Here is a 144,179-nt window from a genome sequence, read left to right on the forward strand (position 1 = left end):
AACTCTGTTAAATGTGATATTTAAAATATCCCACATTAATATTATATCTCACTTTCATTTATTTGATGCCTAGTATTAAAAACTATTGATTTGATATAATTTATGCTTGTTAATTTTATTTTGAGTGCATTCTATTTAAATATCTTTTGCACAAATTTTGTGTAAAAAAATAAATATATCTAGACTATCGCCACAGTAAAGCAAGAATACATGCTTATTAAATATGTACTACCACTTGTGATGCATTAGCAAAATATTAATGTTTGCGTACTTGTATAGAGTATTTCTTGCCTTATTTCACATTTACCTGATGCGTTTCTAACCTTTGCACTGTTTTCAGGTCCACTCCTCTCTGTGCGTCAAAGGTTATTTTTTACAGCATGTTTTTTACAAGCGGGGATAATTGTAGCCAATCACAATTATATCTGTTGAGCGCATGAACGCAATAGCCTATCAGAGGTGCTAGTCAGTTGCCATGTTTACACCTGCCTGGTATGCGTTTTGCTCGATCAGGTCACAAGTAGACGAGGGAAACACATTCACATTTACAAGTTTAGTTTTTCATGCTGTTAAGTACACTGCAAAGTTTCTGTTTTGGCAACCGTATTTAAATGCACGATTTAATCGGAAATTGCGATGATTGACAGTGATAACCAACGGACGAGACAAAACAGGACACATTTTTTAAAGTAGCTACTTAATTCAAGTTTTTGCTCTGGTACCGAAACTCCTCAGTGGGGTCAAATGTCTTCCTAGAAGCCACAGTGGTGCTACATTACAACAAGAGACGAACATCTGAGCAACTCTCTAGGTGATCGAGCACCCCTACTTTGGAAAGGAACCTATACAAAGTTAGTGTTTGCAGCCTAGATCACGGATCATTTGTTTCCCAGCAGCCCAAAGGATCCAAACAGCAGGGCTGCCAGTCTTTGCTGTTTATCTCTTTGAAATGTGCTCTCTTTACGTCAAGTCATATTCCTTGGCCTGTGAGCGAGTAGGCCTGCATGAGACGTGAGGAGGATGTGCTCGCCGCATCTCCATTGGGACGGACTTCAGTAGAGCGATGTGGAACCCATGCCTGCTTGCTCCATTATTAATGAACTGTTGAGTCCTCAGCACACTCTGTCTGCTGCTGAAAGATGACAATGTAAGAACTGTGCGGGCTCTGCTCTACAGCTGCTGCAAACGATGTCTCCGTATGAGTAGTTTTGTTTGCTGGTACAGTACCAGTGCCTGTTGCTTCATGGTTTTTGGGAGGGAATTTGACATGTTAGAAAGCGGACAAGAAATTGTTGGGGAGAGACCTGGAAATGTTGTGGATTATTTTGCATTGTGGGTTTGCATTGCAAGCATTCCATGAGCAGATTCCGTTCTTATAAAGTAATGAGTAAACAAGTACATTTTTAATTAGATTTGTTTTCAAATAAATAATGAGTTACTCTTCTATTTTTTTTATTTTTTTATTCAATACAAAGGTAAGTAAATAATGACAGAATTATTCTAAGTTCCTCACAATTTAAAGGGTTAATTCTCCCAAAAATAAAAATGTTGTCATTCATTATTCACCCTCACGTCCTTCCAAACCCATAAGACATTCGTTCATCTTCAGAACACAAATGAAGATCTTTTTGATTAAATCTTCTGTCCCTCCATTGACAGCTACGCAACTACTACTTTCATGCTTCAAAAAGTTCATTAAGAGATCGTAAAACGAATCCATATGAATTGAGCGGTTTAGTCCAAATTTTCTGAAGAGACACAATCACTTTATATGATGAACAGATTAAATTTAGGCTTTTATTCACATATAAACATTGATCAACTCACACATCAGTTATGATAAACGGAAGCTCAAGCTTGTTCACTTGATGTGCGAGAACCAATCGGGTTCATTCTCGTGTTAAAGCGTAACTCTCGCCAAAATACAACCTAGGGTCTTTTTGTTAATCTACCCGGGGCAAACTTTTGTTTAAAAGCATAATTAGAATGGAAACGCCACTTTTAAGTTTGACCGCATTTTTGGTTTCGGTCAAATTGCCTTTTGAATGGGAGTGCATGGGCACGACTATGATAGCATCAAAATCGCTATTTTTAAAAAACTAAGAAGGCTCGACACAACATGAAACTGTGCTCGAAGTATCACCAGGGGCTCTACACATGAACTCGAGCATTGACTACATTGTTTGTGTACACAGAGTTTACTACAAAGAAAGATTTTGAACAACTCACTGTAGCTGTTGTTGTTTCCGTCCGCCGGCATTTTATCAGGCAAAAATAGTTGATCTCCGAATGCGAATGAACTGACTCTGAATTTTTGTATTGTTTCTTATATGAGGATCCTTTTTCAAATCCAAGGTCAATATTCATTTTCACTAATGACAAAACAACAAATTATCCGTGAATTTATATGGAACTAAACGGAGCTTTCCATCTTTACTCTCCTCCCTGTTACGTTGCATTGAGCTTCTGTTTATGTTCACTGATCAATGTTTATATGTGAATAAAAGCATAAATTAAATCTGTCCATCATATAATGCAAATGACTCTCTTCAGAAAATTTGGACTAAACCGCTCAATTCATATGGATATTTTTACGATCTCTTTATGAACTGTTTGAAGTGGCAAAGTGGTAGTTGCGTAGCTGTCAATGGAGAGATTGAAAGGGATGAAAGTCTTACGTGTTTGGAACGACATGAGGTTGAGTAATTAATGACAGAATTTTCATTTTTGAGTGAACTAACCCTTTAAGTTCAACTGACAGCATGGCATAATGTTGATTACCCCTGGGTTACATTGAGTACTTCTGCCAATTAGTAAATATATATTTTTTTAAACGTTCTTAGTATGGCCACTAGGGTTGTCAAACATACCGATACTGCTGATAGCCTACCAGTTGGTATACAAAAACAAGTTGACGGTACTAGCATTTCTGCAGTACGGTAGCAGCTTTAGATGCTGCTTTCTGTGCATTAAAGGTTTCTATTTACAGCATGTTTTTACAAGCGTTGATAATTGTAGCCAATCACAATCATATTTGTTGAGCACTTGAACACAATAGCCTATCAGAGGTGTTTGTCAGTGACCATTTACACCTGATATGCGTTTTGTTCGATCAGATCACAAGTAGACGAGGGAAACACATTCCTGTTTACAAGTTTAGTTTTCTAAACTTTTTGGTACACTGCAAAGTTTCTGTATTGACAACTGTATTTAAATGTGTGATTGAATCGGAAAATTGCAATGATTGACAGTGATAACGGACAAGACAAAATGGGACAAAATATACATTACACACATTATAATAGAATAATTAACGCAAGTGCTTTTATAATGATAAGCTTCCCATTCCTGTTTTTAAATCTTCCAAAAATATCCCTATTTATTTCTGTTGTAAGTTCCTCCCTGTAACCTTGATTTTTACTACAAGTCTTGTTTTTGGGGGATGAGTCAGAATTATTTTTGTGGAAATCAACACAAATGCTGTTAATTTAGATTAACTTAGATTAGATTCCTTTCAAGAAACCTTATGTATCTGGTTTATTGATTTAGGATAGATTATATTCCAGAAGCCTGGTTGTAATGAGGTCATTTAAAAGTATTTGTGGTTTTTTTTGTGTTCGTTTTGACAGAACTTTAAAAGTGTATCTGATTACAGTAGAATTAGTTGAGCACACACTGAGTAAATTAACAGGGTTAAGCAGTGATGTCATGAGTTGTTGACCAGCTTGCGATGGGCAGAGGCAGACTGATGTATTAGATTAGTGATCGTCAGAGGTCAGGGGTCACGCTGTCCCGGGCCAGACTGTGCTGTGAGGAGATCTGAAGATTAACTATCAAAACAAAAGCCAGAGCAGTCGCCCACAGACTGCATGTCAATTATGACAATGAAAATATTCCATTGTGACACGAATGACGGCATTATTAGAGGGAGATATAGTTGTGTAAATTAAATATCTGTGTACAAATGAAAAAATGCAATGTTAAATGACAATTTATCAAGACAGTTCAGAGAGCAGGAAAGCTGTCTCTGTGTGTCCTGGAAACCGGACATAATCCAATAACAGTAATTCATTTTCCATGTACTGTCGAAGCTGATTTTATTTCATTTGAGACATTGCCCTTGTATTTTACAGCTTTTTTTGTTTACTCACAGAGCATGAATGATAAATAACTACAATCAGCCAGCCGTAGTAATGCATTTCAGCTATTTCTGTCAGGATCTAATCATATTTGGATTTGTACTATTGAATTAAAGACACTTTTCACTGACTCTTAACTTCAATTTCATAGCGATTAGTCTCATTAGACTGACAGGCTCTTATATCAGAGTGCCAGAGCTGATATAATGAGCAGTATAAAGCAGTATTGGGGGTAACATGAATCTGACTGCTACATTTAAACTACATAAAATGCAGAATGATCTAAACAAATCACGTTAAGTTTGTCCTAAAGGACAAACCCTTTCAAAATAGATCCAAAACACAAATCATAAAATCAGAGTTTCAAATAAATAAATGTGAGTCATGACTCATGCGTACCCTTGTAAAAGTCACAGACATGATTTTAGTTTGTGGATGGTTTCCAGGGTGTTGCTATGTCGTTGGATGTTATTGATGGAGGCTAGTTGAATGCTTGCTGGCCCAAGTCATAAATTCGCACAGCAAAGACTCTGGCCTATGCTCCTTCGATGCAAATATATAGGAATTCTTCCCCTCCATTTTATTGTCCACCAGACAGAAAAAAAGTCTGAAATAGTATATTTATTAATTAATGTTGACTAACAATTGGAACTTTATTGTAAAGTGCAAATTTATTAAATATATTTAAACATTATAGTATTTGTATATAGGCTTATAATATATATATAACATATAAGCCTATATTTATATTTTCAATTCGGGTGGCATTTGATTAAAAAAATAAGAGGGGGTTAAAAAATAAAGTGTGAAATTTTCTGCGCTGATGAATCATTCACAAACATCTGTTAACAAAATAAATATTCTGTTTTTAATTTTGACTTTCAACAAAATATTATGAAAGGTTAATTGAATAATCTTGACATGCATGACTAAATCAATAATGACATGAACTCATTTCATATTCAAGGTGAAGTGCATAAAGTTTTGACTTGTGTTTTGAGGATATAGTCTGGCATTGTGTGACCTCAGAAGTCAGAATCACCATCAATTTTCACTGTAAAACTAAGGTCAGATGCACGCTGATGAGCTCTTAAGGGAAACGTATAGTAAGAGCTCCAATTCTGGAGGCCTAAGGGGTGTGCACTGGGGTGAGAGTAGGAGAGGGAGTCCTCCACTCACTGCCAAAACAGGAGAGAGGGAGGAGGAAGAGTGAGAATGAGAGAGGCATACATTGTCTGCTAGGCTCAAAAGAAGAAATACCCGACAGCCCCTGCAGGAATTCAGGAAGGTCTTAGGTTGCATTGTTGTCTGCATTGTATCCTGCCCTGTAAATATACACGACACTCCAGCTATGGACTGTGTCACATGACCACGTGAAGAGCATGTCGTTTATGTCTCTGTCTCCATCCACCTATTGAAATTATACCAAACTTTGAGAAAAGAACTTTTTGGAAAGAATTTTTCTTTTTCAGACGGTAGGCTACCAGAGGACGAAATGCTCCATGACTTTGTTTCCTTGTTCTGACTGCTCTTTGTAATTTGAGATATTGGCCCTTTGCGAATAGGCTACTCCACAAATACTGGAGAAAAAAAGACTTGCTTTTATGATAAACTAATTTTATGATTTCGCCTATGATTTCTGGGTTGAATTGAGAATGCTTTTGAAATTCCAGTTCCTAAATTTGAATTCCAATAGGAAACAGGATGAAGAATAACTGCAATGTGAAACTGAATGTATAAGTAGAAGATAGAATGTTCACATATATACAACCATCTCTAGAGTTTACAGAAAATGGTCAGAAAAAGAGAGAGCGGCAGTTCTGTGGGCGAAAATGCCTTGTTAATGCCAGAGGTCAGAGGAGAGTGGCCAGACTGGTTCGAGCAGATAGAAAGGGAACTGTAACTTAAAATCCAGTTGTTACAACTGAGGTTTGCAGAAGAGCATCTCACAATGAAACCTTGAAGCAGAAGAGCAGCAGAAGATACACCAGTGACACTCCTGTCAGCTAAGAACAGAAAACTGAGGCTATAACTCGCACAGGCTCACCAAAGAAGATTGGGAAAAACTTTGCCTGGTCTGATGAGTCTCGGTTTCTGCTGCGACTCTCAGATGGTCGGAATTTTGCATTAACAACATTAAAGTATGGATCCAACCTGCCTTGTATCAACGGTTCAGGCTGCTGGTGGTGTAATGGGATATTGTCTTGGCCCCTTAGTACCAATAGAGAATTGTTTTAAAGCCACAGCCTACCTGAGTATTGTTGCTGCTGACCATGTCCATCCCTTCATGACCACAGTGAACCCATCTTCTGATGGCTACTTCAAGCAGGATGCGATGTCACAAAGCTCAAATTATCTTAAACTAAACATGACAATGAGTTCATTTTGAGTTTCAAATGGCCTCCACGGTCACCAGATCTCAATCCAATAAAGCACCTTCGGGATGTGATGGAACGGGAGATTCTGCAGGGAAGAAATCTGCAGAAACTTGAGAGATGAACAAATAAACCTCAATAATCATCAAAAGCCTGATGTATCATATTTGATACTCATATTTAAACATGAGTTTTCACTTTATTTTAAGGTGTCCTTGTTAGAATGTAATTACTGGGTAATATTAATTAGCTTCATTTAGGCCTAAAATGCCTTTTTCTTAAAAAAGCATAAACTATCAAACAGATGACAGAAGGTCTGTAGAAGATTGTGTGAACAGGTTTTTTAGAAATGTTTCACATATGTGACGTATATAAAAATATATAAGCTGTGAACACAATTAAAACACAACACTGCAGCATACTATTTGCTTTTAAAAGGATAGTTCCCCCTCAAAATGACAATTTTGTCATCATTTACTCACACTCAAATTGCAGAATGTTGCCAGATAGTTGATGGTAGCCATTGACTTCCATAGTATTTTTATTCCTACTATGGAAGCCAATGGTTACCCTCAGCTGTTTGATTACATACATTCTTTAAAATATCTTCTTTTGTGTTCAAAATATGAAAGAAAGTTTGGAACAACTTGAGGGTGAGTAAATGATTTTTGGGTGAACTATCTATTTAAAATCACTGTATATTTCACATTCAGATTTTCAATAGTTTCTTCACAAGCAGACACAAACACCGGTCCTAAAGACTGGCAGAACTCCTACTTGAATGAGGAGTGCACTTCTGTGCACTTGAGGGATCGAGAAGGAAAAACAGAACTAAAGTATAGTGTCAGAGAGATCTTGCTGAAGTTGCTCTCTGCTTAGAGGCTTTGGGATGAAAACCGTCTATAGTGGATTGGATGAGGTAGAGGTGTTTCAATTGAGTTGAAAGTGAGGTGGAGGAGGATTGGGTCTCTCAAACAGGCCAGACTTCAGTTTCAAGAGCACTATAGTTTTAAATGGACAGATTGGAGGTAAATGTCCACATTTAACCTTCATAATGTAACGTATTTTTTACTGAAATGGAATAATTTCATTAAAAAAAATCTTTTTTTTCCTCTTCAATTTTTTGTCCCAGTCATACAGGCCATATTTATGTTAGCTTCTGCCTTTTGGGAGCCAAGATGGTGTATGAGACATGGATGCAAGTTCAACTTCAGCATCTCAACATTTCCAAATGGTAAATAATATTATTTATTATTATTGCTGTCATTCTATTATTTAATTCATGATACAATTATGTTTAACTAATTGGAAGACTTGGAAGCTATTTGGCTGTAGTTAAAATTATTTTGTCAGTGATGTCAGCCAAAATATAAAGGCATAAAAGATTACAAAAAGAGACAAAGAATCAAACACACTGATGAATAATGCACAATGTGACCCCCATAAAGGAAGAAAATATGGTCAGTTTTGAATTCCTTTTGACTTTAAAGTGAGAACCAACAGATAGATTAGTTAAAGTGGGTGGGGAGCCTGGTCTCTCAGTTATGCCTGGAAATTTCCGTTGTAGGCCTCAATCTGCTCCAGGATGGGAGGGGTTTGCGTGTGTTATGGAGAAATAAAGAGCAGTGGTTTGGGACTGGAGTTGGGTTTTGAGAGTTGGCCATGAGCCAGCCTCAGCAGGAAGCCTGCTGGTTCACACGGACAAAAGCAGTAATGACTAGTTCCAAGGATGTCTGTGGTGGACATGACTGTCATCATCCACCCCAACCCCCTTCAAAAGTGTCTCTTTTTCTTCAAAGCCAATATCTGGCCCACTGTAAACGTGACTTAAGTTGTGACTTGAGAGAAAACACTTGAAATACCCAGAATTGTCAGTTACGATGGCTTCAAGAAGTACAAGGACACTAAATGCCATTGGATTAAATCATCAAAGCAAGTGATTTTTATTTTGAAAAAGGCAAAGGAATATTTCTTATGCAAAAAAAAAGAGGTTTGCAGAGTTTTAAATTATATAACATTAGCTACTGTCTATCAAATGTTGGTGGAACATGTTCATATAGTTAATGTGATGAACTACACCTGTTGTGTGAACTTGAGGTAATATGACTTCATACACCCATCAGACCAAATGCATGGTTAAAAGTTGCAAAAAAGGCTCAGAACGGTGAAGTTGATTCTGAGGTTCTAGTTCAAGTTCACAGGTGCCACTTATTGTGGTGTATTGTTACTTTAAATGTTGTTTAAGTGTCTGAATGCACTCTTAATAATAAATGTTCTCTATTGGTATTGATGGTTCCACGAAGAACCTTTAGCATCCATGGAACCTTTCCATTGCACAAAATGTTCTTTATAGTGGAAAAAAAATCTTTATATCATAAACATGTTCTTCACACCAGGAAAACAATTAGTTATTTTAATAACTTTTCACTGAAATGTTCTTTGGGGATGCAAAAAAAAAATGGTTCATGGCATTTTTATGATCACTGTGTTATTTATACTTAAAAAGTCTCAGTGTTGTTGTCCACATAATGAAAGTCAATGGAATTTAAATATTATTTGGTCCCCAACATTCTTCAAAGTATGTTATTTTGTGTTTCGTATACGAAAGAAAGTCATTCAGGTTTGGAATAACATGTGGGTGAGTAAATTATGGCAGAATTCTCATCTTTTGGGTGAACTGTCCGTTTAAACAATTTGCACAGTTAGCAAAAATGCTTTAGAATAGAATAGAATAGAATAGAATAGAATAGAACAGAATAGAATAGAATAGAATAGAATAGAATAGAATAGAATAGAATAGAATAGAATAGAGAATAGAATAGAATAGAATAGAATAGAATAGAATAGAATAGAATAGAATAGAATAGAATAGAATAGAATTTTTCTCGTGGAATTTATTTCCACAACTTACAGTACAATGGCACATATGCACTGCATCTCATCTGAAATTACAGGGATATTCCCCCCAGGTTAAGAGTCTTGCTCAAGGGCACAATGATGATAGTACAAAGATTGCCCTTACAACCTACACTCACCAGGCCTGATCTTTGTCCACAACGCCACATCAGAGAAACCAATGTTTGATAGAAGAGTATGGGCCTTTTAAAACCTCAAGTAAACACTGGCATAGGTCAGAGGAAGCTTTTCTAACCTGAATTATGCTTGCAGTTGGTCTGTGAATGGTTTGGAGCCTAACAATCAGATGACCCCAAAATTAAGATCTTCTTCTCTAAAAGTATATAGGAATTGCATTCACTCAATAAGGTCAGCTCTTTTATTTCACTACAAATTTTATGCTTGTTCTTCTTTACCAATTAAACATGCTTTGATCCTTGTTAACACTTTGTATTTACCAAAGAGGGAATGACCCAACAGTTAAACTGAATGTTTTAATTAAACTGTGATGATTTTTATTTGATGAAGTCTGTGCTTCAGGGCAACTAGCTCGCCCACATTTTGTAATGAAAGTCTATCAGATGTCATTGCTACCTCCTCATAGTACGGCTCTTTTTTTTATTTTTTATAAGTGTGTGTTTCTATAGTGACAGAGCTGGTAGCACTCAAAAACAGGAGAATCCCCTCATGCATTGAGAAGGTTGACATGATGCTGTTTTCACACTTTCACCAGCATAAATTCAAATATTAGGAGGACTTCACAAAAGAGAAGATTCGTTTCATTTGACATTCATCATGCAAAAGGAATATCCGAATTTTTACTTTAAAGGTGCAAGGCATCTCTTTAATATGATCAATTGGAGAAATATTAGTTTGGTATTTTAATACTTCATATTATTAAGACAAATTTAAACATATAGCCCAGAAAGAAACCAACGTGTAATAAAAGTTAACAAATACAGAGGTAAAGTGTCAGCAATCAGCAATAATAGTGCTTTGGGTGAGTTATACTCTTGAGTCATGCTGGCACAAATGAATCATAAATTAAACAATTTAGATGTATTTTATTTCTTAAGTGTTTTGAGAAACACGCAAGTGTTTTGGATGAAAAGGCAGACATTGTGTGTACAGCATCATAGTGGTTTTAGTATGTGTGGTTAGTTTATAACATCAGTGGCATCATATTATTCAAAACATTTAATACATTTATGAAGTCTCTTCATAACTGCAGTTCATTGAAATAACTTGTTCTATTTGAGAAGTATGTTGAAGACTTATCACACTCTCAACTTCCTTCACCTTCTTCCTCATAGCAGATAATAAAAGGAAAGTATCTATTTACTCACATACATATGAGAACTGTTGAGGGGGAAAGCAGGAAAAGCTGACTTTACTTTGTGTCAATTAAATGCCAGACAATACTGAATTTAATTCTTTCGAAAGACTGCAGCTTTAAAAAATGGCCAGAAATGGTTTAAATGTGATCCCTTTTTTAATCAAGCTTAGTCCAACAGGTGAGCCATTACTTCACAAAAAAATATTGATTTGTACACAAACAAACAAAAAGACCAGACCCATGTTTTAAAATTCTGAATTAATTTCCCTTATAGTAGTTCCTGTTTTTAAAACAACACCTGCCAGCTTGCTCGGTATCTGACAGCTGCCGAAAAGACAAGAACGACTACAACATTCTGCTGTATAAGGATATATGAAGTATAGGCCTATACATTTAAAATGGGCTGTCTGGAGTCCTTGACACCAGTGAGTCACTATGCTGTTCAAGAAATAATCCATGAAAAAAAAAAAACATATTGTTTGAATATGTGCATTGATTTATAATATATTTGATCCATATATTAGCTCATAGGCTTACTTTTTGGCTTTCAAGTTTACTTTGATTTACCATAGCATATATTGGTTTCTGCAATTAGCCACATAAAAGGCCATATTCACACAATGTGATCTACTATGACAACAATTATCAAATTTTACTTACACATTAAGAAAATTGAAAGAAGCAGAGATATCAGTTTTATATTTTAAAGAAGTGGCTTTGATGATCCATATTGTGTGATATTAAATACAGAGATATGGCGTTTAAGAAAGGCCCTACATGTATTACATAATTGCAATTATTCTGAAACAATTATGATAGTCTTACCTCTTACTAATGTTTCCTTACGTTCCTCTTTTGAATTTTACAAATTATCTAGAGCATGCATAGTAGTATCTAATTATAGGCAATTCATAATATTAATATATTCACGCAGCTCAAACATTACTGCAATTACAACGCAACTACATCCTATCATAAATATTCTATTAATGACTAGGGATGGCACTAAAGCAACAGATTCACATTTCCCGAGTGGGTGTTAAATTGAAACATCTCTCGCGTGGAGCACCGAAGGGAAAGGTGTGTGTAGGTCACCTGTCATCACTGGCTCATACAGCACTGCGGGAAATTTACATAATCATATCTAGTAGTGACTCTCACAGGCATTGTTTATATAGTGCATCCCCGTTCCCAAAATCAAAACATATGCTTTGTCAAAAGCGCTGTCGTTTGCGTTTATTTATTTATTATTTTATAGCATTATGATTTCTCTTGGAAACAGGGGACGAAAACAGCAGAATGGCTACGCAGAACCCCGATGGGAGGTGTCGAAGGGGCCGTCTTTGATCTTTAAATACCCTCTAACATTAAAACCACACTCCATCGCTTTGATTTCTTTTGTCGCTACCAAGGCGCGACTGCAACATTCAGACGTTCCCTAAGCGTGCCACATCGCCTTTTCTTTTTTCCGCTCTACCATCTGTCCCTTTCTTCCATTTCACGCAGAATCAACGGACATTCGCCCTTCAGATGTGTGCAGCCGTATCCCCCCTCTCTCCTCCCGCTGCAGTCCCTTTCTTATCCCATGCCTCTCCCTCTCTCACTCGGATTCGCACGATGCAGACGCTCCCTAGCGCCGACTGTTTCCCCCCTCCCCCACACGCAAAGCTCCTGTTTCACTCAAAGATGGCGTCAGCTCTGGAGCCACTGCTCTCTGGCTGCATTTTTCGGGCTTGTTGTTGTCTGTGTTTCGAACGCTTTCTGGCACATTCTCCTCGGCCACTCGAGCCGAAATTCTGGTGAGTAGCTCACAATTACACGCCGCGTTCAAAATGCTCTCGGCTCGAGAGCCCGAACTGGACTCGTGGTTCTGCCTTTCAGGGAAGGAGCGGGAGAAGGTAGAGGGAACGGGGGGTACGCGGAGATGAAGGGGGAGGGTGGGGGGAGCTAGCCGAGGCCTAACTACTTCCCTCACGGGCCTCGTCTCCTCCGCTACCACCGCCACCACCGCAGGCTCTCCTGTTGGGTAGGGAGGGTAGGTTACAGTAAGCGGGGAAGGAAGTGGAGGAGAAAATGGTGGAGGAAGCGCGGAGGAGCAGTTGAACATCTCGCGTGAGGATTTTTTTTGTCATGCGCTTATCCGAGGCAGAGATTGAGGCCGCGCGCGGCCGTGTCAAACGTTGGCGCGAGGGAAGGAAGGAAGGAAGGAATCTTGGCGTCCCTTTTTTGTAACGGCTGAGGCGCGCTAACCGCGGTAGCCACTGGTTACGGGCATTGTGTTTTCAGTTAGGCCGCGATGTTTCTTTACGGAATATGAGGTTGGAAAGGTGTAGAAAAATGTCCTTTTTCAGATTGTTATGGTGTGAAATCTCAGGCGCTGAGAGGAATGGAGGAAACATTGTCCTTATTCTCAGCTGCACGTTGCTTGTGTTTTGGAGCTAACAACATCCGCTCAGTGCACTGGCTTCGTTACTTCAAAGTTTACATCGTTTGGGATGGGAAAATATGCCTTAATAATCTTTAGTAAAGTATATTTACTGGTGTTTAGCCACTATCAAACTGCTGTTTGTAATAGTGTTTACATTTTTCAACGTTCAAGAACCGTTTCTGTTTTGTTTACTACTAGCCATGTGTTGACATTTATTACGTGCTTTCCTTTCTGCTGCAGTTTGACATGTGATTAGCACCTCATTACAGATGATTTCTGACTGACCATCTGTCATAGGTGTTGTGAAGTTTCTCAACTTCTGTTTGAAGTTATAATAATAGACATTGCATTACACAATTTACATTTTGAACAGTGCTGATTATTTTTTTTCTTTCAGTCATATAACTTTAAAAAAAGGATGTTTCAGGCACTCTGGTTGTAAGACATATTTTTTAATATAACCCGTGTCACTGATCTGCTGTCATTGAAAATAGTGTATTTTTAACTGTTTATTAGGCAGTACTCCTTTGCCAGTTGTTTTGTTTTTGTTTAGATTTTTGGGTTACACTTTATATTAGGGTGTCATTGTTATAGTGTAATTACACAAATAAGTACTTAGTAATATTTGGATTTACCATAGTATTAAGGTTTCGATTTGTTAAGGCTTAGTTGCTTGTAATTATCCATGGTTTACTGTTATTACTATAGTAAGTGCATGTGTAGCAGGGATACTGTTAAATAAAGTGTTCTATTATTGTTGATAATATTGGCTTAAACTTGTTTAAACCAAAGCCTAACTTGGTTTAAAAATGTAAAGTGCACCCTTCAGATCAACTTTATATGAAGTGTTTTTAACTACTACATGCTAACATTTCAATTAACCATTTAAAACAACGCACTTATTGTGTACATGGATGTTTTTATGTTGTACTTGTATTTAAAATTACCTGTATGAGTGCATGTAATTACATCTGTAATTAATTTATCTAGTTACATCTATAATTGCACTGTGGATCCACCCTTAAAACTAAACTAACCATACCACCTTTCAGTAGCCTTAACAGTATCCCACCTCAATAGCAGCAAAAGTGTTTTGCAATAACACACAAAGACAATAAGTACATTGTACCAATATATATTTATTTTTGTAACATAAGTACATGGTAATAACACACCTAATGTAAAGTGTGACCCAAACATTTCTGAAGTGTGATGTGGAGTTAGTTTGCTGTCATTGTGCATTTAATTCATATAGATGTTTTACCCGTTTCTGTTTTCGGCCCTTTTTATGTGCTGGATGATAATATTGATGAGTGTTCAATCATTTTGTTGGTTGTAATGTGTTTTGTGTGCTTTTCAGATACTGATCCTTTTCATGTTTTTTTTTTGTGTGCAGGTTGCAGGAATTTCTGAAGAATACCCAATAGGAAGATGGTCAGCCTACGTCGCTTCCTGGAGTGAGAGTTCTGTTCAGGACCACTTGTTCCAACAGCGCTAGGAGGATCAACAAGGAAGGAACGAACTGCTGGACAGTATTTTCACACTTACGTTTCCCCAACGGAAGAAACCGAAACTCTCCGAAAGTGCTGTCACAATTCTCAACAATGATGCTCCATCTAAACGGATAACACTGACCGTCAGAATCGAGGATTCTACTTTACTGACTGCTTTTGAGACGGGGAAATAAGACGACACCCAAGGCTCTTGCAACTTTTTCTCTTGGAGTAGCTGTTGTGTCCGCCTGTTGCATACCTCACCTCTTTGCTTTGGTGTGGCAGCCCTTCAGGAGGAAGGGTCACTGGGTTAGGGGAATCTTTTCGAGGTTGGGGGGGGGGGATTTAGGGAGCCTATGCTATGGTGATCGGCTCCCTCACTAACAGCCCCTGCTCAGGCACAGAGAGACTTACTACACCTCCCCGGGACAAAGGATAGCCTCCTGGAAGAAGAGAGAGGAGGACAACGACGTTGAGGCAGCGCCAGGGCTGAGGCCGCTGGGTGCTCCCTAACGGTTGTGAGAGTGTGTTGGGCTTTTGCCCAGCAGTATTACAGCAGCCATGGTGAAGCTGGCCAACCCGTTATACACCACCTGGATCTTGGAAGCCATCAAGAAGGTGAAAAAGCAAAAACAGCGGCCGTCCGAAGAGCGCATCTGCAATGCTGTGTCAATGTCCCATGGGCTTGACCGCAAGACGGTTCTGGAGCACCTCGAGCTCAGTGTTAAAGATGGCTCCATACTCAAGGTGTCCAACAAGGGGCTCAACTCATACAAGGACCCCGATAACCCTGGACGTTTATCGCTCCCAAAACCCAGGGTGGCAGGAAGTGGAGGCAGTTCCAGCACCTCCAGCTCCAGCAAAAAACCAGGCTTGGACTGGAACAAACTCATAAAGCGCTCTCTGGAGGGGCTTCACGAACCTGGTGGATCATCCCTAAAGAGCATCGAACGCTTTCTGAAATGCCAGGCAGATGTTGCAGGTTATCTGTCTGGCAGTGGCTCTATGGGGCCAGGCATTTTCCACCAGCAGCTCCGGCTTGCTCTGAAGCGGGCCGCAGCTCACGGGCGGGTGGTAAAACAAGGACCGCTCTTCCGGTTGGTAAGCAGGAGTTCTCATAATGACGGGACGGGCTGCGTGTCTCTGGATTCTCTGCCTCCGGTGCGTCTGCTGCCCCACGAACAAGATCGGGTGAGCTGAAGTTTTTTGAATGTTTTGAAGTTTGCTGCGTGTATTGAGCAAAACAAACTTTCAGTTTCCTTTTCTGATGACCTATATTTACATATTTCACTTCTGTTTCAAAAACCGGCTCTCAGCTGTGGCATGACTTGAGTTGGCAAATGGATTTCTTACAATAGCTAAAATGTCCAGAAATAATTGAGCATGTTAAAGACATCCACATAAAGTGCATGTTACATTTCTGACATTTTCTTTAGAGTGCAAAAGTCGGGTTTGAAAATGATTTTTAACAATAACTTATAATTCTTAAAAGCCAGACAGTTGTGAGCAACAAGGTTGTTAATCAGTGTTATATGCAGCTGTCTGTTTAAGGTTTACAAGCATATTTTTTAATATAATCGTGTTTAACAGCGAAATTCGCTGTGGAAACTAGGCTACATTAATCATGAATCATGATGCCATAAGAAAATTCCACCAATCAGAGAGTCGCAGTAAGCAAATCGCCAAAAATGAGAGCCCTGAAGGTCAGCCCTCTCTTATGAAGCACCACAAATTATGTTATCGAGTTGGTCTGCCTACGCTCTCAATTTTTGTTATTTTATTTGATATAATTTGTATATTATACTTATTTTGCAATAAATAAAAAATTTAGCCTATTGTTTGTATAGATTAAATCAAAAACGTTAAATGAATAGTTTTATTTTTCATTCGCAGTGCTTCATGGGATTGTAGTTCTTTCCCTCAGTAAAGTCGTTAACAGTGTTGCATGTTGTCTTTTTATCTGATTTTGAAATATGTTTTTGCTTCAAATCAAATTTGTAATGTTGCGATTCACTTCGTAGCTGGTTGGTTTGGTTCATGGCTTAAAACGTTTTACCAAAGACTTATTTAAGATAGTGGTCAAACAACATTTTATAAAAATCGTCATGTTTATAATATATATTACATCAGCATGTGAGTGTCAAATTGGACAACTACAAGGACTCATCTCTCAAGATCAATAATCAATAATTTAACAGTTCATCTATTGGCAAAATTATGAAAAAAAATTTTTTTAAAGAAAAATATTAAAATCAGGAATGTCAGAATCAGAATGCGTAGTTCTTGCATAAAAATATCCGTCAAAAATCCAACAAGTTGAACGATGTTCACTAGGGTATCGGCCAATATATGATCCTTTTTAATGCTATCATTTCGACCTGATAAGAAAATGTGGCCAATATATTTAAGCCGATAAATAATGGATTATTTCCTTCAGCTGAGACACTTTTTGCACGGTTTGCCATGATGGTTTTGAATCACTTTGAAAAGGAAAATACAGTTAAGTGCAACATGTGCAACACAACTCTCTCATATAGCCTAGGCTGCATAAAATTGTAATGGAAACGCTACTGTAAAAGAATGTTGTGAATTCTTTGTTCGCCCGTGTTTTAGAGTGTTGTTACGGGAAGAGCGCATCCAAAACGGAGTTACATCTTCATGACTATAAGTTTGCTTGTGCATTCGCAGCCATTTGTTTTGTGCAATTATAAGTTGTAGTATTGTTTATTTTGTGTATCTGATTTATCTCATATAGGATGTGTTTGGTTAAGAAATAACGTGGTAGTAAAGTGCGCCGGTGATCATCTTTAGTTTCAGCGCATGCAGCTCAAACAGCAATGGATGACAAACTATGATTGGGACATAACATTACAATGAGAAGAACACTATTGTAATAAAACGTGAATTCTTTGGGTTTAATTGCCGTGTTTCAGTGCGTTGTTACGGAACAGAGCGCATCCACAACAGGAGTTACACATTCTGACTAGCACGTATTCTAGGCCTAGTTCAAGTTCACTTGTGCATTTGTCATTTGCCATTGGCAGATATAAGTTGTAATTTTATGTTTGTCATGTTTTTTGATTCTTTATACATAAGTAATGGTGTCCAATGACTTGTTTGCATTATTTAGGCGTTATTGTATTTGTTGTTTTTTTGTTAAAGAAAGTTGGCCATAGAGTGTGTAAAATTAATTCTAGAACTTACTTGCACTGGTTCAAACTTGGCTTCTGTACTGTATATGTTTGATTTATTTGGAAGTGTTTGGGACATAGGCCTAGCTTTTAATGTTGAGACTTTTGTTTTTGTAATCAGGCTCTCAAAAATGATATAAAAATGTGTATTTAGATTTATCGGCATATCGGTTATCGACTTTAAAGAATTATCGGTTATTGGTATCGGCCAAAATGTTCATATTGGTGCATCCCTAATGTTCACTAACCTGGCAAAGTTTTTCAATTGGTTTGCCATTTATTTTCTTTAGCTTTTTGTCAGTGTGAAGCATTTCACTCAGTTCCCTGATCATTCTTATTCAATTTTAGTGAGTGAAGTAGGGGTGGGCGATATAGCGAAAAATATATATCACGTATATCATGACAGGCTTTCAGTGTGTGTGTGCGCGTTATGTTTTGACAGACATCGATGTCTTGATATTCTAATGATGTGATTTGAAAACAGATGGATCGAAAGGTAATAATTTAATTCTTAGCCAGCAAGTATTCAGTGAAGTGATTGATTGCCCATGAGTGCTGTTGATGTTTTTCGGTCTAATATTACAACCGATAGCTAGTCTAAGTTTTTGACGGACGTGAGAACATGCGTGAGTGGTGAAATATGTTTGATTTTTGGGTAATTTTGAAATATGCTGGAGACTTAATGAGCTTTTTGCGTAGTTCATTATGCATATTTTACAGAAAGAAGTTTATTTCTAGGGATGTCCCGATCAGGTTTTTTTGCCCTCGAGTCCGAGTCATTTGATTTTGAGTATCTACCGCTACCGAGTCCCGATCCGATACTTCTATAATACATAAAAAAAGAATAAAGAGGAGCGAAGAAACAGATCCAGGATGTTCCTTATTTTTTATTTAATTCACCTTATTTTAACATTCAACAACTCTGTTAACAAACAGAGCACTTCTGTGAGGCAGCTTGAACAATCAAGTAATAAATAACATAAATTCTTCACTTTTGGACTTTAGTGCAACAGTAAATATAAAAAAAGTCTAATATATAAACAAATAGCACCTCAACTTAAAATACCAGGCAGGCATGTAAACAAATAAAAAATAAAAGTGCCACAGTGTTTGCAAAGCCAGTAATGTGCTTTTAGGAACTGCACTCCTAACTCTTACGCCGGTTTCACACTGCACGCGTTAGCAGAGCGTGCAGCGCGTATGTTTTTCGCCGCCCATGTTAACAGATTAGAGCATTCACACCGCACGCAGAGGCGGCGCAGCAGCGCGTAGCAGAGCAGAGCAGCAGTGCCGCTTACACTGAATTAAAGTGACAATCCAAAATACACTGCAGTTTTATCCAAAAGGCGCATTGATGATATCTATTGTGTTTTAAACAGTCAATCAAATGACCAACAGCAATTTAAAAAGAAAACAAATGTCCAAAAACAAACTTGTTGCCAGAATAATAAAAACAAAGATGAACCAAAAGTTATATAAATGAAATTATTAATAAAATAAGCTTCTTGACAAGTCTTTTCTCTTAAATGTATTTGAAAACGAAATAAAGCAATGCCAACTTATCCATTATAGAGTACTCTGTCTGTACACACGCCGCGGTTCAGCCGCGCGTGACAAACGCTGCCAGTGTGAAAGCAAAACGCGCGTGTCCTGCTCCTGCTCACCATACGCACTGCTCCTGCGCTGCTTACGCTCTGCTCGCGTGCAGTGTGAAACCGGCGTAACACTGTGGCACCGCATAACTATAGATGTGTTAAAAAAGAATGAGAATATATATACATATATATCCGAGTCCTGATCGGGAGGTAACGTTCGATTCCGATCGAGTCTGAAAACACGTGATCGGGCCCGATTTCCGATCACGTGATCGGATCGGGACATCCCTATTTATTTCATGACTTAAATTACGTTACTACGAGTGAGACGGACATAGGGCTCCAGACTGCGACCATTTTTCCTCCTAGTGCGACCAAAATTTTGTTAGAGGCACAATTTTGCACAACGTTGCCCAACATCAAATGGCAAACTAAATAAAAGCGGAACGAAACTGCGCTACTCATAAGAAGCATTTAAATTCGCCGCAGAATTCTGTTGTAATACATTTCAGGTCAAACAGCTTTGACGTGGAAGCATTGTCATGAATGAACAAGTTATAGAAGGCTTTAAGTCCACAAATCAGCAACATTCACCATGGATTTAATGTAGTAACACTAACTAAAACGCTTACGAGTACTAGGCCTTACACATCTTTTTCCAGCACTTCAAAACTAATATTATCTTCAATGTTATTTTTAATGTAATGACCAAAACATTATTTGTTCATACTTCAAATATCGTCCCCATTTATAAAACTAAGTTTCAAGATGTAGGAAAACTCACACTTATTTAAAGAACAAAAATGAAACAAAAAACATTAAATTATCATTGTAACCATTGAGCACTTATTGGCTTATTAGCTATTTCCACTCCCTAAAAATTTTTTCCACTTGTTTTGATTTTTTATTAATATTAAGACATTATGAATGATAATAATTAAAGCTAATTTTATCTACACCTCAACTTAAGCGCAGTGCTCGTCACCTCCAGTGCTACCAGATACTCTCTGTAGAACTTAGTGACTCTAGTATTGCTGCCCTCAAAGGTTGGTCTGAAGCCCTGTGAACTTAAAATAAAACTGCACATTATATTTCCTGTACGTTAAATCTATTTATTACCAAGGCGTTTGTTAGTAATCGTCAAAATGCGGGGAAATGTGAATAACTGCATTGCAGGTTGATTTAATGTGTCTAAATCTCAATTTTCTGCTTCACTCCTAAAAAGTTGCAGTAAGGGTCTACAGCGCTTCTAGTAAAAAAAGTTAGTCTGGAGCCCTGTGGCAATTTTACATTCAGCTGTCGCAGATTCATTGACTTTTGAAAATATAGTCCATTTTTTTACCAGGAAAAGAGTGGTTTTAATGAGCAAAGTTGTTTTATTGTCTCTTATAACAAAATATTTTATTTAAACCCATGAAAATGCACATACTGTTGTAAAAGATATTTAAAAAAAATCAATTTTTAAAACTGTTGTTCCATTATTACCCCTTTGCAGATTTTAACTTGTTTAGATGACATCCTAATGGATTTCGGGAGTTTGTTTCTAAGGTTGCATGTTCGGTACATCCAGAGTAGGGACAGTTTCTCAAAATACTGCAGTTGTCAGTCTGAAATACCTTGTTTAAGCCAGATAGTCTGAAAGAAAACATTACAGAGATGGTCAAGAATGAGAGGTCACGTGAGTTTTGCTTCCTGCCTTGGCTACCAGCTGCAAGATGGGCTTGTGTTGGTGGGGAGAGAAAGAGAAAGACAACATGTGAGTGAATGAGAGAGTGCCACGAATTAGTCTATGTGTGGGAAACACATGTGAAGTGTGTTCGTTTTTGTTTAGAAATGTATGAGAAAACAAGGGTTTATGTGTTAGATGGGACAGGTGAAATGGAAGGTTTCGTCCAACATGTAGCGTTGGCAGAAGAGATCCACACATGCTCCGACTGATAAACTCCATACCATTCTGCACGAGAGAGCGAGCGAGGGATGAAGAGAGAGATAGAGGCTGAACTGCAGACATACAGGCGACAAGAGCAGCATAATACACACCCACTTTTTTTGTAACCTGATAAATAGCAGCTCTGCCTTATGCTCCCCAGAGGCTAAACACACACGCATTCACACCCACCCACCCCTCCTATCACATCTGATATGGGTCACATCCATGATGTTCACTGCAGGGTGTTGGCTGTCAGAATGATGCCATGCTAAATTTGAGCTCAGTTTGTTGCTGTTCAGGTCTGTGTTTTGATTTGTGAGCATGATGTTGAAGTTGTTACACGCTTCCAAGTTTCTCCATGTGTGTTGTGTCTGGCTCAGGAAAGGCTTCTACAAGTGGCGTGATGTCACATGACCACACGTCTGCAGTTGAAGAAAAGGTTTAGAATATAATCTTGGCTTGTTTTAGATTGGTTCACCATGGGGTCATTCCGTGTCAACTCAACCAGAGGTCCCTGGCTAAAATTTTTGTAGAACGACAAACATAAATAGTGTTGAAAGGCAAAATATTAAATGTCACAGATGTATATTATCTACTGAGTAATTCACTATTTTGTAGAGGGGGGTCAAAATTAAAATTGGAGACAATGATATTTGGAGACAAATTATAGGGGTGTATAGAAAGATGGCAGCATCATTATTTTATTATTTTACACAGAGATTGGCAGGTCTATTAGAAAAATATGTTGACTTTAGCAATTTTTGTTGCATTATATGCCAATGGTGACAGTTCAAAAATGGCAAAAAGTGCTTGTGTTTTTTTGCCTCAAGTTTGCATGCCTATAACTCAAGAAGATTCTGGTTCTTAAACTTTTCTTTTGGCATTTCCATTTTAAAGGCCCTCGATCAATGTTTTTGTCATCTTTTTGAGTATTATCTCTGCAATTGCTTTATGTCCTTTGCCATGCATGGAGGTTGACTTTTAAAATTGGCCTTTTCAGGCTATGCACTTAACTTAAATCTTAACTCTAAGGTGATGATACACTGGATAATTTTTTGAGCAATGTTGCTGGGCAATGTTGCCTTCAACGGGCAACCAGATGAGACGCAGGGCCCACAACCAATCTAAATTATCCAGATAGAAATGTATTTCCCATTTTCAATGGGAAAGAGCCCAAGCAACTATCGCTCGGCAAGATTTCCCAGCAACATTGCTCAAAAAGTTGCCCTGTGTATCATCACCTTAAGATGTCATTAGCTAAATATTGCTCTTCATATGGGCAATCTCTATATATAAAATGAGAATGCATTTAAGAATTGGCTTTGGACAATAAATAGCATAAGTGATGGTCCCATAAAATGTATGTAATCACAATTTGAATTGATTCATGTTCAGATGACCAGCAAACCCCAACATTGCTGCTGGTTTTTTTTTTTTTTTTTTTGCATTCTTGACTCTGGTGTTTTTAGGTTCACCTGCTTACAGGTTTACACAAAAAGCTGTCATCAACTTATTTAGTGCAAACGAAACACTTTGGCCCTGTTTTGCTCAAAGTTAAGCTTTTATTGCAGCAATTGTCATTTGAGGTCATTGAATTATTTGTTTTTAACTTAGATTTAATGCTTGAATTTAGAAGAATGCACTTGATTTTTCACTAACAGGTTTATATTTGTCTGTGGTGTTTGACCGTTTATACCCGCATATTGCTGACTATTCCCATGCAGCCTGTATATGATCATTGAGGGTTCTGCTTCAGTGCAGTGAGGAAGGGAGCAAAACAAATGGGTGAGCACTGGCTTTGACCCCGATATGAAGGAGCGATTTGTGTAGTCAACACACGAATGACACACTCCTCCATTTAAACATGATAGCAGACTCGCTCACACGTTCTTCCTCTAATAGGGGGTCATTGCCAGGGCATATGTGGGGAGTGAGGGGGGGCTGAAGTCAAACAAGGGGCATGGAGGTATAGATGGGAAATCTTTTGGGGGGGTTATTATGAGAGAGTGTGTATTTAGGACATTAAGTGGGCTGGTCCTGATGAGAGGGTTTTGTATAAGAGTCAGCAGTAAGAGGGATGGGAGTCTCGTGTTGCCCTTTCACAGCTGAAAGCTCCAGGGTTGAAGGAAAGTTCCTCAGGCGGTCATTCTGGGGACGTGTGAAAATTCTGATGACGCTCAAATGTATGTCATGTGAATTTGTAGCCTGATGATGTTCAGTAGGTTCATAGTCAGTCAGCATAATGTGAGTATGGACCACTGAAATGGTGATCAGGAGCAGCTAATTGGTAAAACCTGGACATTTTTCTTACTAGTAATCTCTAGTAAGTAGGATTGTAACAGTATATTCATGTCACGATTTGGTTCGACACACGATACTGATATCATGATGAGACTGTAAACAAAGCCATCAGAAGTGGACTTGTATAGGCTTGGACTTGGTCATTCTCCCCCATGCACATAATGGAACTAAATTTTGTATCTTATGTTTTATTTTCAGTTTATTAATAAACATGGAAGCTTAAATGTGTGACCTTCTGGGTTTTACCATATTCGATGCTAAATTAAATGTCTAAACTTTTATTTTGTGTGAACTGTTCACAGTACATATTATTGCAATACACACTATGCATGTTGTTTGCATTTGTTGATATTATGACACAAGATTTTGTTACACCCTCAGTTTCCCTACTAAATCTCACCTAAAATAACCTAGAGTGCAGACTCCTTTTTTCATTGTAAGTTTGTCATTTTCATGTCCAGATGCAATTTGCAGATCTTATTCAGTGATTTTGCAAATTATTGCAAATACAAAACCATCCAGCACAATCCACACTTTCTATTTTCTTACACCATCAAAAGAACATTTTCCAGCATTGTTGTTTCTTTCCTCACTAAAAGCAACACAGAGAGAAAACAACAACAACAACAACAACAAACAATCAGAATAATCGTTTAATACACAACAGGAAGCTGGATGTTAAACTATTGAGAGAGCATAAGTCAGCTGATAACTGAGCATTTTGGCTGATAAACAGAGAAGATCCAAAATCTACCAACAGCCTTGTCAACAACAAATTTGATTTATTTTAAAATAGAGTGGAAAATCTGCAGAATTGATTTAAGCGTGGTTAAATGTGTTAAATAGGAGCTGATAGCTCTGCATTTGTATTGGAAGCTGAAAGCATAATCAGATTATCCCAAAATATTTAATAAACACAGACAGACACAAAGGTGGGGCGATATGTAGGCTATAACTTTGAATTCTGAGTGCATATTCCTGTTTTATACTCTCTTCATTCCTCTGAACAGCATTGTTGTAATGACCTGCACCCCTCAAACCCATCAGCACATATAAATGTGTACCTTTTCACCTTTTTCTTGTTTCAAAGTGAAGCTGTAGAGAATACAAGGGACATGCATACAAAATTGCCCCGTACATTGATTATGTGTCTGGAAGGTAATCGGTGTTGGTCCTTTTGTCCTGACTGCTATGGCATGGCATGAGTTGACCATAAACGTTACTGGAATGTAAAGAGGTTTACAGGACTTGTGTGATAACCATTAGAAAATACCATCATCCCTCTATATAGGTCTAAGTTCATTGAGGCATTAGAGCATCAGACTGGCTATGGACCCTGTTTTCTAACCAGGCTTTGATTTAATAGTTTCTCTGTATGTAGTGATTGGTCTATTTTTTTAATCTTTTTTTTTATAGTTAATGCTGATGCAGTGGCAAATTATATATCTGGTAAATATAAGATGTAATGATAGCAAATGAGATGTTTGCAGAATTAAGTAAATTCAATGAATGTGTTTGATGCACAATATTTGCTCTATTTCAAAATAAATCAAATTTGTTGTTGACAAGGCTGTTGGTAGATTTTGGATCTTCTCTGTTTATCAGCCAAAATGCACAGTTATCAGCTGACACATGCTCTCTCAATAGTTTAACATCCAGCTTCCTGTTGTGTATTAAACGATTATTCTGATTGTTTGTTGTTGTTGTTGTTGTTGTTGTTGTTTTTTCTGTAGGTGTTGCTTTTAGTGAGGAAAGAAACAACAATGCTGGAAAATTTCTTGTGATGGTGTAAGAAAATAGAAAGTGTGGATTCTGCTCGATGGTTTTGTATTTGCAATATGGATAGCTAAATATTTCACAACTATGCACAAGTTTCATAAATGGAAGCTCTTTTACATCTATAAATGTATCCTACTTAAACCTTAATTGTACCTTGCTTTATGTGTGAGTGTGACTGCATCGCTTCACGTTGACTCTTTCATGACCTCAGGCATCGTATGGTCATCATGTCCCATGATGGACTTGAGCTTTACAAGGTTGACCATTATTTAGTTCTCTGCTTCATTGCTCCTTGCTGTTATATGTATTTGCAACTACAGTACATGTCATTGGTATCACTAGCGTGACCTCCAAATCTGAATCCCTTATTTTAGATAGTCTATCAGGGATGGTCTACACATAGTATGATGACTTGTTTGGCTCTTCTATTTGTGAAGCCACCCTGACTTGATATATCAACCAATGGGCTTCATTTCTCATTGCTTCTCAAGTCAGCGGGAGGCATTTTGGCAGTTGCACCCAATCCGAAAGGTGTTTTATTGTTTGTGTTATTGTGAAAGGTCTTTTAGAAAAAGAGGAAATCTGTGTAAAGAATGTCTATCTATTAGAGCTGAATGATTAATCGTTGAAAGATCGTAGTCTCGCTTCAAACACCCACACAATCTTATTACTAAGCGACAACGATTCTGCCATTTGGATTAAACCTTTGACAAGTAGCCTATGATCACAGCGAGCATTTAGATCTCTGTTGGCACTGCTGCTGACCAAGAGAGAGCAGTTGTCATGTAGCTTATAGGTATGAGAAACGGCTTCACAAATAACTTTTCAACCACACAGTGTCATTATTGCTGTGTTAAAATAATTCAAATCAGCACAGAAATACCGGGATAGTCATAATAGTTTATAGTTCGGATATAAACACTGATGTCTGTGGTAGAACATGCAGGTACATGCTATGTATTCAGAATAGAGTAAATCATCTTTTGAAAGAACTTGACGCTTCAAATAAAGATTGTATTAATTGCGTTGTTACGCCACTAGTTCGCAACAAGTGACTGTTAACAAAAGGCACCAGATGCTTCCATGATCAATAATAACTCACGTATGTAAACATACAAATGCATGTAAAATACCAATGAATCCTCAAGCAGCTTTATTTTTACAGTCCCTATAGTTGTCATTAGAGCTGCACGATTCTGGCTAAAATGAGAATCGCGTTTTTTTTTTTGTTCGTTTTTTTTGCTTGGAATCAAGATCACGATTCTCTCACGATTCTGAAAAGCTTTATTATTTTAAAGATCTACAAATCCTGAACATTAGGTTACCAAACAAGATAGAAACAAAATAAGACATAAAACGCTTGCTTCAGTCAAATTTAAATAAATGCAGTAAACAAAAAGAATGTAATATTTAAATAAATAAAAAATGACAATTAAACATTGACATCATTCAAAGGTATTACGCCAGGCTAGACCTATTAAAGATTCTTAGCAAGAAACACTATCAACATTTTTGGGTATGGTGTTGCGTTGAATAGCGTTGCTTTTATAGACGTTTGTTTCGACTGGCCGCTGGTACTTTGTGATTGAGCAGTTTTGTTTTTAACCATCTCATACTGTAGTTTAATTGAGAAGTTTGTAATAACTTTGCTTTTCATTTATTACTTAAAGCTCAGTTGAAGTTTTTCGATAGCTACTACATTTAAAAACTACTAGCCTAACTGATAAAGTTCACACATTATTTAAAACAAGTGAACAGTCAGTAATAAAATAACAAATACACAAATTACATAACATGAATACTAAATAACAAAGTTTACAAAGTCTAACAGTATATTCAGGTACATAAATTAATAATTAAGCCTAAATGTAAAATAACACCATTTGTCATTGTATAAATTGAATATAGTTTAATCTTTGTTAAAGCTGTATTTTATTGTTTTTAGGGATGCACCGATCCACATTTTTTCACTTCCGATCCGATCCCGATACCTGAATTTGGATATCGGCCGATACCGATACTATTCCGATACCAGAGCTGTGTTTGCTTTAATATTATTATTATCATTATTGTTTATTTTATATGATGCTGAAATAAACTCCTCTCAACAGGCAAGTATGATATGTAGGCCTACATATTTATGCATGTATGGTAAGTATAAGGTCAGAAAAGGAAGTCAGAAAAACAGTAAATCCTGTTAACATGAAAAATCCCATTCTGAAAACAAATATGCAACTGTAGGTCATGTCAATATTTATTACATTCCCAAAATGTCAAATACTTGAGTCTTGAAATATAAGAAAAGTGCAAGTGTAAACATCTTACACACACACACACACACACACACACACACACACACACACACACACACACACACACACACTCTCTAAAGGGTGATCCTCGCTCCGATGCTGTAACTCTCTCGATGAATGCTCGATCAACATCAGCCATGTGCAAACAGACAAGCGGATTTCGCCTCAGACGCGCGTCAATTTCGCTTCAAAGTTTTGCTTTTTACGAGCGTCAATTTCGCTCTGGGCGCGCGAATGGATTCAAAATATTCAAGCGTCCAACTAGACGCGGCAGACGCGAATTTGACGCGCTATTCGCGTTTGGTGTGAACGGACAGTAACGTGGTGCTTTTTTAAATGTTTGATTGCATTCGTTGTGTTGTACGACGCGAGGGAGCTTCAACGAGCTCTGAATTACGGCTTTGCAAACATTGCATTTTGCTGTCTTGCTCTGCGGTGTTTCCAGTGTGAAGAATTTCCACACTGCGGCCGCAAACTGCGGAATGGATTTCCTGAGCGGTGGCGTGTCTCATAACTCTGTGTCTCATTGAGCCGCGCCTCCGTTCAGGAAATCCATTCCGCAGTTTGCAGCCAGCTAGCAGACTAGCCGGCGGGAATCACTTTTGGAGTCATTTCAGCAGACAACGTTAAAGCGCAGACATGACTCAAGGATATCGGATATCTCCGCAGGTTGGATCGGGAAAATCCGATACGTGAATTACGCTGGTATCGGTCCCGATACCGATACTGGATCGGATCGGCCCCATCCCTAATTGTTTTATTTATATCAATTGGCGCTTTTCCACTGCATGGTACAGCTCGGTTCGGCTCGGTATGGTTCGACTCGGCGCGGAACGGTTCGGCTCGCTTCGCTTTTCCACTGCGTGGTACGACTCGGCTCAGCACGGTTCGGTTCGCTTTAGCTCGGTTGCTTTTCCACTGCAGTTAGTACCGCTTCAAAGTGGGTGGGACTGATCGTTATATGCCGTCTCTACACTGCCATGACATCATCATATTAAATGCGAATTTTTCATTCCGTGTTTCCCCATCCGATCCTCGGCAACCAACGAGAGGAACGTCTGCACCTCGTCCACTGACCACGATTCAGCCATTCTCTTTTTTTTTAAGCAAATACTTTTAAAACAGGCGCTACAGTGTTGGCTGTTGTCTACTGGCTATTTAAATCTAGCGGGTTTAGTGTCTCGTGTCGTAAATACAATGACGCTGGTAGTGATGATTCTGTCTGACCAATCAGTGATCTGCAGTGTTTTCACGTCACATTTTAGTATCGGTACGGTACGCTTGGAACCTCAACAGAGGTGGTACCATTTAAAGCGAGCCGAAGCGAGTCGTACCGTACCGTATACCATGCAGTGGAAATGCGTCATAAGTGAGCCGTACCGAACCGAGCCGTACCGTACCATGCAGTGGAAATGCGCCATAAGTGAGCCGTACCGAACCGAGCCGTACCGTACCATGCGGTGGAAAAGCGCCATAAGTGAGCCGTACCGAACCGAGCCGTACCGTACCATGCAGTGGAAAAGCGCCAAATGACACAGAAAACAGTATACATAATATTAAGTGTGTGCTGTCACTTTAAGACCGGCTGCACGGACCGAAAAAAACGGACAAATAGCCGTTTCTTTCTCAGCTGTTCACATTATACGACATAAACGTGAGAATACTTGTCGATATGGTCATTTAGACCGGTATGTTGACAATTTTGTGTTTATGTGTCCGTTCAAGGGCAAGGAAACGCGAAAGAGGAATCAATTCTGCATTCGAGCGCTGTTTGAAACGCGCCTCTCTTTCACTGCGCTTCGAGTGTGTGTGGCTGTGCGCACATATAACGCGCGAGTCCCGGTTTTCAGCTCTTCTTCCGCGATAAAACATTTTTTTAATGTGTAAATTGGCAAGTCAATACACGTCCAAATTATGACCTTTCACTCTATGATGGTTAAATTTAGCATTTAATCCGCGAATCACATGCGTGCCGAACCGAATCTAGTACGATCCGTTCCACCCCTAGCGCGTTATCTCGTTGAATATCATTGGCAGAATCGTAGAAATGCAGGATTAAGATCGCGTGGGGGTTGAATCGAGATCGCGATCTTTTAACGATTAATCGTGCAGCTCTAGTTGTCATTGAATCATTCATTCAAGATATTCGGTCAAAACTCCCAAAAACCCTTGTTGTGAAACAAGTGAAGTCTTTATTTGTGAGTCTTAGAATCACTCATTCAAACAGATTTTTTTATGAATTAAAATAAAAACATTTGAATTTTTTTTATAGTCTACAGCAATTAACATTTTGTCAGAACCTCTAGTAAATTACATGTTATTTAGTTTAGTTGTCTCTTCAGAATCATGGGAGAATCGTAATCTCTATTTGAAAATAAGAAAAACGTGATTCTACTATCTTATCTGTCTGTCGAATGGTGTCTATTCTTCACTCACAGAATTGTTTACAGTTGTTTGAAGTTTTGAAGTGAATCATTTTAATAATGTTACTAATAATACAAATTAAGTTAACATTTCAGATTTGATGTTGATGAAGAAGGGGTACTTCTGTTTTACTGGTGCGGCTATGGGAGTATCTAAGATGAAAAATATTGTCTAGTTACCATGCATGGCAATTAAAAACTTAAGGTCAAGGCCCAGCCCATATTCCCATCCAAAAGACGTGTTGTTATTTTGATTGTATGCAGAACCAGTGAGACAGTGAGAGCCTGCTTTGTCGTTTGACAGTATTGGTGCATCGGCACGTCTCTGCCCTCTTGTTGTTTTCTTTCAGTTTCCTTTCTCTCACTTGTTTGTGTTTGGTTGTGTTTTTTAATGTGTGCGAGTGTTTCCAGCTGTCTCCCCCTGTATGTTGATCAGTGAGGTTCTTGCACAGGGGCTTGTTATGGGTGATGGGTAGGGGGCTGCATTAATGCAGAAATGAGTTTCACATGTTAATGAGAACCTTGACAGAGCCAGAGACAAGGACAGTAGGTTTTGTTCTCCCACCCCCTGCCATTCCTGTTGTATCCCCATCTACTCATTCGGGTTTCCAGTGTCTGATTGCCCACGCACAACATGCACTCAGCTTTGTGTACATTAAGAGGAAATTGAAGGCTTCATTAGAATGGGGATAAACTGGCAGATTGATGTGCGTGTGTGTGAGGGGGTGGCTTTTGTCCTGTCAGATGCGCTTCTGTAAGAATAATTTTTCTCTCCTACATGAAATATTTTTAGATTTCCTGTGGTGGTCTGCTGCCTGGCAGCTGTGCTTTAATTTTGCTCTGTGAATAGTTTGCTCTTCTCATCTAAGTTGTTTTGCTGGTCTTTTTGAAGAATGAAAGAGTTGTTGTATGAACTCAAGGTGTGTCCCCAAACTGCCCAGGTTTGCTACTTGTCCTGACTTGTTCTGAACAAAAACAATTATCAAGCACTATCCTAAGTTGTGTGTGTAGTAGTAATAATAGTATTAGTAGTGTGCAAAAAATAAATAAAAAACCCTACTGTTCAAAAGTTTGGGGTCAGTAAGATAATTTTTTTGTAAGAAATTAACTCATTCAGTAAGGATGCATTAAATTGATCAAGTGACAGTAAACACTTTTATAATGTTGCAAAAGATTTCTATTTCAAATAAAGGCTGTTTCTTTCCATCAAAGAATCCTGAAAATAATTATCGTTTGCACAAAAATATTTAGCAAGACAACTGTTTTCAACACCATGTGACCCTTCAAACTAGATTAATCATCTACTTAATCTTAATCTTCTAAAAAAAAATCATGTTTGCCATCACAGGAATAAATTACTTTGTAAAATATATTAAAATAGAAAATTCATTTGAAATATGCTTTTACTCTATTTATTAAATAAATGCCACCTTGGTGAGCATAAGATACTTCTTTCAAAAATCTTACCAACCCCAGGGTTTTTAAACGTTTTAATTTTTTTTGTGTTTTTATACCAGCCAATCAGATTGTTGCACTCTGTCTGGTGAACTTAGATTTTTGGTCCCTTTTAGTTCATCTACCTTAAACTCTTTAATTTTTTTAAAACTCTAGAAAACTGCATTTAGACATGAAGAGATTGTGAAAACTGTTCACGTCTTTCTACGATAGCTTTTGCGCTCATGCATGACCGGCAGAGCGCCGAACAAACGCCCAGTTATGACATGCACGTTAATTGCTTTTGTTTATCAAGATATAGTCAAATGTGCTTCTTTAAGTGCATTTTTACAACAAGAGAGCTGTATGTAAGGGTTTGGTTTTCTTTCTTAGAGTCCCACCCTTGAGTATGGATGTGTGTGGACCTGAGTCAGAGGAAAATGAACCCAATAAATCACACTGTCCTCTCTCCTCCCTGCTTGGACCTGCTCACACAAACACACACAACACAAACACACATTCAAACCATAGAAACACCCTCATATGCGCACTGACCTTTTTTCTCCCAGCCTAAATCTGCCATTTCTTACTAGCCAGTCAAGAACACTACATGAACACACTTCCAGTCTAACACCCATAGTGTCTGTCTTTACAGCTACTGCCATAATAGCCTATTAGATTTAGTCACATTCAAAACCATAGTAGCAGTCTTCATATTTGTACTGTTCCACTGGCTGTAATGTTGTACAATATCTTTAAAGAACTATATGTTCAGCTCTTCTTGAACTTCTCCTTGCATTCACATGTATCTGTGTGTGTGTGGTGTATGATGCATACTGCATCGTGGGTGGGTCTCTCTTGGACACACTGAAAGATTAATGTTGCTCCAGAAGCAAATGTCAGATGGTGTGGCTTAGAATAAGCATCAACACATGCTTTTGTGCCCACACCCTGACAATAATCCCACCTCTAGGCCCACACGATCACTGTGATCATGACCATTGCAGCCTCTTTGATTATCAAAACTCTGGGTAATACTTTATTTCGATGGTCCACTTCAGACATTCTACTAACTTAAAGAAACTTTGCACCATATGCCACCTTACTCTCAATACGCTGATTTCACGCAGCCGTTATTTTGAAATCGAAAGCGAGGCTCCGGTGGGAAGAAAACCGGAAGTGTCGCCTTTAATCACAGGAGAGTCGTGAATGCGATGGCGTATTGTTGTGTTTAATGATGTTGTGTCAATTCTAAAACTGTACATACATTTCTTTTATACTTTAGACTATATACAGTGAAATTCATTTATAAATAAAATATTTTTTAAATATAATTCAAAAAGTTAAAAAAGAAGCAGGAATGAACTATATACATATCCTATATTGGATATTAACATCCAATAGTGTAAATCGCGGCAGCAGCTTCAGGTTGGTAGTCCAAAGGCATTGTTATTTATCTTTACTTCCGGGGTTTTTCCCACCGGAGCCTCACTTTCGATTTCAAAATGGCGGCTGCGTGAAATCAGCGTATAGAGTCAGAGATCAACCGATATTGATTTTTTTTTTTTATACAGATACCAATTATTTTCATGTTTGTTTTATTCAATTCATGTAAAGTTGCATCTTTATTAGGACAGGACTTGACAGATTACATGACTGTCAGTTTGCCTCTATTCTGTAGCGCTAAATTTAAACTACATTTCAAGCATTTATGTAACATCTTGTTTGTGCGTTAATGGCTGTTATGCTAAAGTTTATTAAAAAAGGGAGGTCAGTTATTTTACCTTTTGAACACCGTTGTTAACTGATCTCCCCTCAGACACAGTGCTTCAATGGCGGTCTTGTGTGCAATTTATCTTTGAATCCGATATTACAAAACCGATACCCGATTATGGAAAAATGCTTAAATATCGGTAAAACTGATTATCGGTCGATCTCTAATTGGACTATTAGAAGACTCTTAGTAGACTGCTAGGTTAGGGTTCAGGTGAGTGGAATAAGTTGACAGGAAGTTGCAAAGTTACTTCTAGTCAGTAGAATGACTGTTGGAGGAGCATCCAAATAAAGTGTTAGCAGATATTAAGCAGACAGTCTACTAATACTCTGAGAGTTAGTTGACATGTAGGTGCAAAGTTACTTCTATTTAGCTGAACGTCTAAAGTGGATCATCAAAATAGTGTTAAACTCTGAACCACTAGGTTTGTGTCAGATTTGTTTGGGGCTTTCTGATGCCACTCATTGACTGACTCTACTGCCTGGTAATGAGTTTTGCATGGGCAAATGCCACTCAGAAAATTAAAAAAAAAATTGGACACAATTTGTATCATTTATATATGGTTTCTTTCTCCCTTTTTTCTTTTTTCCTTTCCTAAACAATGTAAAAGCCGATCCATTTGCTTCAGGCTTTTCTAAATCTGTCTTTTCTAAATCTAAGCAGTGCTCAGAGCTGAATGAAGCAGACCTTAATATGGTTCATAAAGGGCAATTAATTCATCCATGCTGTCCTCAGCTGAGCTCATTTACACAATATTCAGACCTCTGTTTCACTGTATCATTTTGATATGCTAAGCCATTTTTGCAAAGTTTATGTATTAATATTAAATATTAATATTATTTATTAAATTATTTGCTGTTTTTCTCTCTCAGCCTGTGGCAGAGCCCATACCCATCTGTAGTTTCTGTTTGGGGACCAAGGAACAGAACCGCGACAAGAAGCCTGAAGAGCTGATCTCCTGTGCAGACTGTGGGAACAGCGGTAAGGAAGGGGTGAAAGTTCATTTGAACAATTTTATTATTTTATTTTGAAATATTAAAAACACCAAGTATACTGGAAGTATTTTTGGACAAAGGCATCTGCTAAAAAAATTATTACATTTTAAAAATACAGATTATTGTTTTTGTATTCAGTTTTATTAAAGGTATAGCGGAGGATGTTTTACTTCCTGGTGGGTAGTCTAAACTATTGGTCCTCCTAATTGTCAATCATTCTGGTGAATCAATCAAACTTTTCAAAAAGTGGAGAGGGCGGGTCTTATCTAAAATTTGGAAAGATCCTCCGCTATACCTTTAAGTTTAAAAAGGTCTTAAAGTTGGGGATGGCAAAACATATGTTTACACACGCCATATCACATTAATTTGTTTCGGCACAATGATCTGTTTTTTGCCTTTCTTTAAACACAATATTGTCGTATAAACAAAATCCTATATCGGTTGACCTCTAATCCGTATGTATTAATATGTTGGTATGTTAACCAATTTCAGTACATATGTATGTATTGGATAAAACGTTTAATTAGGTGAAATAATCTTATATATGTGAATTATTTTGAGATTGAATTTGTTTGTTCATTGGATATACAATATTAATTTTAATTGCGCATGTCTTAAAAAAGGTTTTAAAAGGTTAAATTAGATTTTCAAAACTCAACAAATACCTTGAAAAATAATTATGGTTCAAGATAAGAGTAGAAAGCATGAATAGCACTGTCTGTCTTCTCATCGGGATGAGGCTTTATTCAGGTTATTTAAGGTTGTTTCATTCTGTGTCTTCTCAGGGCACCCATCCTGTCTGAAGTTCTCTCCGGAGCTCACAGCACGGGTCAAAGCTCTGTGGTGGCAATGTATTGAGTGCAAGACCTGCAGCAGCTGCCAGGACCAAGGAAAAAATGCAGTAGGTTCTTCCAGGGTCTTTCTCATTGATGCTGCCAGATCATGTTAATTTAGGGGTCCTCTAATTTAGTTAATTTTTGCATCCTCATTTACGCTTCTGTTCAAAAGGTTTAAAAAATCGAACGTTTTTAAAAGAAGTCTCTTATGATCACCAAAGCTGCATTTATTTGATCTAATAATGATTTGGTGCACAATACATTTTTTTCATTATCAATTTTGAAAACAGTTGCTTAATATTTTTATAGAAACTGGATTTTTCAGTATTCTTTTGCTGAATAGAAAGTTCAAAAGGAACAGCATTTGAAATCCTAAGTCTTCACTGTAACTTTTCATCAATATAATACATTTGTGCTGAATAAAAGTATACATTTATTTTAAAAAAAAAATCTTTCTGACCCAAACTTTTGAATAGTAGTGTATAGACTTACATTATGCACTTCGGTATGTACTTCACTGGTGATGGAGAAAGAACATACTTTTTTCAGTGTGTAGTATAGGGGTGGGTGATATGACCAAAATCCTGTTTCAAAATATGATAATCTTTTTCATGATAACAATGTATATCACAGTATTTATTTTATTTTTATTATTAAAAATAAGCAAATGACAAACAATAGGACAAATACAGTATAGCAAAAATATGAATTAAACAAATAAAATTTTTCAGGTACATTAAGTTTATTTAACATGTAGTTAAATACACAGAAACAGAAAAGGAATAATCAAATGCACAAAAAAGTGCTGCATAGTCTTAACAATATGAATTACATGCATGCTTAAATAATTTAATCTTATTAAAGGAACAGCATTTGAAATCCTAAGTCTTCACTGTAAGTTTTCATCAATATAATGCATTTGTGCTGAATAAAAGTATACATTTATTTAAAAAATAAATGGTGGTGGTGGCGCAATGGATAAGACACATGCCTTTGGTGTGAGAGACCCGGGTTCGAATCCACTGTGAGACACCAATGTGTCCCTGAGCAAGACACTTAACCCCTGGTTGCTCCAGAGGCGTGCAACCTCTGACATATATAGCAATTGTAAGTCGCTTTGGATAAAAGCGTCAGCTAAATGAATAAATGTAAATGTAAAGCTCCAAAAGTTATTCAGTCAGGAGGCATTTTGACAATTGTGTGTGTATTCGACCATTCAAGCGCAATGAGATGTGAAAGAGAACTGAATTTGCGATCCAATGCTTAGATATATGGCTTTTTTTGCTCGTGCTTCAGCTGTGTGTCACTCAGCACAAGCACCACATTGAGTTCTTTATCACGATTTATTGCGCTTAATAACTGTTTTTAACATCAAGAAAGTCCTGCTCTTTGTCTCATTTGTGTTTCATCTCTCTAAAGTGTCAATAGTGCTGTGCTACACGTATATGAATGCAATATAGCAAATAGCAATATAGCAAAATCTCCAATGATAGACCTTTTATACACTTAGATGCATACCGTCATACCGTCCAGCCCTAGTGTAGTACAACAGTGGGTCAGTATTGGGACGCATTACCCTGTCAAAATTGTGTCCTGATACCACAGATTTCTGGTTGTGTAATGTTTACATAAAGCATTTCTTGGTTTACATTAAAATTACTTTATTACTTAACCATAGCCTTGCGTTCCTTATCACATCTCTTTAACTGAAGATCTCAAAAGAAAGCAGTCACAAATGCCTAGCATTCAAAATGGCAAAAATTCATAATTAGGGTCCTTGACTCTTGTGTTGTCTGTGTGCATTTGTATTCTACAGGACAACATGTTGTTCTGTGACTCCTGTGACCGAGGTTTCCACATGGAGTGTTGTGACCCCCCACTGATGCGAATGCCAAAAGGTGAGTGCCCACACACTCAAATGCAGGCCATTTCTACTACAATGTAATCAGTGGATTTGTGTCTAAGGCTCATAATTATACTTCCAAGTAATGATTCTTGATTGCTGCTCCGCAGGCATGTGGATCTGTCAGATCTGTCGGCCAAGAAAAAAGGGAAGAAAGCTCTTACATGAAAAAGCAGCACAAATCAAACGGCGATACAATGCACCACTGGGGCGACCAAAGGGCAGGTATATTAAACTGTTTGATCCTCTTTATGACCATGATTGCAGAACTATATTGAAATGATTTGCATAAGTGTTCATAAGACTACTACAAGTTCTCTTGTTCTCAGACCGGGCCGACCTTTTAAGAAGCTTCGAGGTGGTGGGCGTGGCAGGAGAAGGCGGGGCACCGGAGGGGTGGATCGGTGTTCGCAAGGCTCCTCCTCCCCACACTCTTCCTCGAGCTCCTCATGCGAAGGTTACCCTGGTGACGATCGCATGCTGTTCTCTCTCCGAGAAGAAGATTCTGGGCATGGTGGCCTGCGTTTTAACAAGAAAACAAAGGGTCTGATTGACGCTCTCAGCAAGTTCTTCACACCATCCCCGGACGGGAGGAAAGCCCGCGCTGAAGTGGTGGACTATTCGCAGCAATATCGTATACGCAAGAAGAGCAACCGCAAGGGCGAGCATGATGACAGGACAGGAGGTGAAATGGGTCAGTTTAGCTTTTTTTTTTATAGTTTTTTTTTTTTATATCCATATTAGGTAATGTGATGGCTAAGCTGAATTTTCAGTAGCCATCACGCCATTCTTCACATGATATTTCAGAAATAATTCTGATATGCTGATTTGGTGGTCAAGAAACTATTATTATTATCAATGTTGAAAACAGTTGCACAATGCAGGGCTCCGGACTGCAACCAAATGGTAACATTTTGCAACCTTTTTTCCTGCCGGTGTGACTACATTTTGTTAGAGGTTGCACTGGTGTCACCACCACGTTGTCCAGCTGATAAGAGCTGCCATTTCTTTTGCATATGAGAAACATCAAACGGCAAATGAAAAACGAAAGCGGGATGCTTTTATATAAAACGCTACTATATAAATGTAACAAATTATTATTATTGCTAATATTTTTTTTTCACACATTGTGCTTTTGAATTTATATTTACACAATATACAATCACTTTTATAAAATATCAAATCATCAAGAAATCACTTGTCAAAGTTTTGCACTTTTTATTCTTAGGTATGAAGATTGTGTAGAAGTCACAATTTCATGAAATATAAAAAACATTAAATGTGAATTACACATAAAGCATTTAAAGAGCACTCCTTTTATAAACACTGAGGCTGTCGGTCAGTTCATTATGATAATAGAGAAGCTCTACCAAATCTGGTGCTGGTCCCATCATCTGTAGAACTGCTCTCAAATGTTACGCCAGGTTAGCATATACTCCATTTGCAGTGCGTATTTAGTGTGTAGTGATTTCACCATAAACGCATTTAATTAAACTCTACTGTGTTTCACAGTCAACACATGGCATTTTGACTTGCAGGATTTCTTGTTTAAATGCAAAAGAAAAAGCATGAGAGTTGGCTGTTTTTGTCAATTATAAATTTTAATAAAAGATTTTTGGGGATTTTAACATAAGAAAAGAACAGGCTGTGTTTAAAGGTTTTGCCACTTGCTTGAGCTACTTAACATATAAATATATATAGAAGTAATAAATTGAATAATATGTTTAAATAGTGTGTTTATGGCTATGAATGATTGTATAACTCTACTGTGTACAAAGATAATCACGATGCTGAAAAAAAAAAAAATTTCAGTAACAACTTGTGGATTTGAAATAAAAAGTAATAATAAATGTTTGTATTTGTGGTAAACAGCTCTGGATCAGTTGCACCCTGTAAACGCGTACATATGTGAAAGCACATGTGCTGCCTGTGCCGCTTCTGCACCTCATACAATACGTACTGCAAACGGAGTATGTGTGAACCTGGCATTATTAGTCTGGAGCCCTGCAATATGTTTGTGGAAAGGGTTCCTTGATTGAATAGAAAGTTCAAATGATCAGCATTTTTTTTATTTTTATTTTTTTTATCCAAATCTTTGTAACATTTATAATAGTCTTTACTGTGTTTTGACATTTGAAGACAGAATAATTGTAAAACTTGTCACATTGTGCCCAATTAAATCAGTGTAAAATGAAAAGTACGAATAAATGTGAATCTGCTGTCTCTTTTATTTGTGTGTTTGCTTTGTACCTTCAGTTTTGTGCTCGCACTCACTCTCTGGCTGTTTTAACTGTCTTGGTGTCTGTTTGCATCACAGACAATCAGGAGTGTGGAGACAACTGGCGGGAGGACGAAGACAAGCTGCCAGGACATGAAAACCTAACTGAGAAAGATGTGGAGCTCTTCAGGCACATTCAGGAACTGGCACTACAGGTACAGAAAGGGAGGGAGAAACATCATTAAATTTTGTCTTGCAAATGCAAAATACTGTCCCATCTGATTTTAATAAATAATCTGAAAAGAATGTCTTTCTCCATTTACTGAGAAATGTGCTCCTCTAGGGAGAGAGTGTGTGTGTGTGTGTGTGTGAGACACTTGCTCTGCAGCTCAGTTTTTTGACATCACTCAGAACAGAATGAAACTTACAAATAAAATAATAATAAAAAAGTGCATTTTTGCACATTTAAAAAAAACAACAACAACAACATTTAATTAAATCCATATACTAATGTGTAAACTTTGACAGCCCTCAAATAAAATAAAACCGAATCCTGTCTACAAATCATATGCTTGATGGTAGGGGGGCCCATTGCTTGTTTGCAGTCACTGCATTTTCTTTTGCTATATTAGTGAAGACTTGGAAGCTGTCAAGGTCTTTATCTCTGCAGAATGTAATGTGGGGGATTTGAGAGTTTCCATTATCTTGACAGCTGGTGCCTCTCTCAGTGATACACACACAAACACAAATGCACATGTGTAGACTGATTGGCTGATTTGTGTGTGTGTGTGTGATTTGAAGCTCCCAGCAGAAACAGCCACTCTGACTGCCTGAGGCCATCAGTCGAAGAAAAACAAACACTAATCCCAGAGAGAGACAATCATATTTGCACACACTGCATCAGAAAGAACCAGCACGCTTGTGTTGAGCAGACAGAAAGAAAAAAATACCATGCTGTAATTTGACAATAAAACTGAATTTGTTTGCTCTATAACATTTAGGCCATGTGCACTGCTAAGTCCAAAGGAGGGACAGCTGCATTTGAATATGAATCCCCCTAAATGATTGAGTATTTGTACAGGAATATAAGAGTCACTCCTGAAGTTGTGATGGTTGGCAGTTTAGAGATACAATTTCATTTAGCAAGCACAACCAGATTCTAATCCTGATTTATTATCTAATAAAAATACATTTATTAGAAACTAGATTTTTATACATATAATAATATATGTTTTAATAATAACATTCTTTATATATTACACTTTTTTTTCCCCCGTATTTATTTCCGCAGACATTGAACATAATATCTGATTGACGTTAATCTTATTACTAGTCTTCTCCACTAGATGTCATCCAATGTTACAGCGGGGACCCTGTCCTTCATTCAGTGCTGAACATGGTGGATGCATGTGAGCCTTTTCAGCGTTAAAGATGTTCCGGAAAGTATAAGGAACTGTCAGTGTCCCTGTCGGGCCAGTGCTGCATGGTCACGAAAGTTTACCATTTGCACGCGTTTTCAAGCCTTGCCAATTTAAGCATTCAAGTGATGGAGAACTCGTGCACGCTGTGTGAGAAGTTTTGGTGTATTAAAGGTCCCATTGCATGAAAATTTCACTGAGGTTTTTTAACCTTAATATGAGTTTCCCTAGCCTGCCCAGTGGCTAGACGTTTTGATGGGTGTAAACCAAGCCCTGGGTATTTTTGAGAAAATGAAAGCTCGGGCGGGCGAATCTAGAAATCTTCCCTTTATGTCGTCATAAAGGGAAAGGTTACCTCCCCTTTCTCTTCTTTGCCCGCAAAAAGAATTTGGCCCGCCCATGAGAAAATGAGCTGCACGATATTGGTTTTTCCTCGAGAGACATCATGGCTTGCAAACGAGCGAAGCATGGCAGTTGCTCAGTGTTTGGATGTACAAATGAACACAAAAGTATTTTTTTAGTTCCTTCATCCGAGCCTCAGAAGAACGAGTGGGTTATGTGAATTTCTGATGTGTAATTGTTCAAGTTCAGACAGATAATCTTTCTCTCAAAATCGTTCAATACTGTTTATGCATCAGTAAATCAAGCCAGTGACTAAACGATCAACTTCACGTCGTTTCTCTTAGTAGGATGAAAAATAATCGTACTTAAACTGATTGATATATATACAGAAACGATCAAAGAACAATCCCTTTCCAATCGCCCAAGCTGTCAATCACACAGCGCGAGTTTATCTGGACACTTGCAAAAACTCGTTATGAAATCAATGACGCTGTTACACTGCACAACGAAGCTCTTACTGTACTTACCTCATGTTTGCATTGGTGAAATCATTAGTGAGAGTGCAGAAACTGCGTTGCAATGATAAGATCTTCATTCACGCGATCAACAGACTGTCATCTGCTCAATGCTCATCACTGCAACTTTTAATTTGATGGGAATAGATCTAAATACTTTTAAAAAACTTCTCACGATTCGTTAATCTCGATAGCTATAATAGTAAAAACGTATAATAGCTGTAAAAGTTTTTGAGAGAGTTCCACATGTAATGCTAGATATTTCATATGCAAGCATGTCAGCCAGTCATAGCAGTGGGCGTTTACACTGAAGTCTCCCAGCAGACACGCCCCTTAAAACAGAGCGTTCAAATCAGAGGCTAAAATCAGGCTAGGAAATATGCCTTTTATTTCTAAATTATAACAACTTTTGATCTAAAAAACACTAACATTATAAGGGCACCCCAGGAAACATTCTAAAATAATAAAATAATCCATGCAATGGGACCTTTAAGAGTCTGGGTCTAACAGTCTAAGAGTAGATATTATTCTTAGTAGTATATAGTAGTAGCATATTCTTTATTTATAGTTATTTGTGTTTGTTATATTTGAATGTTTTATTGTTTGTGTAGCACTATGGGGAACTTTGTTGTATTATTATGTGCTTTATAAATGAATTGGAATTGTGCACACACACCCGAAGCGCACAGTAGCGCGTCTTAAGACAGCGTGCAAATAATACAATTAATTATTTCACGTCTCCTTGCACCTAAACTGACAAATTCACACAAATTTATCTCAAAATGCCCGCCTTTGCGAGTATCCAAGTAAACATAGTTGGTTTTGGCTTAAGCAAGCACTAGAGAAAGAACGCATGTGTATCATTATTGGATCTGTGCATTAGTCTTAAAGTGACAGCAGCCTAATATTCCTGTTGCTGTCTGTGTTTTTAATCCAATCAAACTACAAAAGAAAATCACTCCCTGCTCTTCACTGAATAACTTTTTTGTAACTTCAATAAGGATTAACCTTTATTTAATTTGTACTGTGAAGATTATATGCAGTGTTATTTTACATTTGATTACTTTGTTAAATTTCTATACTTGAAAACTACTGATGATATTATGTACCTGCAAACTACTGATGATAGGCCTACCTGAAAAACTTTAAAAGCGCTGATTATTTCATCTGTTTTGTTGTAGTTATTTATTTGTGCATTTGCTTGTAGTTTAATTATTTGTTCTTTTTTTATTAATGACTGTTTACCTGTCTTTAATAATCTTTGAAATGTATATTAGTTTGGTGTTTTAGCTGTAGTATCAAATGGAATCGAGAATTGTTAAATTTCACTGGAATATAATATATTGGGTGTCATAACATTATTTATTACAAAACAAGGATACATAGGTCATAGGGGTGGAACGGTACACAGAAGTCACGGTTCGGTTCATACCTCGGTTCAGACATCACGGTTCGGTACGAGTTCGGTACAATGGAGGGAAAAGCAAAACAAAAATGTAGAAGGCATTTTTTCTTTTATTGTGCATGTCTGTAGGCTGTTCCACCAAAGGAAAATAAATGTCTCTTTAAATAAGTTTTATTAATAAAGTAAATGCATAGAACCAGTTTATTTGTAGTGCATTGCCAATAGTTTTATATAATTAGTTTATTAATTAAATTAATAAAAAGACAAAAAGACCTTGAGATATGTTTGGTAATTGTACCTGAATGAATTTAAAATTAATTTGCTATATATCAGATCAATATATTTGTTTGCCTTAATTTTAATAACACTAACTTTATTCTCATCTGAATTATAAATAATTTATTTCTGTATAAAATAATACTACCATTAAAAACAAATTTGATTTTCTTTTAATCAATGTAGAATGTGTAACTTACTCACTGTGTTGGGTGACAGTTGTAGGTTACAGTTTGACAAGAGTTTACAGTTTGACAAAAGCACAATGTTGTGTTTTATTACGAGTGTACACAAATATAAGTAAACACTTTGCAGTTTGAATGATGTCCAATGAACAAAATGAGTAAGTTTTTATGTTTCCACTGTTCGATCGCGCCCGCGCCTCTCTGAACACACACGCGCACACGCACAATCACGCACGCAGGCACACACACAACATATTCCAGCATTGCAAACTTGACATCGCAGCCTGTCTATGATTATAGCCATAGATATTATGTCTATGATTATAGCCCATAAGTTATAGCCACGGAGCTTCAGAGATAAGGCGGAGCTACAGATTAGGTGTCCCTAAAGCAGGGATGCATACAGCGCGCTTTTCGGCGCCTCCCGCTTTTTTCACGTCAGTTTGGGTGACTTGGGTCTGAGAGCGTCTGATTATAATTTCACAAAGTCATCTGAAGCCATTCCATAGCTTAATGTGAGGGACAGAAGTCTAAATTAAATTACATCATTAAATTAAAGTTTACGGAAACTCGTTTTCCCTCCTCTGCGGCTGTCAGTCATTCTCCATTCAGTATTCAAACAGCGCGCGCGCCTCGTCCGGTTACAGCAGGATGCACGGTAAAACTCTCTCCAATGTGCGCAAGTGCGCATTTAAAAGTTCACATTATAATGTCGGCCGGTAGTAAATGTGCTTTAGAAATAAACGGAACTTGAACTTGATAATGTGAATATATATATATATATATATATATATATATATAATATTCACATTATAATGTGAACTTTTAAATGCGCACTTGTGCAGCGCTGCACACTGTGACTCCATGTTGCTTTGAGCACATCATTCTGCACCCGCGATGCGCATACGCGCTTTGTGCGCTCTGGTTTTGCGCACTGAAAGATTATTAAAAGCCTATATTTTTTATACCTAGCTTGCACAATACATTTAAAATAAGCATAATTTAATTGTATATTATTTCTTTTTTGTGTAGTGTAGGCTATATAAATATATACACTTCTGAATTCTTGACATTCATATATAAATATAAATTTTGAAATGTATGATTGCCTGATTGAATTTTATAAGAGTACTAATAGTAATTAGTTTTTATTAACATGTTTAGATTTGATAAAATTACTGTGCAGATTTTCTCAAGAATTACTTTTTGCTGCTGATTTATACACTCACTAAGTTTAATAAAAATAAATACATTTATGTAATATTTAAAGGTGTTAACTGTAATCTTACACTGCAAAATGATAACTTACAAAGGATTAAATTCATCACAATTATGTAAGTATCTGGATATTTGCCGCGGGGCGAGGGCTTCGATAACCTCTCTCTTTTTTGACCATACATGTGTTTGCATCCCTGCTAAAGAACCCGCGTATCTAACAGTAGTTCCGCATTACATTACATTAATTTGCACGCGAGTTTTATTTATTTTTATACCGTGTATTCTCCGTGTGTATTCATGCACCGAACCGTGACGCCCGTACCGTCTCGGTTCAAAACGAATACATGTACCGTTCCACCCCCCTAATAGGTCAAAAACAATAACTATTTTATTCAGTGTATCTGAATGTGACCATGAACATTTGCATTGATTCATGTGCAGCTTGATTGCTAGTAGAACTTGTTATGCATTAACTATAAACCTGTTCATATTTGTATTTGCTTTTGATTGTTTGCATTTGTGTTTTGTTAGTTTCCTTAAAGTACTTACTCTTGAACATGGAAATTTTACAATTCATACACCTTTTTTTCAAAACCAACATGACATGATCTGAACGGTGGTTCAACACAAGCTGTTTTACCCCTAGTTTGTATATGGAATAAATTGATTGCATATGTTATTGAGATGCAGAGCAGAAAAGTGTGTGATTACTACTGAGTGGCAGATGCTCTCAATTTCCAGTTGGTATGCGGATAAGAGCTAATAATAATCTTGTAAGCCTTAGTGGGAGCTGTATGCTTGTGAAAAACTGTTCTTGATTATTAGAACAAAAGTCAGAGCCATGACACATTTCTTGTGTAAAAGAGTGACTTTGTTCTCTTCTGTGTGTGGCAGGACGCTCTGGGTGCCATAGTGGCTTAGTAGTCTCTAAATTGTATGTGCCCACTGGTCTCTTTTTTTCTTAACTTTCTTGTGCTTGAACTCTTATAGAAAGTAGGAGTGACTGGTCCACCAGACCCCCAGATGCGATGCCCATCAGTTATAGAGTTTGGGAAGTATGAAATACAGACGTGGTACTCTTCTCCATACCCACAGGAGTACAGCAGGTAATAAACAACATGTGCCATAATCATCATCATGAAAAAAAAAATCCCTTCCACATGTTAATCTTTTTGTTTTCAAAAATATTCATTTAGAACTATATTTAATTTTGATTTATTGAATTATACGTGGCCATTTAAAAGTCATCTCCATCATCAATACCCATGGAATCTTTGCTGGTGGACATACTTTTTATGATTGGCATTTTCTTGTCATGATCTAAACCGACAAGCAACCTTGGATGATCAAATTTTTTGATTTCCAATATTTTTTTAATATTCAAGTATTTGGTCAATTTAACATGATAATTTAGCAGTGTTGTTATTAACTAAAAAGTAAATGTATATGAATAGATAGTATAATTGTGGGTGTGTATGTATATATGTATATGTGCTTTTCTCAACATATGTATATGTTGACTCTATTATAGTGACTGCTAAACCATTAGTGTCAAACTTTTTAACCTCTTGTTGTTTTGATTTGATTTAAATGCTTGCACGAGAGATGTGTTTCTGCACATTGATTTTTTTTATTTTTAGGCTTTAAATACTGATGTGTGATTGTTTTGATTTGACAGGCTTCCTAAGCTTTACCTCTGTGAGTTCTGTCTACGCTACATGAAGAGCCGCAGCATTCTCTACCAGCACATGCGAAAGTGCAGCTGGTTCCACCCGCCTGCCAACGAGATCTACAGGAAGGACGACGTGTCCGTGTTCGAGGTGAGGAAAAGAAATCTCCACACCGGATAAAAACCACAAATGCACACACAAACACTTGCACATACACCTATTTGTTTATACACATCTGGCAGCACAGACATATGCTAGTCATGCACCTGCACGTGTTTTTTCGTACGTGATGAGCCAACAAAGGAAATCTCATTCACGCTGATAGACACGCACACTGGCTCAGGCAATAACATCCACCCACTTCCTGCCCTTACGAGGTGTTGCAATGGTGCCGCACAGCAGGGTAATAAATGAAGAGTGGTGAGCGCTCATTGTTTCAGAATCACTATGGTGATTTACTGCAGCAATTGTGTTTCTATAAAAGAACTTAGGTGTAAACATGACATACAGATCTGTATCGGTGTGGTCTAAATCAGTGCTGTCTGACCAGAATTAACTGCGCTTACATGGTTACGTTCACACTCTCAGAGTTTGAGGATTGAAAACCATATGATTCTGAAATTCTCCACTACAGAAAGCAGCTTACAGACTGCTATCTATATGAACAGAATCCTTTTCTGGCCCTTTTTTCCAGGGGTCTCTGCTGGTCATTTAAAAGTTTTAAATGAAACCGCGCATCTACACCATTCATTCGCACAGAGATACATGCAGGATTTGTATTTAAATACTTTTTGTAGTTTAATATTCACAGACACTGGTTTATATCACGATTTGTTTTAAGTATACTAACCTGCTTTTTATTTATTCTTCAGAAATTTGACAAATTCCGCGTTATACAGTAAATTCCGTTTTTATGACTGGATTCCGTAATTCCGTCCGTGTTTTCTGCATCGTGGAAATCATTGGCCCCTAAACTTCTGCAAATACAGAACTCTTGAGGTTTTAAATATATCTTGTTTTATTAGGTGCTTCCTAAGTTTAGATGTGTTACCATTGCCAGCCTTGCATTTAGTATTACAAATATTTCAAATAGCATTGTCTGCATCTAGTTTTGTGAAATGTAACCACACTTAAGTACATTTTTCAGTTTGCCATTGCCCTGTGTGTTGTTTGAATAAGTTGCTGGCTCGACGTCACATGTTCTCTCTCTCTCTCATTCTTTCTATAACGTACCTTACACTTGTGCCCAGATGCGTTCTCAGGTACCGAAATTGGGAACCAATTAATTTAATGTGAGTCGGTACTCCGACGTAATTTGTTCAGTGCCCTTAAAAATACAGAGTTCGCTACCCAACCCTATCTATAATGCAATGCTTATCGACATAGCCTGTATAATAGGATTTGATAAAATAATATATTTTCTCTCTCACTCTAAGAAGCAACATAGGACCAAGTCAAGTCACCTTCATTTATATAGTTTTACAATACAGATTGTTTTAAAGCAGCTTTACAGTGATAACAGGAAAATAATGCAACAAAGATTGTTTTGTCTGTATAGCAGCTCTAGAAGAAAGTCACTGTCCAGCTAAAGTAAGTTTTTGATTGATTAATTTCCGTTGTAAAAATAATTAGTTATTAACTATGGGGCTGCTTACACCACACCGTTTTTAAGTGAAAGCAGAAAACTTTTAATGCGTTCTGGATTTTCATTTACACGACAACAGTGTTTTGGTGGCCTGAGAACGCAAATTATCAAATCGTTTTCTGAAAACGAGTTTTGAAAACGATATCGCTATCATCTCTGTGTAAACTTAAAACGTGAATCTGTAAAAACGGTGACGGCATGCACATGCGTATTACGTGTTTAGTAGGCGTGCGCATTTGAATGCGCATGTGCGCGGGCGCGTAGTCTTTCTTTACAAAGTGACATCACCAAATTACTTGTCTGACATGCATAATACAGTATTTTATGTAAAAAATAATTTGACCACAGAAGTTATTTCAAACACGACTGATGTGTGTGTATATATAAATAGTGAATTGGAGCGAAACATATTAATCTCATAAATTGTCGTTTGACTCTATGCTATCAAACATACTAGCTATCCCTGTTGCCAAGAGCGATTCTTTTATTACTGATTTTGAAAAGTCCACGTAAGTACTTTTTCCCTTCTTAAAAAAACACATTCAAATGATAAGAAGGGTAGGTAAAAGGTAATTGCTTGTTGGTCAGACAAGTTCTCAAGACACAGTTTTAACTGGGCAGCTATGCTTATGCAACCGGCCCCTGAAATAAAGGGTCTTGAGTCTTAAAATTTAATTTTAAAAACTCTGCCGATATCGGTATTCTAATGATAGCGGTCAATAACCCCTGTAACCAAAGTGAGTGGCTATTATACTGTATGACGTTTCATAACTAGTCCTTCATTGTTGTTCCATTCACTGCAAAAGTTAACCAAACATGGGAACCTGAACATTTCAGGAGTCTGTTATCTGGTTATTCAATGCAGTTGTTTTTGGTTAATAACTAAAGTATGTGTGAATGTAATAATGTTTAGTGCACTTAAACTGGACTGACAACTTTATTCTGCTGCTGTGTGACCTGCCTGTATGTTCCACATTAATCAACACCACTTGGTGTTGGGTGTGTTACTGCTTGCCTTCCTGTTTGGTCAGTTGGTTTTAGAGGCTCAGGTTTCAGAGCTGCTGCTCCTGGTCTGGTCCTGACTCAGCAGCATACCTGTGGTGGCAGCACTGCAAAAAGCTAAAATGGTTGGCATTCAGCCGACAGAAAGCAAGCAGGAGCTGTGCAATTTGTCATAGCCTCTGTTCATGTGGAGCAAGTTTTGTGCCAGTCTCTGCTGCATGACTTGTTTCAAAATGTTGATTTAGTATTTAGAAATTGAGAATCTTACTGGCATTGCATTTTGCTATTATGAATGGGAGCTAATTGTTAGTGTAACAGTGTCTGAATCGTAGCAAATGCACTTCACATTGTTGCTTTATAAATCCATCATATTTGGATAGGGCACAGTAAGTTGACCAAAGTCTGAAAAACTTCTCTCCACTCCAGGTGGATGGAAATGTCAGCACAATATACTGTCAGAATCTGTGCCTGCTGGCCAAACTCTTCCTGGACCATAAGACGCTGTACTATGACGTGGAGCCCTTCCTCTTCTATGTTCTCACACAGAATGACAGTAAAGGCTGCCATCTCGTAGGATACTTTTCAAAGGTGAGCAAATCATTTCACTCAGTTCAATTCAGTTACTTTCAAGCCCCTTTCACACAGCGTGTTGATCCCGGGAAATTGCCGTAAAATTGCTTGAGCGGCTATTCCCAAACTGTGGTCCACGCCACTAGTGGTCGTTTAGGGTACTGCAGATGGTCAGTGGAAAGGCAAAATAAAATATAAAATAAAAAAGTTTACCTTCATTTTACCAGGAAATTCCCATAAAAAAAAAAAAAGTAAAAAGAATATGTAGGCCTATATTGATATAAAATTTAAATTAAATTGTCAAGTTATTGTGTGATTACTAAAATAGGCTAGTGGCGCTCGGCCGTGACGTTCAAGTTCAGTGCCGTTAGAACCACAACATGAATCGGTGGATAGCAACAGGTTCTCTGAAGAGAAAAGGGCAGAGGCAAATATGTTCTCACATCACACGCATAGCCTTTATAGGCAGTTTATATGAAACGAAATGTTTATAAATGGAATTAATAAGGCCTGTTATTATTTTAATTAATTGATCTCGCGTTTCTGAAATGTTTTGCGGATGTGCTGTTAAGTGGACAAACTCAAGCCTACTTTTTGAGGACTTGTAAAACTCTGAAGATTAATAATCCCCTAAAATCGCCAAAGGTTTTGAAATGTTGACTATATCCAAGTGTTCTTATTACTGTATAGATTTCATACTCCATTGCTATGGAAATAAGCCTGTTGTTCAAATGAACCTGATAATGCCCTCGGGCGCTTGAGTGAATAAATAAATTAAATAAGTGGCAGCCGTTGTGTGCAGTAAACTTTCTTTTAACAAGCCTGTTGTACTGATGTGGTGACCAGTTATAGTTTTAGTGCTAGTAAGCCTATTTAGGGGTGCGTATTAATTCAGGTAGGACTGTGTGTAGACATCATTTATTATGTGTATTATAAGGTGGTCCATGAAAATTCTTGATTACAAATAGTGGTCCACACACACAAAAAGTTTGAAAACCCCTGTGCTAGAGTGCCTTCTGTGTGAACGCAAACACGTCCCGGGATTGATGCTGGGATTGATGCCAGGATGGGGACCTAGTAACATTACCGGGATCAGTCCCGGAACACACCCTGTGTAAACAAAAGCCAGGACCAACGCCGTAAAGGGGTGTGTCGTAGTGATGACGCATGTGCCATTGCACGGCCCTTTCTACCACCTATGTTACAGCATATGGGGAACGAGCCACTCGGCAAACCCAGTGGCGCTACCGGGGAGTATGAACTCGTCTTCGTGTAGAAATGACGAAGAGGAGTTATCACATCCTGACATCTCGTGTCTTTACGGGATGTGTGTGAACGCACTCACAGATTCCGGAAAATCACTGGCAGTGTGAATGAACCAAAATCAAACAATCCCGGGACAAATCCCAGGACACATTATCTGTGTATTTTCCGGAATCTCTGTGTGAAAGGGGCTTTACATTCTCTAAAGTCAAATTATGATGTTGAGCAGTTTGGGTTCATTATTATATAAGGTAGCATGCCTTTTGCACATTCTTGCTGCTTTTTGGCTTAATTATAGAAAATAGTCTGTTTACTTGTGGGTTGATTATGCTACTGGAAAAGATGTTTACAGGGAGTTTATTTAATAAACAGGTTTTAAACACACTATATGGCTCAAAATGCAATAAATATTTGTAAACGTTAGTGTAAGTAAGATCTTACCTAACAAATATTTTGTGTGGTATGTTTGTTACATTTGCTTTCATTTTATACTTATTTTAAATGTCTTTTTTTATCCCTAGGAGAAGCATTGTCAACAAAAATATAATGTATCCTGCATCATGATTCTTCCACAATATCAGCGAAGGGGCTATGGGCGATTCCTTATTGACTTCAGTAAGTACTCTGCATTATCTTTCCTCCCTTCCCTCAGTCTGTGGTTTTATTTTTTGTTATATAGTAAAGAAAATATTTGACAATCATACTCCTTTAGATGGGGTCATTAGACACAAAGGATAAACTGTTACGGCTCTCTCTGCAGGTTACCTTCTGTCCAAGAGGGAAGGCCAGCCAGGCTCACCAGAGAAGCCATTGTCAGACCTTGGCCGGCTATCCTACATGGCATATTGGCGTAGTGTGGTGCTGGAGTGCCTACATGAGATCAGAGATCGACAGCTCACCATCCGCAAACTCAGCAAAGTCACTGGCATTTGTCCTCAAGATATCACGGCCACCCTGCTTAGTCTAAATATGCTGGAACAGAGAGGGGACCGGTGAGAGAGACGCTCGCACACTTTAATGTCTGATTTAATGTCTTACCTTTTCTGTACAAGCTGAAGCAGAGAACAATAATGCAAGTTCTGTTTCATAGTTATCGCAGATTAATTCTCATATGTTTCAACCTAAAACATTTGCATTTCAAAAAGTGCACAGTGCTTCATCTTCAGCATACTTGAATAAGTACATGATTTTGTGCTAACAAGAAAAAAACCGAATTAAGTTTAATTCAGCAAAAATGCACTAAATTGATTAGAAGTGACAGTACAGACATTTTTTACAAAGATTTTTATTTCAAGTAAATGAGTTTCAAAGAATCCTGAAAAAATACATCATATGTTTTCAACCAAAATATTAAGCTACACAGCTGTTTTTAGTGTTGATGATTATTATTTTTTCCAAAATTAGAATGATTACTGAAGGGTCATGTGACACTAAAGACTGGAGTAATGGTTTCTTAACATTTGCAGGAATAAATTACATTTTAAAATTGTTAAAGTAAAAAAATTTATTTAAGTTGTAATACATTTTTTTTTTAATTTTCACCCGTTTTTATAAACATTTTTTATCAAATAAATGCATCCTTGGTGACAAGAGTTCTTATTGAACTCTTATTGGCCCCAAAATTGAGCTGTAGTGTATATTTGTTACATTTTTAGCTCTTTTTAAAGTCTCCTGTTATTGATTTTCTTTCCTATTATAGGGTGATTATTCTGCGCAGAGAGAAGCTGGTGGCCACTCACATGGTCCGACTGAAGGCCAAACCTCGACTCCTTGAAGTTGATCCAGACTGCCTCCGCTGGACACCTGTTATCGTCACCAACACAGTAGCATCTGAAGGAGAAGGAGATGAGGAGGAGGAGGAGGATGAGGAGGAGGAAGGAGAGGAGGGACTTAAAGAGGTAAGCATCTTAACTTTTATTCAAGATTCATTAGATGAAGTATGCAATATTTGTGATGTGTACCAGTTCATTCTGAAGCTGAACTTCTGTTATGTGCACCTTTTCTCTTGTATAGATCAAACCCAGCCACAAGAGTTCCCCACTCTCCTGGCATATGAAAGGAGAACAGGACAAGGAGGACGAGAAAAAGTGCTTCACAGCATTGCCCAAAAACCAAAGCCCTCCACAGTCCTCTTCTGTTTGCAACAATGTTCTCAGTCCTGAACGTTCTTCCCTTTTTCTTACGGCTAATGGGGAACGCAGGGGACCTGGGCGCCCTCCCAAAAACTGGTTATGGGGCAAGGTGAAGGATGCACCACGTCCAGGGCCAGGTCGACCCCGTAAACTAAGGCCCCCAGATGATGAGGATGAGGATGATGATGAGGAGGAGGATGATGATGATGATGATGATGAGGAGGAGGAGGAGGATGAAAGAACTGGCATTAACAAAGTGACGACAACATCGTCAATGCTCCTGGCCTTAGAAAATGAGCCTGACTCTACATCAGCCTGTCCCTCGGAAGCTTCTAGGCATCCTGCAGTTCCGCCCCCACGCAGCAGAGGGCGGCCTCCACGCAAAAAGCGTGGCCCAAAACGCAGGCTCAGTGAGGGGCCTGAAGATGACCTGCCATTGTTGCCCCATACCACAAGGCTGAGTGAACCCACACCAGTCTGTCCGGCCTTTATCAGTGAGAGCAGTGAGGATGAAGATGATGAGGATGAGGATGAAGATGATGAGGATGATGAGGATGATGAGGATGAGGATGAGTTAAGGGCTCGTTCACCACCTCTCCTCACTAAGCCCACATTAGGGCTTAAATGCAAGGTATGTGCAATATAGGTCCATGTATGTATTTTCTTTTGCATGGCATATTTATTTAATATAGACCTTAAAAATAAGTATGTCAGTCTATGAAACCTTTTTTATTATTTTGAACATAACATTTTTTTTTTCTTCTTCTTTTTTTTTTTTTTTTACTCCTGTAGTCTCAGAAGTCCTTTCGAAAGCGACGTGTACGTCAGCGCAGCCATCCCCACAGCAGTGTAGTTACAGAAACCATCTCAGAGACTACTGAAGTTCTGGATGAGCCATTTGTGGATTCAGATTCTGAAAGGCCCATGCCCAGACTAGAAGAGGAAACTCCATTCGGCAACCCTCTCCGACGCTACACAGCAGCCCGCAAACACATGGGACCAGCTCTTAAAAGTATCAACAGAGGGAATCTGACTGAATCAGAGGAAGACGGTTAGTACACTAAAGGACTCCTGCTGGGGTTATTATATATGCATTCTTGAAAGTTTTGTGTGATATTTGTGTTTGCCAGAGTGTGATTTTAAAAAAAATCTTAAAGAATGGTTACCTCTTTTTTTTGTTCAGATCCCACTCCTGTGCTGAAGCCAATTGATGTCCTGAGAAGACCTGAAACTTCAGAGGCCACACAGAGAACAGGGGCAACAACTGAGATGCCTGAGGTCCCAGTAAAAAAGAAGAAAGGCTGGCCTAAGGGCAAGAGTCGCAAGCCACTCCACTGGAAGAAACGCCCAGGCAGGAAGCCTGGGAGTGGAGCCGGTCAGACAGCTGACACTAGTCTGGCAGTTCCATCCTCAGAGGACCCACCACCCCCAAAGATCAAAATGAAGCCTGGCAGAAAACCTCGCAGCTATTACCTTCAGCGGGCCCAAGAGGAAGCGGCGAGACAGGAATTTGAGCAAAGCCGATTAGCTCAGCAGAAGCAGCTAGATAATTCAACATTGGAGGACAAGACCTGTAAGAGGACAGCCAGAGCCATAACATCTGACCTCAACCCTGATAAGCAGAAAGACTCTGAAGAGGAGGATGATTTTCTTCAGAGCTTTAGAGAGCCATCTAAACCCAAAAGGCGAGGTCGGCCACCCAAAAATTCCAACCTCCCTCCCCCTGCACCCAAACCTTCTCCTCTGTCTGAGCCAGAAGATGATGATGAAGAGGATGACAGACCATGGGCAGGGGAGAAGATCAGCTGTCCAACATCTCGTTCCATGCCACAGTCTTCCAGCACCAGGGTCTCTCAACCAAGAGCTAACACAGATGTGGCAGATGCAGAGGAGGATGAAGAGCAGGATGATGAAGATTGCGACAATGGGGTTAAGCGGAGAACAGCAACTACACCAGGTTCAGGAAGCCGACGTAGTGATGATCATGATGCAGATGACGAAGGGGACGGTCGTCTTGAAGAGAAAAGTGACTGCAGCAGTAGCAGTAAAAGGAAGAAGAGCCAAGACTCTGAGGATGATGTGGAGGAGCAAGAGGATGATGAAGAGGAGGAACCATCGTCGCCTGCTCGCTCTCCCCCTGTGAAAGAAGAACCCCAGAGTGGTGAGGGTTTTTTAGACATGCAGGTCAACGTGACACGGGATTATGTCAGCAAACAGGAGGAGGGCGAGGACGAGGAGGAGGATGCAGAGGAGGTACAAGAGGTGAAGACGAGCTCTGCTGATACAGATGAACGTCGACGACGAGAGCAGGAGGAATCTGCAGCAGCTGCGGCAGCTGTAGAGACAGTAACCACCATTGCAGTCCCCTCTGAACCTCTGGACATGCAGCCTTTACACGTCGAGGATAAATCCGTGCTCATGATGGGGACTGAGCACTCACACCAGCATCCTGACTTCAAAGATGACCTGAGCCACCAGCAACACACGCATCACCACAGCAGTGAGCTGGATCTAGAAACAGTGCAAGCTGTCCAGTCACTTACGCAAGGTGAGGCTCAGGAGGAAGATGCAGAGTCCCATGGAGCCTACCAGGACTGTGAGGAGACGCTAGCTGCCTGTCGAACCCTCCAGAGCTACAGTCATGGTGAGGGAGAGGAGGAAACTCTAGCCCTGGTGGAAGAGTGTGGAGCCTCCCAGCACAGTCCCATGCCCAACCCACCAATGCCCACGTTACCAAACCAGTCTGTCCGTTCAGTCAACAGCCCTGGAATGACTCCTGGTCCTATGGACCCTGGACCAGGGGTGCCTGGTCCCACAGGAACTGGAGGTGGAACAGGCGGAGGGTATACCCAAATAACCCCAGAACATCCCAGCTCTCTATCTGCTCCCTCACTGCAAAACATGGAAACCTCCCCCATGATGGATGTGCCGTCAGTTTCTGATCATTCACAGCAAGTGGTGGACAGTGGCTTTAGTGACCTTGGCAGCATTGAAAGCACCACCGAAAACTATGACAATCCGAGTAGCTATGACTCAACCATGGGTGGTGGAGGTAACGGAGGAGGAAATGGAAGTAATGGAGGTGGCATGTCTGCAGCTGCTGCAGCAGCAGTGGCTGCTTCCTCTTCTTCATCATCTTCATCCTCTAGTTCAACCACACCATCGTCATCATCTTCACAAGGCAACAGTTGCTCCTTCGTCTCAACTCCTGGGCTAACATCCTCTAGCACAGGTGTTGGCTCTCAGATCACCATGGGGAGCTGTAGCCTTATTCAGCAAGCAGGTCCTGGACCAACTAATGGACCTGGAGCTAACAGTGGTAGTGGCGTCCCACAACCTCCACCCCCACCTCCTCCCCCTTCTGCCAGCACTCCAACTTGTGGTATAAAGTCTCCACAAGGCTGCGTCATCGAAAGGCCTCCAAGTGCCAGCCAGCAGCAACAGAAGAAAGTCTCGCAACCACCTCAACAGCAGCAAAACCCTCAGCCTCCACCCTCTGCTCCACCACCCCCTCCACCTCAACAGCAAGCACTCTCACAGTGCAGCATGGGAAATGGGTTTGCTTCCACACCCATGATCATGGAGATTCCTGAAAGTGCAGGAAGCGGTGGTGGAGGCAGGAGTTTGTATGACCGCATGGGCCAGGACTTTGGAGCGGGTGGGTATGGTCAACCCTCAGCTACTTTCAGTTTAGCCAAACTCCAGCAGCTAACCAACACCATCATGGACCCCCATGCCATGTCTTACTCACATTCAGCTGCTGTCACCTCATACGCCACAAGTGTTTCGCTATCCAACCCAGGCTTAGCACAGCTTGCTTCTTCCCCACACCCACCCTTGCCCCAGGCTCAGCCCACTATGACCCCACCTCCCAATTTGAGTTCTGGCTCCATGAACCTGGGCTCTCCCTTGATTCAGTGCAACATGACAGGCGCTAACATCGGACTACCTCCCCCTCCCCATACGCAGCGGTTGCAAGGCCAAATGGCTACTGTCAAAGGCCACATTTCAATTCGTTCCAAAGCCTCTCAAATTCCTGCAGGCTCCCCTCACCAGCAGCAATTGTACAGTCGCAGCTCTGGCACTGTGACCATGCAAGGCTCCCCACGCACTCTAGCGGTGCAGCGTGGCATGATGACCAACCTTATGCCCACACCTGCTGCCTACAACTCTATGAACATGAATCAGCTAAATGCTGCCATGTCAGCTGGCTACCGCATGCCGCAGCCCATGATGAACAGCGGGTACCACAGTAACCCGCCCTATATGAACCAGCCGGCCCAGTACCCCATGCAGATGCAAATGGGCATGATGGGAGGGCAGGGTTACCCACAGCAGCCTATGCAGCCCAATCATCATGGAAACATGATGTACACGGGCCCCTCACACCACAGCTACGCTGGCGTCCCCAAACAGTCGCCTTACATGAGCAGATGAGCACCAGAGAACTAGCAGAGAGAACTGAGAGACATTCCCCACCAGACTCTGCATCTCTGTACTTGATTCATTTGTTTCCACCCTCCAAAGTCTGGGCGAAAGGGCAACACGATAAGTGAGCTTGGTGGAGAAAGAGGACATAGAGACTGCGACGATTTCTTTTCCTTTATAAATATTTTGTCGTCAAGCTCTGTTCCTTTTAGGTTCATTTCCCAATTGCCTGAGCTGATGGAGCTGGGGAAATGATGATGGGCTGTTCATGTGAGATGATCTAATGGACCTTTATTGTGGCAAGTGTCATGCTCCTTCAGTCCTTCAGACCAGTCTGCCATGGTTGTACCAACAGGGGTTGGTCCGCCAAAGTGTCCGCCACTCCATCCATGCGACAGAAGGGGCAAAGTATATAAGCAGCTAAAGGGGAAGTGGACCTAACTTTTCAAACTGAGAAACAAATACATTTACGTTGCTAATGAACATACATTGAATCATGCACACAATCGTTCAATTGACATAGGAAGCCTTACCTTAAAAGAGACAAAATAATTGTAGATGGACTTTTTTCTTTTTTTATATTATATTATTATTATTTACTTTATTTTTTAAAATGTTCTCATTTTTTTCAATGACTGTTGAAATGCTTGTGTTTCAGTCTGACCTTCTCATGCTTTATGTGTGTGGCTGTTCTGGACAAAGTGATTCATGCTCGCTCACTCATACACTCACTCATGAATACATTCGCTCACACACACAGCTCTATAGCCACTTGAAAAGCTTACGTGGAGGCACTTCTAGTCGGGACGCACAAGGTGTACGAGTTGTCTGTAAATCTGTGTCTTCCCAGTATGGAACCGTGTATATCACAACTTGATAGTGGTAAGAGCCCTAATGGACATAAATAGTAATGACCATGCGTCCATAGACTGGACTGAACAGAAGTTCATTGAAATAAATAATGTAAATATTCTGGTACTACCTGGTTCACAGCACATACTCGTGAAATCTATTACACACACTTTTCACGAACACTCCACAGATGTCAATAGTGGGAAGGTCTTTATTTCATACTACACAGTGCAGCGTCCACGTAATGTGGTGGGTCAAAAGGGTTTAACCACACAGGAGTACATCATCTGAGCAGTTAGCTTTGCAACTGTGCTCATCCAATGATGTTAACGATGTCTCCTAAAGTAGGCCTTACTGTGGCACCAGTAAGTAGCGCTCCTCGTACTCCAGCTGATCATGCAGAAGAAATGTTGTCTGTTAGCCACGAGAGGGAGTTGTACAAATAATTCGATCCGTGTCTGCAATGCACACATGGACAAACGAACACTCATACCCGGAATAAAGGTTAAAGTGCATGATGTCCTGAGATCTTACTGTTTTAGGACAACGGGCAGAGAATTTCTTAATGTTCCAGTATTCATTGTCAATATGAGGAATCTTTCTCAAAAGACCTGACGTTTCATATATTATTTGTGCGCTTTTGTTTTTCTGAATTTTATCAGACTGGGCAGCTTTCTTTTATGACACAAGCTGACTCTTTTTGACTTTAGAAGACTTATTGTAGAGAAAATGTTTTTTCTAAAATATAAAAAAAGAAATTCTGACATGGATATTGGTACTGTCATTTTTTTCACTTCTGTTTCAGGAAAAAACTGCATATTTTTTAGCTCGACTCTTGGGGTAAAATTATTAAGAAATTCAAAACTAAAAAAAATTACAACTCACTTTTAGTGCATTTAAGATGCCTTTAACCTTTCCATTCCATCTCATCTCTAGAGTTTTCTATCTTTGTGTAGTATATTAATGCTATTTTAAAACAAAAGGAAAAAACAGATATCTAAAGGTCACTTAGCGTTATTTTCTTTTTTTTTTTTCTTGGTTATTGTGCGTGTATAGGACAACTTCCTTACATCTATGAGGCATGTAAAAATGAGCTCAGTATATTTCTGTCTGTTTATATTGCTTACCTTTTCGTATACTTTGTAATTGTACATGGTGAGTTGTAAGCTAAGAGAGAGCCTGGTAGCCGGAGAAAGAGAGAGAGCCAAGCTGGGGCGCTCTGTGATGGTGGGAAGCGTCCACCTTCCACTCCTCTCTGTTTTGTCCTTGTATGTATTTCCATTTATTTGTTTCTTTCTTTTCTTTTTTTCTTAGCAAGTACTTTCAAAGAACTCTGTACATTTTAACATGAAACAAAAATAAATTATGTTGAGCCATTTCACTTGTTATTGTATTTCTTGAAAAATTTCAGGAGCAAATTCTTCACTTCTTTTAATGAAAAGTCATGCTACTCTATCATTTCAAAAGCAGTGTGTGCTTCGGTCAGATGGAGTTTGTTCAGGTTTTGAAAACTGGCTAATCTTTACAGTGTTCCTAATGTAGTCAGTGGAGTCTTGTAAATGAGTAAAAACTGATCTCTTATTTAGAAACTGTAATAGCCGAATAAGGTTTCTGATCTTTTCCATTTTATTTTATTTTACACTAAACTTTAAACATTCTATCAGACAAGTCTTTTTATTAAATTGCATTGCTCCGTCTGCCGCTAAATAAAAAAATATACTTCGGAAATTCTTTGATTTTAAAAACGGTTGTCTGTTTTAGTTTATTATTGTGCTCATTATGATACTATGATGTATTAGAAGATCAAATTTGATCAATTTATGTGTGTGTGTGTGTATATGTATATATATATATATATATATATATAATAATCGATATCTATATTAAATATATAATATTATATATTTAAGATTAAATCTAATTTTACAGTTAGATTACATTTGTGATCATGTACCACACACTTAAAGTCTTTAATAACATTGTTTAACAATGTTTTTTTTTTAAGTTAATCTTTAGTAGATCTCAAAATGTATGTCAATCTTTTATACTGGACTATAGGTTGCTGTCATACCTAAATAAATCACTTGTGGCATTTAAATCTCATTTTATTTCTAGTGGGGGTTATTTATTTATTTATTTTTATGTATGTTTTTGGACAGTTTAGTTTAGAATTTGTACAGAGTTGGCCCATATCATGGGGATACAACTTAAAGGATTGAATAAAACATGTTAATAGTACAATTAGTTTTATTATTGTATATTAAAATGATCTGTCTATATAGACAAATCTAATATAACATGCTATCCTTCGTTTCTATATTTGGAAAGGGCTAAAATTTCAAAAGTGCATATTTACTAATACAGAGAAGTTAGAAACACAAAGATGGTGACAGGATTAACAGGCATCTATGTGGAGAAAATATTTGTAATGATTTTTGTTTATATGCAAAGAAAGCAATATGTCTTATATAAATGCATTATGTAGAGAGTGTATTATTATGTGAGAGTGTCTTGGCAGCCCTTTTTTCAACCTTTATGCCCATTGTCAGAGGGCACGATACCTTCAGCCAATAAAAAAAACGCTGTGTGGTGACGTTTATTTGCCCCTGTCCAATGAACTTTGAGTATTATTGTCAACTAACTTCCGCAATATATACCAATTAAAACTAGAGTGGGCGGGCACATGTGCTATACCTAGCCCACCATTGGTCAGAGCGAATGACAGTCAATAACATATTTTCTAGTCTCAGAATAACAGAGAAGGAAGCGACATTTCTAGTTGTGCTTTATTTAAAAAATCACGGGAAGGGACAGAAATAAAATCCAGAAATCGTGAGTATTATTTAATGTACATGATATGAGAATTTACACCCAAAGAAAAAGAAACGGCTGGTGAAAATGTGGAATGAATGAACCTTTTTAATCCGTAGCTTGTCACAAGACAGTCCTGTGATGCGAGAGAGGGGAGGAGAAAATATTAACGCATAGATACGGGGATGGTGATGTGATCATGTTAACAACTAAACCAGCTCTTTCCTGTCTCTTCATCCGAGCTTTTAAAAACAGTCTATTCTTCTATCCGGTAACCAGATAGGGATGTAGAATAACAAATGAGCTCAGAGGCCTATCAGTTACCCATGAAGATGCTGGCAGGTTTACTCTTCTGTTAATGCCTGAACGACTAAAGACCACGTAGGCTTCAGATCTGCATTAATCATCATATCTGTCATAAAAAATATTTTGTAATTTGCGTTTCACATTTTTTGCTTTGTCTTTCCAGCTGTCACGATGATCCACAGTCTTTTCTTGGTTAACGCATCGGGGGATATCTTTCTGGAGAAGCACTGGAAGAGTGTGGTCAGCCGATCCGTTTGCGATTACTTTTTCGAGGCGCTGGAACGGGCCACGGAACCGGAGAACGTGCCTCCGGTGATCCCGACCCCGCACCACTACCTCATTAACGTGCTCCGACATCGCATCTACTTCGTGGCCGTCATACAGAGCGAGGTGCCTCCTCTGTTTGTCATCGAGTTCCTCCATCGTGTGGTGGACACATTTCAGGTTTGTGTGATTTTTTTTATTCTTCTAATTTACCATGGTGTTAGATTGTAATACCATGTCATAACGTGCATATTTGTATGTCCTGCTTTTTCATTATTGTTATCCTAAACCTCCAAAATGTCAGGTGGTGCAACTTTCCGAACAAATGAACAGACTAAGAAAACTATTTAAAATGGTGTCTTAATTATAAAAAAAAATGTCAGGGTGACACAACTGCAAACATGGCTCTTTTGTAATGAATTGACAAGGTAATGATTAACATGATAGTGCATCATCCATAGGAGCCCAACTGATCCTTGTGGCAGAGTGAAAAGGTTTGTAGATCTCTCTCAAATACTGGTAAAAACTGCTCATTTCAAGTATGGGTCAGTTGATACAGTTTCCATGTCAGGTGGTAAAACTACAGTATACATACAACAATTTAGTTGTACTGCTTGACATAAAAGAGTAAAAAATGTGACTCTGTTCAAAAATGTGAAAAACACTTTGAAATGTTATTTATCAGCTGAAACTTGTTTAAACTCATTGTTCATGACTCAGACATATAGTAATCACTATAAATTAAACTCTAAACCAAACCAAACTAAACTCTTATATTAACCCTATAGTATTACTCAACTAAAATGTACAGTGTAACAAAGACACCTTCAAATAAAGTGTAACCCTGATTTGCTGCTCAAGAAACATTTCTTATTATTATCAATGTTAAAAACAGTTGAGCTGCTTAATATTTTTGTTGAAACCGTAATGCTTTTTTCAGGATATTTTAATGAATAGAAAGTTCTGAAGAATAGCGTTTATTTTTAAATAGATTTTTGTATCATTATAAAGGTCTGTACGGTCACTTTTAAAGTATCCTTGCTGAATAAAATGATTCCTTTCTTTAAAAAAAATAATTATTATTGACCCCAAACTTTAGAAATTTGAACGGTAGTGTACATGTCCAAAATGGTATCATATTCACCATGATATCATGCCCAAAAACACCTCAAACCAAAAAAGTACTGTGGCGTTACCATGGTACAGTGATGGTATCAGATGGTGATAACATGGTAGATCAGTATAAAATATACTGAATGAGTACGATATTCATAGAACATGGTATTTACACAGTACATTTACCGTGGTTATATTACATGTGGTAGATTAGATTACCGTGGTACATTACATGAACTACTGATCCGTTTTTATAAAATATATTAACTTATTACTGAATTTTAATATAAAGCATTACTTTTAAGTGCTACCATTACTTCTGAAAACATTCAATTAACGTGTTATATTTTCCCCTTTAGGACTATTTTGGGGTGTGCACAGAGGCAGCTATTAAAGACAATGTTGTTGTGGTCTATGAGCTGCTGGAGGAGATGTTGGATAACGGCTTCCCTCTGGCCACCGAATCAAACATCCTAAAAGAGCTTATTAAACCTCCAACCATCCTGCGCACAGTAGTGAACACCATCACAGGTATTCTGTGTGATTTTGTGGTGTGTTAAATGTCTCTCAGCTCGTGGATCCATAATAATAATTTCTTGTGTTTGTTATCTGTGCACAGGAAGTACTAATGTTGGCGAGCAGCTTCCTACAGGTCAGCTGTCAGTGGTACCATGGCGGCGCACAGGAGTCAAATATACCAACAACGAAGCTTACTTTGACGTGGTGGAAGAAATCGACGCTATCATTGACAAATCAGGTAGATCTTATTATTTGGTCGAATCTCGAATTTCGCAGATGACATTGCTGTCTGATCACTAACCTATGAATCAGTAAATCATTTATGAATGAATATATTTTCCCTCAAAGGTTCCACTATCACAGCAGAGATCCAGGGAGTGGTAGACGCCTGCGTGAAACTTACAGGAATGCCTGATCTCACCTTGTCATTTATGGTAAATCTGGACATCTTTTCAAAAATAAGTTTGCTGAACTTTTTGAAGTCCTGAACAACCAATTATTATACACCAGTGTCTTGGAGTTTTTTAAAGGAATAGTTTACCCAAAAATGAAAATTATCCCATAATTTACTCACCCTCAAGTCATATTAAGTGTATATGACTTTCTTCTTTCAGCTGAACACAATCAGAGATATATTAAATAATATCCTGGCTCTTCCTTGCTTTGTAATGACATTGAATAGTGCTCCAAGAAGCGTATCCATCCATTATGAAAAAGTAATCCATATGACTCCAGTGGGTTAATAAATGCCTTCTGAAGCAAAGTGATGGGTTTTTGTAAGAAAAATATCCATATTTAAAACTTTATAAACTATAATCACTGGCTTTCGGCAAAGGGCATACACGCGTTTATGAGCGAGTCGAGTTTCGGAAGAAGCGTGACCTCTGACACGATGTAGGACGTAGCTCCTCTTATATCGAAACCCTCCGGATGCACATTTTTGAGCTTCAAAAACTCTGGCACTATTCAATGCAGCTGAGAAGAGCCAGGATATTATTTAATATTGCTCCGATTGTGTTCCTCTGAAAGAAGGTCATATACACCTAGGATGGATTGAGGGTGAGTAAATTATGGGATAATCTGCATTTTTGGGTGAACAATTCTTTTAATAACTTAAGTAATGAATTAATAATTATCAAATTATAAAACGGATAGTTCCAGTCCTTGATTTTGATTGGTTGAGCCATGTTCAAAGCCATTGTAAATTACTCTACAAACATACACCTGTGACCTCACTACTTAAGCATTGCTGCGCCACTGCAATAAATATTAAAATAAGTGTTTTATAAAAGCTTTATATATACAGTATATATACTATATCTCCACTCCACATCATGCTTAAAAAAGCTGTTCTAAATTCAGTGTAAAGCGATGTACACTATATACCAAATTTCAACTGCTTGAATTACATTTCATTGCAAAATATAACTATATTATCGCCCAGCTCTTTATATAAAGTTGCATATACAAGTGTCCAAATAGGTCTCAACTAACTGAAATAAAATAAGTTTCAGTTTGAAGTTGTACAATTACTTAAACTAAACTGTAATAAAAAATACAGTAAAGCCAAACAAAAACAAAACTAATAAAAATGAGAAAAGCATTTAAATGAAAAGTGACTTACTTGAAGACTTCAATACCTTTAAAGCTGCACTCCATAATGCTTTTCTTGTGTTATCCTGGGCTGACATCTTCACTTTTCAAAATTGCTTATTAATTTAGAATTTGTTTCACTTTTACAAAATGACCAAATGCACTTCTGCAATAAGTTCAAGTCTGCAATATATTTTATATTACTATATACTTACCAACTCTAACCCATATACCTCATTCCTTTTCTTTCTTTTTTTTTCTTTTGCATTGGGCATCTGTCATTCTGTAGAACCCTCGACTCCTGGATGATGTTAGCTTCCACCCCTGTGTGCGGTTCAAGCGTTGGGAAGCTGAGCGAATTCTTTCCTTCATCCCACCAGACGGAAACTTCCGCCTCCTCTCCTACCACGTCAGCTCTCAGAAGTGAGAACATCCCAACGTATGATTAGCTTTAAAGGCAGGATTAGTAAATCATAGTGGGGAAATGACCAAAAAGAAATCCCTTTTAGAGATTCACTTTAGGGGCTTTCACACCAGAGGAACGTTTTCATAGTTCTTATAACTATTGGTGGAAGTACCTGCTTTTTGTGGTGTTCGCTCTGCAGGAACTGTGAACAATTTTAGTTCTCCTACATCAGAGTAGGGTCTAACCCAGCACAACAGGAACTATCAGTGACATAAGTGTACGTTGATTGGCCGAATGCATGCCATACAAAGCACCGGCACCAACCATTTTTAAAAAGCCATGTAAACGCAAAGGTTACATATACAGGAATTAACTCCATGGATATGGAAAACAGTGATGGCTAGCATTTACCTGTCGCCTTTGTCTGCGACTGTGTAGCACAGCAACTTGTAGGAAATGTAGTCTCTCTAAGCCCTCTTTTTTGCTTTTTCAATCACATAAATTATACGACTACATTCCATCTCCACTATCACGAAACCCCCAACACACAACAAAAACACAGTGCCGATCACGCCATCCTCCAGTTGTTGAATACCATGCTTAAATGACATCACTGTCGGCCGGATTATGTTGCGAATGCATCCAGGAAAATGGCCATAGGGGAAAATTCCGTTCACAGGGGGACCGCCCTGGTGGTTAGTGCCTATGACTGAGTTCCTATAACTACCTGGTGCAAAAGCCCCTTTTTATGCAGAGCAGTGGGACAATCTCAAGAATCCCTTACTAATATCAGTCATTTAATTGTGTTGTGTGTGACTTTTTTTTCTTCATGTTTTTGGAAAAAGTTTCTTATGCTCACCAAGGCTGCATTCATTTGATCAAAAACACTTGAAATTTTGTGAAATATTATTACAGTTTAAAACAACTGTTTTCTATTATAATACATTTTATATATCACATTATATAACATTTCTGAGCAAAGCTATAAGCTGTTATTTTGCAGTTTAATATACAGTTCTATCTGTGATTTGAATACTTCATTGCTTTATTCTTCAGCCTGGTGGCCATCCCAGTGTATGTAAAGCATAACATCAGCTTCAGAGAGGGAAGTTCTCAAGGTCGCTTTGAGCTCACCCTCGGCCCAAAGCAGACCATGGGTAAGGCGGTGGAATCTGTCCTGGTGAGCAGTCAGCTGCCCCGTGGCGTCCTCAACGCCAACCTCAACGCCTCACAGGGCACTTACACTTTTGACCCTGTCACCAAGGTAAACAAGCATTTGTTTTCTGTGTTCGAAGTTCTTTAGGTGCTGCTGATGTTCATTTTGAGTAAACTGAGAGCAAACTTGATTGAACTTTTTATTTTACAGTTACACTGTTTTTCCTTGTAAAAATCAGTCAGTGATGTCAAGTGTGCATTGTATTTTTCACGTGCAAAGGCTAAGAAGTGCTCCCTGATCAACTGATATTAATGAGTTTAATGGTGACAATAAATGAATGCATACATTTTAATAGCAGGTCATGATTTTCCAGAGATGGGCTCATAATATAATAAATATAATATAATATAATGCTGTCTTTATGTGCATCAGTCTTTTTATTTAGTTTCATGTGAATTTTTAACTGGTAGAAGCTGCTGCTGCATATTCATTTTGCGATGAATATTGTTGTTATTCGCAGCTTTTGTCATGGGATGTGGGTAAGATAAACCCCCAGAAACTGCCCAGTCTAAAAGGATCTGTGAGTCTCCAGACTGGAGCCTCCAAACCTGATGAAAACCCAACAATCAACATCCAGTTCAAGATTCAGCAGCTGGCCATTTCAGGTACCATTATAGATCATTGATTTCTGAACTGATTTTGCTTCAGAATTTATATAGGACATCAAGTGTTGACCCAACACAACACCAAGATTGTTCATAGAAAAGTAACAAAAAGTTGTATGTGTTTTATAAATTTTTTTAAACCATTTTAGCCCACTAATTGAATTTAAACAGTTATGGATTATACAAGGCTTTTAGTTTGTTTAGATGTTTATTGTATTATTTTTACTATGCACAGTAAAATTTGCCACTGGGGATATAAAATGTATTGCATTAAAATAATATATAATTAGCCCATTAAAATATAACATTTGTTTGTTGTACCTCAGAGATTTTGCTCTGATAAAATAAATGTGAACAGGGAAATTTTCACAGTTGACCTTCAGAATCAGAATTATTTTATTTATTTTTTTAATCTCCCACAGGGGATGTAATAAAGTGCAATTCTGCATATGAATGTGCAAGCGAGACTGTTTATGTCATTTGCATTATCTGGCCAGGAGGTGGCGCTGTTTGATTCTGAAACAGATGGTTGGAACAGCTGCACCTGTAACATGGCACTGTAAGACAGAGGGTTTCAAGCGCATTGACTGATCATTGATTCAGTTCTGTTAGCATTCGCAATCTTTCCCCAAAGACTATCGTGCCACATGCATACGTGCTTCGAATCGCAACTGACATGTTTGCTTTCCGCTTTCTCACCCGACAGGTCTGAAAGTAAATAGGTTGGACATGTACGGCGAGAAGTACAAACCTTTCAAAGGCATCAAATACATGACCAAGGCTGGCAAATTCCAGGTCCGAACCTAGAGGACCTCTTTCTGCTTCCATTCCATAATTAAAACAATGGGTTTATGGCAAAATGGGGACGAAGAAAAGAGAGAGGGAACAGGTTTGAGTAAATGCATGTCCTTTGGAATGCATTTCAGGATTTTTTCAGGAAAATGTATGATAAGACTGTCAGCCATTAATGGAAGCGTGTGACTCCCAAAGAGGCAATGTTGTTATTAACACTATCAAATGTGCTATTACAGGTCCACCCAAGTTAAAGGGACAGTAACTACATTTCTGAGCCTCATTTTCTTATTTAAAAATGTTTCATCCATTTTATTTACAGCTTGTTTGGATATCATTTGCTCTCAAACCTCCATCAATCTCCAGTGTTCATAGTCATACTCTTTCTTGGTTTATTTCTGATTGTCAGTTTTATAACTCTGTCCTTCACACTGTATTTCCATCCTGACATTTCTGAGTCTCATGTCTTCATGAGATTGAACTGCACTGTTATGTATTGATCTGTGCCTCTGAGAAGTGAGGCAATAGGTGACTAATTTCTGCATTGCAGAACAGTAGTCTTATATTACCATTACAGACTGATTTTGGCTTCCGTCCCCAATGATTGTGTGCGAAGCAAACCATATTTCAGATGGTTTAACACTGAAGCTTTTCTTTATTTGTTTACTGTACTATTTTGACAGTATAAATATCTTTTGTTTGAATGTTTTTGAAAACTGTTTCTTATATTATTTATTGCATATCTGACCGTAACCAACCTATTTGAAGCATAACTGACCATAACGATCTATAATAATGCTATATGTGATGCTTGATTGTATCATTTGTCTTACTCAGAACGTGACATGCATTGAAGAAATGATGGACTCTTAGCACAGTATTTGCATCTGTCCAGTCATTTAAAGTGCAGTTCTAGAGATTTGATGATGATGATTCATGGTTTGTTTGCTTATGGAAACTGAATGAAATTTAATAGGAAAGATGTGAATTTTGTTTTTAGTATACTATTGATGTTGTTTTCTTTCCTCCTTATTGTTTTTCAGATAAATACAACTGTTTACAGTGCTATGTAATAAAACATACACAAAAACGCCCTATGTTTGGCAGTGTGCATCTCTTAAACCAGGCAAATTTTAAAATGTGTATTATGTTAATATCTAGAGATTAAATGTCACCATGTGGTAAGGATGTTGGCAACGTGATACCATCGAGTCTTATAGAGAGCGTTTAACATTTTTTCTTCCCTTAAAGTTATGTTAAAATCTTCAAACCACGATGACGTAATTTTAACCCCCTCGTTCCACGGCTCTCTCTGAACTCCATTCCGCAACTTACTTCAGTCTCTCGCCGCCTCTCCTTCCTCCTCCTCATCGTCGTCTTTTAACTCTAAAACTTCCCTAGAGTACATGGACGAGACTTGGAGGAAAGTTTAAAGGGTCTGTCCCATAATGAAATATCAACTTTTTTTCTTATCGTGAAATTCGCCATGTCATGTCCTGACTGTTTGGTTTTGTTTTTTTAACCCGTGCAGCAAATGAACTTTTCCCTCATTTGCACTGCATTTTAAGATAAAAACTACTTGCGTTTTAGTCATAGTCATGTGGAGTTGAATATGCATGTAATTTTTTTTTTAAGTAAATCATCTTTTTAATCTAAATGGGTTTTGACAAGACGCACGAGCACGTTTCCATCGCTTGGTAAGTCCTTCCTGCATATTATTTCTTTACATTTTGGAAACTTTTTCTCTTTGGGGAAAAAGTTAGAAAACGTCAATTTTACACAAGTGAAAGATGTGTATTCTCCTGTGTACGTTTTTGAATCCCTAATGAGGTGATTAGCGCAATACACATCGATTACTGATAACTTTTTAGATTGTATCAGGCTATATGTGGTGAAAATGAGAGTTATCAATGTAACGACAACACCAGAAAACATTGGAACTGCATTTGTTACAGTGTATTGAATGCGTTATAAATGTAACATTCTGTTCACTCAGAAATGTTATTTTTTGTGTCTTTGTAACAACTCGCACCCGGCAACGCTGCATCACGCACCCCGGGGTGTTGTTTTCTTTATGCAGAGGGGGGGCCTTGCTGATGTGTCGTTTCTCTCACCCTTCCAAGGAAAACTGTCACTTGTTTGTCAACATAAATCGGAAAAGCTAATACGGGCGTGTATTTGTTCACAGTTTAAGCGATCATCGCCGGTTTTTACACCTCAGTTTCTTGAACTCTTCATTTTTGCCGCCAGTTAAAGCGCCCGGCTGAGCGAGGAGCCACGTGCTCAAGTCTCAGAGAGCGCGTGCGACACACTTGACTGGCTGTTTTTTATATTTGGGCCATTTAACGATTAGGCAGGATTGCCTTAGTTGTCGATTGCAGGATAGGCTATACTTTTCATTTCGCCATACTAATAGGATTCATACGGGTTTATTTTGCTCTAGCTCTGTGCTTATGTAGGCTACTCAGTTTAAATGTCATTACTTTAGTTTAATTCAAAAGACCTCTCACAACTAGCTTGCAGATTAACCCTTAAATATTTTGTTACACGGTGTGAGTTGTGACACCGTTATTTAATAGGCTAATTTATAAATTACCTACATGGGTGAAATTACTGTTACCACCATCATCGTGAGGTGACAGTAGCCTATATAGCCTAAGTGTAAAAATATGGAGGATTTGCAAGACAACAATTTTCACATGTAAGTAGGCTATTATTTCAAGTAGGCTACAATAGTAATTAATGAACGTTAAAATAAATAATGGTTTCATCCGAATCAGCAGGTTCTCTTCTTTAATTCGATAGACATAATCTCCAATCAAGTTTTTAATCTACAAATTAAAAATACTTGACTAACCAGACAGTGAGGCTTGTAACGCTTTCCAGTGCTGGATTCACACAAAGATTGCACAAGATAGATAATAGTCATGAATACGGGTGCACATATTTTCTGTTGTGCTTTTAGAATACTGTTTTCAATATGTTTACAACGTTTTACACGGTTTATGGGTGCGTTGTAGACTATATGTCTAAATTAGCTTTTTTAAATTTGTATCAGATAAAAATGGGAATATTGTTGCAAAGTTTAAGAGCGCTTAAAAACTCAGAAAAATGCTGCTGATTTAAGCATTTACGTTCTGCTTACTCAAGCATTGCCATATCGAACTATATTTTTGATCATACTAGGCTACCATTAATATCTATGTAGACTAGACTGTTCAACTTGTATATCTTAGTAGGCTATATATATATATATATATATATATATATATATATATATATATATATATATATATATATATATATATATATATATATAAGTCATAGCCTACTCGCCTTAGTTGAAGAATATTGGATGACTTACAGTTTGTATAACTACCGTAGTCATTTCTTTGCAGTGCGTTTTATATCTATCGAAACATTAAGCCAGGCACAGAGGGAATTCCTCATTAAAACCCAATTACCTTCCACTCATAGCCTACTTTATCAAATAAACGCGTCATTGCGAATCATATCGTTCTGTTAACGATTCCTCACTGACGTGTAACTATACAATACCTTAACAACAATGCTCAATAATACGTGCGTGACCCGTAGTTACTGTTAAAATATTTGAGTTTATTGACGGTCCCCAAGCGCTGAACAAAGAGCGTCGAGCGAAAGACCTGCATTGAGACTCATAGAGGACAAACAAAGAGCTGTGGAGAGCAGTGCTGTCTCATAGGGATTCGCCATTCTAACCGAGCATTTTCTCACATTTCACACGTAGTACCTATCGTGATTCAGTACCTTTGTCTTTTTTGGGGTTTTCCCCTTTGCAGATAATTGAACGAGACTGAACAACGATCATGAAATTTCAGGCTGATACTGTCAATGTCTTTTGACTTACGACCTTTATTATGAATCTTATTACAAACTTTATTTTACATAGAAAATATATCCATATCCCAACTTATCTTAGCCTAATTTACAGATAAATAGATTCTAATATTTACTTATTATTTTGATCTTTATTTTTTGCATAAACTTTGGCAATATTGTATTATTTACAGCCATGCCAATACTACAATATTTTTTTTATTTGAATTTAAGATGAATTTTTGTATTTTTTTTTTATTGACAATAGTTAATTTAACCAAAACTGAAATATATCCTTATTTTTTCTCTCTCTCTCCATACAGTCCCCAGACTGCCTTAAGTGGCAATGAGCTGAACTGCTTTTTGTCTACATCCAAATGACATCAAGTTTGTGTAACAGAGAGATGTTCCCCATCACCTGCGGCCTTATTCCTAACATTCCTGCTGCACCTGCAGGTGAATGACGTCATGCCCAGAACTACCTCTTGTGCCCATCGCCACCCTTTAAACCCCTTTGCAAACATTCTTCCTTGTGGTCCTAACACAGCACACACACTTTATGGACTGGTCTGTGCTGTGTTGTAAAGAACCTTATATTTTACCTTGTATTTTGAAACCGTTAGCGGCCACTTTTATCACTCTCTTGTCCTTAAGGAGAGTGGGACCCTCAGTATGCACAAGCTGAGGGGTGGCTCTGGCCCTCCCGTCCAGGACATATATGAATTCTCTGTGGACGAGGAGGACCCTAAAGTGTTCCTCGGGGCCAGGAGCACAAAGGTGGTTTCTCCTGCAGATGACTACATCAGGTCTGAGCATGAGCAAGCAGGAATGTTCACCCTGCCGCATATGGAGGACCAGGAACTGAATGAGCCTCTGGTACCCCAAAAAAAGAAAAGGAAGAGATGTGGCGTATGTGGGCCTTGTATGCAGAAGGAGAACTGCGGTTCCTGCAGCAACTGCCTGAACAGAAAGATCGGACACCAGATCTGCAAACTGAGAAAGTGTGATGAGCTGAAGAGGAGGAAGAGCCCATGGGAGGTAAAAGATTTGATCATATTACACTTCTGTTTTTGTGAGCCAAGCACCCACTTAGGGCCCCAACAAATACCCAGAAGCATATAGAAATAATATAGAATGTATTAATTTTCATAATCATTAAAACTTGGTGATATCTTGAATATACAAAAAATTATTCATTTTAATATTGCATCTTGCGAATGCGGGGACCCCCTATCGTGAATTTCTCGTGGATCATTTCATTAGTTCTGCACGTGAGTAGCAACTCGACGCTTAGAGAAAGTTAAAGCAGAGTCAGTAGGGCTGGAGCGAGTGTGAGTAAAACGGTAGCAGCAGAGCTAAGTCAACGGTAAAGTTGTCAGGAATAAATTAATAATAAAACGCAGTTACCCCAGTGAAGCAGGAAAAAAAGAAGAGACAAAAAGGAATGTTGCCAAACTCCCAAAAGTCTCTTTTTCTTTCCGTTTTTTTTTTTTGTGCCGGTGCGGTGAGTGTAGCATATGAACAACAGACGTATTACAGCACACAGGCAGGGTTTATGAATGGTGAACCTTGCTTTCTTGCCAAAACACCTGTCAGAAAAAGAGTGCTGTGAGCCTGTTAGGAGAGGCCCAGTTCAAATCACAGATCATTTCCCAGTTAACAGTGCTGGACGTAGACACACACACACACACACACACACACACACACACACACACACACACACACACACACACACACACACACACACACACACACACACACACACACACACACACACACACACACACACACACACACACACACACACACACACACACACACACACACACAGAGCAATTACTTCATTAATATGAAAAACAGTGACAAGATCAGACCCGATTCTAAGAGATTCTAGAGAAACCTTAATAATAGCATATGCCCGAAACGGATATGGCAAACGCTATTTGTGTTTTGCATTCTGGAGAACGTCAAAGGTTTCTATTTACAATGTGTTTTTGCAGCATTGAACAATGTAGCCAATCGCAGACATCCCAGTTAATTTAGTATTTATTTGTGAATTCATTATTAATTATCTTATTTCACAATGAGAAAATACAACATGTACAGATTACATTACATTAAGATTTGACATATAGTTTACAAATGTAAAACAAATATATATATATATATATATATATATATATATTAAGAAAGAGACAGAAAAATAAGGGTTATAAAGGTGAAAGGGTGCATAGACGGTGTGTTGGGGTATCATACCTGAAATTGCTTAGGGTAAGGGTCCCCAAATCACAAAGTCCACCCCTGTACACAAAAGCATGTTACATATCTATCTATGTAATTTGCAAATGTTGTTTGGAGAATTTATCACTCAAAGGCAGGGCTCAGGCACCACTTCCTGTCTGTTAACTGTTATTGGTCCACCTAGACTCATTCCTTACCCTTCCTGTCTTGACATGTCTGCCTTCATTCTCGCCTAGATTGTAATTAGGTTACCTGACAATATGGCAACTTTCTTAAAGTCTCTTTTATATATATATATATATATATATATATATATATATATATATATATATATATATATATATATATATAAACTCTTATATAAATAACATTTATGTAGATTTTGAGTATTAATGTAGTCCTTTCAGTACAATACACAGTACAATACACATTAATTTCCACTTGATATATTTGATATTTTAATTATGATATTTATTATGATATTGAAATGTATTATTATGATATTTACATTTATTTTAATGTATACTTAACATACATATTATATGATTATGATTATGTGATTAATGGGAGTTAGTACTTTGCTACACTATGCATCAGTGACATTAAGATGGTTTGACTCCAGTATTGTAACTGCTGGCTGTTTGTGAGTTAAGGAGCATGTTTGTGTTTGCACATCGCTTTGGGAGGTTAGCTAAGGTATGGAAATCAGCCCACAGAGACTGAAAAGCATTGAAGAATTGCTCAGCTGCTCATTGCAAAGCTCCCTCTCAACAGCTTAACAAAATGAGCCTCTCTTTGTTTGTTTTTTTGTTTGTTTTTAAAAAAAAAAGAGGCAGCTGCTGTAGTGTGTCCTTTTTCCCGAAGTATCACATATGAGTGGCTAATCATACCTTTTATTTTTCCAAAGAGCAGCTGTCTAAAAGTCTGTTACTCTGACAAACAAGAATTCACTTTTCCTCAGTGTATTTGGCATTATCGAATCTTTACCAAATTAAATTGAACAAGATTTGCACTTTGATTTTTCTGAGTGTTTATCCACGCAAATGTCATTGCCATCATGTTAGGGTGTTGTGTATGGTTGCCAGGGTGTTGCTTTGCAGTTGAATCTGTGTTCTGATTTTTTTTTATTTTTTTTTAGCACATTGCTATTTTTGGTACTTGCTAGGGTATTCTGAGTGGTTGCTCAGTAGATGCTTACTGGCATACTCAAAAGATTCTAACATTTTTAGCATAGGGGTTAGTTAGACAATGAAACTGAAACACCTGGTTTTAGACCACAATCATTTATTAGTATAGTGGACCTCCTTTTGTGGCCAATTCAGCATCAAATTCATCTTGGGATGACAGATATAAGTCCTTCACAGTGGCCAGAGGGATTTTGAGCCATTCCTCTTCCAGAATAGTGGCCAGGTCACTATGGCCCTCTTTTAACCTGGTATTAAGATGTGATTTGGTCGATCGGATCACAAGTGATCATTTTGAGCTTGTCCACTTTCAGTTAACATTAACTAAGTAACTTCTACAGCATTTATTAATTCTAGTTAATGTTAATTTTAACTAATACATTGAAATCAGATGTTGTATTGTTAATAATTTTAATATCACTTTAATAGTAATAGCACAGCTCTCCTCGCCAAGCCACACGATTTGAGGTATCATTCATGTCCGAAGCACAAACTGTGCGAGTTATGCACAGAAGTTTAATACTTATATGGCATTCTGAGTAGCAATAATTGAGATATTTCCTATTAATCATTACCACTAATGATATGTCTGTTTTTTTAATGGATATGATTTTTTATTTCTTAATTTACTTTTTTGGTTATCAAACCTTCATTTTTTTCCTTTTTCTACTGCAGCTTAAAGAGTTAAGGATCTTTTTTCTTTATTTTGAGGCTAAGCTCACTCACATGGGTTCCAGTTGTGTGTGTGTGTATATGCGTTTGAGCAGGTTTAGAGTCTCAGTGCAGAGAATTCCTTTCGCTTACTTTATATACTCTGCTCTTTGACCTTTGACCATTGGAGTCGTGGGGGCTGACCTGTGGCCAAATAGAAGAGGAAGGAGAACGGGGGAGGGATAGAGCGAGAGACAAAAAAAGAGAACCAGAAAGAGGAGATGAGAAGTTCAGGAAGCAAAAGAAATAGAGAAACCGTGGAAAGGTAAAGGAGAAATGCAGATAAACAGAAAGGGCAGAAAGTGCAAAGGACAGTGAGGACAGTTGAAGGAAAGGTATCCATGTCTTTTGTGTGCTTGTGTGGGAAATGGACAGAATTAGATCTTTGATTCTATAACAGGAAACCACAATACTCCCTCTCTCTTACACTCCTTCCCACTCTCCCTCCGTTTTCCTAATTATTGACCATACAATTCAAGGCATGGAATGCTTCTGGTTACATTTTAGCAAGAAAAAGTGGTGGTAGATATGTAGAGATGGAGGTCTGAGGTCTGACTACTCCAGAGACTGACTAGCTTCAGTTCACAGCAAAGCACTACGTTTTTCTACAAGCTTTTAAATTGAATGTGCATTCCTCAATTTCATTGTGTTGGTTGAGTTTGTTTGTATGTACACACACACACACCACCGTTCAAAAGATTGGGGCTGGTAAGATTTTTTTAAATGTTTTTGAAAGAAGTCTCTTATGCTCACCATGGCTGCATTTATTTGATTAAAAATACAGTAAAATCAGTAATATTGAAAAACATTATTACAATTTAAAACAACTTTTTTCTATTTTAATATATATATTAAAGTGTAATTTATTCCTGTGACGGCAAAGCTGAATTTTCAGCATCATTACTCTAGTCTTCAGTGTTACATGATCCTTCATAAATCATATTAGTATGCTGATTTGGTGCTCAAGACACATTTCTTATTATTATCAATGTCGAAAACCTTTGTGCTTCTTAATATTTTAGTGAGAACTATTTTTGAATAGAAAGTTAAAAGGAACAGCATTTATTTGAAGTGGAAATCTTTTGTGACATTGTAATGTCTTTACTTTCACATTTAATCCCGCTGAATAAAAAGCATTCATTTCTTTTTTTTCTTTTTTTTTTTTATCGTACTGATCCCAAACTTTTGAACAATATACTCAGTTTAATTCAAAGTGACTGAGTGCATTCAGACAGTCTAACAAATGAATAATTGTAAATGTAAAATGTTAGACACAAAGCTGTTGATTTCCAAGTGTAAGGGCTGTATGAAGTCATGCTGGAAGCAGGAAAGTGAAGTAGTTTCTTACAAAATGTTTAACTTGTATACACTTATATATAGCCTACTTATTGCTATTACTGTTGCACTCACAAAGCATTTTATCAATGAACCGTGTAGCCTATTGTTATCTCAAACTCTAAGTAGCAGTATATAGATAACTATAGTTATAGATATGTTAGCGATAACAAGATATATATTTTTTTTACCAGTCAAAGACATTTCTGAAAGACCAGTTTGCTGTTTTTGTTTACTAGCTAAGATCAGACAAAGGATGAGGTGGATTAGATTTAAATGTCTGTCTGTGTGTTTGTCAGGGTCACCCATCCCCCCCTCGCCTCTCCCACCCTCTTTCCCTCCTCATCACTTCACTGAGCACATGAAAGAGACCGGCTCCAAAATCTGCCCATTGAAATCTCACATGTGTAGCAAAACATTCATTAATAAATCACTGAATTCTGAGAAACCCAGTAGCATAAATGTGAACTAATCCAAATCCAGATTCACAAAGCATTTTCACTTGGCATGTGTGCACATAACCTATTCTGAGCACATGCCTTGTTGAATTTGAGATTGAAAGATATTATTGAGATTTATAATAAAAGATATTATATTTTGCGAGCTGGAACAGCAAACCTTGCTGTGCTACAGTGTCCAAATTGGCCATATTTCATTGAGCTGACCTCTGCACTATACCACCAGCTGACTTAACTATTGCCTGGCAACCAAATCACATTATAGCCTGTTCCACCAATCAGAGCTTTGCTCTGAGTCAGAATGAATGCAGACCCAGCATGCATGACAGGTAGCAGCATTCAATAATGCTAATAAACCCCAACCAGTCACTGAACGAGAATAATTACTGTAGCTGTTAGCTTTCTGTGTGTTTGGAAGATGAGCAACATTAAGCAGTTTAGAACTAAATCTACATTATATTCGATATAGATGTGAAAAGGTGCATTTGAAAATGAATGGCAAAGTTAAATAATGCAAACTAAAGAGGGCTCTTCACAAATTACTATTACTGCCCATTTATTGATCCATTCACTGCAGTATGGATCAGTCAGTGCTACAGCATATAGAGATTGTCAACAGGGCTGCTGCATCAGTCATGTAAGACTACTAGAAACTGAGATACTTTGTGGAGAATTAATCTTAAAAATAATGCATTATTACATCACATGCATTAAAAGTAGTGCACTTTTTGCATTATTATTTTTCTCTCTGTCATTTGGTCATGTCTCTTCCAGAACAGCAATGCTACGCTTGGCTTGCAGGAGATTTTTCATAACGTGGACATATGATAGCCCCCTCGACATTAGCTTGCATGCAATGACTATACCGCTGCATAGATGTTGTACCACTTGAGGGTTTCTAATTATTATTATTTTTGTCAGTAAATTAAAAACAAACTTAACACATTTTTATTTGGGTAGCTCGTGTATTATGGTTAACATTCAAACCGTAAAATTTAACTTATACTACATTAACTGGGTAATCATTTAGTCATTTTTTGTTTTTATGTATTTATTATTCCCAGTGATGATTGTTATTGCCCTCTCATTACTGTAATGAGACCCAGAAAAAAGTTTTTTTAATGTAGGTTTTTTTTTCATGTCATCACATTGTTTAGAGCATAAGAAACAAATGGTAAAAAACATTTTTGAAAAATTATATTTTATTCATATGTTATGTCCTCTGTAGTGGACACTATACACTATATACACTGTATCTAATTTGCATATTTATGTGTTCTTGGAGCAACATTTAATGAAAAAAGAAGTGTAATAATTGGAGTAACAATTGGCAACATTTTAATAATAATATCTCATATTTCATAGAAATATTGATGAATAATTTATTTGCATATTCTCTTGTTGTTTCTCCCAAAATGCCTGATAAACATGATTTAAGTCCTGATGTCCTCCACAGTGGACATGTATGAAATCAACGTCCTGTTCTGCAACAGAAAGTCATTTTTTGATTTGAAACCCCATAACGTTTTCCTGAGATGTTGGTTTATGAAATACAATTTGAAAAGTCGTCCAATTTAAATTATAATTACAATATATTATCATATTTACATAAGAGTGCTACATTTGATCACTAAATGAATGTTAGACATTTTTGAAGACCAAGGAGAAGACCTAGACAAGTTCTTGGCAGATTTTATGAGATGTGATTTTGATTTGATAACGTAACGCAGTTTACATTTTCAATTTATGTGCAGTACTAGGCCCGAAGTGTGTGTGTGTGTGTGTGTGTGTGTGTGTGTGTGTGTTAAGCTGTGTATTGGAGCAGGGTCTTAGAAACTCAATGTGGATTAGTTGAATTTGGGGTGCCATTGTTTGACAAAAGTGGGAGGAGGGAGTTAATTAGGATTGTTAATCCTTCTGTTATTACAACGATGTCTCAACCCTCATTTAAACTCACGCAGGCTCGCACACCTTTGCAATTCATTGACAATGAAGCCCTAATGATGTTTCTGCAGTCTAACCACGAGAACTTTACGTAAGCGTGTGCGTAAAAGTGAGTTGGGGGGGGGGTCACAGGTAGGATTATGACAATTTTCTGACAGCCTAAAGGGGATTTGCTTTGATACAGCCTGAATCACCTGGCCTGTTATGAGAGTGCTAGGAAGGAGATTAATGACCACTTAGGCACTTTGGCTCTCATGACGAACCAGGTGATTCAGCCATTATCAAAGCAAACAGATGAGATAACATCAGGAAGACGGCAGTCATTCTGAATGCATTTGCACCACAACTCTCTCCGTCAGTAGAACATGCTTTTGACGATTCCATTGGGCAAAACCTCAAAATTGCATTCACATTGTTTCTTATGATGCTTGAAGCGTAAAGAAAAAGTTAAACAGAAATTTGGTGCCACAGCGCAACCTTCCCTAGTCTCGTGGTTACTGCAAGCCTTCACGCAGATGCACACATGCACGAACACGGTGTTACTGGAACTCCCACGCTGCGTAATCCACTCTCATCACAACTGCTGCGTCACCAATCGTCCGCTGGTTCTTCGAAAGCCTGAGTGCATGCTTCCCTCCACTCTCGTCCTCCACATGTCTCTGCTTAAGGAAAATACAGGCAAATCCTGAGGATTATGAAGTCAAATTAAAGCAAATTCAATTTTTATCTCTTTAATTTTCACATTTCTGATTTTGTTATTCGCAGTTGCTGTTTTCTGGTTAATGAATGGAAGCACGTACGCTACTAACCTTTCGTCGTCAGTTTTGTTGCACTCGAAATAACCTAACTCGCGCATTTCCAACTAGCAGGCTTTTGTAGGTCTGGCCAGCAGAGGTTGTAGTCTACTGTGTATGGTTTATAGACTTTGATAGATTGAAATTGGAGCATTTATAATGCTATTTTAAGCATGCACACATGCTTTGCACAGTCTGTCATTCCTGAGCGTTTAAAACAGCTGCGATTTGACTAGCATTTGCGATGCAATGTAAGATCAGACGAATGTAAAATGGTGTTACGTTCTCATATGGTATTCACAATGTGCACATTTTTTGGTTGGCGGAATGGAAGAAAACAAGAATTTGTATGTTTCCTTTGTGTTTTTTCAAACAACTGTTGGCAGCTGATCGTGTGTCACTGGCTGGATCAAGAGGATCGGATATGTGTGTTTTTCTGTCAGTGACATTGTTCGCCTGCGTCATGGTACCAAAGACACGGCGTGCACATGCACGTGTGCAGTCCAGTCCAGTTGTTGCAGGCAGCCGAGACACAGATGGTCTTCAGTGATACCACATTCCAGAGCCATTGTTTAAGGAAGGCAAGCCGGGTTAGATAATTGACAGCCACAGCGCAAGAGAGAGAAACCCTTCCCCCCAGTCTGAAACGCACAGACGCACATGCACACGCATTGTTCACAGCACGCGCCCTCTTCTCTTCTTTATCCAGCACATCCCGCCCTCGCGCTCTCTCTCTCTCTATGTCTCTCGCTCATTCTCTCTCTCCTCTTGTCTGTTTCACCCTAGCAGCAGTGCTCATGCTCGCCTCCGATTGGCCGACGGCCGCTCTTTGTGAGCTATCGGTGGCGTGACGCCGCCTTGCGTGCGTTTGTTGAGTGTGTGTAGGTCGGAAAGGAGGCGGGGGGAGTATTCACATCACGTATTCTGTTAGCTTTTTCGTTTGGAGATGGGGGAAGGGGGGTAGAGGAAAAAGAAAGAGAGGGAGGAGGCTATAGTGCAGCAGTGATAGCGATCACACTGCCTTTTAAAAAAAAATGCTCTTCTGTGTATATGAGGTCGAGCCATGAATTGGAGGAAGTGAGAGAGAGAGAGAGGCAGGGAGGGCGAGAACGAAAGAGCGTACGAGAGCTAATGTAAAACAGGATTAAGAACACAAGATGGCTTCCTGAATGGACAGAGACCAGAAGAGAGAGGGAGAAGAAAAGAAAGATAAAGAAAGACAGACAGAAAGAGAGCGAGAGAGAGGTGGGGGGACGCAGAGAGAATGCTTCGGGTCTTCTGATGGGGGATACCTCTCGCCACCGAAGAGCAACACGCAAAGGCAGCGAGGCTGAGTAGGTAAATATTTATTAGCACAGGGAAAAAATGACGGACAGTAATGGCAGATGGGGGGGAGGGCATCTGAACAGCACTGGTTTATAGAAAAGCTGGGGTCAGAAACAACTCACAGTTAAATGTCTTTTTATGTCATACAGGTTTGTTTTATATCATAATTGGCAGGGTTGTATAAATATAAAGGACTTTGGAATTTGATCATTTATTTAACATGTTCTGTTTTATGCATGTAAATAAGCCCTGTCAAAAGTAAAACCTTTCTGACTCTTTCTGATAAAAATGGTTTGTTTTTTTCTCAATAATTATCATGGGTTATGAAGGTTTAGATAATTATGATATGGTATTTTCATTGTCATTGATGGTTATTGATTGATCTCAATCTATTTTTTTTCTCTTTCTTTTTACATGATTGTCCGGAAGGTGGACTATTTTGAAGACGTAAAAACCCAGTCCATAATCCCAAACCTGGCTAAAGAGGTGAGCTAAATAACCTTTGGCCAGCTGTCTCTCTGTATGTATCTTGTTACAGCACATGTCAACTATATTTGATAGTCCTCTAGTTCCCTGAGGTTTTCTTCAGCGCATGGGTATGAATGAGAAACGGTACAGTGTTTTGAGCTGCAGTTGATGATTTGTGCTTTTTGCGTGACTCAACAGGCTCAATGCGTGCCCAGATGCAGTGTGACTGCTTGGGGTTGACGTGACAGCTGCGTTCAGGCATCCACCTGTGTGCTGCAGGTGTGACTCAGTGTTTGTGGCCTCCGTTTCAGATCCTAGTACTATGCCAGGTCCATTTCGCTGCGGTGTACTGTAGTGTGTCTTCTCCAGCCAGAATGGAGTGAGCGGACAATCACATGGACTAGGCCCCGGTTTAAAGAGACCCGGGCTCTGCGCTTATTGGAAGAGACGTAGGCGTGAGCTTCGCCTGGCAAAGAGAAGAGGAGGAGGAGGTGGCCTCTCTCTCTCTCTCTCTCACTTTCTCTTTCTTGCTCAGTCTGTCAGTCTGTCTGTCTTCCTTTTTCTCTGTGCTCTGTGTCAAGCCTGGGAACAGAGAAAAGAGTGGCAGGCGGGACTGCCAAAGTTTCCAGTCATCTGAGGTAAAGGGAGTAGAAGTTAGTGGGTCACATACGTGCACGCATGCGCGGTGACGGTGCTGGTATTTGTGTGTCCATGTGAGCGAGCACGTGGCGGAGTGTTTATGGACTTGAGTAACATGTCGCGTCAGAGGTAGAGAGACTCGACGAGCCTTGAGTGCTTTAGTGGCGAATTACTCGCAACAAATATGCTGAATTACACGTAGGAGTAATCGTGATTGGGGCAACTGCTGCAAAATCAAGCAGACAGTCTCGACAGCAGCGGCGCTCTGACTACACCATGACAGGTTTAGCTAAAGCTTCGGCCAGGATTCACTGTTCTTGAATCCAGAACTTATAATCCATGCCAGTTCATTTCCAACTGACTATTTTTGTGCATGGCCGCTAAATCCTGTACACCTTCACACACTCACAAGGAATTACATAACCTAACACAGAAACGTTCGGTTAAAGTACAGCTAAATCTTGCTTGCCTAAAAGTAGTCTCAAATTTTGCCGCTTACCAGTTGGCCAACATGCCTTTCATCTGTTGTGTATTGTTGTCGCTCGGCCACAAATTGCCAGTTTGCCGTGAGAAGATGGCTTGCATCACATGCTTATTTGCTCTCAAAATAATTAGAATTTGGATGACTGTGGATTGGAATTGTCAAGCTTTGTTAGAAATGTTGCTACGATGCGACACTTAGCATGTGTGACATTCAGTTGTATTGTTATATAATTACTCAAATATACCCAGAAATCCAAGGCTGCTTGAAGAGGTGTCATTTCTGTGTAGTGTTTCTTTCCTTTGGCTTGGCTTCCGATTGACGTAATGTACTGTAGTTGTGGGGATAACCATAACATGAAAGTGCTCTGAAATTGACTCTAAAAGCTGACGCCATTCTACTGTAAGCGTTTGATCTGTGGGGTAAATGTACACCATCACCCCAGTTTATATTAGTTTAATAGGCTCCGAAAGTTGCATGGGAGGCAGTACCACATAAAAGAGCTCATGGAAAATCTGTAGTAATGGTTCATTTCGAGGTGTGTGGAATCCCCTGGCGTGACGGGAAAGGGTTAACAGTGACCTAGATTTTGCGGCAACAGTGAGTGGCAGATGACATCACAGCTGTAATTATAGTTCAGACCCGCCCATTAGGCTGCTCACGTGATGTGGTATTTGTGTGTATGTATATGTGAATGTGTGTTTGTGAGGGGAAATGGTTTGTGAATGTGAGCGTTTAAAGGTAATGCGAAAGGCAGGAAGCCGCTTGTTTTCATTTCATCGCACTCCTGAAATTACGAGCACATTGTAATTCACTCTGTTATAGACTGGTTGTGTTCTACAGATGCCACTATGAGTTAACGGTGACGGAAGTTTACTTTTGAGAAAACAGGATGTTAAAAATGATGGCTGTAAACTATTTTAATTAGCTGATTGGCCGTTGTCTCTCACCACATGACCATTTCCTGGAGAGAAAAAAATACATGCACAAGCTATAGTTTAAGCTTAGTTTACGTAACATCATTAGGGCTGTTTTTTTCCCTGTCTATTCACCCAACCAAACATTCCAAAGTCCAGCGAGTGACCTAAAAAGGATTTTCTAGCTAAATATACCACCATCTTAGTAGCACGCACTAGGACTTACTAGGTACCAGGCATGATTTATTTTACTAAATTGATTCTTAACAACGATTTGTTCATCTTTACTTTTAATTGTTTTGTTGTATATCTATTCTTAGCTGTGCAAAACTTTTTTGTTGCATTAAACAATTTCCAAAAACAGTTCAATTCTTACCTTTTTAATTGTTTTGATGTTTTTGATTGATAACTGGGTCATTCCTGCTATGCAATATTTTTTTAATTCTGTAACTTAAAAATATATATTATATGTATGTATGCTTGCTTTAAATCATAACAAAATTAAAACTTATTTTGTTAACAATAATCAATAGTAAGCACGGCATGTTTCTTGTAGTTCAAACATGACAACTCTCAAAATAATTTGAGCATGTTATTGAATATGGCAGTGTTAATGTATTTGGTGTTGGTGACCAAATATATCAAGATCTGCTCCTAGATCTGCCACGCTTCTGCTGCTGCTGTTGATTATTGCTGCTGTTGATTATTGCTGCTGCAGCAGAGAAAGTATGTACTTACTACTGCTAACAGATTCACAGACACGCTGCTGTGAGCTTGTAAGATATGTTGCTGCTGCATAAATAGGCATACATAAATCCCATAGCAGATCTAGGCAGGTGGAGCTGGAGGGTTTCAAAGGAACTCGATATTTAAATGTGACCTATGCTAGCAAAATGAGTCGGAATGTGCACAGACTATTTACGAGCTACAGGCAAAGTAAGTGAAATGTGTACATTTTTGTTGAATTTTAGGTTTTCACAATAAATTAGTTCATTAAGCCCTCATCTATCTATACTAATGTTCCAAATAGCAATTAAACATCTAAAATGATCTTTATTTGTACGTTTTCTGAGAGGTGTACCTTCCTAAATCTTTCCTTTTTTTTTATTAATAGCTGAAACCCCCCCAGCAATTTTTCTCCTCGCTTCTTGATGACTGGTGATTCAGACAGGTGTAGCTCAATCATTTGTACGATTCCAACAAATCATATTCGTTTTGAAGTTTTTTTTTTTAATGAGAATGGATATAAAAAGAACATTTTTGAAAATGTGCTCATTGTGACTAATTTTGACAGCACGGGTCACAAATTGCGTTTAAACATTGAGCAAGCAATCTCATTGGCTGCAGGATCTATAGAAGCCAGTCAGCTTTTGCTATGCAGTCATGTGATTGCTTACAGATTGCATGTAAAATCAGCCTGCACCCTATAAACTTTAATGTCTGAACTACTGTAGATAATTGTCTCTACAAATTAATCTGCTATACAAACACATTTTTAACTTCCAAAAAATGACACCTCAGCAGACCATGCATCCTGTTTTGCATTTTTAAATGTCAAGTAGGGGTGTGTGTGTGTGTGTGTGTGTGTGTGTGTGTGTGTGTGTGTGTGTACACTGGTTTGACCTACATAATGAGGAGCCAAAGTCCTTATATTGTGGTGTGTATTCAGGATCCTGGCCAAGCCCCTATATTATGAGGACATGCTGATGTCCTTGTAATTCAAAATGCTAAATAAACATACTAAACTTGAATTATTATTATTAAAAGTGTGTGTGCATACATAAGACAGAAAGAGAAAGGTGTTTACATTAAACATATGCAGGATTCTTCACAAAGCAGGCTAAACATACTCAAATGACCCTTAAAGGGATACTTCATCTCTGGAAAGATGAATGTGTATTTAAAATGGGTCATTTATGTAGAAGAAATGTGAAATTATTTTTGAATTTGGAGCTTTCTAGACTGAGAAAAGCCAGAAAATGTATTTTTGGCTCATGTGGATGAAAGACAACAACTCCCAGAATGCACTTGCTTCGCTGCCCTACGAGGCCACTCCCAAGCCACGCCTATCGGTAAGAGAGCGCAGTTAAACAACAAGACTAGGCTACTAGTGAGTGTCCGTAAAGAGTCTGCCCGGGATTTCGAGATCACCCAAAATGTCCGGGATTCGGCTTTTGCGTTCTACAGTCGCCATTCATTATGTTTACTGTGGCGAGCAGGACGAGGCTGAGGGCCGCGGGAGAACGATGAGAGGCTGGTGGCGTTACTGATGAGCGACACCTGTGAGACGCACCGGTCTCGTATCTCTCACGGAGGAGCGGGAATTTTCTTAGCAATGTTAAAACGCACATCAACCGATCACTTGTTTAGCGTTCATGTAAACACTACATTCAGATTCACCAATCGGAATGAATTCAGTTAGATTGAAACAAAAGGTGTGCATGTAAACAATTAATGGCGACTGCAGAAAGCAAAAGCCGAATCCCGGACATTTTGGACGATCTCGACGGCCGCCGGACATGTCCGGGAAAAAGAGGATGGTAACCCCTACTACTCAGCTTTCTCCTACTAGTCAGCTTTCTCCACAGAACAAGAGCCTGCTAGCTTAGCTTCCAAAAAAAGATGGCTGATACTATGTGTACATTCTGTGAGTGAGATCCCACCCTCTATGGGCGGGTTGAAAACATGCGGGACAGCCCCTACTACTGGCTGTGGTCTTTAGCCTCTGGCCAGAAAATCGTCATTTTGCGTCATCTGAGGATTTTTTCCAGACAAAAAATACATAAATCTCTCATCTCAGGGGGATATGAGGGTGGAAAGCACGGTAATTCGAAAATACTACAGGTTTTCTACTAATACAAAGCTTAATGCTAAATCCTGAAGTATCCCTTTAAGAGCGTCAGCTTCAACTATCCAGGCTTGATCAACATCAGGAGGCTGGAAACGGATACAGCTAAAATAAATGCTTGCAGATCCTTGTCTGGTTTTGTAAATAAAACTGCTCTGTGCTGAACCATCATGCATACCCTGAAAAATTGCATGTGTGTGCAGATGCATTTAAGATAATACAATAACCAAAATAACTTGTATAGTTAAAGGTTAAAATGGTGATGTTTGATGTTAAAATAATCTCTTAGCTTAATATGCAGAGACATTACTCAGTTTGTTTGTGCATCACAACCAATGGCTTGAATTTAGGGAGAGGCTATCTGTTTTATGGCCAGTGACAGATACAGTAGATGGAGGATAGATGGACTCTATAGTGGCAGAGAAAGTACATACTTATCTAGCATGTTGTTTGTTATGCTAGGAAGGAGGACATGGTGTGAGACCATTGCTTGGTGTCCTAATACATTTTTTAACCAAAGTTCTGTCTCTATCCAGGATATTTGTACCTAGTTGTTCTCAAACTGATGTTGGGTAAAGTCAACCACACATGTATTAATATGTTTGCCCTTCACATTGGCTTGTGGCTGTAACTCTTCTGTGGAATGGATGACTGCACTACTGCAGTTAATGAAAAATGAATGGACAGGATGTACTGTGACACATCAGCTGAGAACTAGTTCAGTATCGGTGTGTTTATCTCTCTTTTCATCTTACCCCTGACCCCTGGTGATTTGTAATTTCTACATACACATACACAAAGACACACAAATACAGACAATACCGTTGGGGTCGGTAAGATGATCTTATTGTTTTTAAATATAATTTTCAGATGTAATTTAGACATACATTAGGCAAAGCTGAATTTTAAGCAGCCATTACTCCGGTCTTAGTGTCATATGATCTTTCAGTTATCACTTTAATACTCTGATTTGGTGCAAAAAAAAAAAAAACATGTACAAAAACATGTATGTATGTATATAGATAGATAGATAGATAGATAGATAGATAGATAGATAGATAGATAGATAGATAGATTGATAGATTGATTTGTACATGCATGAAAGGCAGATTGGCTGATAGCTGGAAGGCATTTGTGCTCAACTGTATGTGAAAGAGAGGCTGAGACAAAACAGCCCATGCAGTGCTGCAGTGTACTTTGTACCATTTTCAAAGAGACCGTGGCCCTTTAAGAGCAGCTACGCCTGACTTGAACATATGGGGAGCTAATCTTAGCCTTACTCCTGAGAGAAACAAGGCTGGCAACAAGCCACTGCAGAACTGGAGAGATAGTATTCTCTCTCTCTTATTGCTGCTTTTGCCATAGAAGTTGAACAGAATAAGGTTTTTGGGTTAATAGTGGCAGATTTTCCCCCAACATAGAACGAGTTTTGAGGCTTTTTAAAATTTTGATGTATTATTTCTCAGCCATTTGAGAATATATAGCCAACCTAGACTGGGTTATGGATCTGGTTTCTTTCTATTTTGAAAGAGATCTGCATGATGTCATCTATCTATCTCCTTCAACATGATTGTCTTTCAATTCTCTCTGTCCTTCTTCTCTTTCAAGCCTTCGTCTCTTTACCAGTCTGCTATTTTCTGCTTTCCTCTCTCTTGTATTCCCCTCATCGAATTTCACCAGTTTTTTTTCCTTCTCCTCCAAAACTTCTTGCACAAAGACCACTCTTTAGGCTGTGTTATTCCTCCGTCTCATACCTCCTCCTTTCCCAACATCTTACTGAGTGATGAGGGTCGCTCCTCCCTTCCCTTCCCCCCTTTCCCTGTCTTTTCTGCTTTGCTTCCCCCTCACTTTCTCCCCCTCTCTCTCTTTCTCTTGGTCTGTCTCTCTCTTTCCCTTTGTGAGTATTTGTGGGGTAAAATGAGGAGGGGGCTCTCAGCTGAGTTGTGCGTGCTGACTTGCATGTGCCATGTGTCAGGCAGGACGAATTATGACACGCACAGCCAGACATTCAACACACAGACACACACAGACATTCATGTTGATTTACATTCAACATCCTACACCTCACAGACCTACCAGCCTTGCCCCCAAAAAAGAGCCATCACGTCAGGGGATGCCAAAAATAAGGTGCATGCAAAAAGAAAGAGGACGAGGTTGGGAGGGAGGGAGGGAGGGAGGGAGGTAGTTAAATGTTGGGGGGATGAGAACAATAGGTAGAACTAAAGAAATACAAAAATAAAGAAATGGGAATTACAAAGAAGATGGGAAAAAATGGAAAGGTAAGTCAAGAGAAACAGAAGTAGACGCCTTGATAGTCTCAATGACTGTCTGTACCATTCATGATCTGCCCCAGACCTAATGCACTCAGTGACCCTAAGCTTATTTGCATCAGCATGTACGCGTGCAAGTGTTCTGCATTCGTTTTAGTGTGTGCGTGTGCCCTCACACGCAGTCATATACATTTCTTAGAAAGTATGTTTGAAACTCTTCCATGGTTTAGCCTCTCGTTGGGCCTCTCCTTGGGCCCCTAGTTTAGTGCAGGCATGTTTTATCTGTTCATGTGAAAGAGTTTCGGCTCTGGACTGGAGGGAGAGGTTTAGTAAACAAATATAGATAATGAAAGGGAGGGAGGGTTTGTGAGAGAGAGATGGAAAGGGAGTGTGGATAAACTTGTTGTGATAGATAAAAAGACTGCTGTGTTTTAAAGTAAAGTTGGCTTTGTTACATTTTTTTTTTAATTCTTGTCTACACTCTTCCTGAAATGTTGGAATTTTCTTTGGGGATACTAGGCTTTTGGAAAACTGTGCTTAAGCAGACCAAACAAGATAAAACCGTTATCTTTCTTTATTCTAATCCAATTAATGTAACTGTTTGTTTCCTGTAGATATATATATGGAATACTTAAAATGCCGTATTTAGAATCTATACATTCCATCCTAAAACACTGTGCACTGTGATAATATATTCAACCTCACATGCTTCATGAGTTATTTCACAGAAATGTTTGAATCCTTGTGTGTGTTCATGTGTTTGCTTGTTTCCTATGGGTGTGTGTGTTTCTTTCTGTTTTTCTGTAGGTGGTTTTGTGTGGGTGGGGGTTTGATTTTTTTTTTTTCTCCCTTTTTGGTGAATGTGGGTGATTGTGAGCAACGGATGAGTCACTCTACACTGATGAACCAAAAGACAAAAAGACCGTAAATCATCAAATGCCATAACAACTAAGGTGTCAGTCATCGTTTTTCAGAGAACTTGCAAATCTGAGAATAAGCATTCTTAAACTGAGTTCCTAATCAAACATGAGTATTCTTTAGATGTTGCTGGTAAAGAATTGGAAATCATTGTTTAATTATTTGTGCTGTTTTCCTAAGACTTGGTGGTTGAAACCCAGACCTGCTAAAATTAACTTTTACATTGAATGTAAATGTATAACTGTTACTGGTCAGTATTCTCAAAATCAGCCTGGCCAATCTATCAGTATAATTTATCACTAATCCCAGGCATACTCTATCAATGTTGTGCCCTCAAATACAATGTCTGTTCATAGTTTTTACAGGCTAACTGCCACAGCAAGCTGCATCTGCCTAGTAGCGAATTTCAGTTCCTGTCTAGTGGTAGTAGGTCAACGACTCTCATTTCTTAAGTTTGACCTTGCACATCTTGTATTGTAATGATGGTTTAAGATTCAGGTGAGACTCGTCTGATGAGTAGTAACTTGCTAGAAAGAGCATTTAGTGGTGACCTTTTGGATCTTGTTGAAATGCCAAATCTTTCCGTGTATTACCGTGGTCTTTCTGAGACCTGTTTAGTTTCACATCCCCCGTGTCTCTTATGTTTGGATCAATGATCCGCTGTCTTGTGACACTGTGGATGTTTGTGGCTTGCTTGGTTTAGATTTCTCATATTTTAAAAGACACAAGGCAATTCAGGCATTTACTGTAATGTAGAAGCAAAGGTCCCCTGGGTATACTTGTGAAGAATCAAGATTTTCCTGTTTGGCTTAGTAGAGCTGATTATATAGGACAGGTATGTATCATTTTTGTCTTTCAATATTAGCAACCAGCTTGTCGCGTCTCACATCGAGGTGAGAAGAAAGTTTGTTAAAGTGACAGTTAACCCAAAAATGATAATTCTGTCATTATTTAATGACCTCAAGTTGTTCCAAACCTGTGTGCATTTACAAAGTTCAGTTTTAGTTTTTTTGTTCATACAATGAAAGTCAGTGGGGTCCAATGCTGTTTTACAGAAGGTCAGTCATAGAGGTTTGTTACGACATGAGGGTGAGTGAATGATGATAGAATTTTCATTTTTGGGCGAACTATCCCTTTAAATGTGTGTATGTTTGTTTGCATGTGTACATGCTTAAATTGTGTCGGTTCACCTGATTTATGTCTATTTATGGCGTGTTAAAGGATCATTGTTCGTCAGCATTTACAAATATTGGCACAAATCATTCACCCGATAAATAAAGTCTAAAGACACCTTGTGGCTTAACAAAATAACGCTTGTAGGAATGTTGCCATGTAATCAGTGTTATGTCAGCTCCGCATTGCTGAATATTTTGTTAGTGCTCCGGTTTCGCTCCTCTCAGCATAGATGCGCCGTAACTTGCAATAGGAAGGGTGAGGTTACTACAGGGCACAAGAACTGCTGTGTCACGCTGAAAGGAGTGAGGGATTACGCTTAGACGGGCCAATGTGAATGTGTGTAAGGGGAGGCACATCTACATTTTGTGTTATGACACATCTGCCCAGCCCTCTATCGCCGACTGGGAGCATTGAATGATTGTGGTGACGCAACTGCAACGTCATAACGGTTCCCACTCTCCGTTTTCCCTCTCTCTCATTCACGCACTTCTCCTCCGCTGGTGACTGCACTTTACCTCTCCACTCGGGCTTTGGGTCTGTGTATGTTTGTCCATGGGGTTGCCTTGCCTTCACTGTGTTGATGGTGGCGATCCAACTGGCAGGACTCAACAACAAGAGAGCGAGCGGGAGAGAAAGACACTGATCAGAAGGAAAGACGACAAAACGAGAGAGTTGCGGACATGGCAAGAGGTTATGCGGGTTAATACAAATTGCGTGTTACGCAGTGTGTGATCGCACCCTCCTAAAACAAAAGCGATTCTACCGAGGGGCTTTCTGGCGACTGTCAAAGACGATTGCCATGTTTTTCTCTGAACAGAACGAGTACAAAAATAAGCTCATGGAGAAAAGGGAGAGGTAAAGATAGAAAAGATGCCAGCAAAAGAGCGAGCGTGAGAGACCCAGCTGAGAAGCTTCGGAGTTCAAAGAGATGGGTTGGCATGAAACAAAGTGTTTAGGAAGGAAAGAAAGCGCAAGAGTGGCTCAGAAAAGGGAAAGCAGAACACGATTAAGACTGCGAGACTGAAAGCAAATTCGTCTTTTACATTGAACACTCACTTACCATCGTGGTATCTATCTTCTGCTCTTCCCTAGCCTTGAGTCCCGCACACGAACATTGCCCCTTCTGTATCGCTGCAATAGCACCTCGTCACCCTGCCTCGCTTCCGAGCAGAATAAACACCATCGACAAGTCAAAATAGTTAAATAGCAGCAAAATTGTGCATAAACGCATGTGTGTTATGTGTCGTTCGTTGTCTTTTCCCTCAAAACTTTAAGCTTCCTATTTCTCTGCGGTTCCCGTTAACCTCCCTGTACCTTGTGGTTGCTTCTGACAGTCGCTGTGCTTTCCCCCTCACATCCTGTGTTCCTCGGCTTCAAGACTTGTTTGCTGCTGCTTGACTCTTATATCTGTGGTCTATATAAGCGCACCCATGTATATGCTTCGTATATGATGTAGATGACTGCCATTCCTTTCACGGTTTGACAGTCTCACATGATTTGGTTTAAGCAGCAGCACTTGTATATGTTTTGTCTGTAAGCATCTTCTGCCAGCTATCATCTGTTCGAAATCAACGTCTTATGATGTTTTGCAATATAAAGCTCATGTCAATAAAGAGTTCAAATAGACTGTGAATTATTGAGGACGGCACTATAATGACAGGAATAAATATATCGGAGCCAGTTTTTTTGTTGGTATTATTCTTAAACACTGAATGGCAGCTGCTGTGTGATGACTGAGTAGACGTCTGCATTTAACCGCTGCAGCCTCCATCTTATGGAGACCAAAACACCTCTACAATAATATAGCTGCTCATTTTTGTTTTGCATGCATCTCTGCTTTCATATTTCATCCCTGCGATCTGTGTTCATATAGTCCTTTATTTAGCACAGTAGCCAGCCAGTCTGCCACTCGTGCTTTCTCTTGCTCTCCTACGCTTTGCAGCAGCTGTATTTCCTGCACTATCCACCATTCCATCGTACGTGCCCAGTGTGGCTCAGATAATGGCCTCTCTCACTCTGCACACACAGAAAAGAGGAGGGGGAGGAGGAAAACGAAGGGAGGGAGAAAACGAGGGAGGGGGGAGGGAGTGAACGAGCAAATGAAAGAAAGAGAGAGAGAGAGAGAGAGGTGGGGGCAGACGGTGAATGCAAAAAGCAGAAAGAAGAAGGAGAATATAGAAAAAGGGAAGGGAGGAGCAGAGAGACATAATGAGAGAGGGAGAAAGAGAGAAACGACAGTGGCGATAGGAAGAGAAACAGAGCGAGTGTGTGTGCGTGGGGGAGGTGTGTATGACAGAGTGCGTGCGTGCGTGCATGCGTGTGTGTGCGTCCGTGTGCCGCACTGCCTGGCTGACTGAGAAGAGAGGGAGAGAAAGAAATAAAGAAAGAAAGAAAGACTGAAAGAGAAATTACCCATAGTGGATTTCCACCAGCTGGCTTCTTCTTCTTCTTTTTTTTATTTATTTGGCACTGTCTTGAAAGCTGTATTCCATGCACTTTCTTGTCCACATTTCCCACCTTTGTCTCTCCAGCAACGTTATTGGTACAGCTAGACCACTGTGAGTAGACGCCAATCTGCTAATTTCTCTCTCTCTGTACGCTTGAGCTTTGTATTTTGATTGTGAAAGACACCGGAGTACGGGGGAACGGGGAGGGGGGGGTGTCTTACCGTGTTCAGCTGTCTACTACTAGGCTTTAAACCCCATCCGCACTCTGTTTTTTTTTTTGTGTTTTTTTTTGTTTGTTTGTTTTTTTGCTTTGTGTTGTCAACCTCTGAGACAGCTGTTAATTGTGTGTAATTTCTGAGACATAGTAGATGCAACATAGAGTTTAAAGGGCACCTCATACTTCTGAGTTAAACCGGTTTTACAGTCTCTTCTGGTTGGGCGTGTTAATGTTTTGGTAGTAGTAGTAGCTCTGTGTCTGTAAGAAGAGGGAGAGAGTTTTGGCAGCGATCAAAGCCCTGGCACGCCTCAGATAATTGCCTAAGCACGTGCTTTCTGCTGTCAGACAGGTGTGTATTTGCAGGTGTACGGCATATATATGTGTCACTGATCCAAAGAATCTGATACACATCTTGCATGGCACATGTAATAAATCAACTCTCTGTTTAGAATACAAACTATTTTGTGCTTTTTTTGCGTGTTAGTGTGTTCTAGTGAACTCTGCGGTGGCACTAAGACTATACTGTGAAAGTTTTCTGCGTGATGGTATGCACGTGGGTGCTTATTGCATCACTGAAAAGAGGAAAAATAGCCTGTTGTAACAATTGTGTGGTTCAGCTTTTTTGAAGAGTTGAAGTGTGACCATTGTTGGTAAATGGGGTACTAGTCTGACACATGCTTTTGAAACGCACGTACACACACACACACACACACACACACACACACACACACACACACGCGCGCACACACACACAAACAGTCTGCTCAGTGGCTGGCACACTGCCCATGGGGCTCCAAACAGGCACCATCAGTTAAGGTGAATTCAAAGTGTATGAACAGCTTGCCAATCAGTAAAACCCATTTAAAGGCCTGTCACAATGAAGACACAATCAGAGCGATTTAGACATTTAGTTACAGAGCTATTAAACATTTAGAGAGGTTTAGACATTTAGTTGCAGAGCTATTAGATTAGAAGGGTGCTTATGAACATGCATGTCTTGTCTCCGCAGTCTTAACAACTTCATTTAATGGAAAAAAATTTATATAGTCAAATATTGTAGATGCTACCACAGAATTACTGCTTACGACGAAAAGACAGAGTTATGTATGTTAGTGGGGGGGTTTTTTCATGGGTGTTTTTTATTTATTTGGTTAACGTGATAAAACCACAAGGTCCTCTTTTGTAAGATATGCCTTCACCATGCACAAAGTTCTCTGTGTTTGTCTTCTGTGCAGCAAACAGGTTTTAATTTCATCCACTCTTTCACATAGAAAGAGGCACTGAACACTGAAGGCATTATACAAATCATTCACATAAATGTATAATAATGTGGTGTGTTTTAGAGATACATTATCACTTAGAAGTGCCACAAAATGGTTGCATGGTGCTCTTTAACTTATCTGGAGCCAGTTCAGAGTTTCCACAACATTCATTTAACCCTTTCAAGATAAAAAGCACAATAGAGACCAGCAAAGAGGATATTTGCAAACCAGGAACCAGGAAGAGTTTCTCAGTATGTTTACTTTGGCATTACCTGTTGTATTGTAATTGTAAATATGGGGTTGTATTTGCATGAGACAGTTGATCTGGTTGAAGCAGTCTTCATTGTGACCTTGAAAAATGTACAGGTAGGCTCAGGTTATTTTAGTAGCATCTGCCCAATGACAACTTAAATTAGAATATACAGCGATAACCAATTTTATGTTCTCTTTGCGGAATGTGTTTTCTTGGGAGCAGAGAAAAAAAGACAAAGAGAGAGCAAAAGAAGAACATAAGACAACTCAGTGATCTCCATGGGACAAAGTATTATGTAGTCTTCTCTCAAATCAGGCAGCAACTTTACTGAGAATACCAAGATGAATCAGTCCAACAGGTCAGAGTATGTTGTTTAGTTAATAGAGGTCAATGATTATGTCACTATTCCAGGACAAAATGCTATGATGTTTGTTTGAATTAGTCTGCAATTAATACATTAAAATAGTATTTGCCCTATATTTTTTTTTATGTAATCAATGCATAACACATAGTTGATACAAAAAGTTTGAGAATAGTTTAAAAGGTTTGAAAAGGATACACACACTCAATACATATAAGTAAACTGTCAGTTTGCTAAATTGTCAAGTAACTTGTGTTTTTTGCTCTTCCACAGACTGTTTCTGTGGTGGGTTCAGTGGATGGCCCCAGAGGAAGAGGACAGATGGAAATTGGGTCCCATGATCGCCTGGAAGAAGGCATGTTAAACCATGAACTGCCTAATGGGCTTAGCAAACATGCAGCAAATGAAGAAAATATTTGTGATGAAGAAGTCAGGGGTGTGGCCAGGGAGCAACACCAGCACAACTACCATGAGGGGACTGGATGTATTTCCCAGACACCAGGCTGGGTCCCTGAGCAAGCTGGGAAGTCTTCAAGTCCTGAATCTCAACAGGGTGCTTGGAGTGGCCAAAATGCCAGCACTCCAGTGAATGATGTGGATATGGAGGATGCACGAACCCTGGTGGCCTTTTCTGCTACTGTTGGCTCACTGCCACCTTACACCAACCATCAAACTTCTCAGACTCCTACAGCTCAGCTGTATGAAAGGTTCCATCAGGAAATGTCTAATGGAGGTGAGGAGGCCAGAAAGAAAGGTGTGGATGGTGAGTTGTGCCCCCCTGAAGATCTAAACACTCTTCAGGCAGCACTGAGCAAGGCCCGTCATGGCCATAAGCCACCTAACTGTGATTGTGATGGCCCAGACTGCCCTGACTACCTGGAGTGGCTGGAGAAGCAAATCAAAATGGTGGCTAACTCCCAGGATAAAGGTTCCTGTAAGATCACGGGTGCTCCTCCACAGCCACATGCACAGCATCGCTATTCTCAATCCCAACCACAACAATGTGGAGGTAACCTCTTGTGTATCCAAGACACAAATCCACAGCCCCTTGTTAACCAGCCTTCTGCTCCTAGACCCTTTGGCCCACCAGCACCTATTCCCTGCTCCCCTAGTGTTCTGTCCATAGCCAAGGAAAGAAATGTTAGTTTGCAAACAGCCATTGCAATTGAGGCTCTGACCCAGTTGTCTGCCACTGTCCCACAAACTGTTGTTCCTCCAGGCGAATCTTCACCTGCAAATCACCATCAGCATCTGCCAACCTCCTACCCCCAGAGTATGCCACAAGTGGTCTCTTCATCATCTGGTCCTTTTTTTTCTTCCTCTGCTATGCCACAATCCATCCCTTCAGGACGTTACCCCCAGGAGGTATCATCTTGGGAGCAGCAGAGACCTCAGTCTCAGGGTGAGGCCCCTGCACCTAACTCATCTCACTATGCTTCCCCATACCCATCCTCCAAGTCCCCATTTTCAAGCATACACCCATCCTCCCCCAATCCCCGACCCCAGCAGTGGAACCAGGGCACAGCTGGAAGCTGCGAGAGAAGCTCCCCCCGGAACCCATGGATGATGGAGAATACAGAGTCCCAGCTTCGTTTTGTAAACCCATCCCAAGGCAGCAGTGACCCAGTGTCCGAGCTAAAGCAACTCCTTGGAGACACCGGTGGAAAGTACACCAACTCAGCCTTCAAGTTCCCACTCCTTCACCCCAGCTTGCAGGATGGTCGCAAGGGCAGCCTTGCTGGGATGCCTCACATCAAGCAGGAGGCAGACACAAAGGAGTACCTGGGCTCAGGATGTGCAGTCATGGGCCAGGAGGGGATGGTAAATGGCCAGCAGCCATTCCAGGGTCAGCAGTTTTCACCCACCATTAGGCACTCAACTCAGGCAGCACTACAGCAGCACCTTCATCATAAACGTAACCTCTTCTCTAATTCTCCTGCCTTTAGTCCGTTAGCCCCCATGGCTTGTCAGAACCTTCGTAAATGGTGGCCACAGTCTATTCCAGAGAGTCCTGTAACCATCAAACAGGAGCACAAAGAGCCCAAAAAGAAAAAGGGTGCTCAAAGTTCTCCTCTTCTCAAGCAGTCAGTGGGTGGGCTATTTGGTCCACTAGGCACACCTCTTCCAAAACCCAAACAGATTGTTATCAAGAAGCATAAACAGAAAGCTTCCCAGCCAACTTTTCTCCCACAGAAACAGATTACAATATTGAAACCTCCCTTCATCTCCCCAGGATATGCACCATCCCTCTCTCAGCTTGTTCCATCTCTACCAGGCATGGAAGCTGGGCTTCCCCCCTCTCAGGTGGCTGAGAGCCACCCAGCTCCAGCTCAATCTCAGGAATCAATTTTGAATAGCAGTAGTGCACCTATCTCTGAAAATACTCATTTTTCTTCCACTCCTGTGTCAGTTCTAGCACCATCCACCCAGAAGGTAATAGCTTGCTCAGGCCCAGCTGGGCCAAATGACAGCATCCCACCAACCAGTATCACGCCTCAGACCTCTACAACACAGCCAATTCCTTCTCTGGCTGGCCTCAGTAACCTAGATCCAAAATTTGAAGAGCTTATTCGCCAGTTTGAGGAGGAGTTTGGGGACACCATTTCCTCAGCTTCTGCAGCAGAGACCCCAGAGAATGGCCCCGCTCAGCCAGTGGTGACCGAGTCACAACTAAACTCAGGACAAACCAGACCCGAGTCACCATCCCCAAAGCAGCCAGTCAACTGCCCTCCTGTTCCCACAAATGAGTCTGAGCCCATGGATGAAGGTCAAAAGGACATGACTGAAAGACTGAAAGAAAAAACATCATTGCCACCTGAGGAGCTCTGTACTGTTAAACAGGAAAGTGAGGAATGTGAGGTGGATGTGAAACCTTCTGGGCAGCTCCTGTCTGTAGCTAAGGATGCATTTCTGGAGCGACAGCACCCCTTCATCACACCTTTCTCCCCTCCAACTAAACGTATAAAGATTGAGTCATCTGGTGGCATGACTGTGCTTTCCACAACTGCATGTTTCTCTACAGACGGAGAGGGGGATGATTTGAATACTCCCACCAAGGATAGCTTTCCCTCCTCCCCTTCACTTAAAGGTTTTCTTGAGTCACCATTGCGCTACCTGGACACTCCCACCAAGAGCCTACTGGATACACCTGGGAAAAATTCCCAACCTGATTTTCCCATTTGTGACTGCGTAGGTAAGTGTGAGAGAATTCAGCAAAAAACAAAAACAAAACAAAAAGTCTGGTCCAGTAAAAAATATTGGACCAAACTGGGAAAGAACTCTCATATTCTGAAACAGAATTTAAAAAAAGCAGATCAACAGACATTGAGATTTTGTGACCCTATAGCACATCACCCCAGATCCCCTTTCAGTCTACTGATCAGGCTATGAGCCTCGCTTAGCTAACCCACCTAACCCCCTATCTTTTTGCTTTATTTTAACCACTGACATTTTTCAGCTCAATTTATATTTTAATATAGTTTAGCTTCATTGCAGTTAGCTTTATTACCAGTATATGTTAGGATTAAGGTTATTCCAATAGACTACAACATAGACGAAATTGATCATCAAAATTCCCTTCAGGAAGACCAAAATGTTTCTTTTTCATCACATAATTTCTGCATCAGCACATTTCTCAGGGTAGTGTTGGGCCATTGCTGAGAATGTGCGCTCTATCAGGGGCCGTGCATTGCTCTGCAGTCTGTTCTCTGTGCCTCTTGCAGATGAACAATAGTTTTGAAGAAAGGAGCCCATTGTAATTCTTTGGGCCAGTGCAGTGCAGTGCCTTCTGTCTATGTTCAGGCTATTGGTACAGTGAGTACAGCTAGTTTTCCAAAGGAGGCAGTAACGATGAAGAGAGTCTGCTCATATATCATATGATATACTGTGGCTAGACATCAAAGAAGGGAGGGACTAGGGAGGACAGGGTGAGAAGAGATGGTCTGCAACCTCTCAGCTCAGCCCTTGTATCTCTTATTTTGTCATTTCAGAGGCTTTGGGGAACTGTGTGAAATTTTTCCTATTGCATTGGTTGATTGCATTGCAACAGTAGCTAAGAATTATTTGCAAATTTCAACTGAAGATATTCCAATAAGCTGTCCTCATTATATAAACCGTATTATATGTGTGATATGGAATTGTCAAAATTATTTGCCAAATATGAAAGAAATCAGTTAAGAAAGTATTCATTCAAGGGTAGTAAGCTGTGCCTGAACACTTGTTGGAGCTTGACTGTTACTAAAAGCAAAGGACAATAGAAGGGAGGTTTCCATAGTGAATCCTTATAGCACTCTGTCAACACCACAGGGAACACCCAGTGCCATTTGAAACTTACAAACACACCAAACACGTTCCATATGTAGTACATTCAGCAGTTCTGATTTTAACATGGGAGAATATATCTAGTCTATATTTTTGACTGTTGTATCTTTTTTCTCTCTCATAGTCTGTGCTTCTCAAAATCACTCAGTTTTTTCTATTTTGTTAGCTATTCTTACATGTATTGTTGGTACAGTATTTTACACTGCTGAGTAAGCAGGAAGTATGCATCCACTAGATGTTTCTCTTTTCTCACAAACACTTTTTTCATAAGACTTTCTCTCTTTTTGCTCACCCACACACATGACTGACTCATACTATCGTTCTAATGGAATTACACATTAGCCATCTGAATTAACCATCATTGTAAAAGAGTGTGTCCATGCTTTAACCTGCATTCTCTTTCACTATCTGTCTTTCTTAGACCAAATCCTAGAAAAGGACGAGGGCCCATACTACAACCATTTGGGGTCTGGGCCAGACATACCTTCAGTCAGAAAACTGATGGAAGAGAGGTGAGATGCACAAGTCAGATTTCTGAATCATTATTGCATACCATAATGTCTCCTCCACAGATTTTTTTTGTGAGCATGTTTGTTTGCTAACACAACCTGCAGGACATGTAAGGGCCTACTACTTTAAAATCAAGTTTTTTTTAACTTTCTTGATCTACTATTAAAACAATGGAATTAGCTGAAGAAACTAGTTTGAATGTTGAATTTAATGGTCAGTCTGCTTGCTTTTACCCTTGCAATTACCTTTTTTGTCTTGTTCTTTTTTAGTAAAATGTTAACCAAAACAAAAAAAAAAAGTCAGAAAATATTGTCATGCACATTCAATGAGTAACATTCAGACAAACTCAAATGAAAATCCATTTATAGATTACAATATATTTTTCTGCTGTTTAAACCAGAAGTTATTAAACTTCTGAAACCACAGAGGAATACTGCTGATCCTACGTCATTTGCTTTAAGAGTTCCCTAGTGACCCTTTCATTGTTCTGTGAGAGTTGTTTGGAAGCTCTGGCAGTTGAATCCTGGCAACAGATTCTTAACCAGCCGAGGATAAGCATCTCCCTTTTCTGCCGTTTGCTCTCCCCTTCCCCTCCTCCCACCTTCCTTCTCTATGATCTTGTCCCCAGGGAATTCCTGACCCAGAATCCAACAGGAGTAACAGGAAATATTGGCATCAGCAGATTGACACAAGGGAGAGACAGGGAGATAGAAAGACAATGAATAGCAGGGGAAGAGAGAAAGAATTTAGAGGAAATCAAAGAAGGAGGTGGTGAAGTGATAAAAATGGTATATATAAAGGGTATATATTAAAACTTGAAGCAATGAGTATCCTGTAGTTGTTTTTTTTCCAGATACACATGGCAAAAGGAAATAACATTTCCTTTTCAGCAGCGCTGTCATATGCTGTCCATATGTTCAAAATGTTCTCTCTATTTATGCTGTAAATCAAGTTAATTTGCTATATAATATATTACTTTATAGATTCCCTGAGGTCTGAAAACTTTTACTAATACTTAAAGATCCTGTGATCATTCAGAAGTGAAGAGGAATACGAAAAGCTCCACAGGGTGTTGCCCCCTTTCTCCTGTAAGCATACAGAAGCTAAGACTTCCTTGACCCATTTGGATAGAGTATCTCCACCTTTGCTGACCTCTGGTACACTTGTCCACTCTCATTGCTTTATTTGAGTGCTGATTGAGGGCATAGTGGCTGTAATTTCTATAGCTTGAGCCATCTCCTCTGAGACAGAGGGGGAGGTGGTGGGTAGAAGAAGAACCTCCCCTTTGTTTGTCTGTCAGACAGTGGCTAAAGCCTTCTTAAGCCTAAGCCTGACCCTTTTGTGGCCTTTGACCTTATAGCCCACCCCTGTGGATCTTGGAAGCTTCTCCATCAGACTGTGTAGTTATAAATGAACAGTATTTATACTTCCCACATGCTGCTGTCATGCTCATGCACTGAGAGTTTCATTTGAGGAGACAAGCAATTGTTGACTGCGAACATGGGCCATCATACACAAATGTGACCCTGGATCACAAAACCAGTCACAAGTCACACAGGTATATTTGTGGCAATAGCCAACAATACATTGTATGGGTCAGAATTATAGATTTTTCTTTTATGCCAAAAATCATTAGGATATTAAGTAAAGATCATGTTCCATGAAGATATTTTGTAAATTTCCTACCGTAAATATATCAAACATTTCTTTTTGTAAGTGAATGCAGCACAATCGCGAACATAAATGGACAACTTTAAAGGCGATTTTCTCAATGTTTCGATTTTTTTGCACTCTCAGATTCCAGATTTTCAAATGGTTGTATCCTGGCCAAATATTTGGACTGGTTTTGTGTTCCAGGGTCACAAATGTGTGTAAACATTAGGACTGAGTATCATTAACTACTTCACTATATGACATGCATCGCGTCACATACAGTATGTAGGAATAATTGTTCAATACATTCCAATGTATCACAATATCATAATTGCATTACTGAAGCTATTCCTGCTTTGTAGGAGAACGGAACTCTCCACACTGGCTCTGACTGCCAAAAATCTGTTTTAAGTATACAACGTGGTTTAATATTCATTAAGATTGAGGAGGGCGGTTGTTTTCATGTTGCATTATCAATCTGTGTAATCTGAGTTACATATGTCCCCTTCTCTCTCTTTATTATTCCAGGTATGGGGAGAAGGGTGAAGCCGTTCGTATTGAGAGGGTGGTTTACACAGGACGAGAAGGAAAGAGCTCTCAGGGATGTCCTATCGCTAAGTGGGTAAGTGTGGAAAACTACATATTTCTATTATCAATTAGTCATTTGGTTACATGAATGATCGGACAACTAATCGGGCTTAAGAAAGTCTTGTATAATTCGGATGGTTTGGAGTTCACATAAGCCAAACAAGCATGTTTCTTAGAACCTTCTGGCATTCAAAAACAGCTTGTCAGCATGCACTGTGGGACTATTTTAAACTGTCACAAGACATGACATAACAGTCAAAGACATCCCTCCGAATAATTTCTTTACATTGTGACCCTCCCCAAGTGGGAAAATTATTTACAAGTTGCATACATAGGATTTCTGTCTCCCTGCTGTAAACACACCTACAGATTAGCATCTGCCATATGCCTTCATCGTTACTGACTGTCTTTCTCTCTGTAGGTGATTCGTCGCGGCAGCGAGAAGGAGAAATTGTTATGCGTTGTGAAGCAACGGCCTGGGCACCACTGTGCCAATTCTGTTATTGTTGTTATTATCTTGGCCTGGGAAGGTGTGCCCCGTGATCTGGGAGATAAACTGTATAAAGAACTCACAGAAACCATCATTAAATACGGCAACCCCACCAGCCGCCGTTGTGGACTCAATGACGAGTGAGTTTTGAACACAACTGATGATTTTATTTTTATTTTTGGCCTTTTGTGTCTTCAAGAGATGTAGCAAAGAGGTCACAAGAAAATTAAATTTCGGATTGACTAATTTGTTTAATGACTGTAAAGTTGGACCTAATTTGTTGTATCACATTTGCATCAGTCAAACATCAGGTGGAGTTATATTGGATGATTTACTATAAAGATGTGTTGACCTTAAGACAATTTCTGAATCATTCCTTTAATTATATTAGGTACATTTTTCTAGACTATTTTACAATGACTACTACTTATGTCACCTATTGTAAGAGTTTATAGTTACAACTGATTAAATTCATGGTGGGTGCCTTTTGCAGTCGAACATGTGCGTGCCAAGGGAAGGACTCAGAGACCTGTGGAGCTTCCTTCTCTTTTGGCTGCTCCTGGAGCATGTACTTCAATGGATGCAAGTATGCTCGAAGCAAAAACCCTCGCAAGTTCAGACTGCAGGGAGACCACCCCAAAGAGGTTAGTTGCTCATAAAGAAGGGGAGAAAAATTATTCAATGTAATTAGTAGTTATTTTTATAAGCCCAATAAAAATAGCCATGAGTAATTTATTTTTTATTTTTTGAATAGGAGGATGATCTCAGGGATAACTTCCAAAACTTGGCCACACATGTGGCCCCTCTATATCAGCAGCTGGCTCCCCAGGCCTTCAGTAACCAGGTTTGTTGAATTTGTTTGACAATTAAAAATAGTCAGTGTAGTCACACACTACACGGAAGGGTTCACAGTTCACACCATTCAGGCACATTAAACCAAACATCTTTTCTTGTAATTGGTTTGGTGCAGTTTATGTGATCAAAAAGTGTATTATTTTAATGTTTCAGAACTTTATATTTATCAGGAAGTGTTAAAGAAATAAACAGAAAACGTATTTATTTATTTTTAAAAAAATTCTGTGTTTCTCAGTGTGTAAATGAGAACATTGCTTCAGACTGTCGGTTGGGTTTGAAGGAAGGACGGCCATTTTCAGGAGTCACTGCATGCATGGATTTCTGTGCCCATGCTCACAAAGACCAGCATAACCTTCACAATGGCTGCACTGTGGTACGTTATTCATTTTCATTTATATGTACATGTATTTGTGTAAATAATGTGCGATTATATACAGCGTATTTTTTTTTGTCTGTAGAGGCCATTTTAGATGTTTTACTTTTTTTTTAAGTGAATGCTCTCCAGGGCTGTACTGTGCTCACTGCCTGGAGTACTACTGTTACAATACATGCATTGTGAATTATTCATGTACAAATAAATAAGCATGAATAAGAATGATTCACTTGTTTAGAGTTGTTTTGTGTGAACATTTTTGTGTACAACAGGTAGTAGGAGTTAGATGCACCCTTTGGTGGAAGTAGTTGCTATTTACTTTAGCCTTACACTTCCTAATTTTGTTACTTTCAGGTGTGCACTCTTACGAAAGAGGACAATCGCTCAGTGGGCACAATTCCAGAAGATGAGCAACTGCATGTGCTTCCACTCTACAAGATCTCTACAACCGATGAATTTGGTAGTGAGGAGAACCAGCGTCTCAAAATGCAAACAGGAGCCATCCAGGTGCTCTCTAACTTCCGTCGAGAGGTTAGAAAACTTCCGGAACCTGCTAAATCCTGCCGGCAGCGTCGGTTGGAGGCCAAAAAGGCAGCATCAGAGAAGAAGAACAGAAAATTGCAGCTCGCAGAAACCCCAGAGAAGACCGTCAAGATGGAGATGCACCACATGGAGTCACCCCACCCTCAGCAAGGCAATAAAGGTCAGTGGTTAAATATTAGTTTAACTCTATATTAGGGGTGTGACGGTACACAGAAGTTACGGTACGGTACGTACCTCGGTTTTGGGGTCACGGTTCGATACGAGTTCGTTACAACAGGAAAAAGCAACAAATCACCAAAGCTAGGTTTTCATTTATTTTGAACAGACATCAGTGCAAATTACAGTTTGTTCCACCTAGCGGCATTTAGTCCACTAGTTGGTACAGTACAGACCCCTTTATTGTATTAAGCACAGAGCAGTAAACCGAATGCACTCTTGCATAGGTCATTTTTTTGTTTCCTTAATGTTTCCATGGCGACCCGTCATATTTGTCACGTGACACACCGCAGCCACAATAACACTTTATGACAGATGTATCGCTTTTATTTCCTTTTTCCTTTTTTATTCAAAATATTCACAAACTTGCTTACCATGTCATACAAATTAGGGGAGTTTCACGGGAGAAATAACAAAACGGGAGGGGTCAGGAGATGGGTGTGAAATACGAGACACTCTCTGGGAAAACGGGAGTGTTGACAGGTATGCATTTAATATATACAGTTTTTTTCTTGTTTATCTGTTATCTAGCTATTCCAAAACAAGAGGTGAAACCAACCATCAAAAAAGAGCCTGTCGACCGCTTCCAGCCCTTCAATGGAGCCATACATGGCTACCCAGCACTAAGGAACGGCAAGACAACCCCTGATCCCCACAGCATAAGCAGTTCGTTCTCCTACCCTGGTAACTATGCAAGAGGTCACATCCCTACCAACAGCCAACCTCCTGCACAGAGCCCCATCAATGGCTTTCACCCTAACCTCCAAGAAATACGCTACCGATATTACAACTACCCTCCTAGTGCACTTTTTCCTTCTGAGCTCTTGGGATATGATAATGGAGCCTGGCCCAAAGCTGGAGAGCCCTCTGCCACACCATTTGACCAAAAGCCAGATGTTCGGTGTCTCCAAGCAACACTGGCACAGGCCTATCACAGCCGTCCTGGGCAGTCACAGCAACAAATGGCTAATGCATCCATTCAAGGCTACCCACACCCTTCTGAGATTTCGCTGTCTCCTGTTCCACCTAGTCGTACTCCATCAGTGTCACTTGAGCAGACCCACCGCTCAACACCAATCATCAAGCAGGAGCCCATGGATGTGCCACTATATGATGGCAGATCGGATGGGCAAGCTCAGAGCTGCCCTAGCACTCCCAGTACCACGCCAAAACCTGAAGGCTGGCCTGAGCACAAACCAAATGGCAGCATAGTGTCTAAAGGCTGGGATGGAAACATCAGAACTGCAACTAATTTGCCTTTCACTCCAGATAAGCAGAGGCTCCACCAGCAACAGCCACACCAACATGAACAACTTCAGTATCCACAGCAGCAACAGTGGAATCCCTGCCCTAACACTCTAATGTCATCCCCTGCCCCATCTCCGTCCCCATCCCTAAAAGGCAGTCCATCACCTGCACCCTCTCCACACCCATCCACCCCAAGACAGTGGGGTAGCCCTGCCCCTAGTCCACAGCCTAAAGCATGGGGTCCTTACGGTCCCATGGGTTACGGCACTGGTGGTATCAGGCAAGGCAACCCTGCTGGTGCTTTCCCAGATAAAATGCTTTCCCAAGCAGGTGAGAATTGTGGCTCTGCACCTCTGGGACTCCAGGAGAAAGCCTGGAAATCTGGTGGTGGATCAGCAGCAGGCAGCACACCATCTCCAGCTCCTGAGGGACGCTTGTTTCCTGATGCACTGCAAAGATCAAATGGTCAGGCATGTTGGGACAGTGAGGCAGAGACCCAGAGTGAACGTGACCCTGATGAGGATGAGGTCTGGTCGGACAGTGAACACAACTTCATGGATCCCAACATTGGAGGAGTTGCAGTTGCCCCTGCTCATGGCTCTATCTTGATTGAGTGTGCCCGTCGGGAGCTCCATGCCACCACACCACTTAAAAAGCCTGACCGTTCTCACCCAAGCCGCATATCCCTGGTATTCTACCAGCACAAGAACCTGAACCAGCCCAGTCACGGTATGGCTTTGTGGGAATCCAAGATGAAACTCCTGGCCGAGCGAGCACGACAGCGGCAACAAGAAGCAGCTCTTTTGGGTCTCTCACAGGAAGAAATTAAGGCCTATGGGAAAAAGCGCAAGTGGGCGGCTGGATCAGCAAGCCCATCCCCTGGACAAACCAAGGACAAACGAGAGGGTGTGATGACACGAATGGCGCCCACACAGCATACCACCACCGTAGTCACTGTTTCACCTTACCCGTCCACACACCTCACTGGTCCTTACAGCCGATTCGTGTGAACTCTTGTAAACTGTTGCCCCCTAGAGCCAGAGATGGGAATAGAAATGATAAGGATCATGAATCTTACACCTTTACCATTTGCTTACCATCTTCTAGCTCTAAAACCTCTCAAGCCACCACAAGGGAGGGATATTAGAAGAAGGGGCACTTTTTCACTTTTTTTTTTCTTTTACCTCAAATTTTGGCAGCAGTTTGGGAACTCCCCAAGCGGACACGCTGTCTATGGTGCTCTTGCTCTCTCCAACGTGGGAGGGATTTCCATAGCTACCCCTCCTTCAGTGAATTTGATTATTATTGCTCTATTATCAATATTATTACAATTGCTATTGTTACTGTCAACGTTGATATTACAGGTATTGTTATTATATTATGAAGATGACTATTTTTTATTTTAATGTTTTTTCATAATTTTTATTAATATGACCCCCCCCTCCCCCTCCTCTAGACTAAGAGGGACTTCCTTTCTTCATTCTCACTTGTTCATTGTGAACATGAGAACAAGCTATTCAGCATTGTTTGTTGCGCTTTTCACCTCTCCCAACCCCACCAATCTCTATATTAATGAAGCGCCTTCACATCATTGCAAGTCATGTTTATGTGACTGCATTAAGGCAACTATAGAGTATTTGCTCTATATTGCGCTAGTCACCGAACACTTGCACAAGAAAGAGAGGGCCAGACTCCAGCTCGCGCCTTTCTGTTTGGTGCCACTCTAATGAAATCTGTGAAGTCTCTCATCCCTTCAAATGGTGCTTCTTTTCTGTCTCAAGTGTCTCTAATTTTGCCCTCACAATATCGAGGCAGGTGCTGGACCTGGGTGCTCTTTAGCAGCAGATGTCAGTCATGTTCAGTGACGGGGACCTCCCAGTCCTGGTAATTGGTTCAACCTTAAATCATGTCATCTGATTGGTGCTGACTCATTTGCCTGCAGTTTCATTGGCCATCCTTCACTACCCATGTGACATTTTTAGACTAAGTTCTCTAAGGTGCTGATAGTCCTAGCAAAAATTCACCTCCATAAAACCGCCCTAAAGAGCTGCAGATAACCCACCATTGGTCTTAAGCTTGTGATTTCCACATAGACTGAACAATCCAAACATGGCTCAAACAGGGAATTCTAAAATCATCAGCCAATTTTTATTGGTTTGAAATTCTGCAATCTCTGCTTGATTTACCCTAGATATGCTCAAATTGACTGTAGTGCAAAGACCTTGAGCTGTAATAGGCAAGAAATCAGTATTTTAAAAAAACATTGCTGCAAAATTGTCATTACAGATGAGTAGATTTGAAACATTAGTGGATCTGCTTGGTTTCAGTCAGCAGACTGTCCAAAAAAGATCTACACAGGGTTAAAGCTAAAGGGGGACTTGCCTAACTGGTTCCCTTAGTTCCCAATAATTGGTTTTATGTATGGGTTTCCCAACACAACCAGCCCTGTGTAAACTGAACATGTCTTCCATGTCCAGATTTATCTGTAGTTACCCATTTGTGATAGACAGAGCACATTTCTTGGAGTTGGTGCTACTATGAGTATTTAATGCTCCTGTAAAGTTGCCCCTCTCGTTGTAAGCAGCCCTCTTCTCTCTTTTTTCCCTGAGAGATCACCCACACCTGGAATTCATGGTGCTGAATGTCAATGCATACAGTTTCAGCTCAGTTGTTTGTGCGAGTGTATGTAAAAGTACACAATGCATGAGTGTGTGTATGTGTGTGTGCGTGTGTGTGTGTGTGTGTGTGTGTGTGCATTTGTGTATGGATTCCTAAACATGCACGCTGGTTAGAATGTATGTGTGCCAGTGTGAATGCCTGTCTGTGAGCTTCATATAGGGAGCAATGCAGGGCTGCCACTGGTTTACACAGGGCTTTAAGATGCTTGACACTCACAGAGGAGAGATCCTGGTGCTCATTAAGTGGTCCTAATGCTCTTTACCTCATGTTGTACAGACACTGGTCCCAGTCACAACATGCTACAGACACACGGGCGCTACAGACTGCAGGCTTGCTGCCTACATCCACATTCGTACCTACTTTTTTATTATTATTTATTATATGATAATGATGATGATTATTGTTATTGTGATTGCTGTCATTTTATTTTTTGGGTTTGTTCATTTTAGAGAAATTGTAAATATTGAAGAGAGGATTTTATAAAAGCACTTTTAATCTTGATTTTAATGAGAGAAAAAAAATAAGAACGGATTATTGACAACTTGAAACCTAGTTTTTGTTTTAAAGGAATTTTATTGGGAGAGATAGAAATGTAAATAGTTAAATATTTAGGTAAGATTATTTAACTGGTGAGGGATGATGGCCTAATCATGAATGATTCCTGAATTTTTAGTCTTCAGTTGTCTGTATGTCAAGCCGTCAACAACAGACCACAAAGCAGGATGCTTTGTCAGTGTACTCAAGATACTGCTGTCCTTCCTTTCGTGAGTACTGTACTTACACCAATACCTCTGTACTACCATTGTCACCGGCTTCCTTCCCCCGCATCTGATCCACATCTATAAACCATAAAGTAATGGAGAACAAAGAAACAAATGTGAGCATGTTGACTAATACAGTTTGCAAGGATTCAGGACTCACTTTTTTTTATATATATAAAGGGATTGGAATTTGGAAGTACATCTCTTTTACACGAAAATTGCCCATAGAACCGAAAATAATATCAGGTTTAAACTTGCAGCTTTCAGTTCAAATCTCCAGGTAGATCATGTAATGCTGATTTTTTTTTAAAATTAAATATTGTGTGGGGTAAGTTTTACAGAACTCTGAGTCTGCACTGACATTATATTATCTAGATTGTCATTGTTCTATGAGATGTGAAACTTACCCCTGAAGTTGAGAAAAAGCTGAGTTTCAAGACAGCTCTTGAAGCCCGGTGCAATTTCATTCACCCTAAATGTCTTTTGAACCATGGTGCTACCATCTAGAGTTTATTGTGGAAATGACTCTTGGCAAACACTGTTGCTAAAGTTTTTGGGCTCTTAAATTGATGTGAACTCGTTTTGAGAGTATTTGAGATGAAAACCTATATGGTGCTGATCATTTTAAAATATTTTTACATGGTTATTTCTGAAACACTTCTGATGGTCACAGTTTTTAAATAAATAAATAAATAAATAAATAAATAAATAAAAAAGCACTCCAACTGATCGTTTCCCTTTTTAGCCATCACCCTAAATAATTGAAATGGTACTTGAAGAGCATGATGGCAGGTAGAGGAATAGGTACTCATGCTTTTGATGTGAATAGACTGTTAATTTAATATTCTGGTGCTACCTATACTGCCCAGAAATGTTTTCACCCATTCTGAATTTTTTATACATTTTGTCATTTAATTGAATATACTCACTTTTTCTTTACTCACATTTGGCCACATTGTCACACAAACTCATACAAATACACACAAACACAACACTCTCACATACACACACTACCCTGCCCCCTCAATCAGCACTCACTGTTATGAGTATAAATCATGCCCAGTTTAAAACATCAAAAGGACAAAATGTCTAAAAAGGAAAAAAAGAAAGAAAGAAAAAAAAACTGGCAGCTACATTCCTTTATGAGTTAAAGATTGTTCTTAGTTCTATTTTTCATGTTGAGTATGCAGTATGTAAAAAGTGTTATCTTTTGTTTGGTCTCTCTCCTTGTAGCTGTATGGTGTATTATGTGAATACATAGTGTATGTGGAAGATCCACAATACTGTTTTATGTTCTAAACTAAGAAAAAAAATAAAAATTAAAAATTAATAACTTGTGTGGTAATGTGTATTCATTTATTGACTGCCAATCTTGACAGTTCTGTTGAGCATGGGAAACTATACATTTTTGCTGTACATCAGATTTTATTTTAAAACTAAACAATTCAGCTTTAATGTTAAATGACAAAGTCTGAATAAGACTCGAGATGTACGGTTGCTAGAAGCCCATATGATGGCAATGGAGTTCTGTGTCATCCGCACATTTGCACAGATGTGCGAGTACATATCTGAATGCTGTATCATTAAAGTGTTGTTGGGTAATTATTATTACTAGGAGAAGCTGTATTTACCTGGGTGCCAGTCAGTGGTCATAACAAAAGACCTGCTAATCAGCAACAGCTGTTAAAAAGATTATAAGATTTCTTTTATTAGGAAAAAAGCATATATTATTACTGCTGTTCAGCGATAATCAATATTCATGTTCATTAAAATTCCTGAATCGTTTTCTAGTTCTTATACCTTTCCATTTGGGATTAAAGCCCAAAACAATCAGTCGTGTTACCAATTCAATTATTTGTTTTAAAACTCTTTAATGGTTAATTACATTTTAGAGACTGAAAAGTCGTCCTACTGTTTATTTTAAAACAAGTATGACACTTGCCCCCAACCTCATATCATAATGAAAATCAGATGTAATCAGCAGAGAAAAATATCAGACTCCAAAAAACGCTCACTTGGCCTATAATAAAATCAGGTTCCTCTTCACATTTTCTTTTTTTCCAGAGGTGGGCTTTTCATTCCCTCAGAGGGACCATTTTCTACTGCGCATGTCCTGTATCAAGTGGTCATGGTTCAAACAGGCTTGTTTGTGAATTTTTTTAATATTCATTTCTTTCAGGACAATAAACTGATTAAAGTAGCCTATATAATTTCGATTATAAAAGAACGTAACAAATGACCAAACACTAGGCTATTCTACACCGTATTATAAGTGACAGGCAAAATCACACAGCCCAGTATTCATTATTGTTCAATAAGTTAAAACATCACGAGACAGACAACTACCAGTTACTCCATTTGCACCTAATTTCATTTCAGATGTTCTTGTAGCTCTGCAAAAAAACAAACAAAAAAAAATCATTCGACGTAACAGCGCCCCCTGCTGGACACGTGTGCAGTAAAAAGTCATGCACGCTTAAGGCCTATTTATACTTCTGTGTCGAACTGCCGCCGTAGCTACGTCGTAGGCTGTGTGTAGCGCGCGTACCCTTCGGCGTAGCCTGACGTGCACCTCTCCAAAAATTTAACAACGCGGCAATTCTACGCGGACGCAAGCGCTGTGATTGGTCTGCCAGAACCCCTCCCTCGGGGTTTCACATGCTCCCTAGGTGCGCGTCAACGCGGACAACAACGCAGAAGTATACATTAAAACCAACACGTTGCCTACGGCGTATAGGCTCCGGCGTAGGTCCGACGCAGAAGTATAATGAGGCCTTTAAGGCCTCTGGTAGACCAATCACGTCCGCGTAGAATTGACGCGTTGTTACATTTTTGGAGAGGTGCACGTCAGGGTACGCCGAAGGGTACGCGCGCTACACACAGCCTACGACGTAGCTACGGCGGCAGTTCGACGCAGAAGTATAAATAGGCCTTTATGGTCAACGCAATTCAAAATGTAACCTTTTTTAGACTAGTATCGCGATAGTCTTTTTCTAACCATTCCAGGCAAATATTTCTGTTAGAACTGAATTGTGGCAACGTGCCAATTGGAAAATATTTCCTTGCATGTGAATGAGGATTTCGTGTTATGTGTCCAATGTCAAAAAACACATCTAAAAAGTTTTCAGTTAAATAAATTCTCACTAACATAATACTCTAGCCAAAGGTTAATGTGAAGGAATTGTTTTATTTTCCACTAGTAGATTCTTTAAATTGGACCATTCACATAAAACCTCAAAAACATCTGCTGGATACATTTTCCCACAGCTGTCAGAATTTACATAATAAAAATATAACATTATCTGTATACATTTCCCCATAGCTGTCAGAATTTACATAATAAAAATATAACATTATCTGTTGTTCAACAGCTTCTGCATTTTGGAAGGAATTTTCCATGCATCATATAAATAGGTTATGTTGTTTCTGACATAAAATGCCTATTTTCACAAAGATAAGTTACCTTTTGACAAATGAAAAATGAGGGCCTTGAAGTGTCTGGATTATGTAAACTCTTTGCAACAATTGATGACATGAATTGATGAATAGGCTAATAAAATGTCACAGATAGCACTTTATGAATTGTGTACCCCTAGATTTTAACTTGCACAAACATTCATATTTGAGGTGATTGTCATTTTGATTAATCGATATATCGATTATTAAAGGCACAATATGTAATTAACTATGTTAGCCACTTTACAAAATAGTCCATCTGATTTACTTTTTGGGTAAAACATGTTACTTACTCGTGTTAAATCATGAAAACAAGATATTCAAACAATACTAACCGTGTTGAGCTATATAACAAAGCTTTCTGTCAATAAATATATCGAAAAAGTTGCTCACCTGTCTAAAAATATATTTAAGCGTCTTTGGTGTTTCCATGGTTTCTACGGAAGTAAAACCAGAAATCGAGGGTAACGCGGATATGATGTCATTTACAGGCGACGCAATGACACGGTACACTTGTTAAAATAACTGGTTTCTCTGGATTCTCTGGATTTTCACATTATTGGAAACGTCTCGGTTACGTATGTAACCTTGGTCTCCTGAATAGAGAACGAGAAACATAGGTTCACTCAATACTGCTAAGTTCTCGCTATGGGAACGATATACCATAACGCCTTCATGTCTCTGAGAATAGTTGGAAGACAGTGGAAAGAGTCCGCTTAAGCAGATGAAACCTGGGAGCCAGGAGCCATCCTCACGTCCAGACCGTAGAACTTGATAAAGGTGTTTGGAGAAGACCATCCCACCATAACACAAATATCCTCCAAAGAAAAGCCTTTAAAAAGAGCTTGAGAAAAAGCCATTCCTTTGGTAAAATGAGCAGGCTCACCCAGAGGCGAAGCCAAGCCACGCACCTCATAGGCTGCAGAGATAGCCTCGATCATCCAATGAGACATTCTCTGTTTGGTGACGGCACCTGCTTTGTTTTTACCAACAAAACACACCCGTCTGGACTGAGGAATGACTACAAATGCGGAACAGTTAGTTCATGCGTTCATGACCTCAAGGCTAGATTATTGTCATGGTATTATGGGTGGTTGCCCTGCACGCTTAATAAATAAACTACAGCTGGTCCAAAATGCAGCAGCTCAAGTTCTTATCAGAACCAGGAAGTATGACCCTGTTTGGTCAACACTGCATTGGCTCCCTATTAAACAGCATGTACATTTTTAAATATTGCTGATTACTTACAAAGCACTAAATGGTTTAGCTCCCCAGTACTTGAGCGAGCTCTTAACGTATTATAGTCCTTCACATCTATTGCAATGTCAAAATTCCGGCCAGTTGATAATACCAAGAATATCAAAATCGACTGCTGGCGGTAGATCCTTTTCCTATTTAGCATCAAAACTTTGGAACAGTCTTCCTAACATTGTCTGGGAAGCCGACACACTGTCAGTTTAAATCTACACTAAAAGCATACACATAACACAATTCTATAATTCAATGTTAGGCTGCATAGATTAGGTCAGCCGGAACCGGGAACACTTCCCATAAATCCTGATGTACTTACATCATAAGAAGAATGGCGTCTGCGCTAATATTAGTCTATCTATTTATCCCGAGGTTTACCGCAGCCTGCCGGATCCGAGCCGTATCCAGATCTGAAGAGGGACATGTGTCTGGACACGACGGCAATGCAGTCCTGAAGTGTCAACTCTCTCCCCTTTGAAGGCCTCCTTCCCTTTACCTCTGTACAGATAAAACGTTGTCAAAATTATTCCAGTTCACATGGATGTGGAAGCGACAAAAAATTCTGTATTTTGAATTTTTAAGGCCAGACAAGTAATTTGGTGAGGTCAATTTGTAAAGAAAGACTACACGCCTGCGCACATATATATTCAAATGCGCATACCTATAGACTAAACACGTAATATGCATGTGCGCCGTCAGTGTTTTCACAGATTCACGTTTTTTAAGTTTACACGGAGATGATAACGTTTTTCAACATTTTTCAATGCTTGCACCTTGGAACCTATTTCAAGGTTTACGTTCTCGAGCCACCAGGCACTGTTGTTGTGCAAATGAGCGGGCCAGAGCGCATTTAGGGTTTTCAGAATGGTGGCGTGTAAGCGGCCCACTAATGATCTTTGCAACGGAAGTGAATCAATCAAAACTAACTTTAGCTGGACAATAACTTTATTCTAGAGCTGCTGTAAAGCCAAAACAATCTCTGTTACTTTAATTTCCTATTATCAATGTGAAGCTACTTTGAAACAATCTATATTGTTAAAAGCGCTATATAAATGAAGTTGACTTGACTTGGCTTGACTTAGCATTATGTATTTTTTCTAATGTCAGGTATGCATCTTTTACTCTTTATTCCAGAGCATTTGATGTTTTGTATTGATTATCTTTGAATTGATTATGTAATTGGCATGATACATTTTCCTGACTATTAATAAATTGTTAAATTTGGATTTATTGTGACTTACTTTGAAACTATTATCTTTAGTAGGCTAGATAATGTTGAACCCCTTAACTGTCACCGTCCCAAAGGTGGGAAGTTTGCCATTATATACTCTATTTAAAACAATAATATCTTAGTAAAGACCTAAAGTAATATTGACAAACTATATATCATTTGAAATCTTACAATCTGTAGTTTTCATATTTAGTGACTGTTTAAAAAAAAAAAAAAAATACAGAGGAGCAGTAATTTATCAATTTGCAACAAGAATATTTCATACTCATTAGGTGAGTTCAGGCCTTTATTTTGAAATAGTGATGAACATGAGGTAAAAACCTCAGTTTGAGTTCAAAAGATAACACAAATTCAATTTTATGAGAATAAAGGCCTGAAAAAGCTTTTCAGCTCGCAAAAAATAAAAATAAAAATATATTTTTAACCGTTTATTAGAGGTTGAATACTCAAAAACAGCAAAAAATCGAAACCAAAAATCTGAACAAGTTGTGTTCCAAAGTTTAGGTTTATATCTAAAAAAAAAAATTGCTTTCAATTAGATTTTGTTTGGGTGCAGTACCAAACTTTTTCACTAGATGGCATCCAAGCTCCATTACTGACCATTAGAAGTCACAAAAAAGTTACATTTTGACTGTGCTCTCTGCAGACCTTCATTTACTTTTTTTGTATTTGCTGTTTTTTATTGTGGCAACAATTTCAAGTCATAAGTCTTAGACTATTTATTATGTATTTGTGTACAAGAGCAGCTTTGTATGTTACAAATTATTCAGAATATGCTTAAGTCCACAAGCATGATTTTTGTATGAGAGCTGCTGGTACATCATTCTATATTTTTTTGTATGAAAGCTGTTTGTGATTTTGCTAAAGCAAAATGTTATATTTTTTTTGGTCTGAAGGATTATATTTCTCATTGCACATAACAGGAGGATGTTGGATAGAAGTCTATTATTTTATGTTAGCAGAATATGCTGAAGTTTGTATTCATTTACTACAAGGATGCTGCTAGTACAGGCATACATTTATTTTCCTGTTAGTTCTTTGCAATGTTGGGACATATGCTGGCAAATGTAACCTTACAGTTGACTTGCCAAATCACTTCCATTTGATTTATTAATAAAATATATTGGAAGTAAATTATTTATGGGTCATTATAAATACTTTGCTTTAAAAGTACCAAGTACCGGTAGTCACACACACACAAAAAAAGATGCATCGATAATCGTTTTATCATCGCATCACAGCCCTCTGAATCGTAATCGAATCGAATCGTGAGGGGCCTAGAGATTCCCACCCCTAATATCGATTGATTTATCGATATTTAGATATTATGTGCCAAGTTTACACAACCAGTTACATTTTTATTAACTCACAAATGCAACCAAAATATAGAACATGAACGTTTAATTAAACTCTTTGAAAATTGCACACCCTCTCCTAATAAAGACATTTACAACAGATGAGTTCATTTGCAAAAACAGATAACTCCATTCTTGTTAATTTTCATAAATCATGTTTTTTTTGTGTGTTTTTTTGTGCATTCCAAGTATCAATCAAACTGCAGCTGGGTTGTTTTGATTAAGTAATAATAACAACAACAACAAAAATAATAATACAGGTAATTTACAAAATTAAAGTTCATTGAAAGTATGTTTTTTATATCTTAAAAGTTAGTTGTTGTTTTTTGTGTGCAAAAGTTGTCGTTTTTTGGCAAAAGCAGATAACTCCACATTTCATGTTTCAGAGTTAAACAAAACCAAGTAATTGCTATGATATTTAATAAAACACTTGGTTAATCTTTGTAACGTTAATCTCCTCAGCTGACATAGACGCCTGACAAACTTTGTTGTTGTGATTACACGCAATACAGGGAGCTTTTACCTCAACACTGTAGGCTAATGTGCTGCTTTAGCATGGTGGCGTGAAAAAGTTTCAGCTTTTATTTTCCTTTTACACCCCAAAGAATGTATCACGTGTTCATCAAGTCTGTGAAATGATCCATCCTCGATCACTTTTAGTCAGCTTTGACGAAACTCCTCTTAGCACGTCTTTTCTTTTTTTTTTTTTTTTTTTGGCCCGCCATTGACCTCTTTGGAGGACAACTTTATTTTTTAATAAAGCAAAAAATATATACACAATATGTTACAATACAGAGACAGCTGACAAACACAAGAACGTATTATTATTGATTGAATAGAATGATCCTGAGCAAATTCTTTTTGTTGATCTGAGATTTACATTAGTTGGTCACGGTTAGGTGTTTAAGGGGAAATGGGTTTGGAAACATGTTATGCATGAGTGTGGATAGTGTATGCCTATGTGTATGTATGAAGTGATAGCTGCAGGGGCAAAAGCAAAAGGGAAAAGAAAAAGAAAGAGAAAATTTATAATCTTACATAACGGAAGGGGGAGGTATGTGTCTGGTAATGTACACGGCTTGTAGTTATGTTTGTGTGGTATTAAAGGGATAGTTTACTTTGAAATTAATTTTTGGTATGTTTTAGCTTACCTCAAGGGCATCCAAGATGTAGGTGTCTTTTTTTCCGCAGTAGTTTCAATTTTGATATTTTTAGGTCAAACCGTTCTTGTCTGTCAGTCATATAATGCAGGTCGATGGTCACCACCTCAAAGAGCATGCACAGAGTCCAAATTAAAACAATTCCCCGTCGTCCAAATTAAACAATTCCCCATCGTAAGTACACATTGATGGCCTAAGACACGAAACGAGCGGTCTTTAAGGCGACATCTAGTGTATATATCTATGCACCAGTCTGCGTACACGTCAGATCAGATCACTTCGACATGGCTGCGTATAAGTGGTAAAAACGATATAAATACTGTTCGTTTTCTCACACAAACCGCTCGTTTCGTGTCTTAGGCCATCAATGTGTACTTACGATGGGGAATTGTTTAATTTGGACGACGGGGAATTGTTTTAATTTGGACTCTGTGCTTGTGTTTTGAGATAATGACCATAGACCTGCATTATGACTGACAGACAAGAACGGTTTGACCTAAAAATATCAAAATTGAAACTACTGCGGAAAAAAAGACACCTACATCTTGGATGCCCTTGAGGTAAGCTAAAACATACCAAAAATGTATTTCAAAGTGAACTATCCCTTTAAGAAATGTCAAAAATGGGGTCCAGTGCCCGGTTGCATAAAGCACCTTAAGTGTAATTTTCCCTTATGTTCTCCCTTATGTTTCCCTTAAACCTAAGGGTGTTGCAGAAAAAAACCCTTAAGTGTTACTTAAGGGTTGCTTTAAGTGAAACGTCATAAACACTTAGAATTTCCCTTAAACGCTGTTTTTTCACTTAAGTAATCCCTTAAAAAGCGTCAAGTGTTGCATAAAACCCCTTAACGGTCATTTCCCTAAGTATAACTTAAGGTTTGGAAATCGTAACCTTAAGAGTAACGCGGACAAAAATAAGACGAAATGGCTGAATTTATGGAACCAGCTGAAGATCATTATGTGCCAAGAATAATTTTTAGGGATAGGGAGAACCCTTTGGACCATCTTAGCGATAAAAAATTGTTGCAGGAATACCGATTTGATCGACGCGCAATATTAGCGGGAGATGTTTTCCACGTGCATAAATCGTCTGTCAGCAGAGAGGTTCACCGGGTTGCGGGGGCTTTCCCGTCATTTAAACGCAATGGTCAAAAATTGTTTTTCTTTTACCATATTTGTCAAAAATAATGCGTTTCTCCTCCTCTGTCCAATTAGGCTCTCTTTTTTTGTTTTCTTTATCCATTCCGATATCCTAGCCTACTTTATTTGATTGCGAAAGTGTTAGTGTTTTGCGTATCTATGGCAACAGCAGACTTTTATAACGTGAATCCAGGATCGCTGTCGTGAAACACTTAAATGTTTCCCTTACCTAAGAGAACCGTTTAAGAGATTATATGCAACACCCTTAAGTTATTCACTTAGGTAAGGGGAAATCGCCCCTTAAACGTACAGTATGGGATTTTTTCTCCACTAGGGGTCGCTAACCTATTTACAATAACAAAGGTGTAGATTGATGACGCAACATTTGCTATGAATTATGGATTTTGTCGTCAACGTCAAGCCGACCGATCTAATAATGTATATGGATTACTGAATACATCGATGCTTTTATCATGACTGTGATATGAAGCAGGTCGGGATTGCTAAGAGACAGCTATCAGCTCCAAACGCGATGCGAGTCCCGCGGATATAAAAGGAATATGGACATCTCATTCTACCGAACTACACGCAGAATTACTACTCACAGGCAGGGCCGGTTCTAGACATTAGGAGGCCCTAGGCAAAATTCATGTTGGAGGCCCCCCACCCCCAATTAAAAAAACACTTGAAACAAATATGATTCCTAACCTTTTTATTTATACAACATTTAATTTTAAAAGCAGTATATTTTTACTTACACAGTACATAAGTTTGGACACATTACTATTTTTAATGTTTTTGAAAGAAGTCTCTTATGCTCATTAAGCCTGGATTTATTTGATCAAAAATACAGAAAAATAATATAGTGAAATATTATTAAAATTTAAAATAATGGTTTTCTATTTTACTATACTTTATATTTCTGTGATGCAAAGCTGAATTTAGTGTCACATGATCCTTCAGAAAACTTTATAATATTCAGATTTATTATCAAATGTTAGAAATGGTGCTTAAAGGAGAAGTTCACTTTTAAAATTCTGTCATCATATACTCACCCTCATGTTGTTTCAAACCTGTATAAATTTCTTTCTTCTGCTGAACACAAAGGAAGATATTTAGAAGAATGTCAGTAACCAGACAGTTTTTGGGTCCCATTGACTTCCATAGTAGGAAAAAAATATACTATGGAAGTCAATGGGACCCAAAAACTGTCTGGTTACTGACATTCTTCTAAATATCTTCCTTTGTGTTCAGCAGAAGAAAGAAATTTATACAGGTTTGAAACAACATGAGGGTGAGTAAATGATGACAGAATTTTCATTTTAAAAGTGAACTTCTCCTTTAATATTTATTTTATAACCTGTGATACTTTTTTTCAGGATTTTTGGTTATTAAAAAGTTGTTTTAAAAAAGTCTTCACTATCTCTTTTTATATATTTAACACATCCTTGCTGAATATTCCGGTTTTTTTTTCTGTATTTTTGATCAAATAAATGCAGGCTTGTAGAGCATAATAATAAACTTCTTTCAAAAACATTAAAAATAGTAATGGGTCCAGACTTTTACCGGTACTGTATGTAATCAAACTTTATCTAAGGTAATCTCTTTTTTGTTTAATGAAGATGTTATTGTTGTTGTTGTTATTTTGCTGTTTTATTCAATTTATTCACAGTTCCAGAATCCCACTTCAGTAGATGAGCATAAGTGCTTTTATATTGCATTGCTACCTTAAATATGCTATACACAAATCAAGTGGAAGAGAAAGACACGATCGCTACTGAGCAGAAAAAAATATATAAACTGACATTATTGGCGTAATGTCAGGGTATAATCTAATCATCAGCAGAATTTAGAAGATAGACCCATAGATATGAGATCCTTTATTTGAAACATTTAAAAATGTTGTAGTGTGTTGGCTTGACGTAATACAGACGTCTTGTCTTTTAATTTTGTAGCTTTTTTACTAGTCAGCTCCCGACGCGATGTTATTCATTGTACGCGCAAATTCAAAGCGTCGCGTCTGGGCACGTTAATGACGCTCGCGCTCTTTTAAACTCGTAATAAAGCGGTGAATGATTTTTCCAGAAATGACGCTGATCTACAGTACAAGTTTATATTTAGAATACATTGCAATCACTCCAAAATAGATGACGACAACTCACACACCTGCATTATGAGCTGTGCTTCTTTGTGTGCTTATTAGGCTTTTGCCTCGCAGCACCTGATGGATGTTCGTTACATATACTTTCAGAAGCCGGCACCCGCTTTGTAACGGACACATTCATTGGTTTAACTGCAGTAATGTAACAGTCTATGGTTAAGATAAACATCGTAACTATTTTTAGTTAATTAATAAATATTGAAATAAATTGTAGATAGGACATTGGACATTTTTTTTTTTTTTTGTCCCTCTGTCTGGGCCCCATCCCGCCAATCGGGCCCTAGGCACGTGCCTAGTTTGCCTTTGCGTTAATCCGGCTCTGCTCACAGGTCAGTTTATTAGACAAATTAAACTTGAGAGGTAACGCAGCGCTGTTTCACTTGGTCTAACATTACACTATCACTCTAAACTGCATTTGAATGTGTTGAAATGTATGTGTTAACGTTAGTTTGTCTGTATGAGACTAGCAGTAAGCTAGCTAGATCAACATTAGAATAACATACAGATCATATTCTAACATTTTATCATTGTTGAACTATATAACCTTGATTAGTTTTATGTAAATGTGCTCACCTGTTTAATAAAGTACATGTAGGAGTTGTCGAAGTCTCGGACGTGGAGCTCTCGTTTATATAGTGTCCATGGGAGCTCTCGACATCTCGAAAACACCGCGCTGATATTGATTCTTGGTTTAGTTCTCCTTTTTTATCCAAAGTCTGCTTGCCATGGTCCATAATGTTTGAACGAAACAACAACAGCGTGCAAATAGACATTGCGAACTACACAGTTGTCCGCGTCAGTTTGGTTACTATCAGAGGGCTCTGGTTCATAGCTCTGGTTGCCATGGCAGCACGAGCGGAAACCAGAGACAACACGGATATAACGGCATTGACGGCGACAAAACGGAAATAAAGACACGGTCCGTGTCTTCGAATTAAAATATTAATTTCTCTGGATTTAGAAGTTAATTGGAACTGTCGGTATAATACACAACTTTAAAAAATATATAACATAGATATAGTGATTTTTTATATAAAAAAAAAACAAAAAAAAAACATAAGTGCCTTTAAGTATCATACTTAAGGGAAAAACTTAAGGTGCTTTATGCAACCGGGCACAGGTGTCTTCAAAGGCTGATATTTGCTTCCTTCTGTGTGCATTGTGTTTCTCCATTGAAATGTATTCTGAGATTAAATTTGTCCAGTGATTGATGTGGCAAGATTTCTTTGATTTCCAGTTTTGGAGAACTACTTTCTTAGCGACAGCTAGAGAGATGAGCAACGGATTCCTGTATTTTTGCGGGATATGGATTTCGGAAAAGTTGCCTATGAGACAAAGTGTTGGGGATGATGGGATTCTGTGGCTCAGGATGGTGGACAGTGTCTCAGTGACTGTAATCCAAAAAGAGTGAACTGTTTGGCAGTGCCACATGGCGTGCAAATAGTCGTCTGTGCTACCTAAAGTGCATTGTGAACAGATATCGGTGTTGTGTAGGCCCATTTTGAACATTTTACTTTTGGTGATGTGAGTTCTGTGAATGACTTTATATTGTATAAGCTGCAGGTTGTGTTATTGGTCATGAAAAATGTGTTCCTACAGATTTGTTCCCAGTACTCAGGGTTGGAAGAGACGGCCAGCTCGGTTTCCCACTTGGTTGTTGGGAATGTTATTGTGAAGTCTAAGTAGCACGTCTTTTCTAAGTGACTAACAGCCTTGTCACCTGAGCTGAATACTGCACGCTGATTCGCTAAAACAGACTTATCTGGTTGTGTTCACCAACAAAATGTGCTTGTCCTTTCTGCTGTAAAACATGAACTCGCTATGCCTTGACAGTGGACAATACCGGCTTTTGTGACAAAATGTGTTTAGGGTTCAGTCAATCTTGTCAGGCGTCTATTTCAAATGAGGAGATTAACGTTACAAAGACACACCGGCAGACATTATGGTGAGTAAACGAAAATGCGCGCTTTGTCGGAAAAGCGTACACGGACGTTACGTGAGGATGTGGAGAGTGTCAAAATAAAGGTACCTTATATCTATATTTTATGTGTGGCATCGATGCATTGTATCGTTAGACGTTTGATTGATGCATCGATCCATATCGATGTATTTGTAGGAGCCATACATTGGGTTTGATTAGTCTTTCTTGATATTTCTTCTTTCCTTTTATACTGTTGTGTATGTGCACGAGTGGTGTGACGTCATTTGTAACTATGACACCGTGAGGGGGTGTGGTGTGTATATTAGCGTGCGTGTTCACCTGTGGGATTTGGCGGGTTGTTTGGAGCATGGCTGCAGGGTGAGCATGGGGAAAAACTTTCTTTTGACCGTCACTACTGTCAATGACGTTATTACCATCACTACCTGTTACTATGCGCTGTTTGATGTATCATCACTTGACTGATGGAATGCATCTACCAAAGTAAGTGATTGGTGTTTATTCTTTCTGCTGGTGAAACGGAGTAATAAAGATAACATCAGATGTAATGCTTCGGTGTGACGCGTCTTTAGTATAATCTTCTCATGTCTTAGCCTGCTGCGGCTTTTGGATTGTTTTTTGAGTATACGCCGCTACATTGTTTCAAAAGAAAGTTTTACGAAGCGCAGTTTCAAACGTATTGTTGGTTAACGCTGGATGTTTGATATTGTTCAAGGTTGTAAGCGATAGACGTAAACGCGCATTTGTCTCGTGTAAACTTATTTCATTCACAAATTTTCTGTTACAATCAATGCTACAGCCATTTGTATTTGAAAAGTACACTGTAAACAATGTGGATTGCTGGTCAAAAAAGAATTGTATTCCCTGTTAGGCTCAGCGGTACTTTCACATAAGGTGATCGTACTGGTTTGTTTGTTTTACTACCCTTTGTAGTATTTTGGTTCGTGCGTCAAGCGGGTGAAGCATTGCGCTTGGGAGTGCCGCCGTAGTTCTGGTCCCAAGACGGTTAGTCTGGTTCAAGACTATCGGTATAGAGGTACATAAATACCCACCGCTAGTATGCACAGAAGACTAGGGTTGAGTTTAGCTTAGCTTTTGCGGATAATTTAGAGGGAAACAAAGACCAATGCATCTTATCTTGTTTCTGAGTGGAAATTTAGTTAAAGTGTGCTGTGTTTAAGTGTCATTAGCAGATATTTTTTGTGATTTGTTTTGGATTATCTTGCAGATAAAATGGAGTTGAGTGATACAAGGTTGAAAGAGAAAAGGCAAATATCATTGACACCTAGGGCTTTCGAATATAAATTGGGAAAGCTCCAAGAAGAACGTCAAACAAAAATAAGAAAGATTAGGCTAAAGGTGCAATTAGAGATATTAAAGACCTAATGCAAAGTGCTGATAGTGCTGAGGAAATACGGTTACACCTTGAAAATATATCAAGCCTGTTTAATGAAGCAAGTCATCTTCATGGTGTTGTGATTTCTATGATCCCACCTGAAGAACAAGAAAAACAGAACGCTTGGTTTGACAGCATTGAAAAACATAAAACCGCTTTTGTGGAAGAGACAAATAAATGGCTGTTGAATGCGCCAGACATACCTGTAGAGGGCGTTGATGCCCCATGTTTACGATCTACCGTTTCCAATGCTAATGAGGCACGTATTTAGAATTATGGAAAATACAGTAGAAGATGATATTAGGCCAAGTGATAGCGTTTCTAATGTGTCAGTGAGGTCAAATAAACGTAGTACAGTGGTGAGTAAATCTATGTCTACTGCATCATTGGCTAGAATGAGGGCTGAGGCTGAGACAGCTGCTCTTAAGGCTCGTCAAAGGCTGCTGAGTCAGAAGCATGCCTTGGAGGAACAGCAAGAACTGTTGAGGAGAAAGAAGGAGGAGTTCGATCTGGACATGGAGCTGGCAGCATCTATGGCTAAAGTAAGCGTGTTCAAGGCTTCAGAAGTATCTTGTGCGTCTCATGCATCTGTGAGATCAGATGGGACGAACTCCTATTTGGAAAGAGGGAAAAAACCACAGTTAAGCCATTACGCTGCAACATTTGTCCCTGAGTTCAACACTCAACCATCGGCTGCAGAGGCTGGAGATGAAGTTTTGTCTTCAGGTTATGCTGCTGTAAGGCCCAAGACACACAATAGAATGGAGCCATCTGCAGCTGTGACCCGGGTCGGTCCGTCCACTTTGCTAACTCTGCCCGCTGCTGCGACTGGGGTTGGTATGCCAACTCTGACAGTTCATCCACCAGTTACTCACCTTCAGCCAGAAGCTGCACCTGTAACAGTGAATAACTCAGATCAGCGTTTTCTCACAGTTTTGGAAAGGCAAAATCAAATGACGTCTTTATTGGTTGGGCAACAGTCACTTTTTCTATTACCCAAGCAAGACTTACAAGTTTTCGATGGAGATCCACTGGAGTATCAAACCTTCATAAGAGGATTTGAACACAACATAGAAGGGGAACACAAAGTCAAAAGGACTGTTTGTATTTCCTTGAGCAGTATACAAGAGGTCAGCCCAGGGATTTGGTCCGAAGCTGTCAACATCTGCCCCTGTCTCATGGATACACTAAGGCAAAGTCATTACTTCAGGAACATTTTGGTGATCCATTCAAAGTAGCCTCCGCTTATATGGATAAGGTGCTTTCATGGCCGATGGTTAAAGCTGAAGATATCAAGGCTTTAAGGGCTTACAGTCTAATGTTACAGGAATGTTGCAACTCTATGGGGACCGCCGTAAGTGACCTGAATGTACCTACAAATATGCAAACTATTGTGAGAAAGCTGCCTTATAAGCTGCGGGATCATTGGAGGAGTGTGGCTGGTGATATTCAGGAGAAGTTTCATCGTAGAGCTACATTTTTGGACATAGTGGAGTTTGTTGAGAGACATGTCAAGATAGCAAGTGATCCTCTCTTCGGAAATATCCAAGATACACCTGCGACAGGAAGAAAAGAATTAAAAATGGTCAAGTCTCAAACTGGTTCAAAGGCTAGAGGCAGTAGCTTTGCCACTGCTGTAGCACCTGCTGAGAAGAAATTAGAGTCTGTGAATAAAAGGGAGAAGAATTCACTAGTGAAAGCTTGTTTGTTTTGTGGAGCTGGACATTCGTTGGATTTTTGTCTTCTTTTGGATAAAAGGACTCAAGATGAAAAAATGTCTTTTTTGAAGGAAAACCGTATGTGCTTTGGATGTCTGTGCGTTGGGCACATGAGTAAGGATTGCAGAAAACGACTGATATGTAGAATATGCAATTATAGACACCCTACATTGTTGCATATCCACCCCAAAGCTAAACAAAAGAGTTTGACTCAGGCCATCGGTGGTTTGGAAATGACCAGAGAAGGTGCTGTGGTGTCAGTTCAGTCCAGTGGTTTGACTGGGGCCGGTAAACAGGACTGCACACTCTCTATTTTGCCTGTTCAGGTGAGATCCAAGAAAGGGCAAGAAACTTTTGTCACGTATGCGTTTTTGGATCCAGGGAGTACTTCTTTGTTTTGTACAGAACGACTCATGAATCGGCTTAATCTTACAGGAAAGAAACTGGGAATCCTCCTTAGAACTATGGGACAAGAGAAAGTGGTGGACAGTTATAAGCTGTCAGACTTGGAAGTAGCCGGATTAGATTCGGACAACTTTTGTGGCCTGCCTGAGGTTTTTACTCAGAAGAGTATGCCTGTTCATCAAGGTAATATTCCATGCTCGAAAGACCTCCAAAGATGGTCGCATCTGAGAGATATAAAAATGCCAGAGATCAATGGTGATGTAGACCTTCTGATCGGCACTAATGTCCCTCAAGCTCTGGAACCGTGGGAAGTGGTTCATGCAGCGAATGGGGGCCCTTATGCAATTAAGACCATTCTGGGTTGGACCGTGAACGGTCCGCTCCGAGGAGATAATCAGATCAGTGATCAGTGTTTGCAGCCCAATATCACGGTTAATCGCATCTCCGTGGCAAGACTTGATGAGCTTTGGGAGAAGCAACTGAAGGTGGATTTTCCTGAAAATCTGCAGGATGAACAACCTGGTCTGTCGAGAGATAAGCGCTTTATTGAGTCAGTTTCCGAATCTGCCAAGCTCATTGATGGTCATTACAGTATCAGTTTGCCGGTAAGACAAAAATATCTAAAAATGCCTAACAATAAACCAGTTGCAGAACAGCGTGCATTGAGTCTCAAAAGGCGCTTGAATAAAGATCCATCTTTTTGCTCCGATTACATTGCATTTATGTCCAAGATGCTGGCTGATGGCTATGCTGAGAGAGTTCCGGCTGAACATCTGACTCGTCGGGATGGAAGAGTGTGGTATTTACCCCACCACGGGGTATATCATCCTAAAAAGAAAAAACTGCGGGTAGTTTATGATTGTGGGGCCACGTTCCAGGGGACATCTCTGAATTCACAGTTGTTTCAAGGACCAGATCTCACAAATTTGTTGGTGGGAGTCCTCACAAGATTCCGTAAAGAACCTGTGGTACTTATGGCAGATATAGAGGCCATGTTCCATCAGGTCAGGGTTCCGGCTGAAGACTCTGACTTGTTGAGATTTCTGTGGTGGCCCGATGGAGATTGCAGTCAGGAGTTAGTGGAGTACAGAATGATGGTGCATCTGTTCGGTGCTACTTCCTCTCCTAGTTGCGCTTGTTTTGCTTTAAGAAAGTGTGCTGAAGACAATCAAAAGTGCTTCAGTTCTGCGGCAGTTAACACCATCCTACACCATTTCTATGTTGATGATTGTTTAGTGCCTGTTGGCTCTGAAGAGGAAGCAGTATCCTTACGTCAAGAGCTTAGTGCCTTATGTGCTGAAGGTGGCTTTAAGCTCACAAAATGGGTTAGTAATCGACGTACTGTCCTTGCTACAATTCCTCCGGAAGAGCGAGCCAAAGAGGTAAAAGATTTGGATCTGGATAACGACTCCTTGCCTGTTGAGCGTGCCTTTGGGTGTGCGGTGGTGTGTCGAATCTGACTCATTTAAGTTTAAAATCGTACTTAAAACTCACCCACTCACAAGAAGAGGAATCCTGTCCATGGTTAGTTCGATTTATGACCCTCTTGGTTTCGTGGCCCCTGTCGTTTTGTCTGCCAAGAAGATCCTCCAAGACCTTTGCAGGAGACGTTTGGGATGGGATGATCCTTTGCCCTCTTCTGTTGTCGGAGAATGGATGGCTTGGCTGGAAGACCTTCATGACCTTGAAAATTGGGAGGTCAATAGGTGCTTAAAACCTGTGGACTGTGGTCGTCTTGTCTCTGCTCAGTTACACCACTTTGCAGACGCAAGTGAGGAAGGGTTTGGGACTGTGACTTACCTGTTGCTCCATGACAATAATGGACGAACTCACAGTGCATTTGTAATGGGAAAAGCACGTGTAGCTCCTCTTAAACTTGTCACTATTCCTCGGATGGAGCTGACTGCCGCAGTGGTGGCTAGCAGGATGGACAAGTTGTGGAGGAAGGAGCTGCAAATGGACCTTGAAGAGTCGGTCTTTTGGACGGACAGCACTTCTGTTTTGAAATACATAAAAAATGAGACATCTAGATTTAAGATCTTCATAGCAAACAGAGTGTCTGAAATATTGAAAACGTCTAACGTATCGCAGTGGAGGTACGTGAATACATCAAACAACCCTGCGGATCTAGCTTCCAGAGGTGTTAAAGTTCAGTCATTTTTAAAGACTGATGCATGGCTCTGTGGTCCTGACTTTCTTCATGAGCCTGAGTACAGGTGGCCTGAAAATCCTGAGACATTGGAAAGCTCTCTCTTTGGAGACCCAGAGGTCAAGGCTGTGGCGGTGAACGCTGCTCAAGTTGAGCAGGTTAGTCCGGTGGAGAAGCTCATTGGTTACTTTTCCTCCTGGTTCCGTCTTAAGAGGGCAGTTGGTTGGCTTCTCAAGTTTAAGACCTTGCTCCTATCCTTGGTGCAACATCGAAAGCTGTTGAGAGAAAACCTTTCTAATTTGGATCTAAGTACTGATCAGCTGGAGAAAAAGCTACAGCTTCAGATGGACGGTGTTAAGGCTCAAGTGCCAAAGGATGTTTTATCCTTGGAGGATATGGTCATGGCAGAGTTAAACATTATCCGTTTCTGTCAAAAAATAAGGTTTCCGGAGGAACTGTCCAATTTGAAGAAAGGAGAGTGTGTAAGAAGGACAAGTCATCTCTACAAGCTCAACCCGATCCTGGATGGTGATCTCATTAGGGTTGGAGGACGGCTCAGTAGAGCAGCAATGCCACTTGAAGCGAAACATCCAGTTATACTGGCTAAAGATCAACACATTTCTAATCTCATCCTTGCTCATGTACATCAAGAAACAGGCCTTGGTGGACGAAACCACATGCTTTCTCATTTACGTCAGAAGTATTGGATTCCTGGTGCCTGTGTTGCCATCAGAAAGGTTCTGACTAAATGTGTTATCTGTCGTAAACTGTCTGCTTCACCTGGACATCAGAAAATGGCTGATCTTCCTCACAACAGAATTACTCCTGATGAGCCTCCTTTCAGTCGAGTTGGTTTGGACTGTTTTGGGCCATTTGAAGTTAAACGTGGAAGAACTGTGATCAAGAGGTATGGGCTCATTTTTACATGCTTGGCAATACGAGCCATACACCTTGAAGTTCTTTCGTCTTTAGACACGGACTCCTTCATTAATGGTTTCAGAAGGTTTATAGCAAGACGTGGGCAAGTCCTGGAAATCCGTTCAGACAACGGTACAAATTTTGTGGCCGCTGAACGTGAACTGAGGCAGGCTACTGAGAATCTGAATCATAACCTCATAAATGATGTACTGTTGCAAAAGGGTGTTAAATGGGTTTTCAATCCCCCAGCAGCATCACACCATGGAGGCGCTTGGGAAAGATTAATTCGGTCAGTTCGTAGAGTGCTGAACTCGGTCTTTAAGACTCAGATCCTTGACGAAGAAAGCTTGGCAACGGTATTTTGTGAGGCTGAAGCGATTGTTAACAGTCGTCCAATAACGAAAGCATCTACAGATCCTCAAGATTTGGAGGCATTGACTCCTAATCATCTGCTTTTGCTTAAATCGCAGCCGTTATTGCCTCCAGGATTGTTCAAGGAGGAGGATGTTTATTCTCGTCGTCGTTGGAGACAGGTTCAGTACATGTCGGACTTGTTCTGGAAGCGCTGGGTAAAGGAGTACCTTCCTGGACTCCAGGAGCGCCAGAAGTGGAATTCCGTAAAACGAAACTTTGTTTCAGGAGATTTGGTGGTACTAGTGGATGATATGGCACCTCGCAATACTTGGATTACGGGAAGAATTGTGGATACTGTTCTAGATAAAAATGGACTGGTACGAAGTGTACGGATTAAGACTAAAACTAGCTATTTGAACAGACCAATAACCAAAGTCTGCCTTCTGCAGGAAGCAGAAGGGCAGTGAAGATCTTGTACTGTTTAAATGGACTTTGTTATTATTGGACTTTAAAGTACTAATAGTTCATATTCTGATTGGTGTCTGTCTCCCACAAGGTAATAGTGGTGGTTAATTATTACTATGAAATAATTTGGGGCCGGAATGTAGGAGCCATACATTGGGTTTGATTAGTCTTTCTTGATATTTCTTCTTTCCTTCTATACTGTTGTGTATGTGCACGAGTGGTGTGACGTCATTTGTAACTATGGCACCGTGAGGGGGTGTGGTGTAGGGCTGGGCGATATGGAATTTTTTTTTATCACGATATGTTTTTCCATATTGATCGATCTCGATTCTTATCACGATATGTAGTTTTTGCAGATGCTGCCAGTGTAAGGGACATCCTGAAGCTTGAAGAAACAAGATATTCACTGAAACTTTAGAATAAAGTTTAATAACATAAAAAATTAAAGAATATGCCTTTCAATAATGAGCACAAAATATTTTTGTTAAGGTCTTCATGCAGCCAAAGGATTCACATTACACTCCCACATTTATGAATCTTTATAGTCAAGAGAGCAGTGTATTTGGAGGTATTTTTCAGGTATTGAAAAATACAAAAATAAAAGGTTGTGCACATCATTTGTAATTGCAAACATGAGTCATCTCCCTTTATACAATAATACAAACTTTTACTTATTGAAACATTGTATATAAACTAACAGCTGTGACAACTATCACATCAAATTGCTTTGGCTGGACAGTGAACATCTCAAGTAGCCTACAAAAAGAGTAAACATGGCCCTGGCACAAATACTACCTGTAAGATTAAGGTAGATCTCTAGAACTGTTTTATAAGTAGAATGAAATCTGAGCCAAAATTGCACAAATATGTAAACATAGTAAACCAAGGGCTGGGCGATATATCGCATGACATTAGGCACATCTCGTCAGTAAAGCCGGTTCCTTGATTAGTAGTAAATCGCCATCACCTGCTTTCAGATGGAGCAGCATTTACAACACAGAGACGTAGTTAACTGACAAGCTGAGCCATATCGCATTAATTATCACGGATCGGGATCGCCTGTGATAATTAATGCTATATGGCTCAGCTTGTCAGTTGTCTGCCATATCCAAACCACGCGTCCACACAATTGACGTCGTGTTACCTTTTTTTCAACAATGTCTTCGGTCTCGAGTTATGTAGTGATGTCGCCTTCACATTCGGCATTATTTTCGCTGTCCTCAACTTCAGTTTCGCTCATTTTTTTTAATCCTTTTTACAACTTTTTTCCCTCTCTCTCAGTCTCCTTCTGTTTACTGTAGCCACGGTGCTCGCTGAGAAGTAGGCGTGCCCTGCCGGCAGATACTGTTGCGCTTAGTTTTTCATGTGATATCGAATAATACGTCCCAAGCATATTATCGAAATCGTTCAGAATATTATCGCGATCCCGTATCGAGATCGAATTATCGCCCAGCCCTAGTGTGGTGTGTATATTAGCGTGCGTGTTCACCTGTGGGATTTGGCGGGTTGTTTGGAGCATGGCTGCAGGGTGAGCATGGGGAAAAACTTTCTTTTGACCGTCACTACTGTCAATGACGTTATTACCATCACTACCTGTTACTATGCGCTGTTTGATGTATCATCACTTGACTGATGGAATGCATCTACCAAAGTAAGTGATTGGTGTTTATTCTTTCTGCTGGTGAAACGGAGTAATAAAGATAACATCAGATGTAATGCTTCGGTGTGACGCGTCTTTAGTATAATCTTCTCATGTCTTAGCCTGCTGCGGCTTTTGGATTGTTTTTTGAGTATACGCCGCTACAGTATTGTTACACCCATAATAGGAATCCGGATGAACGAGTGTAATTTCAATAAAGAGTTAAATAGAATAATCAAATGCATAGCTAAACTATCATACAAATGACCAATAATCAATTGGCACTAAAAATCTGTGATAAAATGGAGTCAGATGAAAGTAAATTGCCACTACTTTGCCACGCTGAAAAGACAGAACCTTTACCCCCTCTATTGGAAACCGTTGTTGGGTCGATTGGGCAGGCCTTACAGATCCCTTGGCTTTTGATCCACCATTGGAATGTTCTCATGTGGAGCAGGCCCAACTGAACCACAGGGGACGCTGCTGCCATAAGACCCATCAGTCTGCGGCATACCCTAAACTGACTTAGACATCTCTGTAATGTCTGAACACGTGCTGGAGACAGCCGTGACCACATCGTGCGAGAATCTAGGTCCACACCCAGAATAGTCGTAGCCTATGCTGACATGGCAGCAGCACACTCTTTTGAAGGTTTATGTGTAAACCTAGGCTTCTCAAATGACTGAGTACCAAGTCTCGATGAACTATTGCCAAATCCTGAGATTGAGGTAATATCAGCCAATCGTCCAGGTACAAGATCCGGACGCTCTGGAGCAGCAGCGGGGCCAGAGCCGCTTCCATACATTTTGTGAACGTTCATGTGGAAGTATCTATCCCTTAGATCGATGGCCACAAACTAATCTCTGGTTCGAATGTGAGATAAAATGGACTTTAACGTCAGCATTTTGAATTTGCTTAACCTGAGCGCAAGGTTTAAGCGACATAAGTACAAGATCGGATGCAAACCACCATCCTTTTTGGGCACAACAAAATAACGGCTGTAGAAGCCTGACTCCATCTGAGCGGGGGTATCTCTTCTATAGCCCCTTTCTCTGAGAGTGACGAAATCTCCTGACTCAAAGCCGAGACCTTCCAAGGATGCACTGTCGTGGGAAGGATCCAGCTGAAAAGAGGTGGGCCTTTCTGGAATTGGATGATGTAGCAATGTCGAATGGTACATAACACCCATTGCGAGATGTCGGCAGTCTCTGCCATGCGCAATCTGCGGCGGGACAGTTAAGACCGGAGCCAGGAGCCCACAATGAGAGAGGCGAATACGCTTGTGCGGTTCATCCAAATTCTCCAATGGAGGGCCTGGCCTTCAAGGACAAGCTAAGAAATCAGGAACTGCTGCTGGGGACCTGAGAACGAGAGGCCTTGGCCATCGAACTCAGGTCTATCCGTCTGCATTGCTGCGAGTGAACCGGTGGATGAGTCCTAGGACCACAGTCTCTGCGAGGGGGCTCCATAGGTCTCCATAGGGGCTCCATAGGTCGCAAATCGTCTCTTAACAAAAATAACAGGGTCCGCGACACGATCTGGTCAATGAAATCCTGCTCCTGGAGGGCCACTGTCCTGCAGAGCTTAGCTTTAACCTCAATTAAACACCTGAACCAGCTAATCAAGCTCTTACTAGGCATACTAGAAACTTCCGGGCAGGTGTGTTGAGGCAAGTTGGAGCTAAACTCTGCAGGACAGTGGCCCTCCAGGACCAAGTTTGGACACCCCTGGTATAAGGCCTTCAGACATTCGTCACACTGAAGGTGTTCCCATAGCGATGGCTTTGCAGCGTTGAGTGAACCTACCTATGAAAGGGAACATTTGAGATAAAGTACACGAGTCCACTAAATATAGTATTAACATTGTTTTAGTGTTTTTATTTTATTTTATTTTTTAAATGTACATTTATAACATTACACTTTGTATTATACTACTTTTGCATCAAATTACAAAAAAACTAGTTAACACTGCTGTGAGAGTTTTTGTAAAACAGCGGCTGTGGGAGTGACTGTAAAATTGACATCTTTCTCTCTTCTGACTGCCAATATCAATCTCTATTTATCTTTTCCCTTTTTTGAAAGTTGTGAAAACACTATTGTGGAGTTTTTCTTTTGCTATTTAAGCAAATGGGAACACACAAAAAAATATTTAATGTATTCCCTCTTTCACCGCTATAAAAGTTTACCCAACTATGATGACTTCCGCTTCTGAGAAACCCGGAAATGTGAAAATGGTCTATAGGCCTATATGTCACGTAACGTAATATTTAGTTTCCTCAGTAAAGCCGTTAAATGTCCATTAACTCAGTTTTGACTATGTTGCATATTCATTGTATTTATACTTATCTTGTTCTTTAATATTTAACGTAGCAAATAATTCTGTCATGTTTTTATGACAGCCACCATACGCCTATATTTTAACAAATGAGCATTAATATATCTCAAAGAAAGTGAGAAAAAATAGGTCAGCCGATTTTATATCCAAGCTATAAACCTTGCTGAGTCACTGAATAGCTTTCATCTATACAATGCTCAATATCTCTCAAACCAAATTGAAAATGCTGTTGACATCTGGAGAACATTTGATCAGATATTCATGGCATCTGTTGAAACCATCAATAGCTGGTTGCCTTCATTCACAATGCAAATACATTAACTCATGTTTTACATGGTTTTAATTTGCTAGCTATAATTAGGTCTTGACATCCTTTCATATCATCTGCATCTGAGTTCCATGTTTCTTCCAACAGTGAAAGTTCAACCAATAGAACAGGAAGGCAGATGTTCATGTAAATGATGGTAGGCTTACAGGTGCAAATATGCATACTAATATCCTAATTTGTGAAAATCACCATTCCCATCCATTTTAAATAATTTATTTATCTGTTTTTATGGCTCTGTGGTGACATGTGAAGGGGAAAAAACATGCAGCATGAACAACTTCTATGTATAGTTACTCAGCTGTGTGATGAATGGCTTTAACCCTTCCTTTCTTTTCAAATTTAGTTTTCTTTTTCTTTGTGAACCGCTAATAAATAGCTGGAAGCCTGGCTTTTACCTATTCTGGAGCCAAGCACCTTTACAGAGCACGTTCCTTAAAGCACTGAATGCAGAATATAAATGAGGACCATTGTTAATGCCAAAGAAGGTTAAGAAGAGTAAAGAAGAAACTGCAATTAAAGCTGGCTTATTTGGATCAGATTCCTCTCGTCTTCATATGTATGTGGTTGCAAATAATTCAGTTCAGCATTCTTGCTCAAAAAATCTCTCTTTTTGACTGCAATTATTGGTTGTTTACATTAAATCACTGACAGGAGTGTATGTGCTTTAAAAAAAAACTGGTATAATGAACAGCACCAGGAATAAAAGTCCAAAGAAAGGAGGCTATTTGTCATTTTTTACCATGCTTTTTGAATACTAGGCCAGAATTCAGATTGAGAATTTAGCATGAGACCACTCATCAAAAAAGTTGCACGCTAATGCAAAGTGCATTTAATTGGCAATTTAATAATGTTTCTACTATGAAAGGGTTCTCAGTACTGTCAGTATGTGATGCTGTTGTGTAATCCATTTAAAATAGATGGATAAAATTGCTTCTGTGCAAATTAGTCTCTGTATAGTTTTTCAATATATATATATTCAATATTGGTTGTGTTCAATACTGTTGGCCTTTTGAAGACACTACAATAAACAGGCGCATGGATTTTTTCCATTATCAGTAGCACTTACTAAAGTATTAAAGCCTATCTCACATATTATAATTTCCTCTGGCACTGTTTGCACTGCAGACTTTAGTGATACCGCAAATTATGCAGCTTGATGGGGGAAGGTGTGCTTGTTTTAATCTGATGTTTGCCTGGTGGATTTCAGAGGAACAAAATATAATAGAGACTCCAGAGCGGACTCTCTTAAGGCTGTAAACAATCATCCCAGGAAACTCTGGTATCCAAACATCAACATGCTGTGGGGGAAAAAGAAACAATCTCGAAAATGTACATCTAGTTTATATTTTTAACATCTTCAGACTTTCTAGTTGCTTGTTCAAATTTCCAAATATACAATTTGTTAATGCAAATTTGTTTTATTAGGGTGCTGAATGTGATGCCTGACATGAATATCATGACAATACTGCACAAACAAAATATTTAGAACTTTTCTGAGCACATATTTTTACTGCTAACGCAACCAATGAAGCAGAATTCCAGCTGGGCTCTGTTACCATGTGAACTAATGTGCATGGTGTGTGCCCTTTTCACATTCACATAACCCACATGGCAAGAGTTCTCTCGCTGGCTGCTTTTGTACATGTATTTTGATTAATCTATGAACTCTTTTCTTCAGTGACTTTCAAACCTGGTACATGGGGGTTTCTGGCACTGAATTTTGGGAGCACTTATTTGACACCTTCAACTGAGGTCATGGAACTTTTACTAATGAGGTGATGAACTGAATCAGTCATTAGATAAGAGAGACATTCAAAATGTAAAGTGCTGGGGTCCCTCAGGAGCAGGTTTGAGAAAAACTCCTTCACCGAACAAGCATTTTATTTTGCTATCGGGTTGGGAAACCTTTAAAAAGGACAGCGGCAAATGATTTTAATTATGTTTTATTCCATTAACATCCTGTTTTCATTGATATTCAGTTTTGAATGTCTGAATTCTTTTGCTGATGAAGACAAAATAAGACCTCACCAGACTGCACAGCTATTCACCTTTATTTTTAACGTAACTTCAATTTGACGAGGCTTCCAATCTCATTTGTTTCTCGTTATTTTAGCAGTCTGATATGCTGCTTGATATTGCACACTGTTATTTATAATATTATTCAAATTTATTATGGTAATCATAAACACAGGTTTGTTGTAGAGATGCACAGATACAAAAATGTTCAGTGACATTCAACACTGGTCAACATTGCTGATTGATCTGGATTGTTGGAAACATTTGGGATAATGTAAGTACACAAGCCAACAATGTTCTAGTGGTTTTTGGATATTTTAATCCAATAGTGATTTTTCAGAATCATTTCTGCCAAAACCAATAATTTGATTTTCTTAAGGGAAAAAAAAATCTCGCCAAATTAATGCTGTAAACTACAGGGAACCCTCTCATTTTGTAGCTACATTACTGTAATATTTGAGATTCAAATTAACAAAAGAGCCCAAACTATCAAATGCTATTTATGTTTAGATGTAGGCTAATAATTATACTAAAATAAAACAATTAGGCCTAAATGTTTGTATACAAGGTAAAACTACAAGGTAGTTTTCATCAAACACTTGTCTTCATGACACATTTTTTCCAAACATCATAAAAAAAATTATTAAAAAAATAAAAAAATGTAATAGCTAACTGAGGAATTGTGAATTTTGGATAACTTTCCTGAGGTAAATGCAACTTTAAGTGACATTGTTCTCAAGCTGTTTTATTGATATCTTTCCACAGCTGAAACACTGATTGAGAAACTGCATGAAATATGATACATATCAGCAAGTTGTAGCCTACTGTATCTTTCAACAAGCCCCCTGATGTACATTCATGTTTTAACCTGCTATAACTTGAATTAAAATGGCAGAAAAGACTTGTGCTCCACGCTGCCGCTTGAACTGAGGAGCAACAGCGATCTGTCACAGAGCTGCCAACTCTCACGCATTCACCGTGAGACTCACGCAATTGACACTTTTCACACGCTCTCACGCCACACATCCATTTTCTCACGCACAGAAAAATCGTGAAGCAAAGAGGACACGGAGACCGACAGACTAGACAGAGCAGGTTACTTATGATATATTAAAAAAAATCTCAGCTCTCAGATTCTGTCAATTTTATTACGAAATTCAAACAATAAACACCGTTTTGGTGCTTGTAAATGTGACGTGACAGATCCCTAGCGGCACGTGAACCGATCATCTCTAGCTAGTAAATAAATATTGAAAGATACAGTACAACTAACCGAAATGTATATTCCTCATACATAATATCGATCAGTGTTTTTCAACCGCGGAACGGGGTCAATAAAACAGCTGGAGAACAATTATGTCACATTTACCTCAGGAAAGCCATTTAATGACCATAATATAGGCTATAGCACGTTAGTTGGCTAGAAAAAAAGAGCTATAGAGAGTATTTTGCTAAATATGTGTTCTATATTACATATTTATTATATTTTTACTTATATCATAAAGTTGTTATTATAATAAAAAAGGAATTATATTTAATTTGAGTTATCTTTAACCTTAAATAATACTACCAGCTGATAGGGCTCTCAATGTTCACAGCATTAGGTGTTTTTTTTTCTTGAGAAAAATTAACGCCTATCTTGTGTACCTAATATTTATTCAAATGAGTCAATATTAAATCAAATCACAAGAATTGAATTTAATTGAAATCGTGAAATTTGTGTCAAGCAATACATTTTTTTAGCTTACCAGAAATTGTACCATGTAAACATTGTAACATGTTGTCACTAAACCTAATAAAATTCAGTTTAGTTACTGAAATGTTTTGACAATCACAGTAGCCTACACTTATTGTGATGCAAGATTTTTTTTTTTCACATGCCCCTAATTTCCCCAATTTTTTTCCACATCCCTCACCCCGGGTAGGTACACAAGTCAACAGTCAATCAGTGTTCTAGTGGTTTTTGGATATTTTATTGGCACTGCTTCACAGAAAGCTTGGAACAGATTAAGTTCCTAGTCATGGGCACCATAAATATAAGGTTTTGAGTTAAAAGGACAATTGCACAAGCTCTGAACTCTGTTAAATTGATACTGGAATTTTAGTTTGGAGGACTTAACTCACAAGTGAAGACAATAAAGTTATAACCATAGATTTCAGACAAGGATCAACTATATAATACAGGTAGAACGAAACAACAGGATAGGGGAAGTTGTCATGTGTTTACATATTTATGTTACTGTTTACATTTTGCTAGATAAAAAAAAAAAAAAATCTATTTATAGATCTACTTAATGGGATGTTCTGTATGGAAGTAAAATAATGACAAATGTTTTTGAAACGAAAAAGCTTGTTGAATTGCACTTGAAAAAATATGCATTGCATTAACATGCTTGCATTTTAATGCATTGTATTTTTATGGGCTGAAATTCAACATGGTTGTCTATTTAAGCTGTGAATATTTCAATTCAAAACATTTCACACGTTTTCATTATTAAATATTTAATAATCCATGTTCACCTTTCAGATTTCACTTCCAAAATATTCATTCTGTTTAAAATATACAACCTATAATATTCGACAGGCAATTTTCGGCCCATTTTATTTCGCTTTACAAATTCGCTTCCACATTTTCAGTGGTTCAAATTCAACAAAAGATTTAACATTTGACATCCGGGAACGGCAGAAATATCAGTAGATTGCCAATTGATAATATCCAGCTGTTAGTCGACCTCACCTCACAAGCGGCTGTTGACGAAGAAAATTATAGAACAATGGGTGAGAGACTCATTCATTCATAAAAAACGGATTTACAGAAATGGAGTGAGCGTATTTGTGATGTTTATCAGGGCCTGTATATATATGAAAACGACATTGGTACACACGTTTCTAACTTCAATAGCATTTGAAGAAAATGACCTACAGCCATAAAACAACTGTACAGTGTTCATGTAGGTGCCAGGCATGATGCACACCTCATCTAGAGTCACACAGAGTAATTTATCCCGCCGGTATAATAGCAGCAGTGCCCGAGATCCGCCCATAAAGTTACTTGCGTTTCGCGTTTGATACTTGCGTTTCAGATCGTTAAAATAGGGCCCTTTGTGTCTTTATCTGCTTTACCATTAATATACTGGCCCCTGATAAACATCACAAATACTTACCGCTGGCTCCATTACTGTAAATCCGTTTTTATGAATGAATGAATCTCTCACCCATTGCTCTATAGTTTTCTTCGTCAACAGCCACTTGCACCTCCTGCTGGTGAGGTCGACTAACAGCTGTTAGTCGGCAATCGGCAATCTACTGATATTCCTGCCGTTCCCGGAAGTCAAATGTTGAACTTTCTGTTGAATTTTCTGTCGAATTTGAACCACTGAATTTGTGGAAGCGAAATTGCAAAGCGAAATAAAATGGAAAATCATGGAATGTTTTGAATTGAAAGAAAGAAAGAAAGAAAGAAAGAAAGAAAGAAAGAAAGAAAGAAAGAAAGAAAGAAAGAAAGAAAGAAAGAAAGAAAGAAAGAAAGAAAGACACATTAAACTTACATTAAACTGCATTTTTTAATAATTGTGGATAAAGGATTCACATCTTTAACTGCACAAGCTGCTGCATGGAAAATTAGATTTTTTTCAATGAAATAGCCATAAACTTCTTTGAATGTATACAAGATATGTGATTTACATCCTATTAAAGCTATTTTAAATGACACTGTGACTCTTCATATATTTGTTTCTGTATGAGGATGTTTTTTTTTTGTTTTTTTTTTACCTTATTAGTATTTCATGATCTTGCTTTATTTCAGCAGTTTCAAGGTAACATGCAGACAGCTTGTAGAGATAATACTCAAAGGACTCGTTTGTGAAGCTTTGACATACAGAATAAGAAAAAAGTTTTTGCCTCAGCTAATATCTTGTTTTGTTAGTGTGAACCCATAAGATTTCGGTTTGTTTGCAATAAGACACACACACACACACACACACACACACACACACACACACACACACACACACACACACACACACACACACACACACACGCACAGGCACTTTGTTTTGTTTTTTTATAAAACAAATTACAGTTTAAGACAGACTGACAAAGGGTCCTCTGAACTGTGAAATAGCCTGGCAGAAAACCACTGACTTCTGACCTGTACTGCTGCCTGAATCATAAATGTATGCACTGTTCGTTCATTGGCCAGAGGAGAACTGAGCCTGGTTTCTCCCAAGGTTTTTTTTTCCCTCCATTCTGTCACCTGATGGAATTTTGGTTCCTTGCCACTGTCGCCTTTGGCTTTTGTCTTGCTTAGTTGGGGACACTTCAGGGTTCGAATTACGGGGAGCTCGGCTCCCCTGAAAAGGACCTGGGCTCCCCTGAAAGCCTACTTTGAGACATTTAGGGGGAGCTCTAAAACACTGTCCATTTTTTGTGTCGCATATAGATTTTGATTTTCTGTACATTAAGGTTCCTGAAATAAATGATGATATTAAAAATGTGTCAATGTTGTGTGTTTATTCGCTCATTACATTACTATTTCCGAACATCTGGGGTTTTTTTATGTTATTTTTTTTTATTTCCGAACATCTGTCTCCACTAATAAATGCAATGCTGTGTCTCCTGCTGTGACCCATGCGTGGCGGCGCTGCACTGAAATTACTACGTTTACGTCACCACTTGAACTTCTCACTGAGTTGGTATTTGAATGTTAGCTTAACTTCAAGTTCAAAACATACTTTATTCGTTTTTTGGAACACTCTGTGGATACTAATACGAATGTCAAAAAGAAAGCAGCCAAACCTCAGTCAATTTGGATTTACAAAACAAACGAAGAGGAGTGATGACAGCGCACCAGCTACAACTAGCTTGCCGGTGTTACCGCCGCCGCCGCTAAAAGTTGCTGCTAGTGACAGCACCAGCACCGAGGATAGCGAGACTTGGGCGCCAGAAACCACCGCTGCGACCTGCAGCGGACCAGGCGATCATGCAACACCTTTCAACTGGACAACAAAGCAATGGAGTAAGTGGAGAATCAGGAATACATGGCTCTAATCAAGGGCGAAATTGTCAATCACACATTGGGGGGGACAGCTGTGTACTTGGTACCTCTAGGGGGGTCCGGGGGCAAGAAAATTTTGTACATTTTAAAGGTAAATTCATTAATCTGGTGCACTTTGAGTCACCCGAATCCACTGTTAAAAATAAATAATCCACCCGCAAACCGCCCGAACCTATGATATTCTCTGATTTAGATATCTGCATCCAGGGCCTGAAGTTAACTTTTTTGACCACCAGCCACTGTGGCAGGTGGACTTAAAAATCCACCTGCCACAGTAACTTTTTACCAGCCATTTTTTTTTTTTTTTTTTTTTGCCTTATAAAGGTGAAAAATAGAAATCACACAAACATTGTTCTTTAACTTGTAAGAATACACATATAAGTGCTGCATCTTTTTATTCATTGATTTTCTGTGTCACAGACATAGTCATATGTCATATTCATATATACTGACAACTGACTGCTGCTAATCTCCACAAGAGTCCACAAAAAAGGAGCAGATGCACTCCTCTTCCTCCACTGCTGCTGCATCTTCATAAGGTCTGGTCTCTTTGACATGTCCCCACCACTTTTTGACATGTCCCCACCCCCACCAGAACTGGGGCCCCCCACACCCAAGACAAAAATGGTTTGGCCACTGATCAAAATTTGATGTTGTCATTTAATTTGAAGTTCAGTACGCTCAAAATGCCCGGTCAGCACAAGTCCGGTGCTCAGAAGAGGAAAGAAAAGAGAAGAAGAAAATAGAGGTTTTCTAAACAAATATAAAAAAATAAAATAAAAAAAGCGGTGACGGTGAAGCTGGAACTAGTAAAGTCAACGTAAAGCAAGGTAAGAAACAGCGCAGCAAACGCTTACGAGCATTGTCAGGAGTTTTCCTGCATTAAAATTTTTTGGGCGGCCGAAGATTTTTGTCCCGCCAAAGCCGCCTCGATTTTTGTCCCGCCAAAGCCGTCTCGATTTTTGTCCCGCCAAAGCCTTATTTGATCGGTAAGTGATGTAGAATAGAATGACTGCTGCGCCTGACAGGGCGATAACGAGCAGAGAGAGCCCCGGCCGCGCGCGCGCACTCTCACGTCTTCAAACAACACGTCGAGCGCTGTCTTGCGCTCTCTCACTCGCGCATATTAATCAAAGTCAATTTAACCGTTAAGCAGAACTAAATTAATATGAATATTACTGGTAAAGTTACCGGGTACCGGACATTTTCTCACTGGTTCCCAAGTCAACATACACACGCACACACATCTGTGTAACTGTCATTGTACCATAACCAACGTCAGCTTTGCTTTATCTCATCTCATCCCATCCCATCTCACCAACAGTTTAATACTGTTACTCGCACATCCAAAACGTATTTTACGTCGCGGACTTAAAAAATAAATAAAAAAACCAACAACTAATGAATCACTCAATTCTCATTGGCTACCCGCCAATGTGGCAGGTAGATTGACAGTTTT

General features: G+C 39.1%; 3 protein-coding genes and 1 long non-coding RNA gene across 12 annotated transcripts; 3 read left to right on the top strand and 1 right to left on the bottom strand.

Annotated features, from left to right (window-relative positions):
• The first annotated feature begins 12,387 nt into the window (after positions 1-12,387).
• kat6a (K(lysine) acetyltransferase 6A) lies at positions 12,388-59,659 on the top strand. Of its 3 annotated transcripts, none has more exons than XM_082170148.1 (17): positions 12,388-12,544; positions 14,570-15,857; positions 34,278-34,386; positions 35,186-35,301; positions 37,053-37,134; positions 37,250-37,364; positions 37,469-37,833; positions 39,457-39,572; positions 45,707-45,822; positions 46,395-46,536; positions 49,460-49,621; positions 51,388-51,481; positions 51,627-51,858; positions 52,566-52,764; positions 52,880-53,629; positions 53,791-54,049; positions 54,182-59,659. In XM_082170148.1, the coding sequence occupies exons 2-17, from the start codon at positions 15,228-15,230 to the stop codon at positions 57,433-57,435; spliced, it is 6,741 nt and encodes a 2,246-aa protein (XP_082026274.1). In that variant the 5' UTR covers positions 12,388-12,544; positions 14,570-15,227; the 3' UTR covers positions 57,436-59,659. The 3 variants fall into 3 exon arrangements, with proteins under 3 accessions (XP_082026274.1, XP_082026276.1, XP_082026275.1); XM_082170150.1 differs by having other exon boundaries at positions 37,469-37,824; XM_082170149.1 differs by lacking the exon at positions 12,388-12,544 and adding an exon at positions 12,709-12,857.
• Positions 59,660-61,004: 1,345 nt separating this feature from the next.
• On the top strand, positions 61,005-68,999 carry ap3m2 (adaptor related protein complex 3 subunit mu 2). Of its 2 annotated transcripts, none has more exons than XM_082170353.1 (9): positions 61,005-61,110; positions 61,559-61,839; positions 63,135-63,306; positions 63,395-63,532; positions 63,643-63,728; positions 65,177-65,310; positions 66,350-66,557; positions 66,970-67,114; positions 67,821-68,999. In XM_082170353.1, the coding sequence occupies exons 2-9, from the start codon at positions 61,567-61,569 to the stop codon at positions 67,919-67,921; spliced, it is 1,257 nt and encodes a 418-aa protein (XP_082026479.1). In that variant the 5' UTR covers positions 61,005-61,110; positions 61,559-61,566; the 3' UTR covers positions 67,922-68,999. The 2 variants fall into 2 exon arrangements, with proteins under 2 accessions (XP_082026479.1, XP_082026480.1); XM_082170354.1 differs by lacking the exon at positions 61,005-61,110 and adding an exon at positions 61,169-61,470.
• Positions 69,000-72,421: 3,422 nt separating this feature from the next.
• Positions 72,422-111,587, top strand: tet3 (tet methylcytosine dioxygenase 3). Of its 5 annotated transcripts, none has more exons than XM_082170151.1 (11): positions 72,422-72,802; positions 82,187-82,243; positions 96,288-99,207; positions 100,756-100,846; positions 103,026-103,119; positions 103,507-103,715; positions 104,069-104,219; positions 104,330-104,419; positions 104,666-104,803; positions 105,158-105,506; positions 106,094-111,587. In XM_082170151.1, exons 1-11 carry the CDS (start codon positions 72,437-72,439, stop codon positions 107,818-107,820), a joined length of 6,192 nt encoding a protein of 2,063 aa, XP_082026277.1. In that variant the 5' UTR covers positions 72,422-72,436; the 3' UTR covers positions 107,821-111,587. The 5 variants fall into 5 exon arrangements, with proteins under 5 accessions (XP_082026277.1, XP_082026278.1, XP_082026279.1 ...); XM_082170152.1 differs by lacking the exon at positions 72,422-72,802 and adding an exon at positions 80,345-81,769; XM_082170153.1 differs by lacking the exon at positions 72,422-72,802 and adding an exon at positions 80,345-81,765.
• Positions 75,655-93,420, bottom strand: LOC309499252. Of its 2 annotated transcripts, none has more exons than XR_014206173.1 (3): positions 92,535-93,420; positions 77,099-80,296; positions 75,655-76,928 (listed from the first exon to the last, which is right to left on the bottom strand). It is a non-coding gene; the product is annotated as an uncharacterized lncRNA (long non-coding RNA). The 2 variants fall into 2 exon arrangements; XR_014206174.1 differs by having other exon boundaries at positions 77,099-80,299.
• Positions 111,588-144,179: the final 32,592 nt, after the last annotated feature.

The sequence above is a fragment of the Leuciscus leuciscus genome (assembly GCF_965113295.1).
Source record: "Leuciscus leuciscus genome assembly, chromosome: 5".
Taxonomy (NCBI): domain Eukaryota; kingdom Metazoa; phylum Chordata; class Actinopteri; order Cypriniformes; family Leuciscidae; genus Leuciscus; species Leuciscus leuciscus.

What these genes read in the sequence shown, in the direction of transcription:
- kat6a (XM_082170148.1), top strand. Translation starts at nt 15,228, where the DNA reads ATGGTGAAGCTGGCCAACCCGTTATACACCACCTGGATCTTGGAAGCC. An exon ending in ACTGATGCGAATGCCAAAAG is followed by an intron (nt 37,135 to 37,249) that starts GTGAGTGCCCAC and finishes GCTGCTCCGCAG; the next exon opens with GCATGTGGATCTGTCAGATC. An exon ending in TACCCACAGGAGTACAGCAG is followed by an intron (nt 45,823 to 46,394) that starts GTAATAAACAAC and finishes TTGATTTGACAG; the next exon opens with GCTTCCTAAGCTTTACCTCT.
- tet3 (XM_082170151.1), top strand. Translation starts at nt 72,437, where the DNA reads ATGCACAAGCTGAGGGGTGGCTCTGGCCCTCCCGTCCAGGACATATAT. An exon ending in TCCCATTTGTGACTGCGTAG is followed by an intron (nt 99,208 to 100,755) that starts GTAAGTGTGAGA and finishes TGTCTTTCTTAG; the next exon opens with ACCAAATCCTAGAAAAGGAC. An exon ending in AGAAAACTGATGGAAGAGAG is followed by an intron (nt 100,847 to 103,025) that starts GTGAGATGCACA and finishes TTATTATTCCAG; the next exon opens with GTATGGGGAGAAGGGTGAAG.
- ap3m2 (XM_082170353.1), top strand. Translation starts at nt 61,567, where the DNA reads ATGATCCACAGTCTTTTCTTGGTTAACGCATCGGGGGATATCTTTCTG. An exon ending in CGCTATCATTGACAAATCAG is followed by an intron (nt 63,533 to 63,642) that starts GTAGATCTTATT and finishes TTTCCCTCAAAG; the next exon opens with GTTCCACTATCACAGCAGAG. An exon ending in TCAGCAGCTGGCCATTTCAG is followed by an intron (nt 67,115 to 67,820) that starts GTACCATTATAG and finishes CTCACCCGACAG; the next exon opens with GTCTGAAAGTAAATAGGTTG.